This window comes from Nelumbo lutea, chromosome 7, assembly GCF_056320005.1.
Source record: "Nelumbo lutea isolate HS-2025 chromosome 7, American lotus-T2T, whole genome shotgun sequence".
In the NCBI taxonomy this organism is placed as follows: Eukaryota; Viridiplantae; Streptophyta; class Magnoliopsida; order Proteales; family Nelumbonaceae; genus Nelumbo; species Nelumbo lutea.
In genome coordinates this window covers 47,796,076-47,940,254 of record NC_142690.1, presented here as the reverse complement: position 1 = coordinate 47,940,254, position 144,179 = coordinate 47,796,076, and the positions used below count along the sequence as shown (strand labels likewise).

The window sequence follows — 144,179 nt, the reverse complement described above, 5'->3', positions numbered from 1 at the left end:
TAAAGAGAAACTAATGTCCACAATGCATTGAGGAGGAACACGACCTTTCGAATGCCAAAATTCTTTAACAATATCATTAAGACATTGACCCAAATAAGAGGCAAGAGGAAAAGATCCACCACAAGCAACAACTACAACTCATCGATACATATGACACACAATACTACTATCTTTAGGAGGAGAAAAAGGAAAAATGAACTTTGAAGGTGGAGCCAAAATAAAATCCGAAAAGAATACATCCACATCAAAAAAATTACCAGCATCTCGAAAGAAATGCCTCATCCAGCTAGTGAAACAATCACCTCCCATGAGAACTAGTCTCAGATAGTTCTCATGGGAGGTGTAAATCAATAGTCTCTACACAAAGATAATACACATACATCCTCTAAAGTAACAGTAAATTTTCCCCACATAGTAATAAATGCATGATTATCGGAAACCCTTGAACTCCACTTTTCTATTACAATCGAATGAAGCAACTATATAAATGACTTGGCACAGCCTAACAACCCTTAATTGAGCATAAATTACCCCACTAGCTAACTGTTCATAGGGAAGATCATCACTTGGTTGAAGATAAACTTGAACAAGGGCATATTTGCAAAGAGGATTTAGTGCTTTTGCAACAGAACAAGTGCCAATGGAATCTTAAATTTGTATTAATCGAAGTTTCCACATCTATAGAAGAAATATTGGAACCCAAAATGTCATCGAACAAATAGAAAAACGTGAAGAGGAAGAATGAACAATGATACACACTAACAGAATGCAAGAATGAACAAAACCATAATATACAATAGAAACCTAATAGTCCAGTAAAGAAACCCCCAACAAGAATTCTACCTTTATGCATAATCACAAAAGTTAAAACCACTACACAACGCATCAATCCATGAAAAATACACATCCACCATACACGTTGGCACTCATCAAAAAAGTCTCATTAACAGAGATACTTCCCTACTAAGTTGTTGACGATGCATCTACCACTTTAAGCGGGAGAATTTGAATTCAACCCGCCTTGCCAAAATTAAAAATCAGAAATAAACCGGACTGTGCACATAACATATATCTATTCTCCGCCACACCTCACAAAAATGAAAATGAGGGGGCTAATCTTTCAATAATTTCTTAAATATTTTGTGGTTAAGCTTTAACAAATTGCTTCAAAATTTTAGGGCTAATCTTCCAATAATTTCTCAGATATTCAGGGTCTAAGCTTTAACCAAATTTTTTTACAACTTTGGGGTTAATCTTTTAAAAATTTATCTGATATTTAGGGCTCATCTTTAATAGATTTCTTCAAAATTTTGGAACTATCATCTTGCAATCTTGCTCCCAAAATGGGGGCTAATATCCCTATATAATAGTCAAAACACGTGATCAATCCAATTTCTGCTTAATAATAACCCTTTGCCATTCTTAAGCAAGGGGGTTAGTAAGACAACACATGTATATTTAAGGGTAAAAAAGTGGAACTTCACTAATATATATGGTAGGACTCTGAAAATGACAAAACAAAGGCCTTGCAATGCAACAAAGGATTGCAAATGAAATGGAGTTGGATGGTTAGGCCATTGAAACTTGTTTAGTCCATTGAAACAAAGGCCTTACAAGATTACAATAAACAATTCTCACAAAAGTTGCATGGTTAGGCCATTGAAACTTGTTTAGTCCCATTAAACCGCGAGTAACATGATATTGTGAGAGTCGTCTTGTCGAACCACTGAATCACACCTTGCAGGAGAATGATTTGTGAATCAACAATATCTCACAAGTTGCCTCACGAGGTTACAATGGTTTTGCCTCACATGAGTGAGACACCTCATCTCGCCTAGCTATATTCAACCTCACAAAGTTTGTGTGGCATCCAAAGACAAATATGCATGCATAGTTTGTGAGCCAAGTAGACAAGAGAATACAATGATGGTTAGAATCAAAGTTTTAGACACATGATCAATGAGTCAAGGAAACCAGGGCTGGGTGTACTTAAGTATCGTGTCAATGTGTGTTGCTCTCTGAAGACCCGAGATCATTCTCTAACTATCTCATGGTCTAGAAAGATATGGATTCCGAAGAGAAGTCTACGAGACCTATCTCTTGGCATTACCTAAACTAAGCAATTTTCCTAAATTCTTGCCCCATGCACATAAGCTTGTTTCATCATTTTTTTAAATTGGGAAACCCTTATCTATGAAGGGGATTTGGATCCTAGCATATTCCAGTCATATCTCCTTTAACATCTTCCTCCCCCACTTTTAAGACTTTTAGTCCAACTGTGTCCCTCTTACCTTACACTAGCTAGTACAAGTAGCATATATGAAACATTGTAATCAACCATCACAGATGAATTAATGCACCTTGCCACAAACATGATTTCCCATGAATGGTAACACACAAACATGGGAAATATTCTCAATGTATGGCTATAGTGATCTGTGGTAGCCCAAGAGGTTTATCTCGTTTGATACTGCAATCATGAACTAATGGTCCCTGCTATCTACTCCATGTTGCGCAAAGGCAATAAGAGAAGGAAAGAAAAAATACAAAGTGCTTAAAAAACCATAACGGATTGGCCAGTTAAACCGGATGAACTTTAACTTGGGCCCCTAGTCGGTTCGGTCATAACCCCAAAACCTAATTGGGTAAAAATTCTGTATAACCACCAACCCAATTGGTAAAATAAAAAAACTAGTGATTTGGCCCTGATTTGTAGAAATGAATAGTTTATTGAAAATTTTTAGCATATAAATGCAAACTTTTAGAGGCAATAACTTCACAATTTAATATTAGATTGGGGTGATCTTTTTTTTTTTCAAATTCAGGTTTATTTTCTATGGTAGAGTTTGATTAGGTCAGTATTCAGTAATGCACAAATTGTAGGCTTTAAGCTCAAGAAGCCTGAGAGCATTAGATTAGTTAAAATGGAGTATACGGTGGATGGGTGGCAAAAATGTTGGAATTTAGGGGTGAAATTTAGTGTGATTGGTTATTTTTGTGACTTTGAGTTGGGTGATTGGATGTGATCATGTGATAGAGTTGTTGATAGGAAACGATTTGAGTTGTTGGTTGGGAATCTTGTACCATAAGAGTTATTGAAAGGATTATCATGTGCAATGACATGATAATTTGTTAAATTTAATTAAGACAATTTGGAAGTTGAGAATTTCGACAAAATATATGTTGTTACTTTAGAGGTTGGCTAGGAAATTTGTTTTCACTAAAGCTGTGCTTGATTTCAAGGAAAAAGTATGGAAAGGAAGGAAAAGGCAGGGAAACCTATACAAGGTTTGTAAAGGTTTCCCTACCTCTCCCTTCGTTTCCCTGCGTTTTCCTTCAAACCAAACATAACCTAAAGATAAATTGGTTAATTGTTGTTTGTTGATTGATAAAGCTTGTTTGTTTTATGGAAATGAAGAATCCATTTTGCATTTATTTTGCTATTTTGCATTACTTAACATTGTTCTTTTTGATTCTCGTTAAGGTATACATGTTCATTATTAGTTTACAGTTTTTGCTAAGTTTTTGTATGAGGTGTTAAATTCTGGTTCTTCTTCGATTATTGTTAATAACACTTTCGAGTGGTTCATTATCACTTTTTATTTTCTTTGCAATGCTAGAAATTCTTTATTTTTTCATTATGTTCACCTTTTGTAAAATGGAATTTTGTTTTCAGTCCAATTCGATCATTCCTCGAAAATCAAATTATGTAAAAATTTGGAAAAATCGCCGACTTAGCCGGTTAAATTGGAAAATCGGTGAACCGGTTGCAATTTTAGAAATTGGCCTTTTTTTTGAATTTTTTACCATAAATTCAAACTTTTAGAGGCCATCACTTTGAGCTTGGATGTTTGGTCAGGGTGATCTTTTTGTGGATTTTAGGTAACTTGTTAGTGAAAAAAGTTTGATTAGGTCAATGATGCACAGATTGTAGGATTTTGTCTAGAGAAGTGCTAGAGTCTCAAATTCATCAAAATGGAATCTATGGTGGGTGGATGGAAAATGTTGGAATTTAGGGGTGAAATTTAGTATTCTTGGGTATTTTTGAGACTTTGAGTTGGGCGATTGGATGTGGTTATGTGACAGAGGTGTTTATGGGGAATGATTGATTATAGCGGTTGGTGGGTAATCTTGCAGTTTTAACAATGAATTTAAGGGTGTTTGGGCTATGAATTGGTTCCTTGGGGTTTTGAGGTGTTAAGTCTAGTCGGGTGTTTGAGGTGTAGGATGGTCTGGAGAAGGGGCCAAGTAGAAAAAAAAAAGTGTTGACAAGTGGTAAGGTTTAGGAAAAGCATATAGGATGAGATAAGCTAGTTGGTTTAAACTTTCTGCCCCTAGGAGAGAGAGAGATTTAGGATTCATGAGGCCAAGGTTGTTGAACAAAGCTTTTCTTTGTAAACTTGATTTGAGGTGCATTTGTAAGGCCAAAGTTTCTTGGATTTCATTTTGTAGGAATAAGTACTTAAAAAATAATTAAGTTTTTTCTTTGAAGAGATCTTGCTTCCACTTCTCATATTTGAAGGGTTCTTAGCAAGGCCCTTAGGGCCTGTTTGATTGCTGAGAAAGGGATGAGAGAGGGAATATTCTTGAATGATTCTCCCTTTCCTGTATTTGTTGGTAAATAGTGTTTTGGGATGAGAAACGAGAGGGATGCAGAATCCCAAAATGAGGTGAGCGGGATCACACCAAAACGGTGCAACCCTGGTGGGGAAAGAAAAGTTTAAGACATTTGAGAAAATTTTTCCGGGCTTTATTAGAATAGGAGCTCGACAATCTTGTCTCCTTTGCCAGTAGCACCCCAATGACCATATCTCCAGTGGCTTCGTCAGATGTCTCTTTGGAAAGTAAGACAAGATCCATGAACAACTTTATTTGGCGATTATATTTTACCCATTTTTGTTTTTTTTCAGTCCATTTTTCCTTCTTTTCTATTCCTATGTTTTTTCCCTCATTACTGGAAGCTCAGTTTTGGTGTCTTTATTGTCTCTGGTGAAGATCTGGTCACACTGCGGTTTTCCAGATCTAGTCACACTATGGTTTTCCTTCACGAGCATGCATCTATTCTTCTCATTTTAACTCTACGGTTTTTTAGATCTAGTCACACTATGGTTTTCCTTCACAAGCATGCATATATTCTTTGTAAAATGTCTAAGTATAAATGGATTTTCAAATCTGATATTTTCACCTCATTTGTGCATATCTGTGCCAAATCCAAGAATGCACTTGTTCCCAAGCTTGAGGTAATGCCCTTACTCACACTCCCATTGTTTACTATGTATCTTCATTCTATCTTCATGCCCCTCTCTGTTTTTGTTTTTATTCCAAATCTGATATTTGATGCCCCTCTTTGTTTTTGTTTTTATTTTTATTCTAGATCTGATATTTCACCCCCTCTCTGTTTTTGTTCCCAAGCTTGAGGTAAATATAATTTTTGTGTGAATATTTGTGTATGTGAGAAGCAAGTCGAAGTTTTTTCTATCGTATAGTGCCACTTTTGAAAGGGTCTTAGGCCTTATGTGTCAATGTTATTGTGGTTATACACCTCAATAGGATAGCTTGTCTTGAAGGAATAACACATCTTACAGAAGTTAGTTTTCTGTGAAAGTTCCGATTGGTTTTGGGGTTATATTGCTTCAATGTAAAGGACATTTTCTTCTATTTTGTAGTTTCCTTATCTTAAAAAAACCCAGATTTTTCCAACTTAGTGTTAAGAGTGGTTAGATCATATTGACCACAGAGTATTAATGATTTCAAATTTTTTTTGTATGCTTTATGGCATAAAAAAAAAAAAAAAGAAATAGTCTGCATTTATTTTTTCTGCAACAAATTAATAAAGATTTTTCCCGTTTGACATCTGTATATTCTTTTCACATGGAAATTTTGCAATGACTCCAAACTGATCTCGTTTTTTTTCCATTTTGAAGTGTACTTTTTCCTCCATATTTCGCTCTTATACCATTAAATCTTATTTCTCTCCTTTTAATTGGATGGTTGATGCTTGGATCTGGTTTTGGGTGGCCCATTTATGTTCTTTGGGATCATTATGTACTTGCGTAATAATCCTGTCACCAAATCTTTTATTGTGAGCTTATGCAGGTGGTATGTGGTATGTGGTATGTCTATGTTCTTGTGATTATACGCCTCAATAGGATAGCTTGTCTTGAAGGAATAACACATCTTACAGAAGTTAGTTTTTTGTGAAATTTCTGATTAGTGTTGGGTGGAGTGAGTACTACCTACCTATTTGGTTAAATATTTTCCATTTGGTCCATGGTTTCATGTTTCTTTTCCTTTGTTGTTTCCTGATGATCTTGCATTTACCATTTGTTTGTTTGTACATGTTTTATATGTATCATGTAATTCCTTATTGGTCCAAGTTAGACATCAAAGCTCTATTCAATGTTTTCTAATGAAGGATGATTTGACCCAACCTATGAAATGTTGACACGTAGACACTGACTTGGCATGGACGACAGGCCAGCATTGAAGCCTGGCGCGACCAAGTGACGGGCCTACGAAGCAGTCCGCTGCACTACAGCTCACGAGGGGAGGAGTCCGTCGCGACGCGAAATCAGGGCTCCCCGTGCTATCTTTGAAGAGATACTCCGAGGCAATTCTAGCTCACGAGCTAAAGTCATTAGCTCACCCAAGCTCCCAAGCAAATAAGCCATCCCCAGGACCAATTCTACTAAGGGTAGCTCTGGAGTGTTCCAAGCTCGCTACAGAATAGCTCGCGAATGAACCACGCGTGCACTCCCCAGGAAGCTTCCTACTGACAGACTGTACCGATCAAACTGCGCCAAATCCCTTACTGACGGTGCAGTCTCATTCCTTTTGGTAGTCTGCATTCACGTCTCTCGGCAGACAAAGGCGTGCCTGCCACTTTGGAAACGTGTCATTCACTCGGGCGAGGCGTACGCCACAACAGCCACCTGCGCAGCCCTAGCAAGTAACGACTATGGCAGGAGTCCAGTGGCGGTTATGCCCGACCTGACGTGAGTATCCCTATAAAAGCCCTCTGGACAGAGGAGAAACGGCTTCTAAAGAAACCTTTAATCTCTTGAATATAGTGAGAACGCGCTATCTGCACTCTTAGCCTTCATCTCCTTTTGCTTCTCCTTTTGCTTCCCCTCTAGAGTACTAACTTAAGCATTGGAGTATCTCCATCAGGTAAACCAACCGGAGATTCTTATTCTTTCTCATTTCAGGTACCTTTCAGGAGCCACGTGAGCGTCGGCTAGGAGTGACCAGATCGCACTACATCATTTGGCTCCGTCTATGGGAAATGCTTCGAAAAGCCTTTCCCTGAATTTTCTCATCCCTTTTACTCTCCAAAAACTCAATGTTCATGGCTTCCTCTAGCAACATTGGACGAAGCGCAGAGATGGATAACTCTATGGAGCAATCCCAACTTCCTACTGTTTGTATTGGACAGTTCACTGTCCCTCTCTCAGCGGACGGGATCCCCAGTTTGGACGTGCCTCTTGCAACGGCACCCGTTGTTGCTCCAATCCCTACCGCAGTCGAAACAACCTTCATTGAACCCTCGGTTGTGCCCCCTATGGTCAGCCCAAACCAGCTGGAAGACTTGGTGCAATGCATGTGGGCCATGCAGACTCAAATGCAACAGTTTCAACAGTTCAAGATCTACCAACAGCACGTGCTACACCAAGTCTCTCAGTACCAGTATCAGCAGCAGTTTCCCCAGTTAACTCAACCTCAGCTTCAGCAATCACAACTTCCCCCTCGGCACCCAGTCTCACAGCGAGCTAGGTCTCGTCGACATGAGGAGCACCCATCTCGCCAAGGGGAGGCCCCCCAGAACCCTCCAAGGAGCCAGGCCTCCACCCACGGCAGACAAGAAAGACCAGTCGCCCCGACCTCACCATGGGCAGTCAGGTCGGGAGGACCTCAGCTCGCCAGGCCCATGTCGCCTCAGCCCTCAAGGCCTGGTACTCTGCTCCTGGAAAACCGATTCAAAGTCCTGGCCACAGGTTCCAAGCAGGAGCCCTCTGTCCGAAGCCATCACCAGTGGCCCGAGCTACTTCCAGCGCACACCATTCTTGACAGTACAAAAGTCAGCAACACGAATGTCGAGCCCGCCAAGAGGCAGAAACACTGCCGCCAAGCTCGCCGGTCTGCCACCCACGATCTACCCGAGCTTGGAGGAAAAGAAGAGGTAAGCTCGGGAGAGGTCAAAGCGCCCATTCTTTCGGTTCAATCCCCCTATCTCCCGAGCTCCTGGCAGTCCCAATGCCTAAAGGTTTCAAGCTCCCCCCTCTTGACAAGTACGATGGGTCGTTCGACCCAAATGATCACGTAGATGTCTTCCAATCGCAGAGGCACCTGGCGAGAGCCAACGAATCGTGCATGTGTGTGGCCTTCTCTACCACTTTTAGAGGAGCAGCCCGCACGTGGTACCAGATCTTGGCACCTTGGTCGATAAGAAGTTGGGCGCAGTTCGCACAAGCCTTCACATCACATTTCGTCACCAGCAAATGGTGTCTGAGAATTGAAGAGAGTCTCCTCAACATAGTACAAAGAGAGGGAGAGTCCATCCGGGGCTACATCAAGCGGTTCAACGACGCTTGTATGCAGATACCGCGCCTAGACCCCACCGTGCGCCTTGCAGCAGCCAAGAAAGGCGTGATGCATAAGGAGTTCAAATGACACATGGTCGTCAACCAACCAACGACCATAACCAAGTTCCTTAAGCTCGCGGACAAGTTCATAGCCACCGAGGAAGAGATCAACCAGAAGGGCGAAGGAGCGCCCGAAAAAAGGAAAAGGGAAGGAGAGTCTTCCAGTCAAGGGGACAACCAAAAGAAAAAAGATGCAGCTCGGGGGGCAAAGCCGGGACAGTTATTCTGAGCTCCAGTAACGGACCGAACTGATTACACCCCACTGAATGCAAAGCGGGCCGAAATCCTAATGGCGATCAAGGACGCTCCGTATTTGAAGTGGCCACCCCGTTTGAAAGGAAACTCCATTGAAAGAAATAAGAATCTGTATTGCAGTTTTCATAGAGATCACGGTCATAGTACCAAAAATTGTAAAAACCTCTGCGACGAGATTGAAGAGCTCATCCGTCGTGGGTATTTAAGAAATTTTGTACACAATAGTAATAATAATAATAAAATAGGTCAGCATGGGGAGCATAGCAAGGATGCTCCCGAGTCCAGCAACAGGCCAGCCGAACAGTCATAGAGGCAGCCTCTGGAAGAGAGGCCAGTCTGGGGCACCATCCACGTTATAGTGGGAGGTTCGATCGTCGCGGGTTGCACTTCAGCAGTAGCTCGGACGTCAGTTCGCAAAGCCGCCCAGGAAGAACGGAACCCTCCGAAGCAGCCGAGGACAGGAGAGCCAATTTTCTTCACAGAAGATGATGCACAGGAGGTCCACTACCCGCATGATGACGCACTTGTGATAAAGTTGAGGATCAATGACTTTGAGGTCAGGCGCATACTCGTTGACTCGAGCAACTCGGCAGATATCCTCTTCAAAGCTGCATTCGACCGGCTTTAGTTGCAGAAGCGCGACTTGAAACCTACGGACACTCCTTTGGTGGGCTTCAGTAGAGAAGAAGTCCGGCCCCTAGGGAAAATAACAGTACTTGTGGAAGTCAACACATGGCCCTGCATAGTCAGACTCAACCATGACTTCCTGGTGGTCGCGACACCCTCCCCATACAATGCCATAATAGGTTGGCCGATCACCCATATCTTACGGGTGGTGGTCTCCACTTACCATTTGGCAATGAAGTTCCCTATAGACTTCGGTGTGGGGGTAGCGCGGGGCAACCAGCTAGAGTCCCGCAAGTGCTATGTCGCCGCCCTAAAGGGAAAGACCAAGGTGGCCGACGACCTTGAACTAGAGCGGCCTATGGAGCAAGGTGAAGAACGAGCCACACCCACGGAAGAAACAGTCGCAGTTCCAACCTCAGCAGCAAACCCAACTCGGACGCTTCAGATCAGCGCTTCCATCCAGGAACCTCTACGATCCGAACTGGTAAGTTTCTTACTTCAAACTTTAGATATTTTTGCATGGTCCACGGCAGAGATTCCAGGTATAGACCCTGACCTCATAACTCACAAGATGAATACTGATCCTATAGTTAGGCTCGTTAGACAGAAGAAACGCAATCTAGCCCCAGAACGGTGGAAAGCGGTTGACGATGAGGTTGAGAAGCTTCTCGCAACTAACTTCATAAGAGAAGTCCATTACCCGAGCTGGGTAGCCAACCCCGTCCTGGTAAAGAAGGCCAACGACAATGGCGCATGTGCGTCAACTACACCGACCTAAACCGGGCTTGCCCAAAAGATTGCTTCCTGCTCCCCAGAATTGACTGCTTGGTGGACGCGACCTCAGGGCATGAATTGCTAAGTTTCTTGGATGCCTATTCGGGCTATAACCAAATCAAGATGGACCCGACGGACGAAGAAAATACCGCCTTCATCATGGAGTTTGGTCTGTATTGTTACATGGTTATGCCCTTTGGGTTGAAAAACGCAGGGGCAACCTTTCAAAGGTTTGTAAATAAATTGTTTGCGTCGTTAATTGGAAGAAAAGTAGAACGCTATGTAGACGACATGGTCGTCAAAACCCAATTCTCACACGAATTAATACAAGATTTGCATTCTGTTTTTGAAATTCTGCATAAGTTTAATATGAGACTGAACCCAAACAAGTGTGCATTCAGTGTGACCTCGGGCAAGTTTCTAGGATACATCGTTAACCGGCACGGCATTGAGGCCAACCCGGACAAGGTTAAGGCCATATTAGATATGAAACCACCCCGGAAGTTGAAGGAGGTTTAGAGGTTGAATGGCTGCATAGCCACCTTGAGCCGCTTCATGTCCAAATCGGCAAACCGTTGTCTACCGTTCTTTAAGGCAATTAGGAGTAAAAGGTTCGAATGGACCCAAGACTGCCAGCTCGCGTTTGACAAGCTCAAAAAATATTTTCCATTTGGTTAAATACTTTCCATTTGGTCCATGGTTTCATGTTTCTTTTCCTTTGTTGTTTCCTGATGATCCTACATTTACCATTTGTTTGTTTGTACATGTTTTATATGTATCATGTAATTCCTTATTGATCCAAGTTAGACACCAAAGCTATGTTCAGTGTTTTCTACTTGTGATAATTTTTTACCTTTGATCCTCTGTTTGGAACTGCAGTTACTGCACTTTATTATTCTAGTGATTCTCTTTAAGAGTGTAACATAGAAGAGAGATTACTACTTATTCCTCTCCCTATACCTCTTTGGCTTCTTGATGTTTATTCTAATTTTTAACTCTAATAGTTTTAAAGTGAAATTCAAATGGACAAAAACCTAAAAATATTCTATATGTATTGTATTTTGATGCAATTTAGCACACAAGTTGATATATCTCCGAAGAAATTTTACAATCCTTGTTTAAAAAATATTGAATAGGAAGATTTAATGGACTATGATTAGGAGATTATAGCCCTTGTTTTCCAGATGGTGCATCACCATTTGGTCATGCCCCTTTGGTTGTGAGAACTTTCTACCAGCGTACCACTAATTAGAAGAAAACTTAAAAGAGCACCACTGTCTTCTTTTATTAATTGTGAGATTACTATTTATATAATATAAACCAATAATAGCCGACTCCATATGGTTGGGACAAGGCTTAGATGATGATGATACCGTCAAAAAATAAGGTGCCATTAAAAAATGATATGCAACTCTAAGTCCTAGATTGCCCTAAAGGAATAGGGATATCTAAATGACCTTATGCTCGTCAATATATGCCAGATTTACAAGATCTTGGTGACATTGGATGGACTGAAATAAAAATAATGGAATTGCATTTTCAACTTGTCAGAATTTGAAAACTCTAGTAAAACTTTATAAAATAATTTAATCCAATAAGACAACTAATCTCATTCCTTGTGTAAATTTTAAAATTGCTCAGCATACAAAAATCTATATCACCAAGAAATTATAAAAATTTGATTGCTTCTAGAATTTATGGAAACCTGGTTTACTCTATGAATTTCCTCTCTTACTTGCAAGTTTCATTGATAAACTCAAATTCTAGAGACTAGCTTTTCTCTTTATCTATTTGTCTATGACTAGAGTGAATATTACTTGTGAATTGGAGTAATTAGTTAATACGTGCATGCACTAGAAAAAGTGGGGAACCATATCAACAAGTTGATGTGTGGGGGAGGGCTACCCCCTACTTGGAATGCTTGTGTTGTTCCAAAACCAATTAATTTATATTTTGACATTAAGGATGCTAGTATCTATAAGACAGTGAATTTATACACGCACATCGACCCGGCCAATCTGGCATAAATCCGGGTTAGACCAGACTGGGTTTAAATCAATTATCTGCTAATTATTTACAAGTTTGAGAGTTGGGACCATTCTAGAATGATAATAGTTAAGAACATTCTAGAATGATAATTAAGGGCACATGGATTAATTAGACATGTGCACAGGGGAAATTTTGAAAAAGACAAAGAATAGGAAGGTTTTAGAAAATGGGTGAGAGAGGATCCAGATTATCTCTATCCTCTTTCCCTTCTTCCTCTCTCCCTCTCTTCCACCAACCTCTGAATCATCGGAGCTGGACCATCCTTGTCCTCACCATTGGGCTTACACTAACATTTCTTAGTCATGTCTAGCATGTTCAAGTGAAGCATATTGAGGTTGATTAATACTTTATTGGAGAAAATGAATGACTGTCAGGCTCATTTCTTAAACCAAGGAGTCCACTGGAGTTATGCTAGAGACATTCCAACCAACTTGGCCTTGACTAACATCTTATCTCCACTTTAGAGGGACTAAAGAATTGGAGAATAAGAAGGGATCAGGTCTGCTACCCACGAGTTGTTCCCACATCCTTACCCATGGAACATTACAGCTGTACAGGAAATATATCTCCCTTGCCATTTACGGGGGGAGGGATGTTCCCAATACACAGTGGCAGTATTATGTGGGTAGGGATGCAGGTAGTAGATCCAGAATGGAATAAGAATATTGCATGTTCTTTTCTGTTGTGTTTGATGTACTCTTTGGAAGTTTGTGAAGTGGGCATCCAACCCTATGTAGTTTTTTTTCTCAATTTATCACTCTATTTGTTTTGCAAAATAGTTTTCAGAGTATTGGAATCTTGCAACATAACATGATAGTATTCTTTTAATGAACATAAACTATTGAAAAATAAATTAGGAAACTGGTATAATTTAGCCTTTTTAAAAGAAGGCTGCACACAGACTAATGTGGTAGTTGTAACAGTAGTGGTAAATATGTTAACAATTTTACTGCAAAAATCATTTTATATGGTTGCTATTTTTTTGTTTTCTTTGACTACTTTTCCAGCTTGTAAACTATATAGGCATTTTAGAATGAATTCCTCAATTTATTTATTTATTTATTTTCTACAAATAGATGGAGCAAAATTTTCTTTAAACATTTGTTGGGGCTGCAACTGCTACGGTTGCAGTTACATTTTCAATGTTGCAAGAATATGTGGATTACATTGATAGGGAGCCATCCATGAATCGGGATTTAGAACAAAGGGATTTATTGGATAGATTATATGGACAAAAAGAAATGGATTGTTATAACCAATTGAGAATGGGGAAAGTAGCCTTTGCAAGGCTATGCAAGATTATTCGTGAGACAAGAAAACTACATGATACAATGAGGTGCACGGTAGAAGAACAAGTGGCATGCTTCTTACACATACTGGCACACAACGTTAGGAATAGAACAATGGGCTTTCATTTCAGTTGGTCTGGTGAGACTGTGAGTCGTCATTTCAACAACGTATTAAATGCATTGTTGAGCTTGGAGAATAGGTACTTGATTCAACCAAGTGGTACTGAAACACCTCCAGAAATTAGAAACTGTCATGACTTTTTGTCATATTTCAAGGTAATTAAGTGATAAAGTCTTCTTTATAACATATATACCCATAAAAATGAATAACAAAAAAACTTAAATCTACTACCAGGATTGTGTTGGGGCAATCGATAGTTCACACCTCCCTGTGAAAGTCCCTTCAACTGATGTTGCTAGGTTTTGAGGTCGTAAATCTTATCCCACACAAAACATCCTTGCTGCATGCACTTTTAATTTGCGGTTCACATATGTATTACTTGGTTGGGAGGGTGCCGCATCGGACTCTCACATGCTTAACAATGCTCTGAGGAGAGAGCATAAATTAGAGGTCCCTCAAGGTAGTAATAAACTCTCACAAGAGACATTTTTATTTAATAGATAAGTATATATGTGTTTGCTAACTTTTTATATTTTAAATAGGTAAATATTATCTTATAGATGTTGGATTTTCATTAAAGGCTAGATTCATTACCCCATATCAAAACACACGATACCATCTAAAGGAATGGGGTGCACGTCAACCTGAGAACCCAAAAGAACTGTTCAACCTTTAACACTCATCACTTAGAAATGTCGTTGAACGGATCTTTGGGGTATTGAAGAAATGCTTTCCAATTTTGGTATCTCAGCAACATTTCCCTTTTAAGTCATAGGTGAAAATTGTGTTTACATGCTGCATCTTACACAACCATGTTATGGGTGTGGATCCATATGATTTCATCAGGTGTCAGTATGATCAAGAAGCAGTTGATACTGAGGATGATGTAGGAATTGATTATTTAAATTATGATAGAGCAGACAATACACAGCCCTTTCAACTATCTCAACGAGCTATTAGAAATGAACAATCAAGAGAAGGAATTCATCTCGGAGAAGAAATAGCTACACAAATGTGGGTTGATTATGTCTTGTATCGATCTAGGGCTTGACATTAATTTTACCTATTGTTTAACTCTTTCTTTCTAATATAACTTTGTTGCATAACTTTTTTCTATGTGCACTCACTTCTTTAACTAATTATGATGTTTGACTTTCTTAATTGCCTATTGTTATTTATACAAAAATGTCTTGTATTAATTAGTGTTATGGATATATATTGTTGATTTACATTATTCATTTGATTGGCATGAAACAGAAATGGACTCTTATAGCTCTTAACCTGAAAACAAGAATTGAAAGATAAATATGAGTTGGACACATGGCATGGATAATTTACTCGTTGACACACTTGTTGAGCAAATCAACCTTACTAAGGTTGACAAAAGTTTCAAATTACCAGCTTACACTACAGCGGCACATGCTATTAGCACTAAGTTTTCAATTGAATGTACACAATGACACATGCAAAATAGGCTTATGATAATCAAAGCGGAATTTTGCAATACTAAAAAACCTTTTGAATCAAAGTGGCTTTGCGTGGAATGATTCAACCAAGACAATAGATGCAACACCTAATGTTTGGGCTACATATATTGAGGTAAAATAGATTCACAACACTTACTTTAAATACTTGGTTTACAAATTAAGATGAAAGATGACTCATTAGTATGAGAGGTGACTTATTATGGAACTCCCATGGTAAATGAGTAGGCACATCCTGAGGCAAAGCAATTCAGACAAAAAAGCATTCCAATCTATGACCAATTGGCATTCGTATGTGGAAATAATCAAATGACTGGAAATTGTGCCTTTACAACCAAAGAGCTGAATAAGCAAAATGTAATTTCTACAACTACCACTAGTACAACACCGAATGTTGAGCATGTGTTTGATAACATTGATGAGACTAAGAATTTTAGAGCTCCTAACCTTAAAGCAATGCTAGTTGAGGCAAGTAGTTCTATAGAAGGAAGAATTTTAGGAAAACGGAAGTCATATGCTTTAATTGTTGCTGAAAAAGTGCAAGACATTGCTACACATCTTGGGAAGTTTGCGTATACATATAAGAGATGGCTTAGTTTATTTAGCAATGAAAAGGTGAATGCCGATGTTATGTGCTTAGAGGAATGTTCAGTGCCATTTTTTTTAAAGCATATGACTTCTTAGTTGTGTCTAAAAGTCGAGTTATGACATTTTAAAGGGATGGATAAAAGACTTAAACTTTTATAGCTCACATTTATTAACAAACTAGGTACTAATTATATATGACAAAAACTTGTTTTGATGGTTGAGCCTTTGCATCCATTTTGTATATCTTTTGGGGATGCATTGGCAATTTGATGGTTGTCCATGTTTTGTGATTGTTAATCTACCTGTATTAAGTGGAATGAATGGTTATATTTTACCACAACGGATTTATTGATATATGGATGATTATGACTACATGGAATGAATAGGTTGAACTATTGGAATTGATGAACTAATTACAAGTTAAAGACAAATTCAAATGATTTATTGATGTATGTGTGGCTTTTTGGATGAAATAGGTTATTGAATGCAACTTCTTTGATGTACGAACAAATACAAATAATGGAACAACTTTAGTTCCTAGTAGTTTCTTTTATGAATGCATGCACAAGTTTTTATGGCAAGTTTAATAACACTATCATGCCATGTGGCAAGTTTAATCGCATGGGTTTCATACATTTGGGGGTGCAAGTTGTCATAAATGTAAATTACATGCATTTTTGTAGTTGAGTATGGTTTTTATCATATAAATTTTTTTGCAAAATAAACACAGGAAAGTGGGTTTTCTCAGCAAATAAGCACTGGAAAGGGGATTTTCTTACAAAAAATATCTCAACAAACAAACGTGTTATAACTAATTGAGAAAATAATGTTTCCATTTCTCATCCCATACTTTCTCAGCCCAATTTTCCCAGCAATCAATCAGACCCTTAGAGAATTACTTGTTGATATTGGACTTTAGGTGTGTTTCCACATCTATGCTAATGTTTGAAGTTGTCCTTGGGTGATGAATGGCAATAGGTTTCATGCTCCAGTCGGAGCTCCAAATAAAGATGCCTGAGGCTAAGAATTTTGTACTTGATATCTGATAGTGTGTGCTAGGATAGAAATAAATTGAATCAAAATTTTGGCCCACATGAAGTAGAATTGATTGAGACCACTCACACATTTTGGATTTATGAGAATGAACGTTTCCAATGGTTGGGATCTCCTAAAGGTCAATTTTCTATGAAATGATGCTATGAGAGGTTTTGGAGGGATTCTCGTGTGTTTAGTTGATAACTTGTTAAAATTTATTAAGAAAATTTGAAAGTAGAGAATTATTGCAAAGTATAAATTGTTCCTTTTGAGGTGGGGTCCCCCCCCCCAAAAAAAAAAAAACTTGAACTAAAATGTAAATGATCACTCTCTAAAGATCCTCCAACTCCTAAAGTAAAAAATATGTACATTTTTTCTTTAAAAAAAAATGTAATATATTCAAACCTTCTCAAGCTAGTTTTTTCAAACTCTACCTCTTTTTTTTTTTATTAACTTGGCCCCCTCAAAAAGAAAATTCATGGCTCTGCCACTATTTGGAGGTTGGCTAGGGACTCTGTTCTCACTAAAGATAAATAAGTGAACTGTGGTTTGTTGATTGATAACGATTGTTTGTTTTGTGGGAATAAGGAATCCATTTCGCAATACTTTGCTTTTGTCCATTGGTCAAAGATGTTCTTTTTGCTTTTTTTCCTTGTGTATATGAGTCCATAATGATTAGTCTAGTACTTTTAATTTACCAAATTTTTATTTAATGTGCTAAATTCTGCTTCTTCTTTAGTTGTTATAAATAATACATTGGAGTGGTTGGTTTTGCTTTGTATTTTGTTTGGAGAGCTAGAAATTGCTTGCTTTTTCTAGTTTGTAAATGGAATTTTGTTTTCAATCTACTAAAATTCCCAATTAATATCCTATACTTTGAATCTAGTGCCACTTTGGTCCTTGAACTTGAAAACATGACAATTCAATACCCAAACTTTCAAAACGTGTCAAATCAGTGCTTGCCGTTAACCAACCGTTAAGTGACATGTGAAAAAGACACAAATGCCCTTTGGATATCATCTAATTCTTTTTATCAACCATCTACTTAAATCAAAAGCAATTGTCAAATTTTTTGACCCTTTTAATTTTCTTTATTAACCTCCTCGTACTCAACCTGGACTTCATTTGCGGATTTGTCATGTAGCCAGACCTCTGTCTTCCTCAACTTAAGACAAACAACATTGGTGAAGTTTATGTCAGCATAGGGATCGGTAATGCAATATAATGCTGTTTTTAGATCTCCACTGTGCGAGGCTTCCACAATACATTGATATGCCTCCATTTGATAATCAATTGGAAAAACCTATTTTCCTACAAGAAAATTGTCATCGGAGTGACCGAAGGTTGTCATTTCATTGAATGGACCGCTAGGTATTTCGACTACTTTGTTCGGAATTGAGGTACCAAAAGTCATGAGAGACTGAACCATGTTTCCATCCATGTTATAACTTAGGGGGCCGTTCAAGAGTGCAAACTGAAGATTCAGCTTAAGTTGCTTTAAAGAAGCTAAAGTAGATAATTATTCAAATGACTCAGAAAGCTAAGAAGCCATTGCGCTTCAACCTTTCCAAACAAGCACTTATAAGCCACAAAACATTTCCACCATTACTACTATCTTGGTATATTATCATCGTCATCATCATATATGTAAAATATGAAAAAAAAAAGAAAAAAATTAAAAGTCATGTATGAGTGAGTGATTTTGAAGATAAAGCTATAGCGCAACAACTGAGGCCAAGACTTAAGAATAAGATGATATAATAGCAAGGGACCTCCTCTCTAGCTAACGAGTGCATGAGATGGGTTGAAGAGAAGTTTCAAATGAGATTGGTTGTTTTGTTGCTTGAGCTTTTTTTCTTTTTCAAAAGAAAATTTCATGTTTTCTCTTTGCTTTTCATAGGTTGATAAGTTTTTGATAGAGAGCTTAGGCTCTATTTCATCTTCTTGAGGAAGAAAATGATGAATAATGTTTTATTTTCAAGTAGAACTTTTACATTTTCAAATAAGTTGCACATGTTGTTACGTGATACACATAATTGACGGTCACTTAACGATAGGTATTGGATTGGCACATTTTGAAAGTTCATGTATGGAATTGTTGCACTTTAAAGTTCGGGGACCAAAGTGGCACTAGGCCCAAAGTACAGGGTACTAATTGGGAATTTTCCTAAATTTTTGTGAAACTAGTTGGACTTGATTCTAAAAGCTCTAATCCTTTATTGACTTGTGTTGGGGATTCTGGCTTTGTGTATCATTCTGTTTTGCCTTTTGATGTTATCTTAAGATGTGATGGAGGTATTTAGAGAGATGAGTTTGTGTCTTCTGGTATTTGCATTTTTCATCCTTGTAAATCCTTTGTGAGAATCCAATGGTGGTAGAACTTTTTGTGGTTCAATTTGCTTTACCTTTGGCCAAGAAGGGAATTGGAAGCATATTTTGGTGCTCTCGGATGCTAAATCTATTATGGACTTTTTGGACAAGTTTTCTCCATGCCTTTCATGTTTTTTTTTGGTTGATCAACAGTATTAGATCTTTGTTAATTTTCATTCTCTATGGTTAAGCTTAGATTTTTGCCAGGAATTTTTATTAAAGCTGGTCGTGAACTGAGTTTGTTAACTGGAGTAGCCTTTGAACAGTGTGTTTCCTCCTTTTGTTAGTGGTTGTTTCCTTTCACTTATTAGGAAAGATCAATTTGTTTGTGACACTTGGTAATCACTTAATTCTATTTCGTTGCTCACTATCTTTATCTTCACATGTGAGAGTGCTTTTTTTCGAGATAGGCCCCACACAAAAATCCTAGAAAGTTGATTATTTTGTTCTAAGTAGTACATGTAACTTCTCTGAAAGACGGTAACCACTACAATCAAGTCAATGCACCTCACCACCAACACAATTCCCATGAATGGTTACCGATGTGAATCCCTTCCAAATGGCTATCCCACTTGATAAGATAGTCTTGAACTAATCGTCTTTGTTGTTTTCTCCATGCTATGAAGACAATGAGAAAAGGAAAGGAAAAATGAACCATGGCTAGGCCCCTAATCGGTTCGGTCATACCCCAAAATCGAATTGTGTAAAAAAAAAAAAGCCCAAGCCATCAATTGACCAATCAAACTAGAAAACCAGTGAACCAGTTCTAGTTTTAGATAGAAAACCTACCATTTTTTTAAAACTTGTGGCACATATTGCAAACTTTTAGTGGCCATAATTTTTGTTCTCGGATGTCCAATTGGTGTGATCTTTTTTTTCGATTTTGGATAACTTTTAAAGATCTAATCATCCCATTCTTTGTTTTAAAAATATAAAAAAAGTAATAATTGCCTATTTTGATTGGATCAATAAAGTTGTACACTATTAGAGAGAGAAAAATCTTTGAGTTTTCTAATGCCTCTTATTTTAATGCATGCTATTATTACATTTGAAAAAAAAACATTTAAGAGAGAGATAAAGAGATAAGGGTAATATTAATATTTATTTTTAAAATAACAAAATGAAATAATATAAATAAGTTGAGGTTAAACAATCAATCATAAAACAATAAAAAAAATGTTATTCAACAAAAATATTAATTTAAGAATCCACTAAACTTCCACTTAAAACTAATACATATTAACAAAACTTAATAAAAAAAACTTCCACTTAAAACTAATACATATTAACAAAACTTAATAAAAAAATCTTCCACTTAAAACTAATACATATTAACAAAACTTAGTAAAAAAAAACTTCCACTTTAAACATGGCTATGGTAATATTGCAAATAGAACTCATGTTCTATTGTTGTATTTTGTTTTGTTTATTCTTTTTATTTTATTATATCACTTTGTATTAATGTATTTTTAATTAATTAATTAATTAATAATATTGTTAAAATTAATAATTTTTATGAATTGATACCTTTAGTGTGCATAGTGCCCATATTACACAAGAGACTTATACAAAATAGAGGACCCACTAAAAATGATGTGAAGATAAAAATTAATGAAAATTTAAAATGTGGATGATGTTTTATTGCTTAAATGAAAAAGACAAGTTAAAAGGGTCTCTGTTGACCCATTTTCAAAAACAATTTCAGTTAGTCTCAAATCATGTAACATGTAATCTATATATAATTAATAAAAATTACTAAAGTAAATAAAAATATTAAAATTTAACAAGTTTTTATCTAGCAACTTTTAAAAGTTAAGAAATTAATAAAAATTAATTATTAGTTCATAAATTAAAAAGCTAAAATACAATTCTATTCTATTTAAATATAATTAATACTAATAAGATAAAAATACAATTTACTTCTATTTAAGTGTAATTAATATTAATAGGATAATTAAAATTTATGTTAAAAATTTATGAGAAATAAAAAGTAAACCATTTACATAATTTCATAAGACTCCTTTTACTTAAGGATGATCATTTATAACTTAGCCTAACCTTGGGTTAAAGAAAATATTTTCTTTTAAAATAGGTCTAGGTTAGATCTTTACCAAGCCTATACATAATGTTGGCAACATGGTTGTAAAATTAATTAAAAAAATCAAATTTTATCAGGTTTTATCTATCAACTATTTAAAATTAGTATAGATGGGATAATTAAAATTAATAATGAAAAGTAAGAAATCACTTATAAATTAGCATAACCTGATTAGATCTATAAATTTTTAGGCTCAAGCAACTATTTTCTTTTGACTTAAGTCTAGCACAAATATGCACTAAGCTTACACGTAATGTGGATAGTAGGGTTATAAATGGATTGGATTCAAATCAAATCCAACTACACCCACTTCAACATTCGATTATGAAATTTCTAGATGTACATCCACATTTTGATTATTGTTATGGTGGATTTTGAATTTTAAAGTATAAATGCATATATGTATAAATACACATAATATCTACAAGTATACATAATTATCATACATATATACAAAATAATAATTTTTCACTAGATGTGGATTTTAATCAAATTGAATGGGGTTAAATCCACATCCAATCAAATTATTAACCAAATTCTAACATCCAAATTTGGGATAATTGGATTCGAAGCCTAATTGAGTATTGAACTTTCGGAGTCCAATGATAGTCCTAGCGGATGGGGCCCAAGCTAGGCAACCCTAATATGCTCAACTTGTAAGTTATATGCATTTATGGTAAAAATTGTTATATAATATTTAGACAACAAATTTTATATTAATATATATAGAAATGTTATAAATTTTTATACTAAAATATAATTAATAAAAAATTTAATTTGTTATATAATATTTAGATAACTTAGGGGGTGTTCTATTTTTGGATTTTGAGAGGGGGGAAGTTGGTCAATGGGATTTTGGTTCCCATTGACCAAGAATTCCATGTTCATTTTCAGATTTATGTGGTGACCAAGGAAAGTTTATTTTCCTAGGTATCAAGTAAGTGATACCCATCTCCTAGGTGGGTAAATAACTTTCCCACTTAGGGGGAAAGTTGTTAACTCTTGAATGGGCAAAAGTGCCCCTTTCAATAATAGATTTTTATGACTTAAATGGTCATTACCTTATTTACCTAGGAAAATAGAAAAGAACATGGGTAAATGCACTTACCCAGGTAAGGGCCCGTTCATTTGCTCTGGAGTCTGACATCTGAAAGTGCAATAATTACATTAAGAGTTATATATGTGTTGGTTAACTTTTCTTTCCTTTTAATTCTGAATGCAAAGAATGTTGTTCTTAATTATGAATTTTGAAAATTATCAAATATCCATTTTGACCCTATATATGAGAGTTTTTGTTTGTCTTTTTGGATATATCATTGAAAAACAATAAGTTGTATGATTGCACTTTAAGAGATAAGAGGAAATGAACAACCATTTTTCTCTTAAAGTTAAATGATTCCTTTTAAGAGATAAGAGTTAAGAGTTAAGAGGAAATGAACATGCCTTAAGTGTTTCCTAGGAAAAACTTACCCAAGTAATTGCATTTACCTAGATAAGTAACTTATCGAAAAGTGAACGAGCCTTAAGTAACTAACCAAAAAACTGCTAATACACTATAAAAAATTTAGCCCAAGATTTTTAATTTTTTTGGTTCATGGGCTACACAATGGGGTAACCATCCCTTATAGCTCTTTTGGCTTCAATATTATCTAAAATTAGTTAAAAACTTGAAAATAATGCAAGCATAGATTGCATTCGATTTGGTCAAACCCAATTATGAATGCCATGATGTGTGCAACTTGGGTGGATTAGGTTACGATGAGGATCATTCAAAGCCTAATCCAAAGTTTTAAACCCTGAGTTTGGGCTTAGATTAATTTAATTATAACTATAGCCTATTTTTATATATTTACTAATATTTAAGTGATATTTACAAAAAATTAAAACAATTAATCATTAATAAAGTAAAATAAATAAAATAGAACACTAACAAATAATATATGGAAAAATAATTATTTTATCAAGTAATTAGCAATAATTATTGTTAAAAATATTAATGTAATTAATCAAAATTACTAAATTAGTAAATAATTTTTTGTAATAACTTATTAAACTAAATATTTAATTATTTTAAACAACATTGCATTATTTCCTTAGTTATAAGTTTTGGTTATTTCACTTTCCTTGATAAATCCCATGTAAGGGTGAAATCAAGCCAAGCTGAACCAAACTTTGGCATGTTTTGTCTCGACTAGATTAAAATGCTATTAGGTTTGAGTTCGAGCTCAAGTTGGCCTCAAACTATATTTTCTAGCTTGGGTTTTCGGTTCATCAAAAATTCAATGTGCTTAAGTTCGACTAGAAAGCTCCAACATGTATATATATATACATATTTTTGTAATATGCAATATATAATAAAATATACTATATATTTTTATATTCTATAATATATATTTATGTATATATATATATATATATATATATATATATCTTAATCGTGCCAAACTTAGGAAGGTTTCAAGCCAAACTTTTTATTAGTAGAATTCGACTATGAATAACTAATCTAGCTTACTCTAAGGTTTAGACTTGATTCGAACTCGATTAGAATCAAAATCTAATCATTCTTAACGAAATTCGAGCCCAAATTTTGAGTTCAATTCAATTGCAAGTTTGCAACAATGCACGGGTCCTGCTTGCAAAAAATATAATTGTATATTATATAATTTATAATATATTATATATGATATACTTATAAATTTTAATTATCACATCACCGGTCAGATTTTGTGAACGTTGAAACATACTTGCAAGATCAATAAATTATAAACCCTAACGTCTCAATCTGAGTTCTCGTTCCGCCAAAACCTGGCCAAAGGGATGAGCCCGCTCTATACTTACCTGCGTTCGTGGCACGGTGTACGTTCATCGGTCTCTGAGTTTCAATTTATTCTAAGCACAACAAGCAAAGACTCGCATTCGTTTTCTAGTTTGGTCGAACTGGGCAGACTGTTGTTTTAGTGGAGCCATGGTTGTGAACAATCCAGAATGCATTCCGGGTTAAGGGTTGTGGGGATCGTTAAGTTCGTTTCGACTCTGTCTAGACTCAGGTGTAAGAGTGCAGATGAAGCTCTGTCTTGGTTCCTGCGTGTTTCTATCTCCGATGGCGGAGAGTTCAGAAAATGGGGAGGAGTTTGGTCGAATTACTTGGTTGCTGGGCGGAGAAGTTTTTGTGGATACGCGGCAGAGCAGTTCTCGGACGATGAATACGAATGCGATTTCGAGAATCATCAGGTTTCTGTTATACGCATATTTTTCTTTCTTTGACCATTGAAGTTTAATATGTAATTGAAAAAAGTGACATTTATTGGGCGAATTGTGAAGCTTTAAGCAGAAGTTTATGTAGTCCGTTTTGTGTTTTCTGTTTGAATCTCAGTGAATGATCTTTCCGTAGTTTTGGAAGGTCTTCCCATGTTTTTCTGTTCTATTTTGGGTAAAAACAAAAACGGAGGTTCAGTTCAGAAGAGCATTTTATTTCTTTTTGTTTTCTCTAATGCTGAAACTACATGACTTCCAGCAATTGGAGTCATTTATCAAAAGCATGCAACCATGACAGCAACATTGCTTAGCTTCTCTGGATCAATTGGACAAAGCTAATTCTATAAGGTTGGAATTAATGGCCTAAAACCTAAGATATTATGAGTAGGAATGGTACGAAGGATGGTGATGTGGAAATTGACCGTCATACAATAATTTTGTAGATGAAGAAACAAGGGGAGGTCCCATGGAGATTCATATCTTTGATTAGGAAGGCATGAGTCATAGATAACAGTTTGAATAGCTCGTTCAACTGGGTTCCTGGCTGACTCAAATTCAGTCCTCACAGACCCGTCCTCACACCGTGTTCACAGCCACTTGCAGCTGTGCATTGGGAATATCTCCCCATGAATGAAAACATACAAATATGGAGATGTTCCTGATGCACGGCTGCAAAAGGCTGTGAGCATGGTTCTCTGAGGACTAAATCCATACTTGACCGACTCCTTGGCAGAGCAGGAGCTGTAAGGGATCATATGGAATGGGGAATAGCAAGTCTGGGAGTTAATTTGTAACACATCTGTATTGCTTCCAAATTATTTGTACTCTTGTGGCCTGCTGCCTTTTGGAGCGGCCAGAATTTGTTTGTAATGAATATACTGTTATTTATCAATTTTTTTTTCCCTACTAAGGAAATTCTTTGGTAGATGAGATGGTCAAAGGAGGGGTGGGGAAGTGATCTGTATTTTTTCCCCCTACTCTTGTGGCCTGCTGCCTTGTGTGGAATTATACATGTACTTGCTGGTGCTTGACTCTTTTAGAGATTCATGTCTTTGGAGTCTTGATGATTGCACATTGCACTACGTCCTCTGATTTTCAATTATATTTTATCTGTTATCTATTGATGCCATGCACAGAAAAAGAAAGAAAACAGCAGAGACACACTAGAGAAATAGGAGAAAGAAGAAACAGAGGAGGAGGAGAAAGAATAAGAGGCTGATTGGGATCAATTGACTTCTCTTCTCCCAGTTGGCTGATCAAGTAAACAGATCGGATTTGGGGGAAAATTTCTGGAGTATGCTTGAGATTCAATGATGGAACTGTACCAGTCTTAGTTTTGGACTATACCTAGTTCAGTTTTGCTCTGTTTTGTAAGCTAAGTGCCATCTTGTCACCAATTGCATGTAACTGATTTTTTCTCTTAATAAAATTTCTATTTTACTCTTAAAAAAATTTATAGATTGCTAATTAGGTACAAGGATGATTGTCCCCTGATTAAGTATTGGGAGACTGAACTAAATGTAGGACAAAATAGACAAATAATCATAAAGTAACACATTATGCAAAGAGCTAAATACCCCTGTTTAGTTGACTGCTAACATCTATAAGGTACTTTTTTTGGAGTCAATTAATTGCTCTGGAGTCTGGAAATGAGAACTTTCTCTTACTTTATAATATGGAAATTTGTTTGTTTGAAATGTGGCCTTAGAAAACAGTTTTAACCTTTTCCCTTGTTCTAGTTGATTTTTTACTTATTTTGTTTTTAAATTCTATAAAGTATTACAGCGATGGAAAATCCCAGTAGCTAAAATAATGTTTCGATGTTAGGCATCTTCCTCAGTGGTCAATATTGATGAATGGAAATGGAAGCTTAGCTTGCTTTTACGCAGTGAAAAAGATCGAGAGATAATTTCTAGGGACAAAAGAGATAGGAGAGACTATGAGCAGATTTCTAACATAGCCAAAAGGATGGGACTATACAGGTGGAGGAACATTAAATATATAACTTTGCTTTTCTTTGTTAATTCTTTTTTTAGGTCTGACCATTAGTTGGGATATTTATGAAATGTTCAAGGCTAAAAACTATTTGCTAAAATCTAGTGAAATGTACGGAAAAGTGGTGGTTGCAAGCAAAGTTCCTCTTCCCAATTATAGGCCAGATCTTGATGACAAGCGCCCACAAAGAGAGGTAATGACTTCTGGATATTTTGCAACAAGCTCCTTTTTCATGCTTTATGCAGATTCAGTTTTTTGATAGGGGTGTACTGAAATCTTGCTGCTTCAATTTGTTTTTTTGATAATTATGCTTCATTTTTATAGGTGGTTATCCCACTTGGCTTGCAAAGGAGAGTTGAAGGCCTACTTCAGGAACACCTTGACAGAATGCAATTAACTTCTGGACAGGACAGAAATAATTCAGTTGATGATAAGGTCATTAGTCAGATGGAAGATGTGAGCCAGTATGAGAACCCAGATTCTTTTCTTGATGGGTCAGTGATGGAAAAGGTTCTTCAGAGGAGGAGTTGGCGAATGCGTAATTTGCAGAGAGCTTGGCAGGCAAGAGCAATTTATTTTCTTTGCTGTTTTACTAATTGGTTGGTGGTGTCAAATGGCAATATCTAGAGCCGTAGTTTTTACGCACCTAGGAGATTTATTCTTGTTTGTTTTCCTAGGTGTTAATTGGTTTGGGACTAGGGGTATTTTAGTCTTTTTATATTAGAATCTTTTATGCTCTGTCTAACTTTATTGGGCAGAACAGTCATTTGCATTGTAACCAAGAATTTGTAAATAGTGATAGCCAATTGGTTGGTAGAGATCATTCCATTTTTTCCACTTTTTTTTTCTATTTCTTTTTTTTTTCTCACCTCTTTCTCTCTCTCTCTCTCTCTCTCTCTCTCTCTCTTTTTGATCAATAACACTTTCATTAATTCATCAGTAGAAAATTTACAAGTGGAAGACAAACACACTTATCTTCCAAGAGTCACAAAGAACTTCAAGAAAAAAAAGAAGAAAATACAAAGATACAAGGACACTAACATTACAACTTAGCCCTAAACAAGGAATCCCTTTCTGCCCCTTGTTTTGCTAAACCGTCAGCTAGGGAATTAGCTGATCTCTTAATCCAACATGTCTTAATTTCCATCTCCCGCACCAGCCATTTGAATTTCCTCTTCTCATTGTTATACTTCCAAAGATCATTTTGTTCTTTGGTCAGCCACCCTATCACCACCTCTGAATCCCTTTCAATTATAAGTTTCTTGATGTTCAATTCCTTAGCTTTCCGGGCTCCTTCCATAACTGCACATATCTCAGCTCTAAGGGAGTCACCCACTCCAATTGGGCCTGAGAACATAGCAGAGATGACCCTATTTTCATCTCTAAAAATACCCCCGATCCCTGATTGTCCCGGGTTTCCCCTACTGCATCCATCAAAGTTTAATTTCAAGAATCCACTAGGTGGGGGGGTCCAAGCCGCACTCATTACTGACTTGATCTGCGTGCAACTTGCAATTTCACCCCACTTCCTCAACATGTCATCCACAGTGTAATCTGTGAATATTTCCAGAGATTTCAGCCACTGTACCGCCCTAACCTGTATGATAGCCCTCAAATCTGCTGTCCCTCTCTGAGTTTCTGAGAATATCCTGGAGTTCCTTTCCTCTCTTTCTCTCTCTCTCTCTCTCTCTCTCTTTTTTGAAGAATAAAAATAAAAATTTTATTAAAAGAGAAAGCTCGGGTACAGACAACTAAAACGGTGTGAAGATTACACCCATCCATCTACAACACCAACTTAAGATCAGAAAATAGAGGTAAATGGTTGAGAGCCACCCGAGACAAAACATATTAAAATTCCTAATTAAGCATTTCTTCTTGTCCATCTCCTTTGACTCCTTCACCCCAATCCTCCCCTCCTTCCTGAACTGCAATCTTCTCTTCCCCCCCCCCCCCCCCCTCCACCCCAAAAAGACATATTCTTCTCAAAAGCTTCAAAAGCTTTCCTAGTGAACTCCTCTCCACCCCAAAAAAACAGCCCTAAACTCTTGCCCACTTTGACATCCCTATCAACCAAAAATCAATCTCCTCTTCCCCCCCCTTCTTGCCTGCCCTGACTGATGTAGTTGCAATTGACCCCTTTTCGCTGATTCGATTACCCCTTTCCTCCTTGTCCCCATCCTCTGGCCTCAACTCCAAATCTTCTACAGTAGCTGGTGGCCGTTGTATTGGAATCCCTTGAGACTCTTGAGTCTTGACACTTGTTTCCCTTAATTTCTGCAGTTTTCAAACTCATATATTTATCTTTTGAGCTTCTTTTCTTGTAGACTTTCTAGGACTTGTTGGTAGGACCAGCACCGACCAGACCATTTTTCAAATGTGAAAAAACTTTTGACACGTGGACAAGTTGGAACTTGCTCAGCTCTCTTGCTTTCTTCAACGGCTCTAAAATAGAAGCATCTTTCTCCCTGACCTCAAAGTTCCTCTTCCGACCTAAGTTGATTCCAAGTCTCCCAATTGGGACTTCAAAGATAACACGTTCTTCTTGAGACTCTGCCCCCCCATTCTCTTCACTTAATCTCTCTTTTTCGGGTTGACTACTTGATTCCAGTCTCCAAGGTTCCTCTCCTCTGCACCTCTGCACCTCTTTCTCCCTGGCTACGGATAGACCTACCTGTAGACTGGATGACCTTTCCCTGTTCTTCCAATTTCCCAGCATCTTCCTCCCTAGGAACTAATCTATCTTTAACACAAGGAATACAACGAAACTCGTTTTCACTGCTTCGACTCTCTTTATTCCTCAGTCTTACCGTTTTTCTTCCCAAGTTGTCATAGTTTGCAATGATCCAAACCCAGCCTTTCGTCTTTCTCGATCGAAACCTGTGAAAGTCCCTCTTTTCTTTTCCCCTCTTGAGCTGCAGAGTCTTGGTGCCAAAGCCTTTCCTTATCTTTAAACTGTTGCACCTAAAACTGCTTCAGAACCATTTAAGTCTCTATCTCAGAGAGTGGTCCACACTTGCGGTGTCCAGCTTCTCAAACAAGCCCTGTGACCCTTCGTCTCCCTCCTCAGAAACCGCTCTTAAACTCCCACCCCCCAACTGGACCAGCTCGCACCTCTCTCATTCTCTGCTCTGGTTCTCATAAACAGGGTACCATAGAGCAGGTTGATCTCATCTAACAGCTTGCCAGAGACCTTTGATTACTCCTAGAAACATGTTACTGGCCTGTGATTGATATTGGATGATCTTGTTAACTGATCACTGTTATTTACTATCTGTTTTAAGTGTTAGGTGTAATCTGTGATCAATTTTAAAATGTGGAGGTGTGATGTGAGGCACTCCACTATTTGGAGGTGTGAGGCATAATTCAGAATGATTTCTTGTATTAAGAAGAGTGAAGATGCATAACACTAGTTGAGAGTGGGATCTTGTCGAAGTGGAGGCAAGAGAGCTGGAGTGGAGCAGGACCCCCCCTAGCACAAAAATACCAAATTGGACCGCATTAAAAAGGTGTTGGGGGTGAAGCCTCCACCCAAAACTTTCTTCCCTTCTCTCTCTCTCTCTCTCTCTCTTGCTCTTTCTCTTTCTCTCTCTCTCTCTCTCTCCAGATAAAATAAAAGAATTTATTAAAACAAAAAGAAAGATACAAGGAAGGTGATACCGTGATAAGCAATCACCCGAAAGGAAAGGCCAACCCAAGCTGAACCCGATGAAACAAAACAAACTCAAATCAACCAAAACCAGAACCAAGCTAAAAGACCCTTCTAACAAAAGCCCCTTATCCATCTTGCCACTTTGAAGCTGCCAGATTCACCCGCAACATTCTATGCAGTTACATCTTCCAGATCTTCTACTAATTCCAGCAGAGCCTTTGGCTTTTCAAAGGGAGTTATTATTACCGCCCCCTTTAGCTGCAAGCCCTTGATTATAGTTTCTTCTATTTTCTTCTAATCTAGTGGCTGTTCATTTGTCTGAACCACTAGCTTCTTTTGCCAGTTGCCTCTCTCCCAATTTGCTATGGTTCTGACTAGACTTCCTTTACCTGTCGTAACCTGTATTTTATCATTATGTTTCAATTCATCAGTTTTCCTTTTTTCTTCCCTTTTGTCTTCCCTGCCTCCTCATCCTGCCCCAAAAATTCCTGCAAAATCTTTGTGATCTCCTTCCAACCTTCCCCTCTTCTTCCTTCTGGAAAGCAAACAACCTGCTTCTTTCCTCAACCAAAATGTTCATAAAGAGTTATATACCTGCCTTTAACATTTTCCTTTCTTTCTGCAGTGTAGGTTCTTTCCTCCACTCCTTTCTAACCTTTGAACATAGTTTCTCCCCAACTGTAAAGCTCTATGCCCCTTACCTACCAGTAATACCATTGCCATATTAGTTCCCTAACCTTCAAAGCTGTATTCCCTCTAGAAATGCCAATATTGCTGCTGTATCAGATAGTGAGAAAGGGTCCAGTGAGAAGTCTATTATGGAGCAATTGGCAGTTGTGAAGGCTTAATTTGAGAGGTATAGGGAACTCCTCAGCCACTTGGAAAAGGAAGTTGGTTCCAACCCTGTAGGCAGTTAAGCATCTACTGCCTAGCATATGCTTTTGAAACTTGGATAACTCTTCGATTTTTTTTTTAATTTTTTTAATTTTTCTTTATTTTAAAGTGTCTGGCAACATTAGATATCTTCTCAACCTCCCTCTGATCTTTATCCTCAGATCTATCAATCAAAGAACCCTCTTGTGATTACATGACCATGTTGGAACTATCTTCTCCCTTTTGAATCTCCTGTCTTCTTTCTTTCCCTGATGCAACTTGAATTGTCCTCTTCAAAAAAGTTGTTGTGAGCTTTATCTTTTCCAGTAGTGTTTCCACCTTGTTCTTTTTCTTCTTTGTTTTCTAACTCTTTAAAAGCCTCCTTTTCTAACTTTTTCCTGCCCAAAAGAATAATCCTGATGCTGTACTCACTTCAGCTTGCTTGTTTTCCATCTCCTCCCTCTTAGTCATCATTTCCTTTGTCTTTTAATGGTCTTGTCCTATATCTCCTCTCTTTCTTATAGACTTGTTTACAACTTTGGTCCAGACATCATCCTTCATACTCTGAAACCTCAATTTCCCCCTCTAACATGTCTCTACCCTGTACTTTATCTCTCTCCCCCTCATACAGGTTAAATACTTCCTACATTCACTTGTTTGGGCTTGTGCCAAGGGGTCTTTATGGAGGCAGAGGGCCAATTTCCTAGGATTAGGAATGCAACTAGGAGATAAATAAACAGATTGGAAGTTTCACATGCTTGAATTATTGACTGCTTCTAGCACTTTGGTACAATCCACATATGTTTGTTTCACTTTCACATTTTCATATTGAACATGTTTTATATGTTTGGTTTTTGCACATTAGTTTGAGCCAATGGTCTTATTGAAAGCATTTAATTTCTTTTAAAATTCAGTTTTGCATTATTAATGTATTACTTATTTAATTTTGACTTTTTTTTTTCAAAAAATTGTGCCTTGCTTTGAAAAGGCATGCACCTCACCTTACACCTCTGGTGCTAGAAGGGCCCTTGCACTTTTCTTGCACCTTGTGCTTTAAAACACTGAGGAAGTTGATTCTTCATGTTGGATATCTTCTTGGTGAGAAAATCCAGTTTTGGGTTCTACCGTCCTCCATATTTTTGATAGATGCACCTGTTGCATATGCTGTCCATGCTGCCTATAATGGTATGAAATGGATACTTTGAGGAACTTACTGACATTTCCAATTTTTGTTATTTGCTATTACAGTTCACCATTTATCCCTCTGCTAGTTTTGTCTGCATTTTAGATTTGTTCTTCTTCTAGCCTAGTCACCTTATGTTGTTACATTTCCTGGATTATTGTGGTTTTCAATTTACAGGAATCACCAGAGGGAAAGAAGATGTTGGAGTTCAGGAAATCTCTTCCTGCATACAAGGAAAAGGAAAGGCTGCTATCTGCAATTGCACGGAATCAGGTTTTATTTTGAGCCAATATCCTACCCTAGTAGGATTTTTAGCTATATCAGACAACATGTTCTTGTGTTAATGAGAAGATTGTGAAGAATGACTTATTTACACATAAAAACAAGTATCTAATTAACTTTGATTATCAGATTTCTTCTTACCCGTGTTCGAGTGAAGAACTTAAAATAGATCTTCATGAGGCCCCTCAATCAGAGGGATCTCTTTTTTTGCTGGAAGGGAGTGTCCATTGAATAAGTGATCTGTATATGCCTTGAACTTCATACAATGATCAAAAAACTAGATAGTACTCATATCTAGTGATGTGGGCACCAAGGTGGTCCTAGATTGGATCTGGAATTTTTGGCTTATTTTCTGATTTTTATGAGATTTCAAGATACACTTTTTTTTGTTATTTACAATATTGATGGGGTTCGGGCATCTTTCTATGATTCTAATTGGCATCTTTGTTTGTAGGAGTTCTTTTGCGGTTTAAATTGGTAGTTCTCACTTTTATTGTCAGATTTTGAGTTTATATTTTATTTCAGCCTTTAGGATTACATCAACAACTTTAATATCATGTCTTGTGCCCTACTCTCTTTCTTATGTATGTAATGTTTGCATTTACTAAAGGCAATGCGTTAATGGAAAATTTGTTTAAGTAATAAAAGAAGCATTATTCCTTTTTGAAATTGTGTATTTTGATGTTTGGGGCCCGTATCATACTACTATGGGGGGATACAGATATTTCCTATTGTTTGTTGATAATTATTCTCGTTTGTTATGGGTTTATCTTATGCATTCTCAGGATGAGATCCCTACTTTGACTTGTGCCTTCCATCAAATGATTTTTACCCAATTTGGAGCTAGAACCAAAGTCTTTGGATTTGATAATGCCTAGGAGTATTTTGCAAAACCCTTGACGTTATATTTCCTTGAGTCTGGGGCCATTAGAGCACTTGTCCCTGTACACATCAGTAAAATGGAATAATTGAGAGAAAGAATAAACATATCCTAGAGGTTGCAAGGAGCATCATGTTGAATTCTAATGTTCCCGTACGTTTTTGGGGGAAGACCATCCACACACCTGTGTATCTCATTAACAGAGTTCTTTCATAGGTTCTAGATATGAAATCTCCTTTTACTCTTTTGTATCAGCAAAAGGAGGAATGTTTAAAATAGCACAAACCATAATCAAAGCTTTAAAGTTCAGAGCGGAGGTAATCATAACTCCTTTCAAATCGCAGAAAGCATTATTTGAACTAACAGAAGAGATTATAGATTTGGAAGCGATGGAGCTTGTAGATGAATCTGGAAACTTTATGGTGGCAAAGTGGAGCCCCCTTTCGAATGAAAAAAGTTTTGCCATAGAAGATGGTGTCATCGTTTGTATCCTTGGTCTCCCGTTCCATCTTTGGAAGGAAGAAATATTTAAGTCCATTGCTTCTTTATGTGGAGGTAAACTGGATGGTATTTTTGCAGTGGATCTCATTTGGCGGCCATTTCCTTGAGTGGGGTTAGACCTAAGGAGATTCCAAGAAGAATTGTATTAGTAGATGAGCAGCTCGTTTACTCAGTTTGGTTGACAATGACCATTAAAACTGCACTGTGGGGAGCTGCAAGAAAGAAGGAATCTGAATAGTCAGAAGAAGATTGCTTACGTGGGAGAAGTCAACTGGTTGAAGTGAAAAGGAATGGAGATTACATTAAAATGGAAAAACAGGACCTAGGAAGAGGAAAATGCATGTGTTCAGAGGAAATGTTTCTTAAGCCAATTACTGGAAAGGACTTGACGTGTGGACGCTTTTATGTTGAGGCTCTGACAATAGGGTCTTGACATGTGCAACAAGCTCAAATTCAAAATTCTAAGCAAGGGGTGGGTTGGCCAGATGGAAGGTTACAGTTGAACCGAATTGAGAATGTGGGTTCAAGTAATTATAAACCATCACGTGGCACTTTTAGTGGCCACGTGAGACCTATTAATGGGCTTGATTCTGTCACTCAACCGATCCCTAATTTGGGCCCAAATATTGGGCCTAAAGGAGCCTCAGCATTTGACCTTTTAAATAGGCACACAAGCCCTGATTTGGGCCCAACTATCGGGCCTAAAGGAGTCTCAACACATGACATCTTATATAGGCATGTGAGCTCGTTGATGGATGATAAATCTTGTCTGTCATCTTCTCTCTCGTGCAAAACAAAGGCCGAAGAAACCTGGAGTAAGTCACATGTGTGGCAGCAGACGATGGTATGGGCACAGAGCAAAGGGAAAGCCACTGCTTCTCCTGAAAAGCGCAATCCGAAGTTTAATCTGTGCATTAATAAAGAAAAGGAGAAAATACAAGACCTAGTTTCAGACTCAGATGTCAGTTCCAACTTCCAATTACAGTGACTCAGATTCCTTTGAAACCTCAAGCATGGACAGCTTTGATCAAACACTGAGGATTGATATGAACGAAAAGGATAGCTTTAACACAGAAGTACACTTCTTGGAAGATCAGAAGAAGTTTACACCTCTGAAGTTTGGAACAACAGTAGCTGGGTAGGCAACAACAACAGTTGAAGTTGTGCAGATTTCCAATAGAGAAGGGTATATTGGAAAAGGACAATGATGCAACTAGAGATGGAGTTTTTCGAGTCTGCGTTCTGTGCACTCGTGGGTGCATTGGACGAGTGCACCCACCAATCACATTTGGTCACGTCGAACGAGCGTAGATTGTGTAACGGTAATGCAGGTTTCATTGTCAATCGATTCCGTCCGGTTCAACCGGATGCAAAAAGACAAAATCTTTCATTTTCTCTTCACATGAATTCAAACTCCCACACCTCCAACAGAAAGAAGCTCACCAGTGCCCTTGTGAACGACGAAGCCATCGACAACAAGGGATAAATCATTTGGCCTCTAGTCCATACGTCTTCTTCCTCTTCCTCTCCTTCTTCCTCTCTCTTCTTCTTCTTTTGTTGGCTGGATGATTTGAACCCTACCCGTTTGGCCGTTCCACTCAGTGATTTAAAAGGCATGCCTCAGGCGCGCCTAGGCGCACTAAGCGTGCGCATTTCAGGTTATGCGCACGCCTGGTGCGCCTAGGCATGTGCCTTTTGAAAATTGACGCTTTTTTGCTTTTTTTGAACGTAGCGGTTGAGCTGGGGGCGGATTGGTAATGTTGTTCATTCATTCATCCTAATAAAATGTCTTCTTAAAAAGCAATTAAAACTTTAAAATCATTATTTTTTGTGTGAAAACTAAGATTTTAAGACCTAAGGTGGACTTGTTTGGGCTTGCCTCGAGGGGTGTGGCACAAAGGTGGCTCGTAGAATCAGGAATGTAATATGTTTTACATTTCATTAGCTACTTGACATAATGCAATTGAATGAAAAAAGAGAATAGAGGTTTTACATGCTTGAAAATGTTTTATATGTTTGATTTTATTTTTAAATTCTCATTCGAATATGCTTTACATCTTATATTTATGTATTTTAATTTTAGAAAATAGGTTTTTTAAAACATTATTTTAAAATTTAAGTTTATACGTTTTATTAATATTATGTTCAATATTTTTTGAATTTTCTGGCATTTTTTTAAATTTCCTGACATTTTTTTTTGTATTGTTGTGCCTTGCTTCAAAAAGGCGCATGCCGCGTCTTGCGCCTTCCGCCTTGTGCCTCGGGCGCAAATTGACCCTTGCACCTTTTTTGCGCCTTGCGCTTTTAAAACATTGGTTCCACTGTACAACCGGTGTCTGTGGCAAGAAATCAGATCTTCCAAACACGAAATTACATCACTGAAATTCCACTGTACAGCTGTTGCTCTTCCTCCTTCCCTACAAACTCAGTGAAGAAGAGTGAGCTTGACTTGGCCTTCACCCTGTTACCGGTGAAGAAGAGTGAGGCATGGGGGAGTCTACAATGCAAAATGGGCTTGATTTGGAGACTCACTGGGAAAATACAAAGAAGAATATAGCACAGGCGGTGGAGCTCCTCCCACTCACGAGCCCTCTCCCAAAGTAGAGGCATTTCGTAATGCTGCTAACCAAAAATTGACTAATCAACAAAAGACCGAACGCCGTCAATCCGTACACCGTCAACACATCCGAATCGTGTACGCAGAATGTGTGTTCGTCGTACTCATCCCATTGCACCTTACCCTTCAATAGAGAGAAAGGGGGGGTTAATTAGCTTACTGTACGTTCTGTAAAAAATTAGGAAATAAGAGAAGAGAGTAGGTTGTTACTATGCTCCGACAACGTTCGACGCCTACAACGAGGGCGAAGGCGGCAAGATGGAGGGGCGTGACGATGGCCAAAGCTGAGATGGAGACCACCATCACCGTCTCTCTCTGTGGATCAACTTAGCGAGATGAACAACGAGATCTATTTATATTGATGATGACCTTCGTTTTCATTCGTTCCCTGCTTTTCACCTTTTTTTGCAGTTTTGCCTTTTCTTTTGGGAGCATTGTGTAGGTTTTATTTTGATTTTTGTTTGTAAGGCAAGGGGGTTGGGGAGTGCTTCGAGTCCCAGACTGTCGGAGGATAAAGCCTCATGGCTCGTAGAGGCAAGCTTTCAACAATGGAAAGTTTTTCAGAGCTTTGTAATCCAACGATTTCCGCTTGTCGTTGCCAAGTGCTGTGACTACTTCCTTCACCACGTCTTTCTCAGTATTGGGGTGTCGAGAAAACCACCAGAAGAGCCACATCATTGCCGTCGATGTTGTGTCCCTTTCCGCCATTATGAAGCTTATAACCATGTCTCTGATCACATCATCGTCGTGCCCGACTGAATCCCCAATTGGTTGTCGCCAATGTCGGTTGGTGTCGGTTGCTGATGAAAGGGAAAGCTAAATCGTGTTTTGTGGTTTGTTCAACCAGCTGAACGATTGGTAACGGAGAAAGTCTCCATTAATTCGTGGTTAAGACGGATGAGATTAGGTGTTGGCCTCTCATTTGAGGGTGCACTGGGGTGCACAGAATGTGGACTTGAGTTTTCCCAGCCACACTTTACAGAGGCCTGGTCCAGGAAACAAACCTACTGGCTTGATCTCTAAATTGGATTACCTGCTTCATCAATTCTTGCCCCATCCCCCTTGGTTCCAGGTATGTGTGTCCATTCAGTTTTGGTTACTGATGTGTGTTTTTCTGCCTGATTCAGATGCACCAGCTATCCAGCTCGAGAGATTGGGAAAGGAAGACGAATGTGGGACAGGAATGTTAGAAGAGGGGGATATAGAGGAAAGGAAAGGGTGGGAGAGGAAGTTGAGAGGATTTGGGGTTTAATAAGTGAATGTTTTGAGGATCTCAAACTAAAGGAAAAAATAATTGAGGTGGGAACTCAAGAACCTTGTACGAAAGGAGTTGTGGAAGAGGAGATGACAAAGAAGAAAAAAACCAAAGATGAATGTTAGGAAGAGTGAAGAGGAAAAGAAGAAAAGGAAGAAGAAAGAGATAGAAATAGACAGCCTAATTTCTAATGTAGAGGGTGATATTGAGTTCAGTGGGAGGGGAGGTCGAAGGAGACAATCTAAGTAGGGAAGGAAGAGAAGGAGGGGTTAACATAAAGGTGAAAGAATGAAAGTTATTAGTTGGAATGTGAGGGGGCTGGGGTCTTGGGGAGTGCAAGAAAAAGGAGGGTAATAAAAGATCTAATAATAAGAGAGAACCCTGAAGTTGTGATGTTGTAAGAGACTAAACTTGCAAAGATGGATAGAAAGCTGATCCGAAGTTTGTGGGGATCAAGAAGCATAAGATGGATTGAGGCCCCCTCCTAGGGGGCTTCAGGGGGTATGGTGATTTTATGGAAAGAAGAGGTATTGGAATCAATGGAGGAGCTGATTGGCAGATGCACTGTATCAGTGAAGTTTAAGAATGTGGATGATGGGTTTCCCTGAATGTTTATGGACCAAATATACACAGGGAAAGAAATGAGCTTTGGGAGGAACTGTATGCAATATGGGGTTTGTGGGAAGGTGCTTGGTGTCTGGGAGGGGATTTCAATGTCATAAGGTTCTCTAATGAAACTTCTAACCCCAATCAGTCAATAACCACTAGTATCGGAGAGTTCTTAATGAGGAAGACAGGGAATCAAGGTGGAAATTGAAGAAAGATTTGGAGGAAATTCTCTTGAGAGAGGAAACTTGTTGGAGACAAAAGTCAAGACATAAATGGATAAGAGAAGGGGAAGGAAATACATAATTTTTCCATGCAATGGCCGATGGTAGAAGGTGTAAGAACTTTGTGGCTAGATTGGAAATTAACGGGGAAGTGATATCTACTCAGGATTAAATAGCCAGAACATTTGTGGAGGACCATTTTAAATCCCTTAATAGAAGACCTCTAGAGGAGAGGTTGAGCTTAGAAGGACTAGAGTGGCCCCTACCGGAAGAGGAGGCAGTAATATGGATGGAAAGGGATTTTGAGGAGGAGGAAATAAAAAGGTAGTGTTTTCCTTGAATAAAGCCAAAGCACCCAGTTCGGATGGCTTCACAATGGCTTTCTATTAGGATTGTTAGGAAATTTTGAAAGGTGATTTGTTTGAAGTTTTCAATGAGTTCTCAATACACATATTGTTAGCCGTGGAGTTAATGCAACCTTCTTGGCTCTAATTCCCAAAAAATAATAGGCCGGTCAACCTGAGGATTTCTATCCCATTAGCTTGGTGACCAGTACCTATAAAATTTGAGCCAAAGTCTTGGTTTTGAGGCTTAAAGAAATCCTCCCCTCTCTCATAAGTCAATTCCAAGGAGCCTTCATCCAAGGGAGACAAATTATGGATCCAATCCTAATAGCTAATGAATGTGTAGAATAAATAAAGAGATCTAGGAAGGAAGGATTTGTGTGCAAGTTGGATTTAGAAATGGCTTATGACTTGGTGGATTGGAACTTCCTACTAGAAGTAATGCAGTAAAGGGGATTTGGGGAGAGGTGGTGTAATTGGGTGTTTGGTTGTTTCCGGTCTTGTCATTTCTCCATCCTTCTTAATGGAATGGTGAAAGATTTCTTTCCAACCTGTAGAGGTTTAAGGCAAGGAGATCCCCTCTCTCCTTTTTTGTTTACCCTAGTAGCGAGTGTTTTTAGAAGGCTACTCTTTAAGGCAGATGGGGAAGATGAAGTTAAGGGTTGGAGAGTGGGTAGAAGCAGGGTCCCGGTGTCTCATCGCCAATTTGCTGACGATTTCATAATTTTTTGTGAAGGGGGAGACCCTAGGAGTGTGAGGAAACTAAGAGAACTTGTTCAAAGGTTCGAAAAGGTGTCCAATTTGAAAATCAACTTGGACAAAAGTTGTGTAGCAGGGATTAATATGGAGGAGAGTGTCCTAAGTTTGGTTGTGGAGTGCTTAGAGTGTAAAATTACCCCTTGGCCTTTGACCTATTTGGGACTTCCCCTAGGAGCCAACCCTAAGGAGAGTAGATTTTGGATCCCAATTGTAGAAAGATGTGGTAAGAGATTGTCTGCCTAGAAAAAGAGTTGCATCTCTTTGGGAGGGAGGATTACCTTGATAAAATCTACTTTGGCTAACGTATCTATCTATTTCCTCTCTGATTTTAGGATCCCTCCAAGGGAAGACAAGAAGTTAGAAAAGATTATGAGGGATTTCCTTTGGGAAACCAGGAGAGACAAGAAAAGACCACTTAATCAATTGGAGTGGTGTGTAAAAGTAAGGAAGAGGGTGGACTGGGTCTTGGGAATTTGAGAGAGAAAAATACAACTCTTCTAGGGAAATGGTAATGGAGGTGGCCATTGGAGCAGGAAAATTTGTGGGCTGAAGTAGTGGATAGTATTCATGGGAGATTAGAGAGCAGCTAGGATGTTGGTGTATCACGTCGGGCTACTTTGGCAACACCTTGGAAAGCAATCCATAACGTGCTTCCTTAGTTCCTCAATTTTATCAGGTATGATGTTTCTCCAGGGAACCTATAACGTTTTTGGGAAGATGTTTGGCTTGATGACTGGTCCCTAAAGGACTTGTTTCCTTCTTTGTACTCCATTTCCTTAACAAAAATAAGGTGATTTTGAGCTTTGTAGTCCTTTCTACTTCACCTTTGAATCTTGACTGGGATTTTGGGTTTCGAAGGGGGCTGAGGGATGAAGAAGCCTCTTGTTTGACAGAGCTTCTCTCACGTTTGGATATTGTTTGCCTTGAACCCTCTAAACTAGACAGGTGAGTTTGGTCACCAAATCCTAAAGGTCTCTTCTCTGATGGTGAATCTTGTTTTTACTTATTTATTTCATGTTCTTTTACTGCAGAAATTTGGGAGTGGATTTTCTCTTTATTTGGATGCAGGCGGGATATGCCAACAAAGATTAAATTGCTGTTTGGTCCATCTACGTTTACTTGGCCTAAGAAAAGGGGAAGGATGATGTGGAGATGTGCTAGAGCAGCAATGGTTTGGACATTGTGGGAAGAAAGAAATGCTAGAATCTTCCAAGAGAAGGAGAGAAGTAAGCAGAAAATTATGGACTATGTTTTGGCTAGAACTATACATTGGCTACAAACGGTGGATCTATTTAAAAGTTTATCCTTTGATGACATGTGGAGGAATTGGTCTGTAGTAGCTTCTAGTTCATTGCAGAAGACTAAGCTACGATTGACTTGGACACCACCCATGGAAGGATTTATGAAGCTGAATTTTGATGGGAGTAGTCGAGGCAACCCGGGACTTTTTGGAATTGGAGGAACCATCAGAGACAAGGATGGGAATCTAAGAGTACTCTACTCAGGACCGATGGGGACTGGAGACTTTATAAGGGCAGAACTGTATGCAGTCTTACAAGGTGTACAGATTGCAAAGGAAATAGGGGTGGAGTGCTTGGTGATAGAGGGGGACACTAAGGTGGTGGAGGGTTGGTTTAGAAATTCAGATTCAGCGATATTTAGATTATATGGTACTATAGAAATGAACTGAAGAAATTCAAATGGGAGACACAACATATGAATCTAGTCATACAATGGGTGGGAAGGGAGGCAACTCATTTGTTGATTGCTTAGCCAAACAAGGAGTAACTAGGAATCAGTTGTATTGGGCCCAATTGCAATTTTGTGATGGTTCTTTTCTTTTAAAGGGTAAGGTTGCACCTCGCGCCTCCCATTGGGATGCTTGTAACAATTTTTATTATACTGATAATGAGCTTTTAATGAAATTTTATTTATCAAAGAAAAAAAGATATGTTTGACATCCCTCTTAAGGTTTTTGGGTGCACTTGTTTTGTTCAAATCCATCCGAAGGTTGCCAAGTATATTTTTCTTGGTTATGCATAAAATCAAAAGGGGTATTGTTGCTATGATCTTCTCTTTGGGTCATGTTTTATGCCTATGGATTTCCTCTTCTTTGAGGATGTTTCATATCATCCCAAGGTTTCATTTCAAGGGGAGAGTGGTGAGAGGGGTGATCCTGTTCCTGAAGTTCTGTTACCTATTTTCTTTGAAGAGGAGTGTGGTAAGAGGGATTGGCAAAAGTATAAGCAGCTAAGGGTGTTTCATAGGCGGTGGAGGTAGGTTGATTTTGGTCATGAGTAGCCCGGGCTAGTTCCACTCTCCTTTGCGGTTCTAGATCAAGGTACTATAGTTCCTTTACCTGCTACTACTACATATGACATTCCTTCCACTATTGAGTATCAACCTATCTTAGATGACTTCGACCTCCCTATTGCAATTCACAAGGGTAAACGCTGTTGTACCTCATTTACCGCTCATTGTATCTCCTAGTTTCTTTGTTATGACCACCTTTCATTGTCTTGTGAAACTTTCTAGCATCCATTGATGGTATATACTCATTGTATCTCTTAGTTTCTTTGTTATGACCACCTTTCATCGTCCTGTGAAACTTTCTAGCATCCATTGATGGTATACACTAATACCCATTCCTAAAATAATGCAGGAAGCCATGGTGGTGCTTGAGTGGAAAGATGCAATGAAGGTGGAGGTGGATGCCCTCATTAAAAATAATACTTGTGAGTTGGTGGATCAGTCGGAAGGGAAGAAACCTATTGGATGCGTGTGGGTATTTATAGTGAAGTACAATGCAAATGGTTCAATTGAATGATACAAGGCCCAACTAGTTGATTGGTTGCAAAGGTTATACACAAACTTATGGCATTGACTACTTAGAAACCTTTGCGCCAGTTGCAAAATTCTTATGGCCATTATTTCAGATGGATGTAAAGAATGCCTTCCTTAATGGTGATTTACAGGAGTTATATATGGAGTTGCCCCTAGTTTTTATGATACAAATGTTGGAAAGAAAGTTTGTTGGTTGAAGAGAGCTTTGTATGGACCTAAGCAATCTCTTAGAACATGGTTTGATAGATTAAGAGTTGCCTTGGAGAGTGTTAGGGTTGGCTATAGAGGGGCAGTTTGGTCTTTTTGCTTTATGTTAGGAGTGTGATGTAAGTTTCGACTTAAGCAATTTGTCTCATACTTGAGTAGGGGCATAATAGTCTTTATGTTTTAATTGGAAAACTATAAATATCAATCTTGCCGACTAGAGATATTTGTCTTCTCTAGTTCGAACCAACTTTTCCTTCTCTCTTCTCTTATCTTCTTCCTTCTCTCCTCTCTTTTTCTTTTGTTATTCTAAAACTATAACTGGTACAGATCTGAATTTTATCATGGTATCAGAGCAACTGTAATAAGTTCAGATCTGCCTGGAATTTCTCATCACCATTCATCCTAGGGTTTTGCAGATTTTTTCATCGATCACTTAGAGGTTAGGTCAAGGGATGAAAGGGAGTGATCAATTTTCTTTATTGAAGGTTTTCATGCCTCCGGTTTGTGGTGAGTGGTTTGTACGAAGCTCTTCTAATCGATGGATTGAAGAGGACTGTTTCAGGTGGTGTTGTGGACAGACGAACACAGGTCTGATTGTGTTGCTCAAATAGGTGGGTTGCATGGGTGTTTAAGTGTGTAATGAGTGGCTAGTTGGTTGTAGACCTAGTACTATGTGTGTGGAGTGTATTTGGGTGATTATGTGGTCTTGAAAGTGAAGAATTACTGTGATTATTATTGCTGAAAACTGTGAAAGTAGATGTTTTTCAGCAATTATCAGTCACTAGTGTGCATTGTGCTGAACAGTAAGTTAGGTGGTGTGACATACTAGTGAGGAAGGGAAAAAATGATTGTTTTTTTTTTGGCTGCTACGGGTGACAGTAGTGAACACAAATCTAGGTTATGATTCCCCCCGATTACCTAAATGTGCAAATGACATCTATTAAACTGAATGGTGAGAATTATTTTCCTTAGGCTAAATCTGTAGAAGTTTTTTTTTTTTTTTTTTTTTTTTCTTGGAGCTAAGAAGTAGGTGAAGCATGTGAAAGAAGAAAAACCCTCTGATAATTCTCAGGGATATAAAGAATGGGAACAAGAAGATGCACAAATTATGACGTTGTTATGGAATAGTATGGAACCTAAGATTATTGTGAATTTTATGTTCTTAGATACAACCAAGGAGATTTGGGACCTTGGAAAGAAGCTTTGCTATGGACAAGATAATACTACTAGAGTATTTCAGCTTTATTAGGAGTATTTTAATACGCAACAGGGTACTCAAAGTCTTTAGGAATGTGAGAATTATTTTCCTTAGGCTAAATCTGTAGAAGTTTTTTTTTTTTCTTGGAGCTAAGAAGTAGGTGAAGCATGTGAAAGAAGAAAAACCCTCTGATAATTCTCAGGGATATAAAGAATGGGAACAAGAAGATGCACAAATTATGACGTTGTTATGGAATAGTATGGAACCTAAGATTATTGTGAATTTTATGTTCTTAGATACAACCAAGGAGATTTGGGACCTTGGAAAGAAGCTTTGCTATGGACAAGATAATACTACTAGAGTATTTCAGCTTTATTAGGAGTATTTTAATACGCAACAAGGTACTCAAAGTCTTTAGGAATATTATGCTAGCATGAAGTGTCTTCTCAATGAGTTGAATGTGTATCATCCCCTCACTTCTGATGTCAAGATTCAACAACAACAAAGAGACCAGATTGATGTAACCAGATTTTTAATAGGGTTGAAGTCTGAATATGAACCAGTGAGAGCACACATACTGGGTGGGTTTGCTCTTCTCTCTCTTGAAGAGGTGTTTGCTCGTCTTTGAAGGATTTCTGTTGGATCTACAGAGAACTCTACTATCTCTGATACGTCTACCTTTGCAGTGACAAGAGGGGGAGGTCGTGCAGGTAGAGGAGGAGCTCGGGGAGTTCAACCAAGTCGTGGTGGTGGTGGTGAACCCATGTACAATTATGGTGGTGGACGTATTGGAGGCCGAGATAGAGGGGGGACTTATGGCAGAAGGCGTAGTAATGGTCTGAGGAAATGTACACACACTGGTATGGAAGGACGCACTATCAACTTTTGTTATGATTTACATGGCCCACCTTCAACCTGGGCAAATCATGCGGTTGTTAGTGGTGGTAGTTTGAGATAGGAAATTCAGCAAGCTGATTAGATACCTTCTACATCTACAGATGCCTTCGAAAAGAGATGATGAGTGTCCCAAGTGATGAGTGTGAGCTGTTTATCCAGGCTACCTCTCAACAGAATACGACTACCCTTGCACACTCAGGTATGACTTGTTTGGTGTCCTAACCCTCCCATTGGATTATCGATTATGGAGCTTCTGATCATATGACTGGTACTCCAAGTGTGTTTTCCTCCCTTTTTTAGTCCTTCACATCACACATTATTACCCTTGCTAATGGCTCCAAATCTTCCATATGTGGTATTGGTAATGTTGACATAGATTCATTATTCCTATCCTCAGTTTTGTATGTTCCCAAATTTCCTTTTAACCTTATGTCTGTTAGTAAATTGACCAAGTCTCTTAATTGCTCTATCACCTTTTACCTTTCTTGTGTTTTTTAGGATCTCAAGATGGGGATGAAGATTGGTTGAGGGTATGAAGTTGGTTTACTATATTATTTTGATGGTAGTGGTTTGTTAACAACCCTTCAACCATCTCTTTCTCCTCTTCAGTGGCACTTCAGGCTTGGTCATCCGTCTCTTCAAGAACTCAAGTTACTTTTTCTGTCCTTGAGTTGTCTTTCTACTTTGGATTATGAGTCTGGGAGACACTATTGTGTTCCCTTTAGTCCAAAGGTTGATAGTCGTATGTTTAGTCCTTTTTCTTTAGTCCATTCGGAATTTCGGACATTTGGGGTCCAAATAAAATAGCGTCATATGATGGTTACAAACATTTTCTAATTTTTGTTGATGATTATTCAAGGATGACATGACTTTACTTTATGAAAGAAATGAGTGAATTGCTTTCTATTTTTCAAAAGTTTTATGTTGAAATTTGCAATCATTTTGGCATACACGTTAAGATTCTTCGTTCTGGTAATGGCCGAAAATACTTTTATACACCGTTTCAGGAATATTTGGAACATGGCATTATCCATCAAATCTCATATATGTATGCCCCTTATCAAAATGGGGTGGTTGAGAGAAGGAACTGTCATCTTTTGGAGACTGCTCGATCCCTTTTGCACCATATGAATGTACCCAAACGTTTTTGGAGTGACGTTGTGCTTACATTTTGCTTTCTTATTATCGGATGCCCATGTCTATCCTTAACGGTCATTCTCCCTTCTCTGTTTTGTTTCTTGCCTTGTCTCATTTTCCTCTTACTCCCAAGGTTTTTGGGTCTGTGTGCTTTGTCCATAATCTTTGGCTTGGAATGGACAAATTAGATGCACGATCCACCAAGTGTATATTTCTTGGGTATTCTAGGACTCAGAAAGGGTATAAGTGTTATAACCCCAATTCTTGACATTTTTTTGTGTGTTCCGATGTTACATTCCTTGAGTTTGTTCCGTTTTTCTCTGGGTCAGATGTCTCTTCTCTTTCTTCACCTCCACTTCCAGTTCTTGTTGAGGACCCCATTCCTCTTGTTCTAGTTGTGACTAAGTCTTCGCCTCCAGTGCAGCTTCCTATTGAATGACCATCCATATGGCAAGCGTATACGCATCGACATGTATTGGCTCCTCTTCTAGCTTCTTCACCATTGATAGATCTGGCAGTTGTTCCTGCACTGGCCCCACCCATGTCTCTGACATTGATCTTCCTATTGCCTTGTGAAAAGGTAAACACAGTTGTACCCTTCATCCCATTTCAAGTTATGTGTCTGTATCTCACCTTTCTGCTTCCCATCGCCAGTTTGTTTCTTTGTTTTCTTCTATATTTGTTCTTAAGGATGTCTAGGAAGCTCTTGCTTCTCTAGGGTGGTGCCTTGCAATGGAAGAACTCTCAGCTTTGGCATGCAGTCATACGTGGGATGTCACCATGCTCCCTCCTACTAAGCATGCTTTTGGTTGTAAGCGGGTATACACTGTCAAGTATTTACCCGATGGTAGTGTAGAGAGATTGAAAGCTTGGTTGGTTGCAAAATGTTACTCCCAAATGTATGGCATTGATTACGCAGATGAAGAAATAAACATCAAACAGAAACAACATAAAAGAATGCAAAATTGGTCCATATTTCAACATAATGATTCGAATTATTTTTTTTACCTTGCTGTTTTGGGAATTTGGGTGCCATCGCATTGTCCTTTCTAGTTCTTGTGATTTTTTCTATTCTTAATAAACTTTTGTTTTTATTCTACTATTGAAAAAATACTAGAATATTGAAAAGATACTAGATCAAACCCAACACAAGGAAAATCTCAGCAAGGCAACCATGGCCGAAGAAGGAAGAGCAGACACTCAGCTCTTTGGACTTCTCTCCAATCTCCTTCAACGGGTTTTCTGAAGTCAACTGTTAACATATAGAAGAACTAAAGGGAAGGAAGTGGAATATGGTTCTGGAAGGGAAGTTTGTGGGTTCTGCTCGATGGAGAAAAAGCCTAAGGGTGGAGGCAAAGGATTTTTTGTTTGAAGAGCTAAAGATTAAAGGTAAACCAGGCCTGAAGATAAGGGAGATGAAACTGGCGACAGTTCTTCTGGAGGGTTTAGACATAATAGAATGGGTCAAGGATTTAATTTCTGAAGCAGCTTTGAAAGGCAAGCAGCTTAACTGGACAGAGAAGGTTACAGAGACAGGTAGAAGGTATGTGATAGAATGTAGGAAGAATGCTAAGGGCTCGTTGATAGCCCTATCAGAATTTTTTGCAAAGAACAGAAAACAACTAGTATGCTTTCCAGTAGGCAGAAACAGGAAAGGGTGAAAGGATGTGACTTTAGATCTTCAGGCTTTTTTGGATTGCAAAGAAGCAAATGCTGAGGAAAATACTGGAAGGACTGAGGTGGGTGAGGAGTCTTTCAAGATAAGAGTTAAGTAGTACCAATATGGAGCAGGAGATGGTGACTATGGCACAGAATAACAGCAACCCAATAGTCGTGGTAAATGCTAAAAAGGAACTCTGGGCCAGTAAATGGGTGTTGGTTGCTGTGAAAACTGTTACAGATTGGAAGAAGGTAGCAGATCTATTGATACATAAGTTCAATATAAAGAAGCTGTTTGTGTTAACCCCTTTTAAAGTTGCAAGGCTGTGATTGATTTCTGTGATAACAAGATGGAAATCACAACTACAAATGTTCAAGATAATCTGGGGTCTTTCACAATATTCAAATGGACACCAACATCTAACTCAAAATCTTTCTCCATTGAGGTTGGAGTAATAGTACGCCTGGTTGGGTTGCCATTCCATCTATGAAACCATGAAGCAGCAGATTCTATTGCAGCCTTATGTGGAGCTCGGTTGGCAGGGGAGTTCTGGGATGATCTTCGATCAGCTGCCATACTTCTGAGTGGAGAAAGACCTGAGGACATTCCAAGAAAAGTGTTGGTTAGGATCGAAGGTTTATTCATTCTAGTATGGCTGGCTTCCTCCATTGAAGCTAATCTGTGGAAGGAAGCTCGCCAGGAAGAAGATGAGCAGGTGGAAATCAGGACTTTAGTTGGCAACTCAAGAATGGTTACCCAAAAAGCTTCTGAACCTTTCACTAAATTAGACAAGCAGTGGGGGAACAGGCAAAAAGGTGAGGACAGGCTGGAAAGTCAGCCGTGAGACACAAGTTTCAGGTCTAAAGAAGGGCTGCTCTTTTGCTCAAGTAGTTGCTTCAGATGCTAAAAGATCAGGCCCTTTTAATTTGAATTTTGCTTCCTTAAAAGGAAAAGAACAGGGTGTGACTGAGGGCTCTGTCAAGATTAGGAGTTGAATCACTGGCTGAACCTGTGAACCAGTTGGAGGGGAAGTCCCACTTAAAATCTCATTTGACCTGTCATGTGAATTCTGTTGGGCCTGAATCTTCTGGGCCTAATGTTCTTCTATTATTAAAAGGCAGTAATGGGCCTCTTAAGTCTGGCCCATTACATTCTAATAAAGAAGCATGTGCCTCTTTAAACAGGCACGTGACTGGGGCAGGACCTCTTCTAGACGAAGGCAAAGGTCTACCTTCGTCTTCCTCAGTGCAGACCGCTGCTGTGGCCTCCAACGACTGCTCTGTTAACAGCTCGATGAAATGGGTACTAGTGGAGAAGTCTGTTTGTTTCTCACTTGAGAGACGAAACCCTAGATGTTGGCGACGTAATGAACCAGAGATGCAAGACCAGATAGTTTCAGAAGAAGAGGATTCTGACTATGAGACAGCATCCGATGACACAACAAGCATCGGCAGTGTGGAGTTGCAGGCTCCCAAGGATCCTCTTGAGGAGGAAGTCTAAATACTGAACAACTCTTCTCGGAAGAGGAGACGTGTGAGTCCACTAGTGACGGGATTAGCAAATCACAGTTGATTGTGGGTGAAAGCCAGTTGGGAGCGGTTATTTTGAATCCTGTTCAGATGGAGAGCCTTTCATTCCCTCTCTTGGCCACCAGGGAAGAGGAAATGTGGCCAATAAATTTGGAGGCTGCATAGGTTTCCTCTCTTCCTGCAAACAAGTCCCCCAATAGAGTGCAATCAGAAATGGCTATCGGTCTTGAGGTGCAGGACCTTCCTTTGTAGTTTTGCACAGAGACTCCAGCTAGGAACAATCTATCAGAGGTTGATTCTACTTGTAAGTTCGACAAAGAGTTGGTTGAACATGGTACACCTCCACAGATAGGTAAAACACAGGGAATGGATTCTGCCCACACTCACAACCTTGGAACTTCACTTTCTGAGTTCCTCCTTTCAGCTCTCGTGGAACCAGGTATGCTTGCCCATTCGGTTTTAGATACTAACTTGGGTTCTTTGCCTGAAACAAGTGCTCTGGATTCCCAACTGGAAAAAACATCCAGTAGTGGAAGGGGTGAAGGCCTCTATTTGGGAAAAGATGAGAGAGTTCTAGAGCTGAATAGGAGAAAGGAAGAGGAGTTGGAAAGGATTTGGAACCAAATTTGTATGTTGTTGGAGGAATATAAACAAAAAGAGGAATCTCTGGACACAAATACAGAAAAATTGAATCCTTCTGGATTTGAGAAAGGGGGTGAGAAGGAAGCAGCAGGTGAAGAGCCCTTGAGGACAATGGAGGGAAAGCAGGGTAAGAAAAAAATGAAAAAAATCAGAAGTGTCGCGATTAATTTTGGATATTGAGGGGGACATTGAATTTAGTTGGAGAGGGGAGAGAAGGGATCCAAGTAGTGGGGGAGAGTGGCTGAAGTGGGTCTTCTATATGTGTTGCCAATGAAAACAGTTAGTTGGAATGTGAGGGGGCTTGGAAGTGCTAGCAAAAGAAGGCTAATAAAGGACTTGTTGAGAAGAGAAAAACCTGACATTGTAATGCTTCAGGAAACTAAGTTACTGGAGGTAGATAGAAGGTGGGCAAGAAGTGTTTGGAAGATTAGAGGAGTGAGATGGACTTATGCACCTTCTTGGGGTGCCTCGGGGGGGGGGGGGGGCTAGTCACGTTTTGGAAAGAGGATGTGGTGGAAGCTCTAGAGGAATTAATAGGTAATTTTTCAATTTCTTTGAAATTTAGGAACCTGGTGGATGGCTCTGTGTGGATACTAACAAATGTGTATGGGCCCAACAACTATAGAGAGAGAAATGAGTTTTGGGACGAGCTTTATGCAATAAAAGGTTTATGGGAGGGCCCTTGATGTTTGGGTGGGATTTTGATGTAATTAGATTTATAGAGGAATCAAATAATCCCCAACAAACAATTACAATTAGTATGAAGAAGTTCAATGACTTGGTCAATCTTTGTGAGCTAAAGGAATTCCCATTACTTCAAGCCATCTTTAGTTGTACTAACTTCCAAGAAAACGCAACTCGCTCAAAGCTGGACCATTTTCTTTTTAATGCAAAATGGCAAAATCTTTGGAGGGGTTTGGTGACAAAAGCCTTACCTAGAGTCACTTTTGATCACTGCCCTATTATGTTAGGACAGGAACGATTAGGTGGTGGGCCTAGGCCTTTTAGATTTGAGAACATATGGTTGACACACCTAGATTTTGTAAAAAAGGTTGGGAAATGGTGGAGTGAGGAATTGAGGGGTGTTAAATGGAAAGGAGTGTGGTTTTACAAAAAAACTGAAAATGTTGAGGGGCAAAATAAAAGAGTGGAACAAAGATCAGTTTGGGAGAATATAGGAGCACAAATCCAAATTTAATTTCAAGCATTGAGGCTTTGGATGAGAAGGAAGCCCAAAGAACATTGGATGAACATGAGAGAGAGTCAAGATGGAAACTAAAAAATGATTTGAAAGAAGTGCTCTATAGAGAGGAAATCTCTTGGAGGCAAAAGTCAAGGCATAGATGGATCAAGGAAGGTGATGGGAATACCAAATATTTTCATGCTTTGGCTAATGGGAGACGGAGAAAAAATGCTGTGACCAAATTTGAAATTGATGGTGAGATCTTCTCCTCTCAAGAAGAGATAGAAAGGATTTTTGTGGATCACTTCAAGTCAAGGATGGGAGGACCTCTAAGCATTGGAGAGAGGTTGGAAGGATTAGAGTGGCCAAGGCTAGACGAGAACATTTCAGGGTGGCTAGAAAGGAACTTTGAAGAAGAAGAAATCAAACAAGCGGTGTTCTCTATGGATAGATCAAAGGCACTAGGCTCGGATGGTTTCACCATGGCCTTTTTCCAAGATTGCTGGAGAATAATTAAGGAGGATCTGATTGAGGTTTTTAAGGAGTTTGAAGAGAGACATGTGATTAGCCTTGGAATAAATGCCACTTTTTTAGCTCTCATTCTGAAAAAGATTGATGTTAAACACCCAAAAGACTACAAGCCCATTAGTTTGGTGACAAGCATCTATAAAATCTTGGCAAAGGTGCTATCCTTAAGGATCAAAGTGGTCTTACCATCTATCATCAGTCAAGCTCAAGGAGCCTTCATACAAGGTAGGTAGATAACCGATCAAATCCTAATAGCAAACGAGTGTGTAGAGGATATGATGAAATCAAGGGGCCCAGGCTTTGCTTGCAAGTTGGACCTTGAGAAGGCATATGATATGGTGGATTGGAGTTTCCTTTTGGAGATACTTAGGACTTGTGGGTTTGGGGAGAGATGGTGTTTATGGATGATTGGTTGCCTCACTTCGGTTCATTACTTTGTGCTAGTGAATGGAATGGTAAAGGATTTCTTTCTAGCCTACAAAGGCTTGAGACAGGGTGATCCTCTTTCTCCTTTTCTGTTTACTTTGGTGGCGGATGTGTTGAGTAGATTGATATCAAAAGCAGATAGGGAGGGGGTGGGTAATAGGTGGTTGGAAGATCGGAAGGAATAATGTCTCTGTAACTCATCTCCACTTTGTAGATGACATTATTATTTTTTGTGAGGGAAGTGAGCCAAGAAGAGTGTGGTAGGGGTCAATTTGGATGACAATGAAGTTGAGTCTATTGCTAACTCTTTGGACTGCTCTATTTCTTCTTGGCCCTTGACTTATTTGGGTGGGAATCCTAGGGAAAGTAGATTTTGGTACCCAGTTGTTGAGAAATTTGAAAGAAAGTTGGCAGCATGGAAAAAGAATTATATCACTATAGGAGGAAGGGTAAATTTGATTAAGGCTACACTTGCCAATTTACCATTCTATTACCTCTCTGTGTTTAGGATCCCTCATAGGGAGGCTAGGAAATTAGGAAAAATGATGAGAGATTTCCTTTGGGAACCAGGGGTGGGAGAAAATGGATGACTTAGTTAATTGGGAGATGTCGGAGTAAAGAGGCAGGGGGTTTGGGATTGGTCTTAAAAAATGAAGCTTTTTTGGGAAAGTGTCTATGGAGATGGCCTTTGGAAAGAGAAAGTTTGTGGCATAGGGTTGTGCTTAGTATTCATGGCTGTTCTGTCTCTGGTTGGGATGTTGGGGTATCTCATCTGGCTACCCAAACAACAACGTGGAAGGCAATACATGGCGTCCTCCCCAAGTTCCTTCATTTTGTAAGGCATGATACGTGCTCCGGTAATTTGGTTCCTTCTCTGTATGCCCTTTCCCTTTATAAGAAGGAGGTTATCTTTGTCCTTCTTCCCCCTCCAATTTTACCTGTATCCTTGAGCTGAGACTTTGGTTTTCGTAATGGCTTAAGGGAGGAGGAGCTTGCTTGTGTTACTGAACTTCTATCCATTCTAGAGAGTGTTGGTTTGGACCCCTCTTCTCCTGATAAAAGGGTGTGGACTCCTATCCCAAAAGGTTCTTTCACTTGTGCATCCTTCTTCAAAATCCCTTTGTTTGAGCACTTCTTTTGAGCCTTTCCCAGTGAAAGAAGTTTGGACAAAGCCTGTGCCCCCCAAAATTTCTGTTTTCCGCTGGGAAGTTACCAAGGAGAAAGCCTTTTATTTGTTTGTCCCCAAACTGGTGTGTAATGTGCAATTCTCATAGTGAGGACTGTTACCACTTACTGGTTTTTTGTTCCTTTGCTGCAGCTCTTTGAGATTGGATATTTGTTTTGTTTGGATGTAGGTGGAATCAACCAGCAGAGGTAAAATCATTATTTGCACCAATCACCTTTGGTTGCCTAACAAATAGAGGAAGGAGTATGTGGAGATGTTTCAGAGCAGCCACCTTATGGACAATTTGGGAAGAAAGAAACGCTAGAATTTTCCCAGATAAAGAGAGGTCCATGACAGAAGTGAAGGAATGTATCTTAACCAGGACTATCCATTGGCTGAAATCCTTGGATTCTTTTAGCTGTTTTTCATTTGATGATATCTGGAGAAATTGGACCACAGTTGCACACACTTTGGTTAGAAAAACCAGAGCCACTACAGTTTGGGTAACTCCCCAGAAGGTTTTTTTAAACTGAATTTTGACGGTAGCAGCTAGGGTAATCCAGGACCGTCTGGCATTGGAGGAGTTTTGAGGAATGAAAATGGTAACATCATATCCTTTTTCTCAGGCCCGATAGGGATAGGGGACTCTACAAGAGCTGAGATATTGGCTGCAGTACAGGGAATTCAGATTGCTAATCAACTAAGAGTGGAGAACCTATTGATTGAAGGGGATTCTAAGGTGATTGTGGGCTGGCTGTCAAATCCAGATTCAGTTGTTTGGAGTTATAGGGATCTCATAAAAAAAGTCAAATGGTTAACAAGGCACATAACATGTAGATATCAGTGGGTGGGTAGGCAAATGCTTTGGCCGGTCATCTTGCTAAACAGGGGTCTATTAGGGACAATTTATTCTGGGCAGCATTGTAATTTTATTTCTGATTTCTTGTAACGGTTAGGGGAGGCTGCATCTCGTGGCTCTCCAAGGACTTCTTGTAAAATCTATTTCCTTTTGGTTAATGAAATCATTTTCAATTATAAAAAAAAATACTAGATCAAATTATCAGATCCTTAGGGCATACAATGTGGAATAGTTTTGATTGGTTGTTCTATCTAGTGATATTTTTCTTAAACTGGCAATAAATGATAACATTGTACCATCCAAAGCTGTTTTCTCCCATGTACATAGTGGTGACTGTTCAACTGGTTGCTTCTGTTTAGTTCAGTTTGTGAATAGTTTGTAGAATGAGAATATTACTAGGAATATGCTTCTTTAAATGCCATTTGTTATGATCAAATTCTATTGTTTATGTCGTTGATTGTGCTGTCATAATGTTAGGTCATTGTGATATCTGGAGAGACTGGATGTGGAAAAACCACCCAACTCCCTCAGTATATATTAGAATCAGAGATAGAGTCTGGCCGTGGTGCGTTCTGTAATATCATCTGTACACAGCCTCGAAGAATATCTGCTATGGCTGTTTCTGAAAGAGTTTCCGCAGAAAGAGGAGAGCCTCTTGGTGAATCAGTAAGCTTTATTTAATGATAGTATGGATAAGTTCATTATTACCAAAAAGGAATTATTTATAAAAAGATTCTTTGTTTTACCTGTCATACAACATAAGCTTTTGTTCTAGGTTGGTTACAAAGTTCGATTAGAAGGAATGAAGGGAAAAAACACCCACCTGCTTTTTTGTACCAGTGGTATTCTGCTCAGGAGGTTGCTTAGTGACAGGAATTTGAATGGTATAACCCACGTTTTTGTAGATGAAATTCATGAGCGAGGCATGAATGAAGGTAAGTTTCCTAACAAATTCCGTTTGATTTCTGAGCTTCTATCAAAGTATTTTATCTTTCTTGTTTTCTTATACTTATCTCATTTTCTTGTATTCATGTCACAGACTTCCTTTTGATTGTACTGAAAGATCTTCTTCCTCGTCGACGGGATTTGAGATTGATTTTGATGAGTGCCACTCTGAATGCGGAGCTTTTTTCAAATTATTTTGGAGGGTCACCAAAAGTTCACATTCCAGTGAGTTCTTATACTAAAGCTAGTTATTTGTAAAATATTCTTGGATCATTGGGCTAGTGGTGAGTAGGTACATAGTGTGTATGTGTTTGGGCACTTGTGTGTGAATATAGGAATTTCCCCAAGTGATAACTTCTGTTCAAAGTTATGGAATTTTAATGTGAAAAGTTTCCAATAAATTATGTCTTAATGCAAATAAAATAACTATAAAAAATGTACAAAGAGAGTTTAGAGAAAGAGAAAGAGAGGAGAGAATGTGAGAATAGAAAAATTATGGAAGTCTAATTGCATCTCCCTTTTGCCACCCATTCTTATTTATAATAAAAGGATAACTACAAATACGACACTAACTTTTCTTAAGTAAAATATAGATGTAGTGAACAAACTTCCCTGATTTCTGTGCATTATGTTTCTAACACTCCCCCTCAAGCTGGAGCATAAATATCATAGAGCTCCAGCTTGCTAGAAATGTAATACATTCCCTGTTCAAACTCTAGTAAAATGCTATACCAACTGATTTTCACACCTAACAGGAGTAATGACATCATCGTGCAAGACCTTCTTTCTAACAAAATGGCAATCCATAATACATCTTAATGTGTTTGGTCCTCTTGTGAAACACAGGATTAGAGGCTATGTGAGTACCAACTGGATTATCAAAACAAGGAAAAAGAATGTAATGGGCCCAGTAATAGATATCCCAATCTCCGGAAGGAAATATTTTGGCCATATTAACTCATAAGTAGTGTGGCCATAGCCCTATATTCACCTTTAACACTGTTCCTAGCCACCACATTCTGTTTCTTATTTTTCCAGGTAACAAGATTTTCTGCTATAAATGTATGGTAGCCTGTAGTAGACCTTCTATCCAAGGTTGATCTTGCTTAGTCTATGTGCACCTTCTATCCAAGACTGCAGCTCTTGTGTATTTCCAAAGGGCTCTTCTCTGTTTCTTGGGAGGGGATATAAAAAGAAATGAGAAACAAGCTCTTCAAGTCCAAGGGAGGACCCAACCTGCCATCAAAGATAGAGAAGAAAAAAAAATCCTAATAATAGATGTAAATTTACCGGAGATTAGTAAGTGAGTTGTGTTCTCACCAGTAGCTCAGTTTCTCTACAGAGGAAAACATGAGGTGCTTTAAACCAGAAGGGTTTTCTCCGTAATTTCTCACAAGTATTAATTTTGTCATGGAACACGTCCTAACAACAAGCTATAACTCTGGGTGCTACCAGTTCTCTTTAGATAGCTTTCATTGGACAAGTAATTAAAGGCTGAAGGTCTCTTGCAATGACAGAGAAAAAAGATGCACAAGAGAGTGCCTGAAACAATGTGATCTAGATTTTGGTATCAGACAGGTTGGGGTTAATAAATACACCTTTCAAATGGTCAAGTAGAGCCAGAACATCTGAGGTCTGACACTCCCCAAGTTCCTTATGAAGCAATCTTTGTTGGAATATAGTGAAAAAATCATTCCTTAAGGGCTGTTCCCCCCATCAAAGATCCTTCCAAAAATTTGTTCTATTTCTAGAAGCCACGTCATCTCTAGTGAAGCATACAAACCAGGGATATATAGAAACGATAGCTTTTCAAGGAGAAATAGTAATGCTGTTTGGTTAAGTCCTGCATCCCATCCATCGGGCTTAAGTCCATGAATGTTCTTAATGACCTAATACCAAACTTGTCTGTTTCAATGGGAAACCACCATAACCATTTGCCTAATTGAGAGGTATTCCTCAATGACACCTTGTCCAGACCCAATCCTCTAGCCTTCTTGTCCTTACAAACTGTTGTCCAATAAATCAAATGATCCTTCTTTGATTTCCCTGACTCCCATAAGAAATTAAACACTATCTTTTTAATTTTTTTGCCACTGATGCTGGAATTTTGAAAATGGAAAGGGAGATTTCTTAGTAGATAGGGAGGTTTCTTAATGTATATTTGATTAAGGTTCTTTGGCCCCGTGTGAAATATGATCTTCTTCCTTGTTGCAAGTTTCTTGGAAAAACCATCCATTATGAGATTTCAAAAACTAGAGGACCTTGGATTCCGTCTACAGGTAGGCTTAAGTATCTAACTGGTCATTCCTCCATTGAATACTCCAAGATCTCTGCATGTCTCCTTGTGACACTATACCATATATCCCCCCTCTCCCCTCCCATATTTCCCGAAGTGCACCTTCAAGTTGGAAACCCTCTCAAAGCATTTCACCAACAAATGAAGGTTTCTTACCCTGACTATTGCCCTATCTTATGCAGAAGATGATCACATCATTAGAAAAAATTAGGTGAGTGTGAGATACCACAACTTGATCTTTACCCATCCTTCATCCTTCCACCAATTGCAACCTGTCTGCCCTCAATATCAATCGACATAGAACATCTGCTATGATAGTGGAAGGGAATGGGGATAACGGATCTGCTTGTTTTTTATACATCATTGAACTTTGTATCTTTTTTTTTTTTGTTTCTTGAATTAAGGTTCATAATGTATTTGCAATCTGTATCAAACACCTAACCATGAAATTCACCTAATTGTTTTCTGAATGTTCAGTGCCACTCTTTTTCGGCCAACTTAATAACCTTGTATTGGTTTTTAACACTTTTCATTCAAAATGAGGTTGATTCATGTAACATGTTCAGCATGTTTAGCTTGAAAGTTGGTATCTGTTTTCTCACCAGGGCTTTACATACCCAGTAAGAGCACACTTTCTGGAGGATGTATTGGAAATGACTGGATACAAGTTCACCTCATTCAACCAAATTGATGATTATGGTCAGGAGAAACTATGGAAAACACAAAGGCAGCTAGTGCCAAGGAAGAGAAAAAACCAGATTACTGCACTTGTTGAGGTACCGTTTTGCTGCTTTATTTCAAAGTCTCTAATAGTTATTAGAACTTTGGATGTCTCTATAATTTTAATGATTGTTATGGTGTAAATCTATCATACAGGGGCCTTTTCACCTGTCTCATGAAGAAGCTAATATAATATGCATATTGTTAAAAAAAGGATAGGGGACTGACTTGGGCACAAAGCTTGTTGATAAACAAGGCACATTCATAGTGGAAAGTGAAAGAAACCACTAATTTATAATGACAAAAAGTTAAAAAGATGAAAACAATATTGTCTATTCAAACATGTATATATTTTTCTGATGTCGTCATAATTTATTGTGAGGATACAAGGAGGAAGGAACCAAAAATCTTCAGTCTTTGATTAAGTTCTTTGAAAGCGTTTTGAACTTGAGAGCAGCCTTGAGAAGAGTAGTGTTGTGGGGATTAATATTGAGGACTCGGTGTTAGAATGGTATGTTGAGGTGTTAAGGTGCATGAAAGGGGAGTGGTCTATTAAGTATCTTGGGTTTCCACTAAGGAGAAATCCTAGGTCTATTAACTTTTTGAATCCAATTTTGGATAGGTTCACTAAGAAATTGTTAACTTGGAAGAAAAATTACATCCCATGGGGGGGGTGGAGGGTTATGTTGATAAAAGCAACATTAGTTGACTTGCCCATTTACTACCACTTTGTCACGGGGCTAGTCGTTGGGGCCCCGTGGGGCACTCGAATGCGACGAGTAAGCCTAAGCAACAACACAAGAAAAGGCAACAAAGATGGCACACGAATTAGACAAAAGGCAAATTGTATTACATTAATGGATGGCAAGCATAAACACCCAGTTCAGTGTCAAGGGGATCTAATGCTTAACCTTTACATGCTCTTGATTCACTTAACTACCTACCTCCCCTCAAAGAGTACGTTAAGCTTTTGGGGGAGTGACATAAAGATACATCAAAGGATGAAAAATCATACTAAGTAATTACAAGATTGGCATTGGCAATCCTCCCATACAAAAGTACATGCATAGCCCACCCATGACACACACTTGGACACTGGAGTGGCAGCTGTAGGCATGATGGATGGCACTTGTGACAGTCTCCCCCACTCAATTCAGTCTTCGAGGACGAAGACTGGCTTCTGCTTGAGGCTCAGATCTGCTGTTGATGAAGGAGGGTTCTTCAGTTGCTCCACGAACTTGGTCTCTTCCAAGGCCCGGGCATGAGGTTGGGTGGATGTCTTTAGGGTGTTCTTGATGGTGGGAAAACCTTTGGCTAGTTCCTACGTTAAGTCCTTGCCTGGCTGCTTCAAGGTAGGATTTTGGATGTTCTGCTTTGGTGGTAGAAAGTTTGTGGCCAGGGCTAGCTCAAAATGAAGGTTTTGATTTTTTAGGTATTGTTCCCCTTGATGATTTTTCCCCCAAGGGTTGCTCCTCACAAGGCTCCTATGAGGGTTGGCTTGATCAATGTGGTGGCGGATAGGGTACCTAAGTGGATTTGGTGGTACTCACTCTCCCTGTTGATTGTCATAGTGGAACTGGTTGTGGTTGGAGACGGCCTTGGGTCTTCCAGGAGTCTTCTGTTTTGTCGGCTCGTGGCACTGACATTGGTGCTGTTGTTGATGCTAATGCTGGTGCTGTTGCTGCTGCTGATGTCGTTGTTGGTACTGATGTTGGAACGACTTTGGGGGAGACTTCTTCCTGGTGATGACTTCCCAACCCATCCCAGTTGCTTCCCATGTACCTTCAAGGTTGTTGTCACTGGAACCATGCAAGGAGAACACTTGTCCAAGATGAGCAGACTGTTTATGTGTGGCATGAGAGCTGCTTCCGCATGTGCGAGAAACTCCATTCCCAAGACAACCTGAAAATCATCCAAGGTACTACAGATAGATTGATGGGTCTTTTCCATGACCCAACTTGGAGCTCTACTCCACGAGCCATGCCTTCTACTGCTTTGGCCTCTGTGTTGACATCCAAGATCCACCCTGTCTGTTTGGTGGTGGTCAAGCCGAGTCACTTTGCCTCCGCAAGCGGGACGAAGTTGTGGGTGGACCCAATGTCCACCAAGACTTGGGTCGGCCTCCCGCCGAGGGTGATGTCTTCATATTTCAGCTCCTTGTGGGCTTTGGTGAGCTGCTTGGATGTGGCCTCTTTCTTAACCATGGCATTGATGAGTTAGAGGGCACCTACTCTTGACGCCGTTGTGGGTTTCTCCTCATCACTCTCTTCACTGTCGTTGAGTTTGGCGATGAGGGTATTGAGTTTCTTCCATGTTGGACCATCACTCGTCCAATGATTTCCATTGCAAAGGTAACAATGCGTAGGAGGAGCAGTTGGTTTCCTAGTGAACCGGTGGCCCTGATAGCTTTGGGCTCCTTGTGACTTCTTCTCTTGTTGGTAATTGTGGGGCTTGTTAGTGGGCACTGGTTTCTCCTGTGTAGAGGTTGATTTCTAATCTCCCCCACTCAAGCTATTGGTACGTGGGCTATGTGGTTGGTGGTCTTCCTCTTCTGACTTCCTTAGATCAACTAGTTGCTCGGCCACCGCCATGGCTGTTGCTAAGTCCTTCACCCCACGCCGTTGTAGTTCGAGCTCCGCCCATGGTTTGAGACCATCCATGAAGTTGAACAAAAGGTCTTTGTTAGACATGTCAGAGATCTCAAGGGTCAGGGCTGAGAACTCTTGGACATAGTCATGCAATGAGTCTTGATGCTTCAAGTTCTTCAACTTTCTTCGTGCCAAGTACTCAACATTTTCGGGGAAGAACTGTCGCTTGATCTCTCTCTTGAAATTGGCCCAGGTGTTGAGGGTCCAAGTGCCATGTTCATTGTCTTGGCAACATCTACGCCACCATAACATTGCAATATCATTTAAATACATGATGGCTGTACATACTTGAGTTTGGTCATCATGGATGTCAGTCGCGGAGAAGTATTGATCAAGTTGCCACAAGAAGTTTTCAAGCTCTCGAGCATCACGAGCATCACGAGGACCGGGGTTTGGAGTTGGTTGGCGCACATTGATATGGGTGGATGGAACAGATGAAGAGCCGGTGGAATTGGCCATAGCTCTTTTCATGATTGTCAACTCAGCCCTCATCTCATCCAATTGCACTTGGAAGCTGTCCATCATGCCTTGAAGGCTGCTTTGGGAAGAGCTGGTTTGTGACTGCTGCAAGGTGTTGTGGACGTCTCGGAGGGCTCCGTTGAAGCGGCTCTCCAACTCCACCACAACATTCTCTATAGTCTCCATGTTGAGATGGAGTTCGTCGACCTGATCTCGAGTCTCACCTACTGTTGCCTTGCAACATAGGATGCGCATGCCATGCTAGCTAGCTGGTCGACCCATTTATCACGCTTGCTAGCTTTAGTTGTGCGGCTCTTCGGTGCTTGTGTCCTGTTGGGTTCGTCGAGTAGAGCCTCATTGGTGCCATGGGCTTGGTGTGGCCCGTGTAGTATGTCATCGGCAATGTTGCGATTACTCTTCATTGTGTTGAATTAGGGGCGGTTGATAGGGTCCAATGTGCGTGTAGGAGCACCTGCTCTGATACCAACTGTCACGGGGCTAGTCGTTGGGGCCCTGTGTGGCACTCGAACACGACGAGTAAGCCTAAGCAGCAAACAACAACACAAGAAAAGGCAACAAAGATGGCACACGAATTAGACAAAAGGCAAATTGTATTGCATTAATGGATGCCAAGCATAAGCACACAGTTCAGTGTCGAGGGGATCTCATGCTTAACCTTTACATGCTCTTGATTCACTCGACTGCCTACCTCCCCTCAAAGAGTACGTTAAGCTTTTGGGGGAGTGACATAAAGATACATCGAAAGGTGAAAAATCATGCTAAGTAATTACAAGAATGCCATTGGCAATCCCCCCATACAAAAGTACATGCATAGCCCATCCATGACACACACTTGGACACTGGAGTGGTGGCTGTAGGCACGATGGATGGCACTTCATGGCACGACGAAGAGAACACTTGTGACAACTTGGTGTTCAAATAATCCTAGTGTTGGTGGTGAAGAGGTTAGAGAAACTAACAATGGATTTTCCTTGGGACCTAGGATGTTCAAAGAAGGATCATCTAATTAATTGGGGGATGCTATTAGGGGTGGAAATTTCATGCCCAGCCTGTTGTACCCACCCAACCCACCCATTTTATAACTCCCAAATTGTCCATTTACTTATCGGGTTGGAAATGTGTTAAATTCTGCATTTGATCAATTTAATGGACTGGATTTGTTGGGTTGTGGCTACCTATTGGGTTAATCGTTAATACAAGTGTGAATTGCCTAACCAATTTCTCATTTGGACCGGGTTGGGTTGGCACAGTATGGTGCATAAACACCAGATTACAATATAAGCTTTAACTTGAACTTGGTCACATGGTCCAATTGTTTGACCCAATTTGGGTCAACACAATGCACCCATACCCAATCCAAATTAACTTGAATCCAGTTAGATGTTTTGATGGCCCAATTGGTCTAGTTCAATTTAGAACCCTGGATAATTGAGAAATTTGGCCATACCCAAACTGAATTAATTTGAACATAGTCAAGTGGTTAGATGACCCTTTTGGTTTGGACTGGTTCAATCAATCAATTTAAGGCCTGTTCCAGTTCGATCCAACACAAAATACCCATATATTAACCTGAACCTTAGCTTGAATTTGGTCAAATGGTTCAGTGTTTGATTCAATTTTGGTTACTACGATTTGAATGATGGCCCAACTTGGTTCCCAAGCTGCTCAACTAAACCCAAACCTAATCAGCTGGCTTGGCCCAACCCGGTTTGGGTTGACCTGATTTGGTTCAGACTTGAATGGTGAAATTGCATGTGGTTCAAAAGCAGCCACAAACCTAGTCAGGTTGCTTGTTTTGGGAATCATGGGTGTGGCTTTTCATCTGTAATCGAAGGAGTTGTTTCCAAAGGTGGGATTGATCTATGAGCTGCTATGGTTTAGGTGATAGGTACCAAGCCAGGGTTGATTCCTCTGTTGATTGGACTTCATTCAAATGGCATGATGTACAAGGTGTGGATTGCTTCCTCCATTGAAGATCAGTAGCAGAAGGGAGAGAGGGAGAAGATGATGTCATTGGGGTGTAAATGACCATGACATGGAAGGAGAGGTTATATAGAAGGACAATGTCATTTTTTTTTTTTTGAATCTAGAAGACAAAGAGTTGAGCAAACCATAAGAGATGCATTTAAGTTCTCTTGGGAAAGGGAAACATTTGGGCAACTAGGGCGTTTCGAAGCACCTCATTGAAGTCATATGCTTGGGCAGTTGCACATGTATCAAGGCAACTAGTAATGCATAGAGAAGTTAAAGTTAATTTAAATAGTGGGGAGATTCAAAACGCCATGAGGAATGGTTAGGTTCAAACACCCTCGATCCAGGGTAAACCAAAGATGTTAGGGTTGAAAGAGCGGTCACGTGTGACTTAATGAACCACATGACTTCGGTTTTTTCTGGGCATTTTATAGACCATAAATTAGGTCTATCATCTTCCTCTTTGATACTGGAAGGTCCCCCATTCAACTAATGTTATGCATCTTTATTCTTCTTAATACAAAAGATTTTTATTAAAAATAAAGAAAAAATGAGATCCCCCTTTCCTCTTCATCCTCATCCTAACCCCCGTCCTCTTAAGGAGGCTTACGCCTCTTGCGTTCTGAACTACGCCTCACGCCTCTAGGTAGTGGAACGCCTCGCGTCATGCCTCCGCGCTTTAAAACATTGGTACATACTGATGTTTGGGGTCCATATGCTATTTCTTATAGGGGTATGTATAAATATTTCAAGAGGTCTAGAATATATTTTCGTTGCGAAACCACAATGCCCTTCTTTGATCTAGCCACTTCCATTCCAAGAAAGTACCTTAGCTGGCCTAAGTCTTTAATCTCGAATTCCTTGGCTAAGCTCTGCTTTAGTCTGCTCATCTCTTCAATATCATCTCCAGTCAAGATTATGTCATCAACATAGACAAGCAGAACCGATACCTTGTCTTCAGTGGATCTTTTTGTGAAAAGAGTATGATCAGATTGTCCTTGACTATATCCTTGACTTTTAACGAACATTGTGAATCTTTCAAACCAAGCTCTGGGATACTGTTTAAGTCCATATAGAGACTTTTTTAGCATGCATACCTTAGTTCCAAACTTCTCAGTGAAACTAGGTGGAGGCTCCATATATACTTCTTCTTCCAAGTCTCCATTCAAAAAGGCATTCTTCACATTCAACTGATTCAGTGGCCAGTCAAGGTTAGCTACAATAGATAAGAGTACTCGAACTGTATATAGTTTCGCCACTGGAGAAAAGGTCTCAGAGTAGACTACTCCATAAGTCTGAGTAAAGCCTTTAGCTACTAGGCGAGCCTTATATCTCTCCAAGGATTCATTGAGTTGTACTTCAGAGTGAACAACCATTTACAACCAACAACTGTCTTTCCATCCAGTAGATCCACTTTCTCCCATGTAGCATTCTTTTCCAAAGCTCTCATCTCCTCAAAAACAACTTCTTTCCACTCAGGAACATTTAGAGCCTCCTGGATACTGTTAGGATTGGAAACACTAGACACTTGTGAAATAAAGGCACAATATGAAGGTGAAATATTTTTGTAAGATACAAAATTTGACAGAGGATGTTTTACACAAGACCTAACACCTTTCCTAAGAGCAATGGGAAGATCAAGCTGACTGGAAGAATTAGAATTACCTGGAGGAATATTTTCAGGTATTTTTGGAGAATTATCATGAATTTCATGATCCACCCTCAGATCAGATTCTTGTTGATGCTGCGGAATAGTGCCTCTCCTTTTTAGTGCTAGATGTTCCCTTCAATATACAAGTCCTTTATACTGTTTCGTACGCATCTTTGTTGTTTCAGCTTTTTTATTTTGAGATGGCATCGCCGAAGGTTGTTCATTTTCAATATTTATTTCATTTGTTTCCACTGATTTTGTATTTTCTGCCTTACTTTCTTTCGGTGACTGGTTGTGAGGAACATCATTATGGACATATTCAAACATTCACTTTGAAAAATTTTAATCTGAGTCTGAAATTGTGTTTGAACCATGTTATAGAAAGTTTTAAACACAGTTTCAGCATCTGATTTCTCTTTTAAAAGGAAAACCCAAGTGACCCTAGTATGATCATCAATAAAAGTAATGAGCCAACGCTTTCCAAAAAGAGTTGTTACTTTAGAAGGACCCCAAACGTCACTGTGAATCATGGTAAATGGTTTTGATTTTTTATATGGTTGGGACGGAAAAACAACACGATGATGTTTTGCTAATTCACAAGATTCACACTTAAAATACGAATGATTTTTATTCATGAGTGACTTGGGAAATAAATGCTTTAAATATTGAAAGCTAGGATGTCCTAACCGATAATGCCATAACAAAACTTCACTGTCACTAGAAATAGAGATAGAGTTGAAACAAGTTTGTCGGTCTTGCCTTCCAAAGGTTGATCCTTTATTAAAGAGGTAGAGGCCACCATCCAGTTTAACACCCCCAATCATCTTCCCCGAGGTTAAATCCTAAAATTCACAACAAGAATACCAAAAATTAACCCGACAATTATGATCAAGGGTTAGTTTGCTGACATATAAGAGATTGTATGATAGGTTAGGAACATGTAGAACATCTTTAGGTTTAGAGAAGGAGAAATAGACACAGTTCCTTTCCCAGCAATAGTAGCAAAGGCACCATCTACAATTTTAACCTTTTGATTCCCTGCACAGGGTGTATATGAAGAGAAGAATTGTGAAGTGCCAGCCATATGATCAGTGGCACCTGAATCTAATATCCAGGAGCCATTAGATTTGGTACAAGCAATGGCTACAGTGAAAAAATTACCTGACTGGGCTAAAGAGCAGGATGGGTTAGAGTTTCTTAAGTATTAGATTGAAACTTTTTATATAAGTGCTCTATTTGTTCCTTTGTGAAAGGAAGAGACCCTGAGGATGATTGCTGCCCTAGATCCGAATTGCTTACTTGAAGCGCGCGGACATCTCCCCCTGACTTGTTGTCACTGTCTGATTTTTTCTTCCAACCTGCTGGTTTCCCGTGCAGCTTCCAACAAGTTTCCCGAGTATGCCATGGCTTTTTACAATGATCACACCAAGTCCTTTGCTTTCCTCCTCGTTTATCTTTGTCTACGTCTGCACCTCGTGCCACAAGAGCGGACCCTTCATTCTCAGTTTTTGTTTCATTAACATTCTTCAACATCACTTGCCGCCGTGCTTCTTCTCTACACACTTCTGAAAAAACTTCTCTTATAGTAGGCAAGGGCTTTTGCCCCAAGATACGTCCCCGAACCTCATCGAGTTCTTTATTCAAACCAGCCAAGAAGATAAAGACCTGGCCTCTTTCTATCTTCTTTTTGTATCGAGCACTGTCACTCAGACTTTCCCATTCTTCTTCTTCAAATAAATCCAGCTCCTGCCAAACAACCATCATCTCATTATAATAAGCAGTTACTTCACGCTTACTTGGCTGCATCTTCCACATTCGGTATTTAGTTCAAGCAGTTGTGAATGATTGTCTAGATCTGAATAAGTTTCCCTAACAGCTTCCCACACATCACGAGCAGTTGGCAGGAACATGAATGGTTTTCCAACCATAGGATCCATAGAGTTGATCAGCCAAGCGGTAACCATAGAATTTTCAGAACGCCATTGCCTGTACTTTGGATCATCAGTGGCTGGCAGTTTTACTTTGCCATTCAAATAGTCGAGTTTCCCTTTGCCTTCGATCACCAACCGCACGGACTGAGACCACTCATGATAATTCTTTCCATTCAATTTGTGAATGGTAATTTGAAGAGAAATCTCAGAGAGGGAGATGGCCGCTGACTGAATATCTCCCTCCAAAGATGTCACACCACTGGTAGCATCCGAAGAGGCTGAACCAGAGCCAACCATGGCGGCCTTAAAATTCATGATCGGACCCTAAAGTTTTGATACCATGTGGAAAAATAAAGAGGAATAGAAGAAGAAATGAAGAGGGAGAGAAGAAGATAGGAGAGACAAACTCCCAGGATCTCTCTCAATTTCTCCTAGAATCTCTCTCAATTAGGGATTGATTAAATCTTCCCTTAATCCTAGGATATGACTTTCCTAATTTTATTCAAATCTAATCTTTCCTAAATTTATTCAAATCTGTAATCAATCAAATCAAATCTGTAACCAATCAAATCAAATCTTTCTAAATTTGCAGCAAATCATATCTTTCTTAATTTGCCGCAAATCATATCTTGTCGACACTCTTCATTGATGACTATAGTAGGTATACGTGGCTTTACTTGATGAAAAGCTGTGATGAGGTTTTATTCTATACTCTAGAAAGGCTACAAATGTTTTGATCCTCTCTCTGGAAGGAGATATGTTTCTAAGGATGTTACCTTTTTGAAGTCTTTCTATCTTTTTCTTTAGGAGGAGAATGTATGTGAAGACCAAACTCCCTTTTGTCTTCTTATTCTCATCCTTGTACCTCCTCCTTGTAATGATGGTATTCCTTTTCCTCCTCCTCTTGTATATCGACCTTGGCCCTAGCAGTAGTTTTTCATTGGGCACAGTAAGAGGTGGCTCCTGAAGCTGAATGCCTATGACTCTGGAACCTTAGAAGGTGGGTTAGGGAAGGTGATTTGAATGGGGTAATTGAACTTATCAACCTCCTTTCTAGGGTTTTTGTGGATTCGTTGAGCCAAGATCATAGAATTTGGACTCTCTCCCCTACTGGTTCTTTTAGTTGCCCTTCATTTTCCACAGCCTTATCTCATCCCTCTCCCATTGTTGTTTTGTCCTTGGTTAAAGAGATTTGGTGCCATTATATCTCTCTGAGAGTTGGGGCCTTCTGTTGGGAAGCTTTTTTGGGGAAATTTAATACCTATGACATGCTTCAAAGGAGACCAAATATGTGCCTCTCCAAATTGGTGTGTACTATGTAAAACTAACAGTAAATCATGCCACCACTTATTAATTTCCTGTCTTTATGCATCATGCATTTGGGATTGGCTTTCTTCCTTGTTTGGGTGCAGGTGGACTCCTTGGATGTTAAGCAAGGATTATTTGCCTCTTCCCCTTTCAACTTGACAAAAAAGAGTAGGATAATTTGGAGATGTACTAGGGCTGCCATTTGTTGGGTGCTATGGGAGGAAAGGAATTTTAGAATATTTGTTGAGAACGAAAGAAGCAAAGCTGATATCATTGACATCATCATGATCAAGGTGGCTCATTGGGTGAGGATGATAGATCTTTTTTCTTCATTTTTTAGTTGATTAGGTCATGTTCAATTGGAAAATGGAAATGGGTGGCTGAATCTGCACCTGTTAATCCATATAATACAGCCGATTGGACCCTTTCTGGGAGAAGTTTCATCAAATTAAACTTTGAAGGGAGTTGCTTGGGTAATCCAGGTGCTTCTAGAATATTAAGAGAGAAGGGTGATAGAGTGGTGGCTCTTTATCTGGGACCAGCCGGGAATGGAGGTTCTCTTCTAGTTGAGGTATTGGCAGCTGTGGTAGGAATCCAAAAAGCAATTTCTTTTAATACTAAGAAGTTGATTATTGAGGGGTATTGAAAGTTGGTGATTAATTGGCTGCAAAAAGAACTGTGTTAACTCAGAATATGGAAGTGAGAGTTCAGTGGCTAAAAAGAGTATGTTATATGGAAATTACATGCAGATGGATTTGCTGGGCATTTTGGTTGATGTGAGACCATAACTATGCTTGAAGATTGCTTTTATTGGCCTAACCTTTAGCTGATGTTGATCGTGTGATCAAACAGTGTGGAATTTGACAACTAGCATAAAGGAGAAAGAAGAATACAAGGTTGTAAACCCCTTTACCGGTTCCACATGAGTGTTGGCAAGACCTCTCTATGGATTTTGTCCTAGGTCTTCCCAAGACGGTAAGGGGTTATGAATCGATTTATGTTGTGGTAGTTTGGTTCTCTAAAATGGCCCACTTTATTCGTTTTAGTAAAACACTGGATACCTACACGTGCAAACTTATTCTTTAAGGAAGTAGTCCATTTGCATGGTGTGTTATTATTGTTTCTAATTGAGATGCGAAGTTTATGAGTTACTTATGGAAGACGCTTTGGAAGCTCCTCAATACAAAGTTGAAGTTCTCATGTTCTTTCCTTCCTTCGACCAATGGCCATACCAAGGTAGTTAATGGAAGCCTTAGTGATTTGCTAATTGTCTAGTAGGGGTGAGAAAAAAAACTGAAAAACCAAACCAACCAAAACCGGACCGAAAAATCGGTTAACCGAATTGGTCGGTTCGGTGTTTTAAGAAAACCGAAGGTACCGGTTCGGTGTTTTAAGAAAACCGAAGGCACCGGTTCGGTTTTGGTTAACCAATATAGAAACCCGACGGTTAACCGAACCGACCAGTATACATATATTTCTATATATTTTATATATATTTATGTATATTATATATATTTTAAATATAATTAATATTTTTTATATATTATAAATTAATAAATATGCATTATATATAAATATATATTTATAATATATGATATATTATTTATTATTTAAAATATACTAATTTATATATATATATATTTATATATGTTTTTATAATATATTGTAAAAATTAAATAAAAAATTGAAAAACGACGAACCGAACCGACAATTAACCGAACCGGTCAACTGGTTAACCGATTGGTTTTGGTTACTGGTTTTCCAAAAACCTGTAGTATCGGTTCGGTTACAAAAAAAGGACCACGGTTCAGTGTGAGCACCCCTATTGTCTAGTTGGTGATCATACTTTCAAGTGGGATCTAATCCTACCTATAGCTGAATTTGCTTACAATTATTAAGTTAATAGGTCAATTGGAAGAAGTCCTTTTGAGGTTGTTTTTGGAGTTCAACCTAAGAGGCCCATTGATTTATTATCTTTGCCACAAGCTGCCAGGACTAGCATAGATCCTGAATGCTTTGCCCACCACATGAGAGATCCTTTGTTTCTTTTTTTTTTTTTTTTTTTATTTTTGACAAGTAAACAAAAATTTCATTAAAAAAAAAGAAAGAGTACAAATTGGTGGTGATAAGGCATCACTCACTTACATCAAACAAGAGAAAACAAGATACCCAAATTCAATACAAAATTTCCAAATTACATATTTGAAAACGCAACACTTCCCCTAAGTTTTCCCCCATGTCCTCCCTTTCACATTGACTGAATTCTGGATATACCAAACCCCAATCAGCCACTGATTTGCTAACTACAGATACTATCCTGTCCAAATTACAGATTTTGTTGTAAAAAATTCTTCTGTTCCCTTCCTTCAAATATTCCAAGAAATTGTGAACGGGATGCAGCTCCCAACCACCTTCACCTTCTTGCTACCTATTAACTTTGGCCATGAAGAAAAAAAATTCTGAGACTAAATTTGGATGAAAATCAGATGCTCCAAACAATGCTGTGAACAAAGCCTAAGCTGATTTACATAGGCACCTATCTGATTTTCAAGGGGGTGATATGTTTATGGTGCATATACAACCTGAACGCCTTCCTAAAGGCTTTTATAAGAAGCTTCGCTCTAAGAATGCAGGTCCCTTCAAGATCACTAAGAAAATCAGTTCTAACGCATATGTCCTAGAGCTGCCAAGTGACATGGGAATTAGTCCAATTTTTATTTTATTTTTCATAATTTAGTCCAATTTTTATTGTTGATGACCTTAGTGCGTATCCTGGCCATAGTGATTGTCCCACAGCCCCATTGCTGCTTTTGGTTCCATCTATTGATGTGCTCGAATAACTTGTTGATGAAAAATTGATTTCTACCGAAGGTTGGGGTTACCAAAAGTTTGTCATACAGTGGAAGAATTAACCTCTTTCAGAATCTACATGGTTTACAGCTGAACACTTGTATTGTCTTAATCTAGATCTTTATGGGCAGTATCATGCATTTAACTCGATAGGATTGAATAGTTTCAAGCTGGGGAGAGATGATGGGGATCAGTCCAGGCATTATAAGACTTGTCTCATAAGGAGAAGGCCAACAAACAGGTTCTGATTTGGCATGGGGAAGACTCTTGGGAGTTGGACTGGTCTGGTCAGGGGCATTTTTTGTCATTTTGACCTATCCCATGTAGGCCTGGGCAATAGCATCTTGTTCTTTCTAGTTTAGTAGGGCTTATCTTTCAATTTTTAATTTATTTGCATTAGTATGTAGTAAGTTAATGTGTTTCTTGATGCACAAGACAGAGGCATTTTTGTACTTATGATGAACAGTATTTCGAGCCACATGAGCCATTGAAGATTTCTAGGACCCTTGAGGTGATTCCTTGGGATTACATTCTCTCTTTTCTACCCTTTCTCCTCTCTCTATTCTTCTTTTCTATCTTGTGATAGTTAATTCTAGCTTTTCTGCATCAAAAACATTGCAAGAAATACGCAAATCATGGAAATTCTGCCATGGCAAGGTTCAATGTATGCATATCTTGGAAGTCACCATTTTGGCATAACATTAGCTGAACTTTGATGGATGCAGTTCAGGGAACCCTGGGAAGTTCAGGTATAGGAGTGTTTAGACACCATGATTTATCTCTAGTCTCTTTATTGGACCCATTGGACATGGAAAGTCAGCACAAGCTGAACTTTATTCCAAGGATTAAAATTGGATATGGTGGTGGAAAATTTTAAGGTGGTAGTGGATTGGTTTAGGAATCACGACCCGGGTATTTGCTAAGGCTCCGTTTGGTTTGTGGGATGGGAAGGGAAAATATGGAATGCTCTGGAATATTCCTCCCCATGTTTGGTTTGTAGGATGTCATGTGATGGGATAGGAAAAAGATGGGATTATAGATCCCAATTCTTAGGATGTGGAGTCTCACCCACCATTTTGGTGGGAAGCAAGTGGGAATGTAGGGGGAAAGTTGTTTAACGAAAGAAAATACTTTGTAGTATTTCTAAGAGTTAATACTAGACCCATGACCCATAAATAAATTTTAATTATTTCATAACACATTAATAAAATAATTTAATTAAAACAATTAATAAATAACTTAAAATAAATAATTAATGAAATTATTAATAAATAACAAATTTAATAATTAATTATTTTTTCAGAATAAAATATTAAAATTATTAATTAAGTCATAAGTATTAATAAAATAAAATATTATTAATAAATGTAAAATAATCAAAATTAAAATATTAAATAATATTAATAATTAATATCAAATTAATAATTAACATTAAAATACTAAATCATAAAAATATTATTAATATTTAAGGATATTTAATTATTAATTAATTTACGAATTAATTAATAACTAAATAATTATTTTATAATTAATAATTTAATTAAAATAAATTAAAGAAATAATTTATCAATGAAAATTAATGTAATAATTTATGAATAATTAATACTGAAATTATTAATTAAGTTATTGGTATTAATAAAATATAATATTAATATAACATAAACTAATAATATGTAAAACATTATTTAACTAAAATCTTTAATTAACCAATTATGGATTTTAAATAATTAATATTTAATTAATAATAAAATACTAAATGAGAACAAAGTATTATTAACTAATCCATAATTAACAAATAATAGTTAATAATTAATTAAGTAATTAATGAAAAAATAAATAAGGATTTTATTATTAGTCTAATTATTGATTAAAAAAATAGTAATTAAATAATAAAATATTAAATAATTAGCATTAAGGATACAATTATTAATTTAGATTTTAATAAAATAAAATTTAAAATATTAATTCTTTAATAATAATTAATTAGAAAATTATCATTGCTAATTAATTATGAAATTGTTTCATTGAATTATTGATAATTAATAATTATTAATAATAAAATATAAAATAATAATAATATTACTAATTAATTAATTAATAATTGTTACTAGAGTTGATTTACCCACTATTTTCCCTTTGCAACCAAACAATGGAACATGAAAAATTTCCTCCCATTTTCCCTTTCCCTTCCCATTTTCCTATACCACCAAAATCTTCGACAAACCAAACACACCCTAAGGGAAGTCGGGTCAACAGAATAAAAATCTAGTTTTCATTGGAAGACAAGATGTGGAAACAGTTTGGCTGATGGACTGGATAGGCAAGGGGTAAACAGGATGGAACATGATTGAGGTGGGATTTCTGGGTGAATATGTTGTTTTGCAATAAGTGGGTCATATAGTGCAGCAGAATCTATTCTTTCTTGTAATATTTTACTGTACATTTCTTCATATAATAAAAAAATGATTGAATTATTTTCATTAAAAAATATTTGGTATCATAATTAGGGGTGTGCCCCCTTAATAAAGATTGGAACCTGACTGGTTCACTCCCTTAAGAGATACTTTCTCCTTTTTGCAATGTCATTAATTGCATAAGAAAGAGAAGGGAGGAAAGTACAAATAAGCATTGGCAAGCTTCCTAAAGTCTTCAGGAGGGCTTGGAAAATCCACTTTGAAAAAATCTTGCCTGCCCTAGGCTTGGCTAGGTGCTTAGATGTTCCACCCGCTTACTGACATCTTCCTGGTCCATCAGACAAGATGTTCAAGAAGGTAGTTGAAGTTCTAACCTTACTAGTGATGTGTACCTTCCTCCAAGCTCTTAACTGCTGCTGTCCCCTGCTTAATGAGGGTTGTTTAAACTTCAAAGAATAAAAGCCCCTCTCTTTAGTGAAACTTGATCCAGATGGAAGGATGGGGTACTTTGTCATATCGGAACCTTGAAGATACTTTGTTTCTTTTCTGGCAATTATACAATTACTAGAAATTGATTGCTTTCTTTTGTTACAATTTCCTTTTAAATGTTGAGGTTTTGCTTCTTGAGTATACTTTATGTGAGGAAGTTATTATTATTAATTTTATGTTGTTAATACTTCCTAGGATGCTCTTAACAAGTCAAACTTTGAGAACTATAGCTCCAGGACACGGGATTCTTTGTCATGTTGGACACCTGATTGCATAGGATTTAATCTTATTGAGGCAGTTTTGTGCCATATATGTCGTAAGGAACGTCCTGGTGCAGTGTTGGTATTTATGACAGGATGGGAAGATATTAGTTGTCTACGGGATCAACTTAAGGCTCATCCACTTTTGGGTGACCCCAACAGAGTTCTGTTGCTCACATGCCATGGCTCAATGGCTACATCTGAACAGGTAATCCCATTTAACTCTCCACTAAGATTGACATAGTGGACTGTTACCATTTCTGAAGCACATGTTATACTTTTGTTGGTTTATCCTCTTTTTCTTATTTTATTTTTTGTTTATTGGCTTGTAATCCTTGCCTGTTATCATTAGTCCCATACATAATTATTATGAAATGTTTTCATCTTCCCCATACATTGCTTTGTATATTGTAACTCATTCTCATGTTTTGGACCCTTCACCTTTTTGTTTTTATTTAATAATGGAAGTATGCAATTTAATTGGGAAAAGGGTCGATACAATATAATACCTAGAGTAGCAGGTCAAGAAAGTAAAAATTTTGGAAAGATTTATTCATTGACTTGTTTTTTTTTTTTTTTAATTTTCCTTTACTTCAGTGTCTTGACTTTCTTTCTACCTTCTATTTCTTAATTTGTGCAACAAAGTTGTTGTTATGCTAGAGAGAGGAACTCATTAAAATCTTTTGATTACCACTTGATTTGAATGTTTGAATCATTTTATTAAAAAATCTTATGTTTACAATTTGAATCTCAAGATTCATTTCACTGACATTATTATCTATATGAACCATGTGATTCAATCAATTCGATTGACACCTAATTCTCTATTTCATTGTTGAAGGAATTTATTTTAACAAACCTAAATCAACTGAAAATAGTTTATAACCCAAATAAGTGGGTTGACTAGTGTGCTGGCTAAATCATCAAAACTAAATAGGGTGTCCCATATGACAGTTCCCTCTCTTTAAGTGGGAAGGCCATGTGTCACCTATTTATGTTCCTTGGAGAGATACTGGAGGCCTCTTTGGGAAAAATTGTCTCAGAGCATACCACTCTTAGGTTTCTTAAGAAAAGCCAAAAAAGAGAGAAGAAAAGAAAAGTTCTCAGCAGAAGACATGGAAAAGAAAAAAAATGTCACTAATACAGGTAGGTAAAGGTAAATCCTCTCTGTAAATACTTCCTATGTGTGTCTTCTGCTGTGTATCCTTCTTCCTCTCTCTTTTGTTTTACTTCTAAGAAAAGGAAATAGAGGAAAAGAAACCATCTACGACCAAGTGCTTTTACTTGGTTGATTATGGTCCCTCTATCATGATAGGTTAGGGATTAAACCATCTAATAGTCTTATTCCCAAGGGCTCATTATGGTTCCCTTCAATTGAAAATGTAGAACAAAGGGATAAAAATTGTCTACAGTCAAATAGTCAATCTGACTGACTATGGTTCCCTTCTCGTATACAAAATCTAGAAGATTTTCTCTCTACAATCAGAATTTTGTCTGATTGACTATAGCTTATTGTGAAGAAAGGAGTGAGAAGGAAATCTTCTTTGTATCAAAATGAAACGAAAGAGAGAAATTATTGTTGTGGAGTTTCTTGATTGTATTTTTTTTTCTTTCTCATTCTTATACACTTGAAATATGTCAAAGAAATTCAAATGAAAAATTCTTTTTAAGAAGTATTCAGTCTTTTCTTTTGTTCTATGCATTCATTTCTCCAAGTCAAAATCAAAAGGTGTTCTCTGCCTTACCCAAAAAGATAAGAAGTCAATCACTCGATTGAGTGGATTATGTTGCATTACAGATTCTTAAAATTTTCACACCAACATTCATCACTCCTATTGTTTCATTTGTTTATTTATTTTTTCAAGGGGCATTTGTTTTAGAGTTCTTCTTGAATAAGATTTATATAGGTTGTTCAAGACCTATTTGGAAACCTTTTTGAGATTATTTTCTATCTTATCAAATTTAAAGAGATATTTATATGTGGATTAATTGACTTTGAAGTTAAACTTAATTCTATCATTTGACACCTCTATTCTACAAGGGGAAGCTCTATTGTATTAAGTACATATATGGTAGATGTGAATTAAAAATGGGGTAAAATAATTTTTGTATATGTTCAAGTTTAAAGTGTGTGTGTATGTATGTATACATTAATCTGTGACATTTTTCTAAAAAGTAAAATACTCTTATGCTATATTATATGAGTCACAATTCAATTAAATTCAACCTTCTCTACAATTTATAGTAAAATTATGGTTTTCAGAACACTGCCAACCTGGAGTCTCCTTTTTTAGTCTCCCTTTAATAACTCAAAACATTTTGCTAATCTCAGCCATTGTAGAAGGAAAAGCAGCTCTACATGCATAGAATTTCTGTCCCTATGGGATAATTCTGTTTATTTTTATACTTATTTCAATTATCCAAGAGTTTTTTTTCTTATTTTCTTATTTTTGTTTTTATTTGATTTTAAGATGTCTCTAGATGAACTGTCTAGTAAATAGGGATCCTATCATTATCATGTAAGCCTTGTATCAACTATATGGGGTTGGCTACATGACCTTTAAGACTGACCCATACCTGGTCCATTAAGGTCAGGTGAAGGGGGGTTTACCACTTAACCCAATCCATCGACTTCCTTACTTTTAAATCATCTCTTTAGTAACTGCCTACTTTTCTAGGACCTATCTATTGTATTTCATTATTATATTTCAAATGCTGTTTATTTGCTCTTTTATTTGATTTTTTTTTTTGTTTTTGATTCATACTCTATTTTTACTTTGAGTTTTGTCTAAGCTTAATGAGTGTACTTTGAAAGGAACAATTTAGATTTTTCAAGGGCCTTCTATGAAGCACACAATTATGTTTTGTTAATTTTTGTAGTTTATTTTTTGGGATAATTTTGGAGGTTTTAGAAATTTGTATCTTGTATCTAGTACTTGTAGTCTTCTTTATTTTTTACTACATTTACTAGCAGGGCCCTATGCAGTGCAAGGGAATATTCAATATCGAATATGATGATAGAAGGGATTAAAAGGAAATGTAAACATTATATCATTGTCCCGGAAAAACATATCTTACGTAATAAACATAGTTAAATAAATAAATATTTAATCTCTTTCTCTCTCTCTCTCTCTCTATATATATATATATATATATATATATTAAAACAAGGCAGTGAAGAAATTTTCTCTTTTTTTATTTTTTTACTCCATGTCATTTTTGAAACTGTGATAGAACAAGAATTGGAAGAAATTGATGTCTTTCAATTGAGAAATGTAAACATTTTATCATTGTCCTGGAAAAACATATCTTACGTAATAAAAATAGTTAAATAAATAAATAATTAATCTCTCTCTCTCTCTCTCTATATATATATATATATATATTAAAACAAGGCAGTGAAGAAATTCTCCTTTTTATTTTTTTTACTCCATGTCATTTTTGATACTGTGATAGAGCAAGAATTGGAAGAAATTGATGTCTTTCAATTGAGAAAATAGTACATATATATACAACCTTGTAGATACTAAATAGGAAGAAAACCATACAGCCTTGCAGATACAAAAAAGGAAGAAAATCATACAGCCTTGTAGATACTAAAATAGGAAGAAAATCAAAGAAAGAATAATTCCTATAATCAAGCTATTCCTAATTGGGCTAATACTACATATTTACAGCCTATAATTTTGTAACACTCCCCCTCAAGATGGAGCATAGATGTCAATCATGCCCAGGTTGTTACAAATATAAGAAATCCGAGCTCCATTAAGAGCTTTTGTAAAGATATCTCCTAACTGCTCTCCAGTCTTCACATATGCTGTTGAGATCAAGTTTTGTTGAATCTTCTCACGAACGAAATGACATGCTATCTCAATATGTTTAGTTTGTTCATAAAAAACTGGATTTCATCAAAAGCATCTTCATCTTTTGTGAATTGCTGGTTAGGAAGCATTGGAGTACTGCATGGTTTGACTCCCAGTTTCCCAGTTTCTGTTAACAGGTCCAAACATAATTCCTCTGAGACAGAAAATGCCTCTTTTACTCCTTGCCACCTCAATCCCCAAGAAGTATTTTAGGTGTCCCAAATCTTTAGTATTGAACTGGCTCTGCAAGAAAGATTTCAAAGATGAGATTCCCTTCGTGTCACTCCCAGTGATAACAATATCGTCTACATATACAACAAGTAGAATGATGCCAAATGTGGACTGCTTATAGAAATTAGTATGGTCAGATTTGCACTTCCTCATCCCAAACCTCTCTACTACCTGACTGAATTTTCCAAACCAAGCTTGAGGACTCTGTTTTAGTCCATACAACGATTTTCGAAGACGACAAACTTTCCCAGACTCCCCCTGTGCAACAAACCCAGGTGGTTGCTCCATATAAACCTCCTATTGAAGAACTCCATGCAGGAAAGCATTTTTAATATCAAGTTGGTAAAGTGGCCAATCATATGTAGCTGCCAGAGAAATAAATAGTCGAACTGAAGTCAATTTTGCCACAAGGGAGAAAGTATTAGAATAGTCCACTCCATATGTCTGTGCATAGCCTTTGGCCACCAAACAAGCCTTTAGGCGAGCCACTGATCCATCAGAATTAAATTTGACTGCAAAGACCCACTTGCATCCAACCGCTTTCTTACCAGCAGGTAAATCGACTAGATCCCGAGTACCATTCTCAGTCAAGGCATTCATTTCCTCAAGCATGGCATCACGCCACACAGGATGGGATAAAGCCTGGTGAATAGATTTGGGAATCCCTACAGAATCAAGAGAGGCAACAAACGAACAAGAAGTAGAGGACAAACGGTCATAGGTAACATAAGAGGAAATTGGATAAGTACACTAACGTTTACCTTTCCGAAGAGCAATAGGTAGATCAATGTCACTGGGCATTGGATCCGATGACGAAGAAGAGACCGGTGCCGGACTTGTCACAGGAGGATTAGGTTGTCGAGAATAGACTTGAGTAATAGGTAGTTTTGGTTGAGAAGGTGGTGGTGGGGGTAGTCTGGACGGGCGACATGATACACTAGTAGATCATCATCCTTTTGTGGACACACAGGTGTAGATGGAGCAGTAAAGAAAGGAAGATGTTCATGGAATGTTACATCAACTGACACAAGATACCTGTTCAAGAGAGGAGAAAAACACCTGTACCCTTTTTGGAGACGAGAGTATCCCAGGAAGACACATTTTAATGACTTGGGGTCCAATTTGGAAACCTGCGGACGAACATCACGAACAAAACAAGAATATCCAAAGATACGAGGTTCAACAGGAAACACAGATTTATTAGGACAAGATCTTATAAGGGATCTAATCATTTAGAACAGTGGAAGGCATGCGATTGTTCAAAAAACACGCTGTAGAAACAACATCAATCCAAAACTGTTTAGGAACATGTGTTTGAAATAAAAGAGCCATGGCAGTTTCAAGAAGATGTCTATTTTTTTCTCTCAGCCACTCCATTTTGAGATGGAGTATCAACACAAGATGATTGATGAAGAATTCCATTCTGAGCCATGTAAGTTTGGAAGGAATCAGAGAAATATTCTTTGGCATTATCACTTCGCAATGTTTGTACAGACACATCAAACTGGGTTTTTATTTCAGCACAAAAGGTTTTAAAATGTGAAAGCAACTCAGAACGAGATTTCATTTAATAAAGCCAAGTCATACGAGAAAAATCTTCCACAAAGGTAACAAAATAACGAAATCCAATCTTAGACATAATAGGACAAAGTCTCCAAACATCTGAATGTACTAATTCAAAAGCATGACTAGCCCATTTATTAACTCGAGAAACAGACGATAGACAATGATGTTTTGCAAACTGGCAAGACTCATTCTAAAGAAGATACATTATGAAACTGAGGGGATAACTTCTTTAACAAAGGTAAAGATGGATGCCCCAACTGACAATGAGATTCAAAATGTATATACCTCCTGATTCTCGTCCTTTACCAATAATCCTCTTCGTCATAAGATCCTAAAACAGACAATGATCTAGAAAGAATGAGATACAACAGTTAAGAGTACGAGTGAGTTTGCTAACAGATACCAAATTAAAAGAAATTTTTGGTAAACTCAATACGGATGACAAAGAAAGTGTTGGTGTGGGATTGATAGTGCTAGAACCAAAGACAGAAGAAATAGAACCATCTGCTAAGGTGACTGAAGAAGGAAAAGTGTGATTGGAAAGTGGAAAAGAGACTAGGATTACCTGTCATATGATCTGTTGCACCAGAATCAATGACCCACTGAGAGGAAGAAGAAAGAAGACATGTATTGGTTTTACCTGACTCAGCAAGGGCAGTGATGGACTGAAAGGAGTTCTTTAATTCCTCTTGATACTGGGTAAATTTCGCATACTCATCTGTAGAAATTGTAATGGTCTGATCTGATGATGGATGAGGAGCATAACTCATAGTTACAACATGAGCTGACTGAGACCCATAAGACTTGTGGTTTTTCTTTAGCAATTTCTGGCAAGTCCTTTTAGTGTGTCCTGGTTCATGACAATTCTAACAAAATTATAAAATAACTTTAAAATATTTTCCTAAAACACAAAATAAATTTATAAAATAGATATATGATATAAAACATTTTAGACTAAGAAATGTGGGAAACTTCCCACTTTTCCATATTAAAAATTATATTTAAAATATAAAATATTAATATGTATCCATGGTTAAGTCGTTCGATTTTGTCTGTTTACAAATGGTCAAAGTGAAACTGATCTAACTTGGTCAAATTGGCAAATTTTTGAACCAAAGCCAACAAAAATAGTAGAAAACTGACCAACTCGGATCGAGTTGATCAGGTTGGTCGGTTTCATCAGTTTGATGAATAAACCTAACTGAAATTATTTATTGTTTTTTTTGTATTATAAAAAAATTATTAAAAGTAGTATATAAAATATGAATAATTATTAATTATTTTAAAAATTGAAAATATAAAAGAATTGTATACTCTTATGAGTTCACATCTACACCCCACAAGGGGGTGCCCCACAACGTCCCACAACATATCCCCCATCATTTATTGGGAACATCTTCCGATGATGACATCATCGGTTCTGGTACTATCATCAAGAGATGTTCCCAATAAATGGTGGAGATGTGCTATGGGACGTTGTGGGGCGCAAATGTGAAATCTACTCTTATGTGTTTCTATTAGGGTCAATTACTAGAACACACCTTATAGTTTTACATATTTACTTAAACCTATTTTATAGTTTTCATTTTTACTAAAACATCTCATATCTTTTATAACTTATTTACTTAATCAACCTTTCATTAAGGAGTGTTTGTTTTGCCATTAGGCCCATGATTTTTATTCCAAAAATACCCTTAACACTTTTTTTGTGCATAAAACAAAATTGACTAAATATAGCCAATAGAGCGGTTGCCCGTGTCTTATTAAGGGCAAAAATGGTATTTTAATTTTAATTTTCTTTTGACTAAATTTATTTAAATGAGCATTAGGGTCAACATTGTCATTTTCCACCATCATCTAATGGAAGATTGGTTAAATCCATTGCAAATTATAAGTGGTGTTTTAGTAAAATGCTAACTATAGGGTAGATTTTAGTAAATCCATGAAACTATAAGGGTATTTTAATAAATGACCCTTTCTATTATTTAGCTTTCCCTTAATAAATCTAGTTCACTATTAATAGAAATAGAATTTGTATATTTACCAACAATTAATCTAGAATATGCTTACTAACAAAGTAGGGCAAGCCTTTATTAATGTCTAAGTTTTCTTTTTTTAATCTCCAATAACTACTAATCTAAAATATACCAATGTATAAATTACCTTCACCATGTATAGGTATAATTAATCTAACTGTTTTTACTTAAACATAAACTACATTAACATAACTATTTAAGCTACATTAATTAAATTGACTTGTCTAATCTAGGGGGAAGGGCTGTGCAATTTACACGCTTTGTTAATCAAAATCCAAGTTGAAGGATCCTTGTGACATTTTAAATTGGGCAAAGCCAAATTGATTCCAACCCAAGCTTTACTTTTGGGTTATGTATTTGTTAGATAAGCTTTTATGAATTTTTATTATGGTTAGACCAACTGTTGTTAATTTTTATTATTCTAAATTGAATTTAAATGTTCTAACAAAAAAAAAAGAATTTAAATGAATTTTAAGTTTTTTAGATAAACTTGATTTGATATTTTAAATGGAGTTTAAAATAGGTATACAAATAGTCATTTCAGACTAAATGGCTAATTTAATATGTTTAGTGAAATATTATATTTATATATTTGTTAATACCTACCTTACGTGTTGGTATTATATACCCAATAGGTGTCTCGCTTAACCAAATTAAGTTGTGTGATGTTTATTAATTTAGTTTAGTCTTGTTAATTTAATTTGGCTAAGTTAATTTAATTGATCGTGTAATCAGTCTGGGGCTTAATTCCACATTCATTGCCTTAATCCATAAAAAACATGATGCATTGCACCCAAAATATTATATGACAATCAACTTGATCAATAGTTTTTACAAATCATTGCTAAGGTGCTTTCTCAGAGAATAGGATTTTGTTACCTTGCTTGATCTCACTGTCTTAATGGGTTTTTTCGTTAAGGATAGACAAATTATTGATAAGATCTTAATTGTAAATGAATGTGTTGAAGAGATAAAGAGATCTGGAAGGAAAGGATTGATGTGTTAACTGGATTTGGAAAAGGCTTATGATATCATCGATCGTTTTTTTTTTTGTGGAAGTAATGAAGAACTTTGTTTTGGTGATAGATGGTGCAAGTGGATCTTAGAATGTATCGGGACCAAGGTTTGAAATTTTGATACGATGCGCCTGATACGGGGTGTATCATATCGTATCTTTGAAAAACAGATATAGGATACGCATGGAAATCAGGCATCTCGTCTTTTTTTTTCATCCGTATCGAGGGTGTATTGGGGCGTGTTGGGGGTGTATCGCTGTGTATCGACAACGTATCAAGGGTGTATCGATAGTGTTGAATAAAAAGATACAACCAAAAATTGAAAAAAAAAATAAAGGGGGAAAGCAAGCTTCTTTTCCATGAAATAAGCCTTCTTTCACCCCAAAATGACTCTAGTAGAAGATCAAGACTGTAATCAGTCTTGAATCCTAATAGGTTTTAGGTTTGCAAAACAGAAGAAAAAGAGGGAGAAAGGAGAGAGAATAGAAGAGAAACAAGAGAACACAAGTTGTTGAAAGGAGGGACAGATTCTTACTGATCTGCCGCCGCCACTCTCTTAATACTTATAGGTTATGTTTAGTACATAATGGAAAGGACACTACTTATAGGTTATGTTTACTGATCTGCCGCCGCCACTCTCTTAATACTGATCTGCCCTTGGTACTTACATAATAAATAAAGTAAATAAAAGCTGAAATAAATAACAACTGAATTAACAAACTGACTCAAATTGACACTACTATAACTAAAACAAATAACTACACTGCTGTCCTACGAACACAGTGGGGACCACTGCAGTGGGGCCCACATCAGTGTTCTCTACACTCCCCCTCAAGTTGGGAGTAGATATCTATCATGCCCAACTTGGATGGGTCTGTCTCTAACTTCTTCCTTGTACAGCCTTGGTGAGGATATCCACGAGCTGCATATTAGATGTGATGTACGGAAGACACACTTCTTGTGATGTGACCCTTTCTCGCACAAAATGTCAATCAACTTCGATATGTTTAGTTCTGTCATGCTGCACTGGGTTGTGGGCTATATTAATAGCTGCCTGATTATCACAATACAACATTAAGGGCTTTTCATAGTCAATACCCAACTCTTCAAGTAGTGACCTCAGCCATAAGATTTCAGCCACTCCATTAGCCATTGACCTGTATTCCGCTTCAGCACTGGAGCGGGAAACAACACTCTGCTTCTTACTCCTCCAAGAGACAATGTTACCTCCCACCAGGGCACAATATCCAGAGGTAGACCTTCTGTCATCAACACTTCCAGCCCAATCGGCGTCTGTATAGACTTCCACCCTCATGTGATTATTGTTCTTGAGCAATATACCTCTACCCGGGCATCTCTTCAAGTATGCTAATATTCTCTCTGTCGCAAGAAGATGTGAAGTTCTAGGGGAGTGCATGTACTGGATGACAACACTAACTGCAAGCTGATATCCAGCCGAGTGAGGCAGAGATATAGAAGCTTTCCAACCAACCGTTGGAACATAACTTTGTCTTCAAGAGGCTCCCCACCCTCTGCACTAATCTTGTGATTTTGTTCGATGGGTGTATCAACCGACTTAACACCCAACTTTCCAGTTTCCGCCAACAGATCTAGAACATATTTTCTCTGAGAGATAAAAATCCCCTACTTGGATCTAGCAACTTCAATACCCAAAAAATACCGTAGTGCACCAAGATCTTTCACCTCAAACTCTTGATGAAGGAGCTGTTTGAGGGACTCAATCTCATGACTGTCATTTCCTGTCACCACAATATCATCAACATATACTGCTAGTAGTGTCAGAGAGGACTCCACCCTCTTGATGAATAGTATATGATCTGACTGGGCCTGTACATAACCAAACCTTCCAAGGGCTAATCTAAACCTATTAAACCAGGCTCTAGGTGACTGCTTCAAACCATACAATGCCTTGTTCAGTCGGCAAACCTTCTTACCTATCTCTGTATCATAGAATCCAGGAGGCAACTGCATGTAAGCCTCTTCTTGTAAGTCTCCATTCAGAAAGGCATTTTTAACATCCATCTGAAACAGGGGCCAAGAATGATTTGCTGCAAGGGATAACAAAACTCGAATGGTGGTCATCTTGGCCACTGGGGCAAAGGTCTCCAAATAGTCTATACCATAAGTCTGAGTGAACCCCTTTGCAACCAGCCATCTGCATCCCACCGGTTTCTTTCCTTTTGGTGGGTCAACCAGTGTCCAAGTATTATTCTTCAACAGGGCATCCATTTCGACTTGCATTGCATCTTTCCATTCTGGAACTGATAAGGCTTCTTGCACTGTTCTTGGAATAGGGACATCGGCAATGGAAGTGAGATATGACCGGTAAGATGGTGATAGACGATCATAGGATAAAAACTGTGAGATGCTGTGAGCTGTAGAAGTGGTGCAATGCCGTTTCCCTTTGCGAATGGCAATAGGGAGGTCAAGGTCATCCACAGGAGGGGAAGTGGCAACAGCGAGAGGTATCTCAGTAGGCTCTGGATCTGGTGCCGTAGAAGGAACTGGAGCTGGCCGGGACTGCCAAGGACTAGGATCAACCTGCCTGCATCGCCTGTGATAGACTCTCAACTCCGGCTCCCTCTAACCATCCTCACCACTACAACCTTCATTATCCAGTGGAATAGGTAAAGGAACAACCCCACTTCTACCAACCCCACTTCCACTCTCACTACTCTCCCCCTGAGGAAAGAAACTCAAAACAGCCCCACTTCCACTCTCACTACTCTCCCCCTGAGGAGAAACCCTAGGATAATAGGGTGTCTCCTCAAAGAAGGTGACATCCATGGAGACAAACCTTTTCCCTGAAACTGGATCATAGCAGCAATAACCCTTTTGAGTTTGCGCATAACCAAGGAAAATGCATTTGGAGGCCTTAGGTTCAAACTTGGAATGATGAGGCCCGAGAAGCTGAACGAAACAGGTACAACCAAAGGTTTTAAGGGGAACAATGAACAACTCCTCGTCTGGGCATAGAAGGGAAAAGGGGGTTCTCATATCAAGGACCCGGGAAGGAACTCGATTAATGAGATAAACTGCCATGAGGATAGCATCAACCCAAAAGCGAATAGGTACATTGGAGGTAAACATAATGCTTCTAGCCACCTCCAAGATATGCCTATTCTTCCTTTCGGCAACGCCGTTCTGCTGTGGTGTATAAGGGCAAGTGCTCTGGTGAATAACTCCATGGCTAAGAAGGTAGGAGGTCAATGGCTGAGCAAAGTATTCCTTTGCATTATCAGATCTAAGGACTTTGATTTTGGTCCCAAACTGAGTGAGAACCATCTGATGGAAGTTTTGGGTCAGAGCAGGAACCTCATCCCGAGAACGCATAAGATATACCCAAGAAAACCGGGTATGGTCATCAACAAACAGTAGAAAATATCTGTACCCACCCATAGAAGAGATATGGTATGGCCCCCAAACATCAGTATGCACAATATCAAAAGAGGAATTACTCCTTTTATTACTTAAAGAATAAGAGGTTCTACAATGTTTGGCAAACTCACAACTCTCACACCTCAACTTTGATAACTCAACAGACTCAAATAAAGCAGGAAACAGACTCTTCAAAGACTTAAAAGACAAATGACCTAATTGGTTATGCCAAAGCATAACCGAACTCACAGATTAGGAAACAAAAGACTTCTTATCCACTGACTCCTCCCGACGAGAACTCTCTCCAAGCAGATAGATCTCGTTCATCTCACGGCCAGTCCCAATCACCTTCCTCGTCTCCAAATCCTGAAAAACACATCGGTCAGGGAAAAAGGTTACTGAAAAGTTCATGTGTTTGGTAATACTACTAACTGAAAGCAGGTTAGTCTCAAGCTTAGGAACATGCAAGAAGAAGATAAAGAGATAGTATTCGATAGCTTGATGTCCCCCTTGCCCGAAATGGGAACAAGAAAGCCATCAGCAATGGATTCTCTATCTCGGCCAGAGGACAAGTGATAAGAAGTGAACAAAGATGGCAAGCTAGTCATATGGTCAGATGCACTTGAATCTATTACCCAGCAGTGATCAGTATTACCTGGAGCTGAAGCATGGTAAGCTGAGGCTCGAGTACTTGAATGTGCAAATGCAGATGTGGCAGGAGCTGATGGTGACTGAGATGGCTGAGCTGAACTCCCAACTTCCTTTTCCAACTGTATGAGGGCAGTCCGAACAACAGCTAAAGTCTCTAGGGATGTGCCTAATGAGAATGTTGAATCAGTGTTCACTGCCATATGAGCATTACCCTTCTTATTTCTTAGTTTTGCTGGGACCAAGTGAGGATGTAGCTTCCAACAAGTATCTTTTGTGTGCTTGGGTTTCTTGCAATGTTCACATACCAGATCCCGTTTATCTTCCTTCTTCCGGTCCCTTTCTGAGTCACCCCTTGGCTTGGGTTTAATAGCTGTTAAGGCTGGGAAAGAGGGCTGAGGCTGCATCATGACTTTCCTCATGGTCTCTTCACTATGCACCAAGGAGTATGCTTGAGAGAGGGTCACACTATCTCTTGTCAATATCTGTTGTCGCACAATGTCATATTCTGAATTCAACCAGCCAGAAACTCAAATACCCTATTCGTCTCGACTTGCTTTCTGTGAGTCTGTGCATCTTTGAGACTCTCCCACTCAAGGGTCTCTAGATGGTCAATTTCATGCCACAAGGATTTCAAGGTAGAGAAGTAGACAGAAACTGGCTTCTCTCCTTGTTTAAGGCTGTTCATCTCACACTTCAGTTCATAGGCTCTGGCAACATTAAGGGGTTGGGAATAGGTTTCTTTCACAACATCCCATATCTCTTTGGCTGTCTTTGCCCACAAATAATTTCGGCTGATATTTGGCTGCATAGAATTACACAGCCATGCCATAACCAAATAGTTCTCTTGAACCCACTTGGTGTATGTTGGGTCCTCCTTGGAAGGTTCTTTCACATCTCCCAAGAGGTAACCCAGTTTTCCCCTTCCTCCAATAGCCATCATGGCTGATTGCGCCCACTCCAAATAATTTGACCCATCAAATCTCATAGTTGTAATCTGAAACCCGGTTTCAGATACACTACCATAACTGTGGTTTCCAAAACTACTTTCTCCCTGACCCTTAAACTCCATCTTTGATCAAGATTCAATGGCTACAAACCGTTGGAGCAACTATACCAGAAAACAGAGTCAAACAAGCAAGTCTGAAATCTGATCCGAAACCAACACAATTGATCTGATCTGAAATTTGATCTGATCCGATCCGTAACCAACCCAAATCTGATCTGAAATCAATCGCCTATCACAGTATATGCAAGAAATCAACTCAAATCTGATCTGAAATCAATCGGCATACACAGTACCAGGCAGCCTATCAATCTGAGATGCTATTTTCTGAAATCACTACTGTGGGGCCCACTGCTGCGAGAGCAAAATTAGGGTTTCAACTGTAGGTTTGAAGTAAGTGCTCAGCTGCACTCTCCAAGTAGTCTGCACAAGTGGGACTTGTCGTAGGGCAATATGAAACCTTAAAAACTAATCACCTTTGAAGAGGGGGGTTCGGCCCAACAGTCAAACCCTAGAAACAAACTTAAACACAGTTTGGCAAGCCAAACCCTAGAACAAACTTGAACACAGTTCGGCCCCTCTTTCTAGATAGGAGAGAGAATAGAAGAGAAACCAGAGAACACAAGTTGTTGAAAGGAGGGACAGATTCTTACTGATCTGCCGCCGCCACTCTCTTAATATTTATAGGTTATGTTTAGTACATAATGGAAAGGACACATCTGCCCTTGGTACTTACATAATAAATAAAGTAAATAAAAGCTGAAATAAATAACTGAATTAACAAACTGACTCAAATTGACACTATAACTGAAACAAATAACTACACTACTGTCCTACGAGCACAGTGGGGACCACTGCAGTGGGGCCCACATCAGTGTTCTCTACAACTCTAAAACTCTAAACCTCATTCCTAGAGTGCTAGATTTGAAAAATTTGCAAGAAACAAGTGTGAATCGTTAATTTTTTTTGAAGATTTATTAGATTTTGAAAAACTATGGCAAAAATAGGTAATTTTTTTTTTTCAATTTTTATAATATCTTGTGATTTCTTCTTTTCTTGAATGTTTAAATTTATGTTGACCTACATTTCTTACATTCATAATCACAATTTTTTTTTGTGTTTTCAATAGATTTATGGAAAATTCATGAAGATATTTGGGGAAAATATAATTAACAAAAAATTTGAAAATGTAATTTTATCTCTACCTATAAAGACTAAATATGTTTTAGATCTATGGAATTATATATCATATCAATAGGGGAATTGAAGTTTCTTCTTTAATTTTCTATATTTTTTATATTTTTAGAATTAAAAAAACAAATAAAATTAATTATATTTTATCATTTGATCGCAATAATTGAATATTATAATTCTATGGATGATCTATCATATCCACAAGCCAATTGAAATTTCTTCTTTAATAATTAATTCTTTTTTAAATTTTTTATTTTTAGAATTAAAAAATAAATAAATAATTAATTATATTTTATCATTTGATCACAATGGTTGAATATATCATAATTCTATGGATGATCTATCATATCCACATAGCAACTGAAATTTCTTCTTTAATAACTATTTTTTGAATATATTATATAATGTTTATTTATTTTTGATAATTTTTGGAAATATATAATAAATAATAATTATTTAAATAATAAATAATTATTAATTATATTTTCTCTTAGAAGTTTTGCCAATGGATGTTTTATGGTTGGATAGTAGAGTTGGGTTTTTCCCATTCCATAAAACATTAAAACTTAAGAATTATAATTTATAAGTTATAGCTAAACATAGGATTTTTAATGAAATTATAATTAATTACAATATATTTCTTCATAAAACCATTAAAATATATTAATTTAATATACACCTCATTGAGGTCTTATATTTAGTGTTGTTGATGTATTTTTGTGATTTATTGATTTATTGAAATATTTATAGTGTTTCCAAGCGTATCTTAGTTTTTCTCCGATACGCATGTATATCCATGATCTATCATATTTATAGTGTTTCCACATAACAACGGACCATTGCTATCCATGAAATGGCATTTGTGAGAAGGCACTTTAGCGCACTTTGTCCTATATTATCATGATTCATAAATTCTTTTTCTTCCTGTAGTGATTTCAAGTGCCCATAGGCTCCAAATTAGATGATAGGGATCACGACTGGTGACATGGGCGTGGATGAGACTGTTCCAAGCGAAGGTATTTGACTGGGAATTTGGTCGAACATATGGTGGGTGATTGCAATTTTTCAGGTTTAGAGGAGATCTAAAGCTGGGCTTCAACACTACTGGCTTGCCAAAGTTGGGATTCGTTTATTGGTTTCTAGGCTTTGAACATTGTATCTGTTACAGTTGAAGGGCATCTATTTGTGATGAGACTGTTCCAAGCGAAGGTATTTGACTGGGAATTTGGTCGAACATATGGTGGGTGATTGCAATTTTTCAGGTTTAGAGGAGATCTAAAGCTGGGCTTCAACACTACTGGCTTGCCAAAGTTGGGATTCGTTTATTGGTTTCTAGGCTTTGAACATTGTATCTGTTACAGTTGAAGGGCATCTATTTGTTCTATAGTTGGATAAATTCTGAAAATAATTAATTATCAGAATGAGTTGAGTGCATTTGGAAATAATTTATGAAAATCACAATTTTAATCGAAGGAACGATAGTGGTGTTTGGAAACATTTGGTGGAAATCATTGTATTAGGAGAACAGTAATATCCATGTAGTAGACAGGGGAGATAACAGAGTAAGAGATGGAGTGTTGAAGAGAAGAAAAGAGCTCTGTTTTTTCAAGAAAAAATAGGTTATATCTTGATCGAAGTAAAATGGTAGAAGGAAATCAAATGCTGAAGAGAGAGAGAGAGAGAGAGAGAGAGAGAGCATTGGCATTGGTTGTCGGAAACCATGGCAGCCAGGCCCACTGTCATTGCAGCATAGGAAGTGGAGACAACCATCTATCTGAAAATGTCACCAGAAGCTTGGATGTTGCTATTGGGCATAGGAGGTGGAGAAGACAGACAATAAGCATTTTTAAAAAGCAAGCCCAATACTCTTTCCCTTTATTTTCTCACCGGGGTCACACTGTTTTGGTAAGACCCCAAATCCCAGTTTTTGAGAAAGTACGTCCCCCTATTTTCCCATCCCATTTTCGTGTGTCTCACAAAGCAAACATGGGAAAGTGGAATATTTTAGGAATATTCCATCTTTCTCACCTCTTTCTAGCAAATCAAACAGAGCCTAAGGTTCCAAGAGGGATTAACAAGCAAATAGAAGAGATGATGGACTTTTTGTGGGAGATAGGGGAGGAGAAAAAAGACCAGAGTTAGATGGGAGGTGGTTAGAAGAAGTAAGAAATTTGGTGGGCTAGGGCTAGGGAACATTCAGGAAAAGAATGTGGCTCTATTTGCAAAATGACTTTGGAGATTGCAAATTGATATGGATAAGTTGTGGAGGAAGGTGATTATCAGTATTCATGGACTCGTGGCTGATGGTAGGGGTGCTGGTATGCTGGCTAGGGATACAAGAGCTTCTCCTTGGAAGTCTATCCATGCCATCATCATTCTTACCTTTTCTTAGGTATACTCCTTGTTCTAGTAATCTTGTTAAATTCTAGGAGCATCTATGGTTGGGTAACTTAACTCTCAAAGATCAATTTCCTTCAATTTATGCAATTTCTAACCTCCCAATTCTTCTTTTGGATATGTTTGGGATCTGGACCTTAGGAGAGGTCTAAGAGACTTTGAGGTCAATAATGCTCTTACCTTGATCTAAAACCTTGAGAGAGTATATTTGGACCCCTCAAGAAGTGATGCAGAATCTAGACTCTCTCTCCATCAGGTACCTTCACCTGTGATTGGTGGCCAATTTTTTCCATTTAACAAAGTTCGGAGTAAGCCTATTCTACCTAGGATCGGTGGCTTTTTCTTGGACGTGATTCTTGGTAGGATTTATACGTGTTGTGCTCCAAAGAAAATGACCTAACTGATGCTTATCTCCTCATTGATATCTTCTCTATAAGGATAATGGTGAGTCTTCCCATCACTTGTTAATCTCCTATCCTTTTGGTCCTCGCCAAGCATACAAAGCTTGTTCAATCCTACCTTTGTTAGTTGGAAAAAAGGAAGGGGCAAAATTTTCTGGATGTGTACAGGTGCTGTTGTGTGCTGGACAATATGGGAAGAAAAAAATCAAGACTATTTGCAAATAAGGAAAGAGGTAGGGAAGCCCTAATTGAAGCAATTACAACCAGGGCGATCCATTGGTTGAAAACTCAGAAAAGTGGAGTTAAGTGGCGGACTCTGCTCCATTGGAACCTGTTACTAGCCTTTCCTGGAACCCTCTAATCAATGGATTTATCAAACTGAGTTTTGTTGGTAGTAGTGAGGGTAATCCTGAACCGTGAGGCATAGGAGTTGCTTTCAGAGATGTGGATGCCATATTTAGGGCTATTTTCTCTGGCCCTATTGGTGTGGGTGACTCTTTCAGAGCTGAAATCTTTGCTGTGATGGAAGGATTCAGAAAGCTAAGGAGTTAAATATCTCTAAGCTGATAATAAAAGGGGACTCAAAGCTTGTTATTGGCTGGCTTCAAAAGGAGGAGGCGATGGGATGGTGGGATTATATAAATGAAAGGAAGTTCAGGGGTGGAAAGAAGCAATTTTCTCTGGGCTATGTTGTAATTCTTTTTTCTCTGTTTGGGGGAGCTAGGAGAGAGAGAGAGAGAGAGACTTGGGATCAAATCCTGCTGCCATCAGGGTTGGGGTGTAAGGGGATGGGGGATGGGCTACCTCCTGTTGTCTAGCCCCATGAAGTATATATATATGTGTGTGTGTGTGGAGATATTTTTAGAATTCTTTTTGTTAATTGGGAAGTGGGATAAAATGATAAGTGAGTAAGAGTTTAGGAGAGGGAGATATTTGAATACTTTTAGGTAATTGGGTTGGGAATGCTTTTAGATAAGTTTACATGTGGCACGGATTACATCATTTTAAGGGAATTAAAAAAAATAGAAGTTTGAAACAAAAAAAAAAAAAGAGAAAATTGTGATGGGGAATGGAGAAAGGAAGCCTGCTGATATGGATCAAATATTTTTAGTACATAGTATGGATAATGGAAGTACTGAGAAGTATATGATTGGCTTAATATTTTCTCCTCTATCTTGGATTATTATTTACTTTCAATGTTTCCATGTTCATTATAAGGGTATATAAGTTCAATTTTACCTGCAAATGGATGTACTTTGTTTTGTCATTTTGTTCACAATCTTTTAACTTTCCTTTTCTGCAGAAACTAATATTTGAGAAGGCACCTCCTAATGTGCGAAAAATAGTTCTTGCTACTAACATGGCTGAGGCAAGCATAACAATCAATGATATAGTTTTTGTTGTAGATTGTGGAAAAGCAAAAGAAACCACATATGATGCTTTGAACAACACACCTTGTCTACTTCCTTCATGGATATCTCAAGCGTCTGCTCGCCAAGTAAGTTTTCTTGCACATTAGTTATGGATACTATGGCATATCATCTGTGTGAAACTGTGAATGCACAAATGGAACATGCCACTGAATAGTTGAGGCATTTTTCAGTTTTTCATGCCAGTGGTGCATTCTCTATTATGAGAACATGTGAATCTATTACAATTTCATGCTTATATGGGCACTGCAGGGTCTTTTGACTCAATCATGAAGAATTTTTTATGCAAAGAGTACCTTCTAGGTATTTGTATGACACACCTTGTTGATTTCCTTGTTTTTTATCAGTAAATGAAAACTTTTATCAACTTGTAGGAATAAATGTATTATATACAGTACATTGCTACCTAACCCACCATCCATTCATCCATTAAATTCAACTTTATATTTCATTAATCTCCAAATACATATGAGATGTGCTAGTCCCTTGTTTGGAAAATCCATCTGCCAAACAATTAAGTGATCATTGAATCCATCTGCAAGTGGGAGCAACTTGCTCCTACTTTTCTAGCAAGAAAATTTCTGTCATTATATATTTATACTGCCATGGTCCCTCACTTCCATTTTTGACCCATCCAATAGCAGTCCTCAAATCCACTTCTACTAGCAACCTAAGATTTCTTATTAATTTTTTTTTTCACTCTTCTTACTCGTATGACATCAATTGACAGGGTTCACTTTCAGTGGAATTGTGGAACTTTTCGGAGTGGATGTTTTATGTGGAAAGACATCATTTTTGCAAGTTTTATGCCCTTACTACATAACATTGTTTGAATTCATTGTCTAATGAATAACTGACATTTTATTAAAACGTAAAAAAGAATTTGTTTATACAAACTGCCTGACACCCCACAAACAAATGTGGCTGAAGCCAATTCCTATATCCAACTCTTAATTCTTACAAACATTCAGCATTTACAACTCCCCCACAAAGACTGTTTGGATTCATTTCATAGCTTGTGTTAATTTCTTCAACTTTTTGTCGATACAATTCCAAGTCCATGAAACCCTATCTTGAAGTGCTCCCAATCAACACACATTTATTTGATTTTGATATACGTATAAAGTATACACTTGGATATGTTCAGAAATATAACTACATGTTTTAAATACTGACACTTATGGTGATGAAACATAGACTTGGATGTATTTTGGCAAAGCAAGGAAAATGGACAAAATGCTAGAATATCTATACTATGTCTTGATTGGATTCTTTGTGTTTGTATTTATAGTAATAGTATTACTTTATCTTACTCCATTTTCTATGTGAACCAACATCTTGCATCATTTATGTTACTTTGTTTGCAGAGGAGGGGCAGAGCTGGACGTGTGCAACCAGGAGAGTGCTATCACCTTTATCCTAGATGTGTTTATGAAGCCTTTGCTGAATATCAACTTCCTGAACTTTTGAGGACTCCTTTGAACTCTCTTTGTTTGCAAATAAAATGTTTGCAGCTTGGATCTATAGGGGAATTCTTATCTGCTGCATTGCAACCACCAGAACCACGTGCTGTAAGCATTCTAATCTGGTTCCTTTCAATACTATCTGATTTATATTTTTGGGGACCAAACTGAACTTTAATGCACTTATCCAAAAAAAAAAACTGGATTTTAATGCAAATCATCCTTAGAAGCCAAAAAAAGAAAGAAATTATACAAATTACTTAGAGTTATTCCTGTTCTAGAATCTTCTGATTCTTGGGCATTGGTTCTAGAATTGGTTATTTTAGTTCTTGTGTCTCATTACTTAGGGTGTGTCAGTGAAGAAGGCTGGTTATCATGTTATAAATAGTCAAATACCTTTCCCATTTCACTTGTAGAGAAAGAAAAGGAATCTGTTGTAATTTGACTGCTTAATTTAAGTTTCTACAAATATATTCCCCATTTCTCACTAGAATTTCGCACCACTTAAGTCTTTGTTATTTGACCGCTCAAATTATTCTCTATACCTATGAGATCATTGAGAAGATTTTGGCTTTTTTTCATCATGGGTCAGGTTTTTCCCCCCTTATTTTTAGGGATTCGTTCTGGGGGTGCCATTTCTAACCAGGAATTGGTATTGAGGTGATATCCTAATTTCTTGGTTTCCTTAGTGACGCCACCCCTCGCCTAGAGGTGTGGTCAAATTCAACCTTTTGGTTTTAGATTCTTTAGGACCTAGGATCCAGCAGGGACAAGTGCTATGTTGATGCACATGCCTTCCATCAATCCTTGATCAAATCTACAAAAGGAAGCCAAGAGAAAGGTGATGGAGAAGGCTGTTCATGTGGGAAAACTTTGACTGTTTGCATAAAACAGTGCAGGCTGTTTTATTCCCCTAAGCATGACACGTAATCAGTTCCAAACATTCAACTAACCCGGTGTTAAAATCTCAGTCTGCTTTTTCATTTTCTCGACAAAAACAACAAAAATATATAATTTTTTTTTCAAAAATCCATCGCATCATAATAATGATTTTCTGTTTTTCACTCCCCAAAAACCACTCCCGCCCATCCCTCTTCTCTCCCCTCTTCTTGGGGTTTCGGAGCCCCCTGTTTTGTTCTCATTCAGCACTAGTTTTCTTCAATCTGTTCTCTTTCTGAGCAAGGGACCGGGACTCTTCTCCGACATCGGAAAGAAGGCCAAAGTTCTGTTAACTAAGGACTATAGCTCTGATTAGAAATTCACCATCGCGTCTTACAGTGTTGCTGAAGTTGCCCTCACTTCAACTGCTGGTGAGAACTGCATAGTTTCTCAGACGGCTCTTCTCTCCCTCTCAAGTCTCATCCCTTATGAAAGACATCCATGTGGCACCATGAGACTTGAAAGCTGAAGCTCAGCAGCTACAATTTTAGGGGCGCTGCTCCCTGCAGATAATAAACATGAAAGCCAGAGCTCTGCATCATCCAAAGCTCCACTCTCCAACCGTTTACTAGTCTATTAAATCAGCATTGTAGCAAGTGCATCGTGTCTTAGTAGATCAGCCCTCTCTGCATTTACTATCTTGGTTTTGATGCAATTACTGAAGTGGGTTGCAGGAAGTGGAGGATCTAGATGAGATCTATGGTCAACATTAATCAAAACATGAAACCTTTCATTCCCTGCCTGAGCCAAGCAAACCCAGGTGACCAGGTATAAGTGCAGACTACCGTGAAGGTCGACAGACAAGGTTGTGGTAGTTGCCCCTACTTCCTGCGCATTGCAAAGATCCTTTCCCTTAGTCTTGCAACATTGGCTCCATTCAGCTGGAATGTGACTCGGGCTACCTTGGGTGGGTGGGGGTGAGATTGGGATACTTGAGATGGAGAAGAAGAAATGTACAGCTGGAGGGATGGGCGGGGAGAGTTTTTGGTTGGAGTGAGAATCGTTACTAGGATTTTTTTGAAAAAATAAATTGTTTTTTTGCTTTTGTTTTTTTATTGACAAATGAAAAATCAAATGGAGCTTTTAACGCCATGGTTAGTTGAACGTTTGAGGGAGGTCACGTGTCATGCTTGGAAAGAAATAAAATTGTCTGGGCTGTTATAGGCAAACAGCCATAGTTTTCCCTGTTCATGTCAACAGTCCAACTTCTGGGAGGAAATCTCAGACTTAATTTTGAGAAAAGGGTAAGGCTGTATAATATATATTAGATCCACCAAATCCTAAATCCTAAACCTTGAGGGCTGTACCATCTATACTTCCTCCTAATCACCATACAAGAAAGCATTTTCTACAGAAAATTGGTGAAGTTCTCACCCAAATTAGCTGCAGGGACAAGAGTAATCATATAGAGTTCATTTTTGCAACAGGTGCAAATGTCTCGGTATAATCAACACCATACATCTAACATAAACCTTAGCAACCTATCAAACCTTGTACCTCTCAACAGAAATATTTATCCTATGCTTGACAAAGAACACCTACTTACATCTAATAGGTTCTTTCCCCTCAGGAAGATTTACCAGTTTGCAAGTGCTATTCATATGCACGTCCTCAATTGCTTAGAAATAGCTGTAAAAAAAACACGGTATGAAGGAGACAAGGAATCACAAGATGTATAGTGAGCAATTCAAAGGAGTTAAAGGTGAGTTGGATCTTCCTCTTGGAATTCTAGTGGCATAGAATCTATGGTCTCAGGCTGTTTCACACCTTGGGATTCATGCTGGACCTTCTGGTGCTACGAGAATGAACAAAGGCCCGAAGAGGAAAGAAATGGGAATATACAAGGGAAGCTCAACTTGCTTCCCATCACTACATGCCCCTCACTGATGAGAGGCAATACTAAGATTCAAAGGATAAGACATCCATGCAGATATATGACTTAGAAAAAATTGGATCATAACATTTGTATCCCTTTTGAGATGTAGGATAATCAAGGACGATGCAGAAAATGGCTTCGGATCTAATTTGCCATGAGGAGACAAATTTTGTACAAAACTTTTACACCCAAGGAAATGCAAAGAAATAGGAAAGATAGGAGAATTAGGAAATAGGATCTGATGTGGGGCCCTATATTATAGTATCCTTGTAGGCATTCAACTTATTAGGTTTGCTATGGTAGCAATTGCGTCCCCACCCCCCCCCCCAAAAAAAAATAATAAGGTTCTTATATTCATTTGCAATTCAAAGGAGTTAAATGATGTCTATTTGTCTCTATGACACCATTCTGTCGGTGTCCTAGGACAAGAACTTTGGTGTAATGTTCGACTTCAAATAAAAAACTGAGTTAGATCTTTTGTGAAATACACTAAATGACTTGCATTTCTATCTAATATTGAGTATACACCATTTTATGAAATTTCTTATAAAGTTGAAGTAGGGCCCATGCATTAGAATGAACAATTTGGAAAGAAAAATTAGATTTTTTTTTCACTTAATGGGTAAGAGGTTCTACAATGTTTACTCATGTGATCTGTAGGACATTGCAACTATGAGACAAACACCGACTTAAACAAAGTAGGGAAAAGATACTTCAAAAGAAGACACCTTGGCACCAGCTTCATTTTCCAAGATATAGTGATCATGGTTTCAAATGCCGCCAAATGTCGCTAATGTCGCCCGACATATGTCGATGTTGAGGCTCACCGACATGAAAATGGATGGTAATATAAAAATTACATTATGTCGGTCAACATTTCCTATATTTCGGAAATGTCGACCAAACCGGTCCAAATAACAAAAAAATACAATTTTTCCTATTATGTCGGCAGGATGTTGACTAATGTCGACAGGATGTCGACTAATGTACATTAAAAATATAATATATTAGTATATTATATTAATATAATACAGTATATTAATATAGATTATTCCATTAATAATTTCTATTTAATATTTCAAAAAAATTTAAAAAAAGAATTACAAAATATAAAAACAAAAGAATAAATTATTTACTTTATAATATAAAACATAAAATATTTTTCAAGTAATAAAATATTAACTAGTTCGTATTTTTAAAATATTTATTAAAATCGGAAAATGTTTATTAAATTTTATAATAAACCATATTCTGCATTTAATATAAAAAATCAGAATAAATTTAATAAATTTTATACTAAATCATAATTTATTATAAATTTAGTATTAAAAATCATAATAAATTCATTAAGTTTTATAAGGAATCAGAATTTATCATAATCTTAATACTACAGAATGGAGAATCAGTTTATTAAATTTATAATAAAACATAATACATTATAACTTTAATATTTAAAAAATCAGAATAAATGTATTTCTATTTACTAGTGTGAAATAAATATATTAGAATTTATAATAAATCAGAATTAAAAATAAGAAAAGAAAATAACAGATAACCTTGTAAAAACATCAAAATGCATAATAAATCAGTAAATCATCATTTACTAATTTGTTATTGATCTTAGTTTCTTAGCTTTATAAAATGGTTGGGAATAAGATAATAGTCTAGAAATATGTATTAATGCTTCTTTTATCAGTTTACAAAATATCTTTGCATATTTCCACATATTTCATAATATTTCCACAATGTCTCTAATTTTTACTTTATTTCCCCTCGACATTTCTGACATATGTCCTATATTTTGGTAAGCGACATTTCCATCGACATCAACATTTTAAACCTTGATAGTGATCAACCACATGTCCTCCAGCGATTTTTCTCCCAAAAGCTGAATCCTCAAAAATACAAAAGTTGGAGAAAAGAAGGTTATACCACAATTCTAGGATTTAGTGATACCATTACTATTGATAGATAACAAGTTAATAGTAGGTTTTGGAACATGAAGAACATGGGATAACACAATTCCATTAGGGATAGATATAGTTCTATAACTAACAATGGAAGAGAAAGAAACATTTGTTAGCCTCATTGCTAGAGATACAGGTGCAGGAGTTAGTCATACCAAGACTCTTATTCGGCAAGTTTACTCAAGGAGGAGCATGATGTCATGCCAAACAGGTGGTTACACGGCTCCACAACCTAAGAATCAAGATTGTTAGGCTTTGTAACTGTCAACCAGATATAATCTTGATGTAATTCAGCTATAAATAGTTGAAGTCAGTAATGGTAAAGACATCATTAGAGTTCTTGCATACTTTCCATTCCTTTCTCCTCTTCTAAGTCTTGAGGAGAGAGCACCTTCTCGAAGAGGTTCCTAAGTTAGACAAGTTCCAAACAGAATCGGTACCAGACCCACGGTGGTCTGTGGCAGAAGCAAAATGCGAGCATGAGGTCAGAGATGGTGGAAGATTGTGTTGACAGAATGGAAGTCCATTTGCACAAAGTGAGTGGTGAGCTCTAGGAGATCAAGGAAACATTGGCCACCGTAGTTGTGCAGCTGGAAAGAGGAGCTTCAGCCAGTAATTGTGAAGATCAGGATGGGGTGCACCAAGGATTGTCAGTTGGGCTCTGAAAGGAAGGAATGGAAAGTATGCAAGAACTATGATGCTGTCTTTATTATTGCTGATTCTCAGGTTGTTGAGCCGCTGTAACCACCTGCTGACATGGTCTCTGGCTCCTCCTTGTGTAAACTTGCTGAATAAGGGGCTTGGTATGATTAATCCTTACACCTGAGTCTCTAACAATAGGATCCCTCTAGATGGTATTTAGGAGCTTCTGGATGAGCGTCAATGTGCGTCAGTATTCTCCAAATTAGACCTCAGGTCCAGGTATCATCAGGTGCAAGTCTGTCCTCCAGATGTGCACAAGATGAGCTTCCATACACATGACAACCATTATGAGTTCTTGGTAATGCCATTTGGGCTTACCAATGCACCTTTGACTTTTCAAGCACTAATGAACGAGAAATTTTTTTCCTACCTATGTAAGTTTATCCTTGTATTCTTTGATGATATACTTGTTTATAGACCTGATTAGAATACTCATATGGTGCACTTGGCCATTACATTGTCTACATTGTAAGTGGTGGTAGGGTGATGGATGATCCTTTTTAAGGTTGAGTTCATTCTGTTAGGCCACAATAGTGCTGTTAAGGCCCACAATAGTCCTTTGATTGTTCAGCCATATGGATCTTCTGTTCTAGTACCACTATATTCACTATAATTCAAAAGAAAAAGAAAAATGCATACAACTACAAAGGAATACTCTTACAAAAGTTAAAGTGGGAGGTAATTGACATATATAAAGAAAAGAAGATGGCTAAAGGACAATAGGGAGTTAAAGAGAAGGATACCTATTATAGTCTCTTGATTTTTTCCCATTTGTTTTTTATAGTTCTTTTCTATGGTTTACTGAGCCCTAAATGTGCAATTATATTTCTAGAAAACTTTCCTAACTTTTTAGATTCTCCAATATTAGCAAAATTAGCGAATATCTTCAAAATTTCTCCAACTTTACATGGCAAATGTTCATCGATATTGAAATTACGAACCATGATGCTTTGGTATACCCTGTGGTACTTGACTCTTTTCTATAAAGGGAGGCTAGTGATTTCGGCCACTTCAGTCCATCTGCAAAGTCTCCTTGATTTTCATGCATCACCTGAAGATGGGCACTCCGGTATCCTGCGTTCTTATGGATGCCTTGCCTCACACTATTTCTGGTATGATACGAAGAAAGTAGTTTGGGAGTTCATCACCTCATGCTCTGTTTGTCAATGGCAGAAATACAAGGTTCAGTCCCCTGCCGGTTTCCTCCATCCACTTAAGATACTTGGGAAGGTGTGGGATGAAAGTCTCCACAAACTTCTTTACAGGGTTGTTGAAGTCTAAAGGGAAGGCTGTCATCATTGTTGTTGTGGATTGCCTTTTTAAATATGAACATTTTATTCCCATCTCTCACCCTCATACTGTGACATCCGTGGCAGAAGCATTCATAAAGGTAAGTCATGTGGCTGCATGGTATACCTCTGTTAGGTACCTGCCTAACTCAGGGCTCTTTGAGGGGCCAACCTCCTGAATTCTTGGAAGGAGAGAGAGAGAGAGAGAGAGAGGGGAGAGTTTTAATGCTGACAGAGTCAATGTCCTATTCCTTTTCTGCTCTACTACTTATAGTGTTACAATCTTGATTGTTACAGTTGTTACAAGTGGATGGCAGTTGTTACAATTGGATGGCAGTTGTTACAAGTGGATGGTTAGTTGTGCTGATGTGGCCTCCTCTTGTAAAACTGATTACCTGCCTTCTATTGGTCTGTTCCAACAATTTTGACAATCCCCCCTTCCTTTAGAGCGACCTTGCCCTCAAGGTCTAATGTAGGAAAATTTGATTGCAGATCTAAGTAGAATTCCTAGGTTGTATCCTCTTCCGGAAGGTTAGATCAAACAACTAATGCTTCTGGTATGACTCTGCCACCCCGGCACACCCATCTGAAATCAATGATGCGGGCTGGCTCAGTCTGCACTTGTCCTTCTTCTGAAAATATGGGAAGGGTTGTACTTGTAATGACTCCTGACTTCGGCCCTTTCTTTAGTAAGGAGATATGGAATACAGGGTGCAGTTTGGATGTTGCTGGAAGGTCCAGTTTGTAGGCCACTAATCCTATTCTCTACAGGATTTTAAATGGGCCAAAATAGCGCGGGCTGAGTTTGTTCCACTGTCGACTTGCAACTGAAATCTGCCTGAAAGGTTGTAATTTGAGAAATACCCAATCACCTAGTTCATATTGGACATTCTTGTGGTGTTTATCATAGGTGTGCTTCATCCATTGCTGTGCCTGTAAGAGATGATGTCTCAGTTCCCTTAGCACCTCATCTCGTTGCGTTAGCTGTTCTTCAACGGCCGCTACTGTGGGTCCTGACCATATAAAGCTCTGAAGGTTGTCATCCCCGCGGCGCTATGGAAAGTGGTGTTGTACCACCATTCGGCCTAGTGGATCCACTTCACCCATTGTCTTGGTCGATCTCCTGCGAAGCATCTCAGATATGTTTCAAGACTCTTGTTAACCGCCTCTGTCTGTCCATCAGATTGGGGGTGGTAGCTAGTTGACCTGAACAGTTTAACCCTGTGTAGGCGGAAGAGCTCAGCCCAAAAACGGCTCATAAAATAGGGTCCCTATCTGATACAATTGAGCTGGGGAGTCCATGTAGGCACACAATTTCCCAGAGGAATAATTCAGCAGCTGTGTTTGCTGTAAATGGGTGTGATAGAGGTAGGAAATGACTGTATTTCGTCAGTCTATCTACTACCACAAGGATAACTGTTTTGCCGGTAGAAATGGGCAATCCCGTGATGAAATTCATTGATATATCATCCCAGACTTGGGTTGGTATTGGGAGTGGTTGCAAGAGGCCTGCTGGTGTTGTAGTGGCTGACTTGTTTTGTTGGCATACTGCACACCCGGTTATGAAGTTTTGGATAGATGTATGCATGCCTTTCCAATGAAATTGTGTGGCGATGCGCTTTTGTGTTCGTAGGATGCCGGAGTGGCCACCTGTGGGTTAGGCATGGAATGATTCCAGGAGCTTCCTGAGATGATCCGAGGCTGCCGGGATTTCCAGGCGTCCCTTGAAGAAGAGTAGATCATTCTTAATTGTGTACCCGGGGTGCAGTGAGGGATTTGCCAATACTTGGGCCTTCAACTGTTGTAACTCCTTATGGGATTGGGCTTCTTTTCGCAGTAGATCCAGGAGTGGAGAAGTTGGGGAAGATACTAGTAACTAAAATGACTGTGGGTGCCGTGAGAGGGCGTCCGCCACTCGGTTAGCAGCCCCTGCTTTGTATTCAATTGTGTGGCGATGTTGTAGTGGCTGACTTGTTTTGTTGGCATACTGCACACCCGGTTATGAAGTTTTGGATAGATGTACACATGCCTTTCCAATGAAATTGTGTAGCGATGCGCTTTTGTGTTCGTAGGATGCCGGAGTGGCCACCTGTGGGTTAGGCATGGAATAATTCCAGGAGCTTCCTGAGATGATCCGAGGCTGCCGGGATTTCCAAGCGTCCCTTGAAGAGGAGTAGATCATTCTTAATTGTGTACCCGGGGTGCAGTGAGGGATTTGCCAATACTTGGGCCTTCAACTGTTGTAACTCCTTATAGGATTGGGCTTCTTTTCGCAGTAGATCCAGGAGTGGAGAAGTTGGGGAAGATACTAGTAACTAAAATGACTGTGGGTGCCGTGAGAGGGCGTCCGCTACTCGGTTAGCAGCCCCTGCTTTGTATTCAATTTTGTACTCGTACTCCAGTAGCTTGGATATCCAGCGTTGCTGTTCCGGGGATAGAACTGATTGATCCAATAAGAACTTCAGACTTTGATGGTCGGTCCGAATTGTGAACGGTCTACCGATCAAGTAGGATCGCCAATGTTGGTCCACTTTTGTGATGTTAAGGCCTTACTGAAAAAGGCTAGTGGTTGCTCATCTTGCATGAGAACAGCCCCAACTCCTTGACCAGAGGCATCACACTCAATGATGAAATCTTTTGTGAAATCAGGCAGTGCTAATGTTGGAGGGCTCGCAACTTCCTGTTTCAATTGCTCAAAAGCTTGTTGGGCCTGGGTTGACCAGCTAAAAGCGTCTTGTTTCAGCAATGGGTCAATGGGGTAGCTATTAGGCCATAGTTTTTTATGAGGCGGCAATAGTACCCGGACAGGCCCAAGAAGGCCCTCAATTCTTTCACACATTTGGGTTGCGGCCAGCCCAGTATACTGGAGATTTTATCTGTGTCAGCCACTATAGGCCCCTTTTCTACAACATGTCCTAAGTAGTGAACTTGGTTTTGTCCAAAGGAGCACTTGGACTCTTTAGCGAACAGCTGGTGGGCCTCAAGTGTTGCAAGGGTGACCCGTAGATGGTTTAGATGTTCCTCCCAATTGGGACTATAGACCAATATGTCATTCATCAAGGATGAACTTACATAAATATGGCCGGAATATGTCATTCATCAATGCTTGGAATGTGGCTGGAGCATTGGTCAACCCAAATGGCATGACCCGGAACTCATAATGGCCATCATGTGTCCTGAAAGTTGTTTTGTTAACATCCTCCTTATGTACCCTTATTTGATGATACCCAGCTCGTAAATCTAGTTTTGAGAATATGGTGGCTTGACTGAGTTCATCAAGTAGCTCATCAATGACTGGTATCGGAAATCGGTCTTTAATGGTGATGCTGTTAAGGGCTTTGTAATCAATACAGAACCGCCACGTCCCATCTTTTTTCTTGACTAATAGTACCAATGAAGAGAATGGGTTGTGACAAGGCTGTATTATCCCTTGCTTAAGCATATCTTGAACTTGCTTCTCGATTTCAGATTTTTGAAAGTAAGGGTATCGGTAGGGTCTTACATTGCTTCTCGATTTCTTTGAACACGTTGCCATAGTGCTGAAGGAGTTCTTGTAGGCGGCTTTGGAAGTCTCTAAGCCCATCTGGGCTGCTGTTAGCTAAGGATGGCCTGGTCCAATTTGAGTCCATGTGCATGAATATGGGCTGATCTGAATCTCCTCTTTGTTTTGTCAGTGTTGCAAGACTGATGGGACTTGGGCCCTTGCATGTTTGCCCTTGTAGATGGACTGTTGAGTTTCCTGATGTGAAGTCCATGGTGAGATGGGCCTAGTCACAGACAACGGGTCCTAGCTGTCTTAACCATTGAATGCCTAGCACCACGTCCTCTCCACTGAGATGGAGAGGATATAGGTCCACCGCAAAGTGATGACCCTGAATCTTTAGTGGTAGGCCCATGCAAATGCTATTGCAAGATAGGTTGTTACCGTTGGCCACATGAACCGTAAAGGCCGTTGTTGGTTGAACCGGAAGTCCCATTTTATCCACCAAGACTTGAGTTATGAAGTTAAGGGAGCTGCCACTGTCTATGAGGATTGACACTTGGCGTCCTAGAATCAGCCCTGCGACTCTCATTGTTTGAGGGGACGCAAGTCCCGTAAGGGCTTGTAAGGATATTTCGGGCGTGCCATTGGATTGTATTTCCCACCCTAGGTTAGATTCTCCGCAACCGATGATGTCGTCTTCCTCTTCGGCATCTGTTTGGAGGAGAAGCGCTTGCTTTTTCTTGCAGCGATGGCCCGGCCCAAATTTCTCTTCGCAATTGTAACAGAGACCTTTGTCTTTGCAGGCTTGCATCTTTGCCCATGTAAGCCGTTTGAAAGGAACCATTGGGCCTGGGCCAAGTACTCCTTTCTCCTTGTCTAGTGCTGTCGTCCTTTCTTGCTCCCTTCTTGCTCCTGGACCCCATGGTCGCTGCACCTTTCTTGCTTGACTGAACTTGTCCTCATACAATCTTGCTAGTGTTGCCGCATTGATGACCGAAGTGGGCTGCATCGTTTTCACTTCCAGTCGCAGTTCTTCTTTTAGGCTGCCAACGAAGCTTCCCACTAATGCCTTCTCCATCCACCCTTGGACTCTCACGGCCAGCCTTTCGAACTCCATCTAGTATTCCTTTACTGATCCCACCTGCCGCAGCTTTGCCAAATTTTCATCAAGATCTTCGAACCCAGATGATCCAAAACGGACAGTCATGGCGTCCGTGAAGTCTGCCCAGGTTTGACGAGGGTGCCCAAGATGCGCAGAAGCCAGAGCTACCCTATCTTGCCCCAGTGGTTCATTGTAATCGAAATACCTTTTGGCTTTGAGAATCCAGGGAGTTGGGTCGCAGCCTGAGAAGATGGGGAAGCCGACTTTGGCTATTCTTGTTGCCGCCCCTGTTCTGCAACTGTTTTCATTGTTGTGCTCTTCTTGGCTTCCTCTATCAATGTTCGTTGCCCCCCGCTCCAGTCGAAGGAGGAGAGCAGTGAAGCCTTCCTTCATTTCTTTGAGATCTGAAGACATTCGATGGATCTCGACCTCCATTTGATCCACTCGGGTGTCTACTGACGTGTTTCTTGTGTTGGTCATGCTGGCTCTGATACCAAATTGTTAGGAACCTGTCTAACTCAGGGCTCTTCGAGGGGCCAACCTCATGAATTCTTGGAAGGAGAGAGAGAGAGAGAGGGGAGAGTTTTAATGCTGAAAGAGTCAATGACCTATTCCTTTTCTGCTCTACTACTTATAGTGTTACAATCTTGATTGTTACAGTTGTTACAAGTGGATGGCAGTTGTTACAAGTGGATGGATAGTTGTGCTGATGTGGCCTTCTCTTGTAAAACTGATTAACTGCCTTCTGTTGGTCTGTTCCAACAGTTTTGACAACCTCAGACCATCGTGTCTGAGTGAGATCCTACCTTCCTATGAAATTTTTTGGTAGGAATATATCAAACTCCATGGGACTGCCCTCCACTGTTACAGTAGTTATCATCCTCAGTCTAATGGATAGGTTGAGGTTGTTAATTGATATGTTGAAATATATTCACTGTGTTATGCCAGTGAAAACCATCGTTTGTGGGTTCTATGGCTACTGTGGGTAGAATTTTGCTATAATTTCATGTTCCACTGGTTGACAAGCATGACACCTTTCAGGCCCTATATGTTTGTGATCCTCCATCTATACTTCCTTAAGAAAGGGGTGCGGTGGCCATAGTAGATGAGCAGTTGGTTACAAGGGACAACATCCTAGTACGACCGCGCACGAGATTGTTGAGTTTCAAGTTGGTAATCTGGTGTACCTGAAACTCCACCATTATTGCCAGACCTCTCTGGCAAGATGAGTAGGGAGAAAGCTCTCACCTAAGTACTATGGCTCTTTTCATATCCTTGAATGGATTGGGCATGTTGCCTGTCGACTGAACCTGCCTCCTCAATCACCTTCATCCACTTTTTCCTGTATAGCTTCTCAAGCATTGCACTGGTGATGGCATTCCCACATGCTCAATCTTACTGGAGTTTACAGAGGTAGGTGAATTGCAGTTGCAACCTCCCCATGTTTTATCCTACTGTTGGATTCAGAATGGTAGACAAGTCTGTAATTCCTTTCTCTTACTTCTAAGTCTTGAAGAGAGAGCGCCCTCTTGAAGAGGTGCCTGAATTGGGTAGGTTCCCAACACTCACTTTATCCCTCCCAGATAGGCATTGATATGAAAAAAATAGAGATTTGGCTTACCGATCATATGGTTGGAAGCTCTAGATCAACAATCTAGGACTCACTAGGAATAGAAGAAACATGGAGTGCATTAGCCTGGTTACTTGAGTTGGTGGCAAAAGAAGTAGAAGGGACAGAAGATGATCCCTTTATTTGAAGAAGAGGCCTAGCAAAATTTTCTAGCTTATCATAAATGGAATAGTTTTCTTGCTCCCTCCTATCATGAGCAGGATCATCAAGGAACAACTCCTTGGTGTTACAACCAAGCAAGAAAAAATAATAAGAAAGTGGAACCTTCAATCTATCAGTACAAGACTTGGTGCAGTTCCTTGGTCCAATCAGATCTATTGCTCCGATACCATGAAAGTAATCATGCAGTTCATGTAGAAAGTGAGAAAGTAGAGAGAAGACAGAAAATGAAACCAGAACTGTGGTCAGCTGCCCTACCCATTATTATATTAGGGTGATCATAAAAGAGGGTAAAAAGACTTAATTACCCCTGACTAATAAGATAAATAAGAGTGGGTCTTGATACAGTATCTTCTTTTTTGTTTTATAAAATTTTTCTTTTATCTTAAAAAAAAAAGTGGGTCTTGATACAACAGTTGGGTTGCTCCACAGCAACCTGGGTGACCAGGGTTCAAATCTTGGGAACAGTCTCTCTGTGCATCTGCAGGGGTAAGGCTGTGTGCATCTATCCCTCCCCAGACTCCACATTGACAGGTACCTCGTGCACTGGGCTGCCCTTCTACATAGATGCAAATAAACAGCATAAGCAACAGGACCTAGAGTCATTTTAGGGCATGGAAGCCTCATTCCAGTCTTAGCTTAGACTCTAAGAACTCAAATAAACTTATTTCATTCATCTCTCCGTTTATTTATTTATTATTATTGTTATTTGACTTCTTTGATCCTGCATTAATATGTCTAGGGAATAGTTATTTTGAGTATTTTGGTTTTCATTAGTTAAATGGTGGATTTCAACGAAGAAACATAATTAATTCTAGATTTGCACACGCACACACACAGCTTAATAAATAGTAAGAATTTCTTGAAATGGATTTAAAGGAATGCAGGATGGCTACGTTTAGGAATTATGTTGTTGTGCAATTTCTGTGGACATTCTTTGGCCAGGATTCAATGAAAGGCCTTATTAGGAGGCATTTTAACTCTGGTACCAACTATCTTAGGAGTTGGTAGATAGAAGGCAAGATTAATGAATAATATTGCTTCAAAATCCAATGAAGATACACTAAATCTAGGGGACATCTAGAGATAGTTGCTAGTTTTCTAGTAGCAGAGATATGTTAGAGAATAATAATGAAAAAGGAAGAAATCATGTGTTTCTTTGACTCTGATGTCAAGAGAATAAAGTAGACAGCATTTCTAAAAAAGAAGAAAACTCAATTTATTCATTTACTGAGTACCCTCTCTGAATAGAACCATACATATTTACTGAAATCAAAATTCTAAAATTGCAACTAACTCCTAATTTGAAACCACCAAGACTCCAAAAATAAAAACTTCTGGCATGCCTTTGGAGCCCCAGATACTGAAGCTACAGTTTTTATTCCTAGTTCTACTACTTTACCCCTTGTCAATGTTGCTTGAGTTGATCCTGCAGAACCTCTTCCTACTTAACCTCCTCTCCTGGTTGTTGATGATCTCAACTTGTCAATTGCTCTATACAAGGGCAAGCATCTACTCATTCTATCTCACAGTATTTGTCTTATTATTTACTGTCTCCTAAGAACAGGTCTTTTCTTGCATCTATTTCATCTGTTTTGTCCTTGGGAATGTCCAGGAAGCACTTTCAAAACCTAAGTGGAGGGATGCTATGCAAGTGGAGATGGATGGCTTGTTGAAAAATCAAACATTGGAGATTGTAGACCTTCCAGAAGGGAAGATCTTGTGGGATGCAAATGGGTGTTTACTGTTATGCGCAGAGCTGATGGCATTATTGAGAAGTATAAGGCGAGGTTGGTTGCAAAGTGATATATCTAGGTATATGGAATTGATTATCGAGGAACCTTTTCTCCAATGGAAAGATGAATTCCATCATTATTAACTTAATACTCTTGGCCCTTATTCCAACTTGATGTGAAAAATGCTTTCTTGAATGGCGACTTGCAAGAAGTGTATATGACTTTTCCACTTGGCTTTTATGAGGGTGGCAAAGACAACAAGGTGTGTAGGCTAAATATCTTTGTATGGACTAAAGCAGTCTCCAAAGGCATGGTTGACATTCTGGGGTGCAATGCTGGAGTTTGGGTATTCACAGGCTCATTCTGACCATACACCTCTCATCAAAAGGAAGGGTTACTTGTTGACTGCTCTGATAGTGTATGTAGATGACATTGTGGTGACAAGAAATGTTGCAGCCAAGATTGATCATCTAAAAAGAATTCCTACGTAAGGAGTTTGAGATCAATGGTTTGGGAAGTTTGTGTTACATTTTGGGAATTGAGGTGGCTAGGTCAAAGCATGGCATTTTCATTTCCTAGAGGAAGTATGTTCTAGATATATTAAAGGAGAAAGGAAAATTAGGGGTGAAACCTGTTGACACTCCTATTGAGCAAAATCATAGAATTTGTGCCATAGAAGGTGGTGAAGCCCTATATGATCACCTTATGGTACAGGTTATCTAAGACCAGTTGGCAAGTTGTTATCCTTATGTTTGACTAGACTGGACATATCTTATGCAGTTAGTGTGGTCAGTCAATATATGCATTCTCCCAAGACAACCCATGCAAAACATGGACATAAGAAGGTTGAAGCATATACTCATTCTATATTTTTTAATATATTACAATGTTCCCGCCATGTCTATAATTTTTAAAATGTTTCCGTACAATATTTCCAACATGTTTTCTACTTTTGAAGACCATTTCCATCAACACCGATCTCTCTCTCTCTCTCTCTCTCTCTCTCTCTCTCTCTCTCGCTATGTACAGAAGTTGACAGCTTCCGTATGTTATCAGGTCCAAAATGCTGTTGATTTCCTGAAGATGATTGGAGCACTTGATGAAAGGGAGAATATGACAAATCTTGGTGAATCATTTTATTCTTGTACATTTGAGAGTTACTATGATAAACGACATTCAATCCTGGGCTCCGTTTCATATCATCATGGTTTTCTTTATTGATTTTCAGGAGAGTTTCTATCAATGCTTCCAGTTGATCCCAAGCTTGGAAAAATGCTTGTAATGGGGGCTATCTTTCACTGTTTTGATCCTATTCTTACAATAGTGTCAGGACTTAGCGTCAGGGATCCATTTCTATTGCCTCAAGACAAAAAGGATGTAAGTCTCATGTGTTAACCTTCTCTATGTATAAACTTTTGAAATATATACATTACATACAGACTTAAGCTTCTTATAGTTATTAACTTTCAGTTAATTATTTACTGTCAATAAAATGTCATCTTTATCTAATTACTTTTGCATTTATTGTGTATATTGGAATTTCAAATACAATGCTGGATGCACAGTATATTGGTACATGATTTGGAAGATGATCATGGACAAACTAGAGGGTATATTCAAATTAAATCAAAGAACTATGGCATTTAAGAAAGGGAATAAAAGGGAAGTGCTGATAAAAAACAGAATAAGAAGAAGGTGCAAAAGAACAATAGAACTGAAAGATTGATTTGGTGAACCAAATTATCATTGCAAGGCTTAAATGAAGAACACTTAAGAAATTAAAATAACAAGAAGAACTAGATTCATCCTCCTCCTCATCATCAAATCCCAAGTACATTCTACACGAATCCGGTTTCGCCATTCTATTCTGTTAATGCCATATCCATTGTTAAATTATGAGTGCTTAAATCATTTCTTACTACTTCGACGGATGTCCTTGGTGGTCTACTCCTAGCTCTTCTACCCTCTTCAACTTGCAAGAGATCACTTCTTGTTACGGATGCTGTTAGTGGTCATCTATGCACATGACCAAACCATCTTAGTTTTCCTAATTGGAGTTACTTCTGATTTCTTTCAAATGACTTCATTTCTGACTCTGCTCATTCTAGTTTTCCTAACCATCCATCTCAGCATATGCATTTAGCTTACATTAATGTTTTGGGAATATTGTACCTTGATTGTTCAACGCTCTACACCATGGCCTTATAACTGTTCTATAAAAAAAAATTCCTTTTAATCTAGGTTTTATTTGCCTGTCACATAAGACTCCGGATGCACTCTTCTGCTTTTTCCCATCTTGCTCTACTTCTATTGGCAACATGCTCCTTAATCTCTCCCTTTGTTATGAATTGTGAATGAAGGTACTGGAAAAGGTCAAGGTAACCAAAGGGAAAATGGAGGGATGCATCTGGAGTTTTACAGGTGATAAAATAAGTCATTTGAAGAGAAATTTGAGTAAGATGGTTTGGTCATGTGCATTGAAGACCAATGTTCAAAGTTTTGTCATGAATTGGGGTGTATCAGGTGTATCTTATTGTTCCGGTAGCACCCCAAGTCCCCAATACTCTTAAATAACGTTGGGTTTTGGCAGTTTCAGGGGGTGGACAGGCCTAAGACTGACCCCTTGTAGACATTTGAAAAGAACAAAAAAAGGCTTGTGTGCCTTGGAAACACCTGATACACAAGGTTTGTGTGTGTCGGGTGTATCGATATTTAAAACTTGTTGAAGACTGTAGAGAACACTGATGTGGGCCCCACAGCTATGGTCCTACTGTGTTCGTAGGGTAGAATGTGTTCTATCCATCCTAGGGTTAGCTGGTGGTCAATCTGTTATTTCAGTTGTTATTTATTTCAATTTTATTGTGTTCTATTTGTTATGTAAATACTAAGGGCAGATCTGTCCTTCCATGTAATTAGCATAACCTATAAATACTAAATAAAAGTGGCGGCGGCAAAACATTAAGATTCTGTCCCTCCTTTCAACCCTTGTGTCTTACTGCTCTCTCTTCTCTTTCTCCTCTCTTTTCTATACTTTTTCTTCTATTTTCGAACCTGAAATCTATTAGGGTTCAAGGCTGATGGCAGTCTTGAATGTCTACATGGTATCAGAGCTAGGGTTTCTCATGTGAGTCTAGTCCAGCCGACCAGATGAGAACCATCTAGGGCTGGAAGCTGAGAAAGTAGAGTTCGTTGGCTGATTCTTGGAGATCGCCAGAGGGTTTAGCAGTTGTTGAAGACTTGCCACGGTTGCAGAGTGTTGGTGATCAGGAAGAATCAGAGAAGGCTAGGGTTCAGGTAACCTTGGAAGACAGCGAACAACATTCTCTTGTATGTTATTTTATTTTCTAAGAGAAGTACTATCAGAGAAGATAGGTTGGACCTATCTAGAAAGTGCGGCCGAACCACTTTAGGGTTTTCTTCTTTCTATTCTCTAGGGTTTTGTCTTAACCCTGCAGCAAACCCTAATGTTGGGCAGAGTCTTGTGATCTACCTGTGAAGCTCTTCTTAAGTTTTCTCCTCAACATTGATCAGTTTTAGGGTTTCATATTAACCCTACTACAAGTCTTATCTGTACGGTACTGCCTGGAATGTGCGGCTGAGAATTTTTTTTTAAGGACTGATTAAAACCCTAATTCTGCTTCAGAATATCAGATTATTCTCTAAGCTGTTTTTAGATTTTTTTGGGGTTTCGAACTCTTTTAAGGGGTGAAAACTGTACGGACTGTTGCTGTTGTGTTTGCTAATTGGTTTCAGATCAGACTTATACCTGTTTCATGCACATATACCGTGAATACAGATTCGTTCTATACTGATTTTTCATTGTGATTGATAGTCTAAGTGCTGTTCTTTGACTGTAGTAACCCTAATTTTTTAGACTACTGGTTCTTGACCGAAATGGAGTTTAAAAATCAGGCAGAAGGCAGTTTTGGGAACAACAGTTATGGTGGTATTTCTGAGACAGGTTTTCAGATTACAACCGTAAGATTTTATGGGTCAAACTATTTGGAATTGGCCCAATCAGCCATGATGGCTATTGGGGGAAGGGGTAAATTAGGGTATCTCTTCGGAGATGTGAAAGAACCCTCCAAGGGAGACCCTATGTATACCAAGTGGGTCCAAGAAAACTACTTGATTATGACATGGCTGTGTAATTCTATGCAGCCTCATATCATCCGAAATTACTTGAGGGCGAAGACAGCCAATGAGATATAGGATGTTATGAAAGAAACTTACTCCCAACCCCTTAATGTTGCCAGAGCATATGAATTGAAATGTGAAGTGAATACTCTTAAACAAGGAGAGAAACCGGTTTCGGTCTACTTCTCTACCTTGAAGTCCCTGTGGCATGAGATTGATCACTTAGAGACTCTTGAGTGGGAGAGCCCCAAAGATGCACAGATCCATAGAAAGCAAGTCGAGACAAACAGGGTGTTTGAGTTTCTGGCAGGCCTGAATTCGGAGTATGATAGTGTGACTCTCTCCCAAGCATACTCCTTAGTGCATAGTGAAGAGACCAGGAGGAAAGTCATGATGCAACCTCAGCCTCTTACACCAGCCCTTGTAGCTGTTAAACCCAAATCAGGGGGTGATTCAGAAAGGGACAGGAAGAAGGAAGATAAAAGGGATGTGGTATGTGAGCATTGTAAGAAACCCAAACACACAAAAGAAACATGTTGGAAGCTGCATCCTCATTTGGTCCTAGAAAATTTGAGAAGCAAGAAGGGTAATGCTCATGTGGCCGTGAATACTGATTCAGCATCCTCGTCTGGCACAAGAGGCACACCCTTAGAGACCTTAGCTGCAGTTCGGGCTGCTCTAATACAATTGGAAAAGGAAGTTGGGACTCAGCTCAGCCACCGCAGTCACCATCAGCCCCTGCCACATCTGCTTTCGCACATTCAGGTACTCGAGCCTCAGCCTACCATGCCTCAGCTCCAGGTACTACTGGACCCTTTTGGGTAATAGATTCAGGTGCATCCGACCATATGCGTAGCTTGCCTTCATTGTTTACCACTTACCATTTATCTTCTGGTAGGGATGAAGTATCTATTGTTGATGGCTCTCTTGTCCCCATTTCTGGCAACGGTGACATCAAGCTATCGGGATACTATCTCCCTGTCTTCTGTCTTACATGTTCCTAAGCTTGATACTAACCTTCTTTCAGTCAATAGTATTACCAAACATATGAACTGCTCAGTAACTTTCTTCCCTGATCGATGTGTTTTTCAGGACCTAGAGACGAAGGCAGTGATTGGGACTGGCCGTGAGACGAATGGGATCTATCTGCTCGGAGAGAGTTCTCGTCGGGAAGAGTCAGTGGATAAGAAGTCATTTGTTTTTGAAAGGGATGGTAGAATCCATCATATGGACGCCAAAAAGGTTGCGGAATGGGTGGGCGAATTTCAAAAATTTTCTACCTACCTTCCAACTGGGAATCACATTCCCTGTTTTAGAATCAAGATTCAAGGATCCTACTTGAACCATAACAGAATCAGATCTGAACCAAAAGAGAAGGGAGTGATTATACATGATCCAGAGAATTAATATCTCCCAAAGTTGGTGTTCACGCCCAAAGAAGACACCAAGATCTGCTCCTGCTGAAGATGACACAGCAACTGTGGAACAGAACCAGCAGAGTGCATCCTACACACTGAATCCTTCACAAGAATCCTTTGGAAGACAATGAGCACCAAACTGAATCAGCCTTTCAGTAAAGACTAATATCAAGAACTCTTTCTTGATCTTTCTCTGACAGAGAAATCGAACTGTAGTAGATGGGGGTGGTTGCAACAGGAGGAAACTAGAGAAGAAGATGGCGAACTGCTTTTCTTCTCTAGGATATCTGAGATCCTATCTCAAAACTTCCAGGGTGTGTGCTGTGTAAAATCCCTAGGGTTCAAATTCTTGTCAATCGAATAGGGTTTCCTCCAATTGCTTAATGATTAAGAAAAGATCTCCTGATCATATCAGGAGTTGCCCTTATCCAAATATGTATTTGGATTAGGACTCTTCTTAATCCTATCTGCAGATTAGATAAGCTTTTGGGCTTCATCCTAATCTCAGATCCGCCCCTTGTTAATGACTGGTCAAATCAGCTCAATTCGAAACGGGCTTTAGGCCCAATAAGAATCAAGTGCTCAAAAGTCTTCCAAACTACTGCCTAGTTGGGCTTCTTTGTATGGCGTGGGACCCAAGCATTGATCTACACACCAACCACATGGGTTCGGCCCAGCCTCTGTTACAAGGCCTGGCCAAATTCACTTGAGAGCCTAGTGAACCCCCTAAGCCCATCATATGTACCCTATGGGCCCAACACTTACACTAAGTGGTCCTTGGGCCAAGCCATCTTATAAAATCTCAGGGACTGTGGGTAGGTGCAAGATTAGCCCATCAGGTGTTATCCCAAATGGCCTTACACTTTGACCTTTCAGCCCATAATGATCAAGCACTGCTCGACAAGAGAGGACCTCTCCCGCGGCAGCAAGGAATAGTGTTGCACTCTCTACTTATATGGATCCCTGGAATTAAAACCATTTGCAAATATTTTGAAACCATACTTAAATATATATCATATATATAAATTTTGCAAAACAAAATTCCAACGATTGAAATCAACTGCCGGCAGTTTGGTTTCTATCAGAGAGAGTGCATCCCCGATCATTACCTTTGTCCGACAAAGGGGCTGATCCCATCACTATGATCACCCACTTAGATGAATTCTTAGACTGTCCTAACATGCCCAGGTTTTGACCTCCGCTAAGGATCTCACTGATTGGCATATCGAAGACAGCCCAATCCGACACCTAGTGCAGTACCATAATCGGGTCTAGGGGTCAGGTGTAACTTCCCAATTTTTCCCATCAATCTCCAAGGTCCAGGGCAATACTGGAAATCTGGTCCGGTTCAAGGGTTCAAGTAATCCTACACTGCATGTGCCTTGGGTCTCACCCTGGCGGTTGAGACAAGCCACCCCAACAGGTTGCAGCACACCAGTGTCAGCCTTGGTAGGATAAATCTCCCCAGACTTATCCAACGGCTGTGAACATTTAAAACCAACACAAGTCTCATTAAGTGTCCAATTTTAGGGTCTTACACACAGAAGTATACCACACAACATGAATCAAACATGTACTTCATTTATTTACATTAAATGTCAAAAGTACATCAAAACTGATTGAAGCTAAGGGCATACAAAAATTGTCCAACAATTTCTCAGAGTGTGAGGCCGGTTATGCTTTGGCATAATTGATTGGGTCATTTGTCTTTTCGGTCCTTAAAAAGAGTCTGTTTCCTACTTTGTTTGAGTCTGTTGAGTTGTCCCTGTTGAAATGCGAAAGTTGTGAGTTTGCTAAACATTGTAGAAAATCTTATTCATTGAGTAATAAAAGGAGTAATAGTTCTTTTGATATTGTGCATACTGATGTTTGGGAACCATATCACATCCCTTCTATTGGTGGGTACAGATATTTTTTGTTATTTGTTGATGACCATACCCGGTTTTCTTGGGTTTATGTTATGCATTCACAAAATGAGGTTCCCGCCCTAACCCAAAACTTTCATCGAATGGTCCTAACCCAGTTTGATGCCAAGATAAAAGTTCATAGATCTGATAATGCAAATGAATACTTTGGTAAGCCATTTGGTAAGCCATTGGCATCTTACCTTCTTAATCATGGGGTTATCCACCATAGCACTTGCCCTCATACACCTCAGCAGAATGGAGTTGCAGAAAGGAAGAATAGGCACATCTTTGAGGTGGCTAGAAGTATTATGTTTACCTCCAATGTCCCTATTCGCTTCTGGGGTGATGCTATCCTCACAGCGGTATATCTTATTAATCGGGTTCCTTCCCGGGTTCTTGATATGAAATCTCATTTTTCCCTTCTATACCCAAATGAGGAGTTGTTTGTCGTTCCCCTTAAAACATTTGGTTGTACCTGTTTTGTTCAGCTTTTCGGACCCCATCAATCCAAGTTCGAACCAAAGGCCTCCAAATGCATTTTTCTTGGTTGTGCACAAACTCAAAAGGGTTATTGTTGTTATGATCTTGTCTCAGGGAAGAGATTTGTCTCCATGGATGTCACTTTCTTTGAGAAGACACCCTATTATTCTCGGGTTTTTCCTTAGGGGGAGAGCAGTGCGAGTGGGAATTTGGGTCCCTTTCTTCAGGGGGAGCGCAGTGAGGGTAGGGTTAATACTTTTGGGGCTGTTCCCTTACCTATTCCATTGGGTGATGAGGGCTACAATAGTGAGGGTGGTTAGAGAGATCAGGAGTTGAGGGTCTATCATAGGTGATGCAGGAAGGTTGATCCCGGTCATCAGCAGTCCAGGCCAGCTCCAGTCTCTTCTGCGGTTCCAAGTCCAGGTATTACAGTCCTAGGGCCCACAGAGACTTCTTCCACTGTTGCCACTTCACCTCCTGCAGATGACCTTGACCACCTTCCCAATGTCGTCTGTAAGGGTAAACGGCATTGTACCACATCTACAGCCCACTGTATTTCCCAGTTTTTATCCTATGATCGCCTATCTCCCACCTACAGGTCCTATCTTAGTTCTATTGCCAATGTCCCTATTCCAAGAACAATGCAAGAAGCCCTATCCGTCCTGGAGTGGAAAGATGCAATGCAAGTTGAAATGGATGCCCTGTTGAAAAATAACACCTGGGAGCTAGTTGATCTGCCCAAAGGAAAGAAACCAATTGGATGCAGATGGGTATTTACTATGAAGCACAATGGGTATAGACTTATGGTATAGATTACTTGGAGACCTTTGCCACGGTAGCCAAGATGACCACCATTCGAGTTCTATTATCTCTTGCAGCAAGCCACACTTGGCCTTTGTACCAAATGGACGTTAGAAATGCTTTTTTGAATGGAGACCTGCAGGAAGAGGTTTACATGCGGTTGCCTCCTGGATTCTATGATACAGAGACAAGTAAGAAGGTCTGTCGGCTCAATAAGGCATTGTATGGTTTGAACCAGTCACCTAGAGCTTGGTTCGATAGATTCAGACTAGCCCTTGGGAAGTTTGGTTATCATTAAGCCTTCCAAACTGCTGCCCAGTTGGGCTTCCTTATATGGCGTGGGACCCAAACATTGATCTACACATCAGCCACATGGGTTCAGCCCAACCTTTGTTACAAGGCCTGGCCGAATACACTGTTATGGACAGTGCACCCCCTGAAACCCATCAAAATGGGCTCTATGGGCCCAACACTTACCCTAAGTGGTCCCTGGGCCAAGCCACCTTGTAACACCCAGGGACTGTGGGCAGATGCAAGATTAGCCCATCAGGTATTATCCTCAATGGTCTTACACTTAACCTCTCAACCCATAATGATCATACACTGCCCGACAAGAGAGGACCTCTCCCTCGGCTGCAAGGAACAGTGTTGCACTCTCTCAATGTATGGATCCCGGGAATTAAAACCTATTTGCAAACATTTCGAAACCATAATATATATATATATATATATATATATATATATACTTTTTATCTCATATAAAATATATTTTGCAAAACAAATTTCAACGATTGAAATCGGCTGCCGGCAGTCTTGGTTTCCATTAGTGAGAGTGCATCCCCGATCATTACCTTTATCCGACAAAGGGGCTGATCCTGTCACTATGATCACCCACTCAGATGAATTCTTAGACTGTCCCAACATACCCAGGTTTTGACCCCCGCTAAGGATCTCACTGATTGGTACATCAAAAACAGCCTAATCCGACACCTAGTGCAGTATCATAATCGAGTCAAGGGGTCGGGTGTAACTTTTCAGTTTTGCCCATCAATCTCCAAGGTCCAGGGCAATACTGGAAATCTGGTCCAGTTCAAAGATTCAATTAATCCCACACTGTATGTGCCTAGGGTCTCATCCTGGTAGCTGAGACAAGCCACCCCAACCGACTTGGTGGCACCACAGTGTCAGCCTTGTCAGGATAGGTCCCCCCAGACCGACCCACTGGCTGTGAACATTCTAAACTAACACGAGTCTCATTAAGTGTCCAGTTTAAGGGTATTACACAGAAACATACCAAGGGAACATGAATCAAATATGCACTTTTATTCATTTACAATAAAATCATAAAGTACATCATTTTGATTGAAGCTAAGGGCATACAAAATTGTCTAACAGCTCCCTCTTGCACTTAGGTCCAATCAGGTACTAGTCGGAGTCCCATGCTTTCCACGTGTTTCATAAACACTTTCTGTGTCAGTGGCTTAGTCAATGGGTCTACCACATTCTCCACTGATGCTACCTCTTAACATCATGCTCCCATAGGTCCAGTGTTGTCATACAACAGTGGAATGGGTGATGTGCTGAATTCTAAATCCAGGAATGAACACCTTCATTCATAAGGCAGCCTCGCTTACGGCAATGCATTCGGCTTGGGTTGTGGACTGTTAATTTGCTACTTAGGACCCCTGTTTGCTGACATCCAGGAAACAACACACGATCCTATCGTGAAAACATATCCAGATGTAGACTTTCTATCATCTGGATCTGACTGGAAATCGGCATCTGTATACCCTTGGATCTGTAGTGAGCTACCATCGAATACAAGACAAAACTCTTTTGTCCTTCGAAGGTACTTAAATATGTTTTTCATAGCAGTCCAGTGCTCCTACCCTGGGTTGGCTTGAAATCTGTTTACTACACTCACTGCCTGAGCAATGTCAGGGCGAGTGCACAGCATGGCATACATGATGCTCCCTACGGCAGAGGCATAGGGAATGTCTTTCATGCCATCATCTCCATGCTGTATCTTTTGACTATTTTGTCAATGTAGGCAGATTGGGATAATCCTATTATCCGCTTCGATCTAACTCTATAGAGTCGAAGACCCAGTATATAGGAGGCCTCTCCAAGATCTTTCATGGAGAATTGCTGTGGAAGCCATACTTTCACCGTAGTCAACATTCCTACATCATTCCCAATGAGCAGAATGTCATCTACATACAGAACCAAGAAGTTAACCTTATCTCCACTGTACTTCCTGTAAACACAGGGTTCATTTGGATTCTGTCGAAGTCAAACGATTTGACGGCAGAGTCAAAACGGATGTTCCAACTTCTAGAAGCTTGCTTTAGTCCATAAATGGATCTATTAAGTTTACATACCATGTTTTCCTGACCCGCAGCTATGAAGCCTTGCGGCTGCTGCATATAGATATCTTCAATAAGATCTCCATTCAGGAATGCTGTTTTGACATCCATTTGCCAAATCTCATAATCATGGTATGCTGCTACAAGTAGGAGGATCCTAATGGATTTAAGCATGGCCACCGGCGAAAAAGTTTCCTCATAATCGATGCCCTCTTTTTGAGTGTACCCTTTCGCCACCAAACGAGCTTTGAAGGTCTCAACCCTACCATCGGGGCCCTTCTTCCTCTTGTAAATCCATTTGCAACCGATTGCTTTTACCCCGGAGGACGGATCAATTAGAGTCCAGACTCCATTGGTCTCCATTGAGTCCATCTCTGCTCTCATGGCCTCCACCCACTTCTAGGAATCTATGTCCAATATAGCTTCCGCGTAAGTCACGGGATCCTCCTCACTAGTCAAGGTTTCTACCAGGTAACTATCCTGGTCATAACCATAACGGACTGGTGGCCTGGATACCCGAGTGGATCTTCTAGGTTGGTCACTGCTTGGAACTTGTGGGTCATCTCCAACTGCTCCTGAGCTCTCCTCATCAAGAACAATTTCCCTGACGATGGATGTCCAGGATATAATCGGTCTCCAAGAACTAGGCATTTCGACTGCAGAACACTTTTTGCTCACTTGGGTCATAGAAAAGGTAACCTACAGAGCCTTTTGGGTAGCCTACAAATAGCCAACGGCTGGTCTTGGATTCCAACTTGTCTGCACTCGTTCTTTTAACGTGTGCTGGACAACCTCAAATCTTCAAGTGTCTGACACTTGGTTTCTTTCCGGTCCAAAGTTCAAATGGAGTGTTCGGAACCGATTTGGTTGGAACCCGATTCAGCACGTAAATCGCAGTCTCTAATGCGTAACCCCAAAAGGATGTGGGTAACTCTGAGTGTATGAGAAGTGATCGGACCATATCCAATAAGGTCCTATTCCTCCTCTCTGAAACACCGTTAAGTTGTGGTGTAACAGGAGGAGCTAATTGTGATACTATCCCATTGTCCTTTAAGTAGTCCCTAAACTCGTCAGAGAGATACTCGCCACCTCGATCAGATCGAAGGGCTTTAATTCCTCTCCCCAACTGTTTCTCGACCTCTTGTCTAAACTCTTTGAACTTTTCAAAGGATTCAGACTTGTGTCTCATTAGGTACATGTAACCATATCGTGAGAAATCATCTGTGAAGGTGATGAAATACACGTGTTGATTCCTTGTCCTAACACTCAGGGGACCACATACATCAGTATGTATTAGGTCAAGTGTGCCTGTAGATCTTTCAGGCTTACCGTCAAATGTCCGTTTCGTCATCTTGCCTTGTAGGCAAGGCTCACAGGTGGGAAGATCTTCTATAGTTAGAAAATCCAAAGGACCATCCTTTACCAACCTTGTGATTCGGTCAACACCGATGTGGCCAAGTCGGTAATGCCACAGACACGTGGGATTAACTGTATCACGGGCTCTCTTCTTGAGGATTTCAGCCAATGTAGTTTTGATTATGTTAGTTTCTAGAGATGGATGTAGAACATAGAGACCGTTCTCCAGTTCCCCGTATGCGATGAATCTGCTATTTCTTTTAATAGTAATCATATTACTAAAGAAGACAGAATAACCATCTGCACACAGTTTTGAAACAGAAATCAAATTTCTTCTCAAGTTTTGTACATAAAGACAATCTTTCAGTACAACTTTTCCTTCTCTAAAAATTAACTCCACGGTTCCTATTGTCGCGGCTACAACAGTTGCAGTTGTCCCCAAGTAGAGAGTGACTTCTCCTTCACTCAGCCTTCTGCTTACCTTGAACCCCTGCAGTGAGTTACACGCATGAGTTGAAGCCCCGGAGTCAATACACCAGGACGCAGAAGCTACCAATAAATTGGTTTCTATAACACAAGTTTCGAAATTACTTTTCTTGGATTCCAGGTAGGCAGGACAATTCCTCTTCCAGTGGTCGGTCTTTTTGCAGAAGTGACAAACATCCGATGCTTTGTCTTTCTTCTGCCTTTTGCTCTTAATGGCTTTCTTCTGAGGCTTCTTTGCCTTCCTCTTTCTCTTGCCCGTTTTGCTAGCTTCAACAAGCATAGCTACAGGCTCATTCTTTTTAATCGGTTCTTCAGCTCTCTGCAACATATTGCTGAGCTCTTGCAAGCTGACATTCAGCTTGTTCATGTTATAATTCATGATGAACGGATTAAAGGAAGGAGGCAAAGAATTAAGGATAGCGTCTATCTAGGTTGCGAGGTCCAGCCCGGATCCAAGAGCCTCCAGTTCGTTGATGTAACCCATCATCCGAAGACAATGGTCGTGAACTTGTTGGCCCTTGGACATTTGAGTGGTCATGAACTGCTTCAAAACCTTTTGCCGAGTAGAACGATTCTGCTCTTCATACATCGTCCTCAGGCTGTCCAATATGTCATTGGCAAGTTCGATCTGATCGAACTGCCTCTGTATCGGGTTGTCCAAGGAGGCGATGATGTAACATCGGGCTAGGGAGTTTTTCTCCTCCCATTCCAGAAAGTCTCTCCTTCGGGCCTCAGAAGCCCTGTCTCCCTGACGCTCCGGGGCAGGATTCTTTGCCACTTTGTCCAGCTTTTTTGAAGTTAGGACCAGCATAAGGTTCCTGTACCAGTCGGCGTAGTTTGGGCCCTTAAGCTTGTTGCCATCAAGAAGCTTTGCAAAAGATCCGTTTGCCATTTTCTGATAAAAGAGCAAACATCAGTCCACAACCTAATTTGATTCATGTTCATTTCATAGATATGGCTTTTAATCTACGATCCATTTCCATTTATTCATCTTTGAGATTTCCCTCCTTTCTCAGTGACGGAGACTACGGGTTGTCTCTGGAAATGTGGGAAATCACATAGGGTGCATGGAGCCAACTGTTTCAGCTGCATAACCCCACCATCTTTCTGTGAAGGATCATATCCACTCATCATATGAGTTTTCCCTTTGGCCTCTGTCAGACAAGGTTCAGAGCCGTTTTCAGGTAAACCTTTCTGTCCAGTGAGTGCTTACCCATCATATTCGTGAACGCCAAGGTACCGTGAGAGAGTTCCCATTTTCTGGTGAAGCCCCTCCCACATCGGTCTATGACGCCCTTATCATCTTATGAAACACTCAGACAAGCCCAACAGCAAATGGATAGCCCATTTTCTGGTGCGTTTCCTCATTACTGAAGGACCCATCCTCATGCTAATGATGGAAGGCCTGTAAAGAGTTCATCATATGAATCTCCCTATCACTTGCACTCATATTAGCTGGAGGGAACAAATAATTACGCCCTAGTTTGATTTTGGTCAAACCATAGTGGCTCCCACTGACTTTCATAAAGTCAGATTTCGGTGGGCCTTTAATCGGCCAGGGTTCTGCACGTAACCTCTTGATGAGGTGTGGGGCCCACCACTGAGGGAGGTCATCCAATGACCAAAAGGGACACCATGGCAATGATGTGCATTCAGCCATGGTGTGCGCAAGAGCCACTGTTGAATGAGCATGGGCCAAGCACTTATGGCCCATGTACGCAGCACATCACACATCCATACATCTCATGCAGGGATAAATTGATCCAGTCAATTAATTATCTGTAAAGCCCGTTGGAAGCCCATTAATATTATCTAGGTATATGGGCTGAATTAGGGTTACCCAGTTCGGCTCATATAGCTTTATCCTTTAAACTGTGCTTTTTGCAGTTTTAACTATTTAAAACTGGGCCTTTATAGGCTGGGCCGAATTAACCATTTAATTAAATATCAATCCTCAGGCCCATTAGTGGGAAAATTAGGGCCGACTTTCAGCCTTGATTAAACCCTAGATTTGGTCCAAACAGTTTGAACCAATCTTGGTTCGAATGGGTCTAGGGTTTGATTTTTAATTAAATGCTTAATTCAAGAAAATAATCTGAAATTAAATAACTGATAAAAGAAAAAAAAATCGTTAATCAGGGCTGTTCGCACACTCCATCCTGCAAAACAAAGGTTAGATCACAGATTGCAGTTTCTCAAACTGCAAATCGCAGATAGCGAATCTCCCATCTGCGAAATCTCCTTCTCTGCACCGCCATCTTCGATCTAGAAATAAAAATAAATAGAAATCCTATTTCTATTAATTACTACATCAGATCGAATGCCTATACATTGAGTCTAAAAATAAAAAATTATTTACAGACCAAATGTAATAAATAAATTCAATAAACTGCAAATCTTGCAGTTCTCCCTGCGCAAACCAAGATTTCGATCTCCTCTTGTACCAACAGCCCATAAATCAAGAAAATTATAAAGAACTATTCTAAATAATAATCAGATTTATTTAAAATTACTTTCAGATTATTTGCCCATCTGTTTTGGGAACAAATTTCCCAAAACCCATATCTGTGCAAATTAGGTAGAACGCCTTCTCCCTATTTGCGTAGGTCCAAATCTGAAACAGAATGGTTCAAGATTTGAACCATGGCTCTGATACCACTGAAGGAATAGGAAATCCATCACATGGATGCCCAAGATTGTGGAATAAAGGGGGCGAATTGCAAAAAATTTTCTTTCCCTTCAACTGGGAATCGAATTCCCTATTTAGAAAATCATATTTTCAATGATCATTCTTGAACCATAAACTGATTCAGATCTGAACCAAAAGGAGGAGAGAGAGATAATACCTGATACAGAGAAATAATCTCTCAATGGAGGTGTTAACGCCCAAGGTAGAAACCAAAATCTACTCCCACTGAAGATGGCGCAGTGCAAGGTGGAGCAGAATCAGCAGTGTCCTTCTTAAGAACCTGATTCTTCCCAAGAATCACCTGGATGGCTTGTGAATACAACTCCTACCAATCTTTTCTCCAAAAGATTGGAATCAAGATCCAATCTTGATTTCTCCCAAGGAATGGAGATCGAACTGCTATAGGCGGCGGCTGCAAGAAGGAGGCGGCTAAAGAGAATTTGCAGGGTGCAGAATTCTTTCTTCTGTGATCTCAGCTCTGAAGACAAGACTGTTGGTTGTCTGTTGTGTTGTATGTGATGTCTAAAGGCTGCTGCCCCCTCTTCCTTTTATAGACTTAAAGGGATCAGCTCCTAATCCCATTAGGAGTTGCTAACCCAAATCATATCTGGATTAGAAGTCCCTTTAAGATAAGGGATAATCCTTATCTTATCTATGGATTAGATCAACCAACTCCTAATCTAATTAGGAAGTTTCCAAATCTAAATCTCATTTAGATCTTGGACTCTCTAAGTGGATAGGGTGTGGGCCCAATCCTATTAGCTGATCTTATCTCAGAATCCGCCCCTTAAAGACTAATCAAATTAGCCCAGTTCGAAATGGGCTTAAGGCCCATTTAGGGTTATGTATTCATTAAGCCTTCCAAACTGTTGCCCAGTTGGGCTTCCTTGTATGGCGTGGGACCCAAACATTGATCTACACATCAGCCACATGGGTTCAGCCCAACCTTTGTTACAAGGCCTGGCCGAATACACTGTTATGGACAGTGCACCCCCTGAAACCCATCAAAATGGGCTCTATGGGCCCAACACTTACCCTAAGTGGTCCCTGGGCCAAGCCACCTTGTAACACCCAGGAACTGTGGGCAGATGCAAGATTAGCCCATCAGGTATTATCGTCAATGGTCTTACACTTAACCTCTCAGCCCATAATGATCATACACTGCCCGACAAGAGAGGACCTCTCCCTCGACTGCAAGGAACAGTGTTGCACTCTCTCAATGTATGGATCCCGGGAATTAAAACCTATTTGCAAACATTTCGAAACCATAATATATATATATATACTTTTTATCTCATATAAAATATATTTTGCAAAACAAATTTCAACAATTGAAATCGGTTGCCGGCAGTCTTGGTTTCCATTAGTGAGAGTGCACCCCCGATCATTACCTTTGTCCGACAAAGGGGCTGATCCTGTCACTATGATCACCCACTCAGATGAATTCTCAGATTGTCTCATCATACCCAGGTTTTGACCCCCGCTAAGGATCTCACTGATTGGTACATCAAAGACAGCCCAATCCGACACGTAGTGCAGTATCATAATCGAGTCAAGGGGTCGGGTGTAACTTTTTAGTTTTGCCCATCAATCTCCAAGGTCCAGGGCAATACTGGAAATCTGGTCCAGTTCAAAGATTCAATTAATCCCACACCGTATGTGCCTAGGGTCTCACCCTGGTAGCTGAGACAAGCCACCCCAACCGACTTGGTGGCACCACAGTGTCAGCCTTGTCAGGATTGGTCTCCCCAGACCGACCCACTGGCTGTGAACATTCTAAACTAACACGAGTCTCATTAAGTGTCCAGTTTAAGGGTATTACACAGAAACATACCAAGGGAACATGAATCAAATATGCACTTTATTCATTTACAATAAAATCATAAAGTACATCATTTTGATTGAAGCTAAGGGCATACAAAATTGTCTAACAGTACAGGCCCAGTCAGATCATACCCTATTCATCAAGAGGGTGGAGTCCTCTCTGACACTACTTGCAGTATATGTTGATGATATTGTGGTGACAGGAAATGATAGCCATGAGATTGAGTCCCTCAAACAGCCCTTCATCAAGAGTTTGAGGTGAAAGATCTTGGTGCACTTCGGTATTTTTTGGGTATTGAGGTTGCTAGTTCTAAATAGGGGATCTTTGTCTCTCAGAGGAAATATGTTCTAGATCTGTTGGCGGAAATTGGAAATTTAGGTGTCAAGCCTGCGAATACACCCATTGAACTGAGCCACAGGATTAGTGCAGAGAGTGGGGAGCCTCTTGAAGACAAGGTTATGTTCCAGCGATTAGTGGGAGAGCTCCTATATCTCTACATCACTCGTCCAGATATCAGTTATGCAGTTAGTGTTGTCAACCAGTACATGCGTTCTCCTAGAACCACACATCTTCTTGCAGTAGAAAGAATATTAGCATACTTGAAGAGATGCCCAGGTAGAGGTATACTGTTCAAGAACAATAACCACATGAAGGTGGAGGTTTATATGGATGCAGATTGAGTGTTGATGACAGAAGGTCTACCTCTGGATATTGTGCCCTTGTGGGAGGTAACCTTGTCTCTTGGAGGAGTAAAAAACAGATTGTTGTCACCCGATCTAGTTCTGAAGCTGAATACAGGTCAATGGCTAATGGAGTGGATGAAATTCTATGGCTGAGATCACTACTTGAGGAATTGGGTATTGAGTATGAGATGCCCCTGATGTTGTATTGTGATAATCAAGTGGCTATTAATATAGCACACAATCCGGTGTAGCATGACAGAACTAAACATATTGAAGTTGATCGACATTTTGTACGTGAGAGGGTCTCATCACAAGAAGTGTCTCCCGTACATCACATCCAACATGCAGCTAGCAGATATCCTCACCAAAGCCATACCAAGGAAGAAGCTAGAGGTGGATCTATCCAAGTTGGGAATGATAAGCATTTATTTCCAACTTGAGGGGGAGTGTAGAGAACACTGATGTGGGCCCCACAGCTATGGTCCCACTGTGTTCGTAGGGTAGAATGTGTTCTAGTCGTCCTAGGGTTATCTGGTGGTCAATTTGTTATTTCAGTTGTTGTTTATTTCAGTTTAATTGTGTTCTATTTGTTATGTAAATACTAAGGGCAGATATGTCCTTCCATGTAATTAGCATAACCTATAAATAATAAATAGAAGTGGCGGCCGCAGAACATTAAGATTCTGTCCCTCCTTTCAACCCTTGTGTTCTACTGCTCTCTCTTCTCTTTCTCCTCTCTTCTCTATACTTTTTCTTCTATTTTCGAACCTGAAATCTATTAGGGTTCAAGGCTGATAGCAGTCTTGAACGTCTACTAAGACCATTGACAGCACCTGTAAGAAGTGATCCGCTGCAAGTTAAGGGGCTGGAAAGGCTGGGGTAGATCAAAAAGGACGTGATGTGAGTCGATTCAGTAAGAAATGATTTAAGTGCTCATAATTTAGCAATGGATATGGCATAAAACAGATCAGAATAGTGAGACAGTATTCATGTAGCCAACCTAGGCAGCTGCATTATAAGCATTCATTGACTAAGTAATGATGTAATCAGTTTGATCGTCCATTGACTCATTGGGAGCTAGTTAACACTTGACAATGGCAGCAAACATTGTTAGTAGATATCGAAGTAACCCTATAAAGATACATTCTTAGTAGATAAGAAAGTCCCACTTCTTTGCATCTTTCTAACATAGAGCAGAATAAGGGCTCAAGCCTTTTTTTCATTACATCAGATCCAAATGAGTTCATGATTATTTGTGCTTTTCCAGATCTATGATAAGTTCTCCGTCTGTCTGTTAGGTTTACTTTATTTTTCCATTTGATATTAACTTTTTGTTACGCCTTTATTTGTTTATTAGCCTGCTATTTTTTTTTTAATTTGGTCTTAATCAATTGTTAGTTAATGTAATTGCTACTTCAAGTAGGAAAAGCCATGTATTTCTTTTTTTTTTCCTGAAAGCCATTGCCTAGAAAAAACTAGGCGGGTGCCTAGGTGAGTGCAGGATGGGGTGCTTCCTTGTTGACTAGGTTTGCCTTAGCACCTTCATAACTATATTTGGTTGTGCCTGAACATTTGTTATGTTGATTATAGCACTCTGCTACCATCCTCACCGTGTGATCTAAACATCACTTCATGGATTGTTCTCTTTGTGACTGTCAAAAAGAATGGATAGATTGGATGATGATAGTTGTTCCTTCTCCCTGCATTTGTCCCAGGGCTTGTAAGCTTATGATAGATTACTTTCAGGGCCCCCATTAAGGAGTATTGTTCTTCTGTTGCTTTTGTTCAGTTAGCAGGAACGGCAAAATCAAGATTTTCTGCAAAGGACTACAGTGATCATATGGCACTTGTCCGTGCATATGAAGGTTGGAAGGATGCAGAAAGGGAAGGATCTGCATACGAGTATTGCTATAGGAATTTTCTTTCAGCACAAACTCTTCAGGCTATTCACTCTCTCCGGAAGCAATTTAGCTTTATTCTAAAAGATGCTGGTTTATTAGCTCCAGATGCTAGAACAAATAATAGTTTGAGCCACAATCAGTCATTGGTTCGTGCTATCATCTGTTCTGGCTTATTTCCTGGTATAGCATCAGTTCTGGTAAGGGATTATTTGGTAATTCATTTGATTCTTTTGACATTTAATCTTATAAGTTCTTACTTGAGATGACATATGAGCAACTTTTTCCTTTCTTTTGCAGCACAGAGAGTCTTCAATGTCTTTCAAAACGATGGATGATGGTCAAGTTTTACTCTATGCAGTAAGTCCATATGAGCCAACATTTAATTAGATTAGAGAATTATGGTTTAGGTTCAGTGAGCAGTAATTTCCAGTTGCATATACATGTGTTTTAGAAGGCGTACTTCTGGAGCGCGCCTTCAGGCAAGGTGCCCCCAAAATGCCCTGAGGCATATGCCAGAGGCGCTGACACCTCTGAGCTCATACACTTTTTTCATGTGGTGTGCTAGAGGTGTACGCCTCATGTGCCTCTTGTACACCTCAGTAAAAAGACAAAAAAAGAAAAAAAAAAAAAAAAAGAAAGAGAAAGAAAGAAAAGGAAAGGAAAGGGAAGGTAAGAAAAGATAAGGGGAAAGAAAAATGAGATTTTTCTTCCTCAGCAAACATGAAGGTTCAGTTATATATATATATATATATATTGTACCATTGTATTATATTTGTATTGGTTTTACGTTTTTAGTTTTTATCATAAATAACCAATTTTTTTTCAAAGTTCAAACAAGACACAAATAAAATATATCAACATTTAATATACAGGGTAGCAACTAATTAGTAATTACTTAAACATACAGGACCGGTTCGGTTCATTTAACTGAACCAAATTGCTGGTTTATTTTCTCACACAAACCGAACCAACCAGTGGTTTTGAAAAACCGACCAACTCGGGTTGGGTCAGGCCAGTTTGGTTGGTATGACATTTAATGTGAACACCCCTACTTATTAGAGACACCTCAAATATGTTCATTGTCACTTGTTCGAACTGCACTGACAATTAGCCTATGACCAGTGGAGATAATTGCTTGTGTTAAACCTAACACTGGTTATTTGAGAAGCAAAGAGCTTATTGTCAATATATATTTTAGTTTATACAAAACTGAATTAAATATTGTACCATTGTATTATATTTGTATTGGTTTTACGTTTTTAGTTTTTATCATAAATAACCAATTTTTTTTCAAAGTTCAAACAAGACACAAATAAAATATATCAACATTTAATATACAGGGTAGCAACTAATTAGTAATTACTTAAACATACAGGACCGGTTCGGTTCATTTAACTGAACCAAATTGCTGGTTTATTTTCTCACACAAACCGAAACCAACCAGTGGTTTTGAAAAACCGACCAACTCGGGTTGGGTCAGGCCAGTTTGGTAGGTATGACATTTAATGTGAACACCCCTACTTATTAGAGACACCTCAAATATGTTGATTGTCTCTTGTTCGAACTGCACTGACAATTAGCCTATGACCAGTGGAGATAATTGCTTATGTTAAACCTAACACTAGTTATTTGAGAAGCAAAGAGCTTACCCATTGTTCCTGGGTTACCATAGGTATCAATACCTTGCTTATGGTCCTCACCAAATGTCTCCATTTATTACAAATACAATATTATTCTTAATTTCCAATAGATTAACAACAGCCAATATCAAAGAAAGAGCACAGATACAGCCAACTAATTCAGCTTATCTCAAAGCTATCACCAGGCTGGAAAGAAAGGAAAGGTAGAAATCAATCTCTCTAGGAGAAATGGAATCAGTCCAAGTGTCCAACCACTGCTCAATCTCTCAATTAGACTCAAATAAATCTCAACAACAGAAGTTTGGCCAAATAGAATAGACCCAAATGCAACCTCCTATCACGGGACCACTTCCAAGATCCCAAGAGAGAGAAAAAACAAGCTGTCAATCTCTCTAGGCTTCCCAAAATGACAACAGCAGCAGTTGATCTCTATTATATTCAAATAACATTCTCTGAAAACTCTGAAAACCCTGAAAACCACAACCAGACTAGGTATTTGACCCAAAATTGAGCACTCTGAAAACCACAATCTAACTTGATTCTCTTGTTTTTTCCTGACTTTCAGGACTTTCTCCAATCCAAACACTTGGTCAACAACAACAATTCTACAAAAGCAACCAAACCAGACCACAAGACTTTAATTGCTCTAGTTCTCTGACTATCTCATGTAGCCAGCTAGACTAAGACTGCATGAGATGGTGTGCCTTGATTGAAACTAGGCTCTGATACCAAGAAGTTTCAGTAGAAGAAAATAAGCAAGAAGAGAGAGAAGTGGAATGGAGGGTAACAAATCGCAGGGCTCAATTGAGACACCATCTTTTATATTTTTAGTAATAAATTGTAAAATTACAGATCTACACCTAATAAGGCAGCAGCAGTTATAACACTTAATAAAAATTAAAAAGAGGCGCTGCCCATAATATCAGGCCCATAACTAAAGAATAAACAAAACTAGGAAATAAAAAAACAATCCACTAACCCACTAACAAGCATAAATAAGTAGTTCACTCCTTCCAACAGGATCAACCCCCAAGGTCCTACAGGGCAATCTCTAATGCAATGTTGCACTCAATGCTGACAGTCTAAATCAATGGATCATCTGTTGTATAAGAACTGTGCAAGATCATATGGAGTAGTTGGTCCTATTTATATGGCAAATAGCATGAAATTGCATCAACATTTCCTGTTCTATAAATTTGTTCTGATTTTTTCACTATTTGTTGGTAACATTGTATTCTTAATCTTAATATTCTTGTTATTTTATTAACTGACATGGAGCATGAAATCTACACCAGAATTCTGTGAATGCACGCTATCAGACAATCACATACCCATGGCTGGTATTTGGTGAGAAAGTTAGGGTCAATACTGTCTTTATACGAGATTCCACTGGTGTGTCTGACTCAATAGTGATACTTTTTGGTGGTACTCTTAACCGGGGCATTATGGTAATTTCTTATGCTGGTGAACATTTCTCCTTTTTTTATTTGTGCTTGTGTGTGGAATGATTTGAACTGGGGTAACTTTGGGACTAACTGGACCTTGTATTTCAGGCTGGACATTTGAAAATGCTGGATGGCTATATTGATTTCTTCATGGATCCTAGTTTGGCAGATTGTTATTGGAACCTTAAGGATGAACTTGATAAGCTTATCTACAGGAAGGTGAGTTGAAACTCATTTAGTTTATAGTGCACACTGGTTTCACATGAGTTTCCAACAATGTTTCAACCAAGTCCAAGAAAAATGGAAAATCTTAATTTTATGCTTCATTGCAGTTAAATCTAAATCAAATTTAACTAAATTGCATTAGATCTTCATTACTTTCTCTAAAGACTGAAATTCTATACAACCAAAAGTAAATAAATAAAGGCTTGGTACTCTCTCCATGGATTGAAACGAAAGGAAGGCTCAGAAGGAAGAAGATTGTACCATGAGAGAAGTAAGGTGGTCAACCCGTTTCAAACATACATCATGGATCTGGCAATGCAATGTAGGTTGACCCTCATGCCGATCTAAATGAATCAGCCTTTTGATGGAGGTAAACCTATGCCTACTAGGCTAGAGGATGGAAAGTCCATTTTTATCATTTGAAACTACTTTTTATGAGACCATATGAAAATATGACACAAAGTGAAGTATATAATTTACAAAACCTTCTAAATTGAGCTTCATATTCTTGTAGTGAACATAGGAAACTTATCAAGAATTCATTGTTCTCCATGACTAACAAACTTTGAGGCTCCATTGTAATATGAAATTAATGTAGCAAGGAAAAGAGAAGTGCTACTGGTGTAAACATGGTGGGAAAAGATGGACCAGGGACCTGAATAAAGAAGACAAGGGGAAGAAAGAGAAAAAATATTGCACCTTTAGGAATAAAATATAGAAAGAGAGAAAAAGGAAAATCACTCTTACTCACAAGTAAGAGCTTAGTCCATTTTTTTCTAGCTGCAATCCTAGCTCAAAAGGAAAATAGATAAAAAAGAGGAGAAAAATAGAGAAAAGAAATAACAGCCTGAACTAGAGAGAAAAAGAGACAACAAAACTTAATAAATAAGAATAAAAAGACTAAAATAACCCCGATATGCTGACTCTAACACTCCTCCTCAAGATAGAGTATATGCCATATAGTCCCGGCTTGTCACATATGCAATCCACTCTTACTCGACTCAACCCATTTGTAAACAAACTTGCCCACTAATTTCCCAAGCTCACATGCTTTGTGCTTATCACTTCACCAAGGACCTTTTCCCTTATAAAGCGACAAACAACCTCTATGTACTTTGTCCTCTCATGAAAGACATGATTAGATGAATGTGGATCATGGTTTGATTGTCACAATACAATCTCATAAGACTATTCACCAAGTACCCTATCTCCTATCAGAGGTTTTTCAACCACACTAACTCACATGCAGTATGTGTCATGGCTCTATAATCAGTTCAGCACTACTTCTTTCTACAATTGTCTGCTTCTTACTCTTCCATGTCAATAAATTTCCTCCAAGGAAGGTACAATACTCTATGGTGGATCTTCTATCAAATACTAAGTGGACCCAATCTACATCGATCCAACCTTCCTTTCAAGACTCCTTCCTAACTTGTACAAAAACTCACCACCTAGTGCTCCCTTCAAGTACGACACAATTCTGAGGACTGCATCCCAATGAAGAACCTGTGGATTCTGCATAAACTGGATAACTACGCTAACTATAAAGGAGATATCCAGTTGGGTAAATTGATCAAAAAAAAAGATATCCAGTCGGGTAAATGTTAGATACCTTAACCTATCCACTAACCTTCTATACCTTCTAGGGTCGTCAGATTGTTCACCTACATCAATGGTAAATTTAACATTCGGTTTCATGGGTGTTTTAGTTGATTTGGCATCTAATAGCCCTCTCTCTTCTAATAAGTCAAGAACATACTTCCTTTGACACAAATTGATGCTATGCTTCGACCTCACTACTTCAATACCCAATAAATACTTCAACTTGTCAAGATCTTTTGTTTGAAACTGATATTGTGGAAAGGCCTTAAATTTGTCAATCCTCAACTTGTCACTACCGGTTTTAATAATGTCGTCTACATATACTACCAACAAAATATTTTTAGTTTCAGATTCATAGTTAAATATTGAACAATCAATCTAATACTATGTCATACCAAAATCTAATGCCAAACCAAGCATGCAGAGACGGTTTCAGCCCATAAATTGTCTTCTTTAACATATACACTTTTAATCCTCCCCCTGAGCAATAAACCTTGGTGGTTGTTCCATATAGACTTAATAAGATCATCAAGTAAGAAGGCATTTCTATGTCAAGCTAAAATAGTAGCCAGCCATATATAGCTACTACCAGTATCAAAACATGAATTGAACCAATTTCGGCAATAAGAGATAAGTTTTTTATATAGTCCACTCCATACAACTATTAGCAATCAATCAAGCTTTCAAATGCTTCACTCTACCATCTGGTAAATATTTAACAGTGTACACCCACTTGCACCCTACATCATGTTTACTGGGAGAGAGAGTGGTAAGCTCACACATGTAATTGTGTGATAGAGTAACGAGTTTAGCCTTCGAGCATTTATCCCTTCTCTCTTGTTGGTTTTGTTTTCGAGCCAGAGAGACCCTAAAATCCTTACTGTTCTCTATGTGTGTAGAGGCTAGTGCCACTACCTTGATGAGTTGCAAAACCAAGAGGATAGTGTAACTTGTTGCATCAATTTCATAGATGTTGCAATACCATTCTTGTTGTTGTCAGTTGTACTCTTTGAGACTTACTTTGTTTAGAGACTACCCGGCCATACCAAGAATGACCATCAAGAATGAATGTGAGTGTCCAACTAATGAGAACAGAAGTTGTAAGTATAGCATCACTCCAAGTTTGGGAACACTCATTTATCTATACTAATAAAAGAGTGAATGTTCCTTCATTCTGGATTTTTCATTGGACGTTTTCTATCCCTCTTGTCTAAACATACAATGGGCGTAAAGAGGGCATATATGTCCTTTACTCTCATTTTAGAAACTGTTCACTTATATCTCTCCAGAAACTGCCCACTTATAACTGACCAAAAACTGTCCATGAATTATAAGTAGTTTTGTCTTAGAGATACCGCAACGTGCAAATGCACTTACATGTTTACTAGTACTAATAAAAGTGTGAATGGGGTCTAACTTTCTGGAATTTTTATCGGACAGAATTTGCTCCTTCATCTCAAAATCTTTTAGGGGCAAAATGTATTTTGAAAAAGAAACCTTAATTGAAACGGTTCATGTTGTAGTACATCAAGCATCATCCTAAAAATCACCCATACATGCCACCTAATTAATCCTCCCATTAAAATCCACCAACACAAAAGAGACGTCCCTTCATTTCTATATATACAAAAACGTCAAAAGAAAATGAACAAAATTGATGAATAGAAAAATTATTAATAAATATATGATGGGAAATATCCACTTGTCCATCCCCACAATGAACTCTTTCTCTCATGCTAACCCTTTCAATGCCTTATAACCCCTTTCTCCTATTATGTCTTTCCCGTTAGTTCTTTTTTGTTTCTTTATCCCTTATGGTTGTGAATGTGCACATCTGATGATGAAACTCCAAATGTTATGGTCCACAAAGAGGGAAAGCAATAAGGTTGATGGTTGGTATTGTGGTGTTGTGTGTCTATTGCACTTATGCATTAAAAATCGGGAACAATATGTTGCGCTTTGTAGGCACAAAGTGCAATTCAACAATAGAAACGCCGAAGCAATGTCTCCTTTGAAAGTGTGTTTCACATAATCCAAGATAAGAATTAGTCAAACATTTATACCTGATCAACCTACCAAACAAGATGCTAGCATAATCATCTATGTGGTGATGATGTGTCATTAAAACGAATTCACTCCATGACACCACTAGAGAGGAAAGGGAGGATTGAAGTGCTACTTTCGTGCCACCACCATCAAGATAATATAATCCACTAGTTTCATGCCCTCCACCAATCTTCATCCTTGTCTTCAGATCTTGAAAAAACAAAAGAAGGGTAAAAAGTGATAAAACTATTAAGAGACTTGGTCAATCCTTGAATAGACATATGGTTAAATGGAAATTTAGGTACATATAAAATAAATGATAAAGATAAGAGGTGCAAAGTAACATTACCCACACCACAAGTGGGAGAGGAAGAACCATTGGCTAGGGTAATATTTTGTGATGTGGAGGATTGGGAAAGGGAAGGTTTGGATGTCGGAAGCCACCACAAATGGCAGTTTGAGGTAGTCTTGAGGAACCTACTATATTCATTATGTGGAACACTCATCATCTCCTTAGAAATTATAGATTTTCAAGGTGTTTGATCAGCTTCCTGACTATTTCCTACTTCACCAACACTAGTCACAACATGGTTGGCCCATGTAGAAGGTGGGCCATGTAGATCATAACAAAAGTTAATATCATTGTGCAAGGAACCAAAATGGACATAAAGTTGGAAAAGGGCAAGTTTCATGGGTTAGAGGTTCAGTCACAGTCAAACCGAAGGTTGAATCATAATGATATGGCATATACATATATAAGTACTACACATAATATATTTCACAAACATTATTGCACTTGCATGTGGTGGATAAATGGTTTGTTTTTAAGTTTGTAAAATAAATGACTAGGGTTCAAGCCTCTTAACCCACGTTTTCTTCAGAATACTTGTGTACTAAAGCAATAAATACATTAAAGAGACACAAATAAATGCAAATAAAGAAATTGTTTAATGGTAACAAGATAATACACATAAATAAGAGGTCTTAGGCTCAAGTCTTGTTATCAACATTTTGAAGTTTCAATTCATGTTATAGCCCTGGTGGTTTCATAAAACTGGGACCTGTTAACTGGTTTTCCAATTAAACCGGCTGGTTTTCATGAATTATGGTTTCAAGTGTTTGACCAAAGTCACCAAACTGGCCAAAGGGCCAGGTCATGGTTTAACCAGTTTGACCAGCTGGTCCAGTCTGGTTTTCTAAACAATGGTTAATAGTATGCCCTCCATACCATAGTATTTGCATTTCCTAGGACCATTACTGTGCCCTCTACCACAACCTCCCCTTGTATCCTGACCTCCACTATTTCCATTACCACGGCTAAACATAAGACCCCCATGGCCTACTTGAACTCCACTATCAAAACTAGTAGCATTTTATGTAGGTCCAGGAGAAATCCAACAAAATCAAGCAAACGCCTCCGCAAGAGGGCAGAGCAGAACCACCCAATATTTGTGCTCTAACCAGCTCATACTCTGACTTCATGGCCAATAAGAATCTGGTCACATCAAGATGATCCCTTTGTTGTTGCTAAATTTTAACATACGAGGTTAGGGATAGTATACATTTCGTTTATGAGATTTTTCATACTAGTATGGTGCTCTTCAAGACACTGATTTCCCTGTTGCAATTTGAAATATTCTTGCTATAGTTGATATGCTCTTGGAATGTTGTTTTGACCGCAGTAAAGTTTTTTAATATGATCCCATTTCTCCTTCGCTGTATTTAAAAACATAAACTTTACACTTATTTTGGGTTCCATACTATTCCACAACCAATGTCATAAATCACAATTTGTGCATCTTCTTGCTCTCACTCACTATACCCTTGAGATTCAGCCAAGGGTTTATTGTCTTTCACACGCTTCGCCTCCTTGGCTCTAAGAAAAAAACTCTATCAACTTGACCCATGGCACATAATTTTCACTATTTAGTTTAATTGATATAATTTGCACATTTAGTAATCAAGGGGATTCATAACAATTGATTTTTTATTTCCACTACCTTCTCTTGTGGTTGCCATAATGCTATCCACTCAAAAAACTACCAAAACCACCACAGTTATTCAACTACTAGCTCATAGAACCAACAGTCACAAGTAAAAGGTTCTAATACCTAGGCATTACAGGGTTTACTTGCCCACCTAGCAGCACCTTTCAGTCCACATAGCAAGGGAAAGCATGTGTAACAGTACCCTAGATGCATTCAGCAACTTTCTTCATCATAGTAACCTTAGTCGCAGCCTCAATCACCATTAACACCGTCAACTGATGGAGAAAACCCTCTTGAAACTTCTCAATAGAGGGCTTAAACCACCACGCAGCACAGGCTCACTGAAAGCCTGTTGATGAAACCACTACACAACTACTAGGGCTGTCACTCATAAGCAGTCAACAGGCTCACCGAAATAGAGTTGTCATAGCCTCCTATACCCCTCTCACGTAGCAACCTAAAAAAGGATAGAAAAAAGACAGAAAAGGACTGATCGCAATCTTCCAAGAAGTAGAATTTGCAGCCTTCTCTTTCCTTTTTAGTGCTCTAATACCATGTTTTATTAGTTTGGTTCTTGCTAGTTGCAGTCCTAGGTCAAAAGGAAAAGAAAGAAAGAAGTGGAGGAGAAGAGAGAAGAAATAATAGTCTGAATTGGAGAGAATATTCTCCCACCCAGCCAATCTGATATTTATATATGTTTGCAAGGAAAATACAAAGACTATTAAGCCCCTACTTTAGTATGGGACAAGTAACTGAAAAGTAAAACAAAAGATGAAACACAACTTATTAAGAGCAGAAAGACTAAAATAACCTTGCTCGGCTCTCTTACACTAACTACTTCAAAGCTAAGACAAATTCGTAAGTATACTCAAATAAGGTCTCTTAACTTCTAAGCAACTCTAATAACAATTCACTAATCCTGCAAAACCTACTTAATGTAAAGAAATGTCAAATTAGCAAAACTATTAAATTACAATTTTACTAAAAACAATAATTAGGGGAATTACTAAAAATGATCAACTGAGTTAAAATTCTTATTAGGGGAATTGCAATTTTACTATAAATACTTACTCTAAAAATGACCATAAAGAGTAATTTTAAAACAGAAATGAATTCTAGAAAAAACAAAGCCCTTTTCGTAAGACACCTACAACCAAAAAATAAATAAATAACTAAAACTATACCAATACATTATCGCCCAAATATTCTGAAATTTCTGTAGGAATTGGAAAACTGATTATTTCCCCATGTGTTCTTTACTTGTTTCAGAATGTGCATAATCAACTCAAATTATTTATGACCTCGGCAGTTAGTAGCGTCAGCATTTAATGCATATGTGTCCACAGAAAATGTGTTGACATTAGGTGTTACTTTGGCTCGGGAGTATCCATCTAAATATATAATTGACACTACTTGAAGTATTAAATTTTACCTGCCTTGCTATGATGCAGCTGCAAAATCCAAGCCTTGACATTCACAAGGAAGGCAAGTACCTTATGCTTGCTGTTCAGGAGTTGGTATCAGGAGACCAATGTGAAGGTAGATTTATTTTTGGTCGTGAATACAGGAAGGCCAGGGACTCTAACGAAAACAGCCAAAATAACAGCAGTTATACCAAGGATGGGAGCAACCCAAAAAGCTTGCTTCAGACTTTATTGATGAGGGCTGGTCATAGCCCTCCAAAATACAAAACGAAGCATCTCAAGACTAATGAGTTCAGGGCCCTGGTAGAGTTCAAAGGTATGCAGTTTGTGGGAAAGCCCAAGAAAAACAAGCAGCTTGCAGAGAGGGATGCTGCTATAGAGGCATTGGCCTGGCTGACACACACTTCTGACAAGAGGGATGATGATGATGAATCCCCACCTGATGTCACGGACAACATGTTAAAACTACTTGGTAGACGCAGGAAGCCAAAACGTCGCTCTGGTTGATGTGGTAACTGGAAGATGTTTCTGTTTGTTTCACTAAAAGAAGATTCATGGGGCTACAAGATATTTGTTGGGTAATTTCTGTAGAATAACCATTGGTTACATTTGGGTTCTTGCTCTGGTGGTCATGCTCTTGATATTTCCTGGATCTCTGGAATGATACACGGCATGGCACATTGTTGGCAGCTGGTGTGGAGTATTATTATTATGTGATTTTTCTTATATTTATTTATTTCTTTCATTTTTTTATTGGGGAGAGGGGTATCACACTGGCTTCTAATGTACTAATTTCTTGTTGGGGAAAAACGAGGCCTCGAGAGGAGACACACCATGGGATCATAATATACTGCCAATGCATGTAGTAGGCGACCAAGCGTGCGTATGACCATGTAAATCACTTGAAGCAATGTAAATTAGGCACAGTTTGCAAGAATGAAAATTATACGGTATTAACCTTGTATTTGCACTGTAATATTTGTACTAAGGAAATTCTTTTCAATAAGTTCTTATAAGTAATGTTACATTTTAATAGATTATATTTGGTAGATCTTAGGTATATCATTCCTAAAAAGCCCCTACCTCATTGTTACAAGTTCTATCATCAATCATGCTTATTCAAAGTTCAAAGTATTGGAAATGTCAAATGTATCAGAAAACCAATTTTAAGAAACATATTGGGATATGCCTTGGATAATTATGTGTATCAGAGAAAAAATAATATATGTATAGATACGCTTAAAAACACTATAAATACTTTAATAAATAATAAAAATACATCAATAACACTAAATATAAGACCTCAATGAGGTGTATATACATTAAATTAATATATTCTAATGGTTTTATGAAGAAATATATTCTACTTAATTATAATTTCATTAAAAATCCTATGCTTAACGATAATTTAAAAATTATAATTCTTAAGTTTCCTAACCAGTCATAAAACATGCATTGGCACAACTTTTAAGTGAAAATATAATTAATAATTATTTATTATTTATTTCCAAAAACTATAAAAAATAATAAACATTGCATAATATATTCAAAAAATGGTTATTGAAGAAAAATTTTCAATTGCTTTGTGGATATGATAGATCATCCATTGAATTATAATATATTTAATCATTGTGATCAAATGATAAAATATAATTATTTATTTATTTACTTTTAATTCTAAAAATATAAAAATATAAAAATAATTATTAAGAAAGAAATTTCAATTGGTCTGTGTATATGATAGATTATCCATAGAATTAAATATATTCAACTATTGTGATCAAATGATAAAATATAATTAAGTATTATTTATTTTTTAATTCTAAAATAATATATATATATATATATTAAAGAATAAATTTCCAATTGCTCTATGGATATGATGGATAAATCCATAGATCTAAAACATATTTAGTCTTTATAGATAGAGAAAAATTACATTTTCAACTTTTTTGTTAATTTATGTTTTCCCCAAATATCTTCATGAAATTTTCATAAATTTATTGATGACACAAAAAAAATGTGATTTTGAATGTAAGAAATGTAAATCAACATAAATTTAAACATTCACGAAAAAAATCACAAGATATTATAAAAAATTGAAAAAAACTTACTTATTTTTGTCATATTTTTTCAAAATTTTAAAAATCTTAAAAAATTAATGATTCACACTTGTTTCTTGCAAATTTTTGTAAATCTATCACTATAGGAATGAGGTTTGGAGTTTTAGAGTCATTTGAGGGGTGAAAAAATGCTCATTTTAGGGAAAAGAAGCTTGCTTTCTCCTTTTTTTTCAGTTTTTGGTTGTATCTTTTTCGTCGATACGCTACTGAAATACCCCAATACACCCCCAGTATACCCTCAATAAGCCCCAATACACCTCTGATATGGTCCGATACACAAAAAAACAAGACACCCAATTTCCATATATACCACATATCTGTTTTTTCAAAAATATGATACGATACGCCCTTGTACTCATTGAAACTTTTTATATGCTTTGATTATGTGAAACTCAATCTTGCTACTTCACTGTTATATGCTTCAAATGAGAAAATGATGCAATCCAAGACTAATATATAATCATTTTTTATTGGAAATCATTCACTAAAAAGAGAATTTAATATTAGGGGTTTGGGTGGCTGCCCCTTAACAGCCCCACCTGACCCAATGAGACATTTGGTTTAAAACTATCAGGGGATGGGGGACCCTCGGACAGTTCATCTACTGCGAAATCTTATATGCAACCATCTCCTAAAAAAATGAATGTGATATTAAGAAGATAGTGTTCCTAAAAGATTGGAACATGGAGTAGATGTGTAGGGAAGATTTGGAGGTCTCCTGCTATAGCTCAGAGAAAGGAGACAAAGCTCGCAATTCAGAGAGCTAGTGAGTTCGGTATTTATACGATCAATCCATCATAGGAATTTATGGCAGTCCGTGTTCCTACTCTAATATTTACTGGGACCAAACCATAGAAGTTGACAAGCACAAGTTGATACAAGTGAACTCAACCCTCAACCATATTTACGGGGACCAGACCTCTTGGAAAAATGTGTTTCCAAACCTCTTGGAAAATGTGTCAAGGTTTCTAAGTGTTCAGGTTGTTTGTCAAGCAATTTGGACCTAACTGTAAAAAGTAGTCGACTACTCAAAAAACGTGTCAACTAACAGTGACAGCTAAAAACGTTCATAGCCAAAACTGTGAGAAGTAGTTGACTACCTTAAATACATGTGTCAACTAACTATTACAGCCAAGACATGCAAAATGTCCAATTTGAGAAGATGTGTCGACCACCTAGAATAGATGTGTCAACTACTCAGATTGACTGAGCATATAGGCTTACTGGTTGACTGATAAGGAGGAATCGGTCGACTTGAAAAGAAAAAAGATTCCTCCCTTCATATTTTGGTTGAAAGGTGGAACTGGTCGACTTGTTGGAAAGCCTTTTAACATGTTGGAGGAAATTTGAATAATTGTTAAAAAAGGTGAAATACCACCAATGGCTAGAAAACATTCACTTGCTCTTAAGTCCTCTATAAATAAAGGTATTTAGCTTAATTGAAAAGACAATGAAGCAAAACGTAAGCTTTGATGAAAAACAACCTATATATGTTTTATACATATTGTAAATAGTTGTTTTGTAGAGAGCAAGTTAGGGTTAGAGTCATTTTGGAGGAAGAGATCCATGTGCTTCATTAGTGTTGAACGTGAGTTTTGTTGAAAATCCTTTGAGCATGTTTCTCACCTATCTGTTGGGATCTTCTTCCATAAGCTAAACATTTGTAAAGAACTCTAGCAACTATTTAATTTGTGCTATAATTGTTTATATTTTCTATTGAGATATTGCTTTGCTGAAAATTTGCTCTTGTGATTGATTAGTGAAAAATTTTTAGCTTGTAGTGTTCCCCTTGTTGAAGTCTTGTTGGAACTTGTCATAGGCCCAACAACAAGGTACTACTGCACACACCCAAAACCCCTGTTGGTATTCCATGTAAGTCCAACTGCTTAAAGAATTGTAGGCACCCGTAAAGTCTTGCTAGTGTAAAAGGATGTTGATAAGGCTAGTGGAAATCCTCGATGGTGATCTAAGGTAAATGGCATAGATAGGGTTAGCCAAACCTCTATAAAAGTATTTGTTTGCCTTGTTCTTTTGTTTTCTTTTCAAGTTTGTGGTTTACTTTTATTTGTTTTAACTTTCTCACAATTACAATACTTGATATCTTGATGTT

At 38.6% G+C, this 144,179-nt stretch overlaps 1 protein-coding gene across 3 annotated transcripts; it reads left to right on the top strand.

The window, feature by feature from the left end:
* Positions 1-24,042: 24,042 nt before the first annotated feature.
* On the top strand, positions 24,043-140,952 carry ABO6 (DEA(D/H)-box RNA helicase family protein). 3 transcript variants are annotated; one of them, XM_088955476.1, is made up of 19 exons: positions 24,043-24,563; positions 26,415-26,569; positions 26,688-26,775; positions 26,907-27,143; positions 32,465-32,560; positions 54,508-54,696; positions 54,806-54,965; positions 55,070-55,200; positions 57,877-58,047; positions 73,929-74,201; positions 93,054-93,248; positions 94,548-94,751; positions 110,584-110,653; positions 110,756-110,904; positions 129,465-129,773; positions 129,874-129,933; positions 132,512-132,664; positions 132,770-132,880; positions 139,974-140,952. In XM_088955476.1, exons 1-19 carry the CDS (start codon positions 24,318-24,320, stop codon positions 140,451-140,453), a joined length of 3,477 nt encoding a protein of 1,158 aa, XP_088811602.1. In that variant the 5' UTR covers positions 24,043-24,317; the 3' UTR covers positions 140,454-140,952. The 3 variants fall into 3 exon arrangements, with proteins under 3 accessions (XP_088811602.1, XP_088811603.1, XP_088811604.1); XM_088955478.1 differs by having other exon boundaries at positions 24,117-24,563; positions 25,724-26,569; XM_088955477.1 differs by lacking the exons at positions 110,584-110,653; positions 110,756-110,904 and having other exon boundaries at positions 24,053-24,563.
* Positions 140,953-144,179: the final 3,227 nt, after the last annotated feature.

Coding starts and splice junctions, on each gene's coding strand:
- ABO6 (XM_088955476.1), top strand. CDS start 24,318: ATGCATTCCGGGTTAAGGGTTGTGGGGATCGTTAAGTTCGTTTCGACT. Junction 54,697..54,805: donor GAGAGCCTCTTGGTGAATCA/GTAAGCTTTATT, acceptor CTTTTGTTCTAG/GTTGGTTACAAAGTTCGATT. Junction 110,654..110,755: donor GGAGAATATGACAAATCTTG/GTGAATCATTTT, acceptor ATTGATTTTCAG/GAGAGTTTCTATCAATGCTT.